The sequence below is a fragment of the Cibotium barometz genome, chromosome 33, assembly GCF_041138505.1.
Source record: "Cibotium barometz isolate CiBa-2024 chromosome 33, ASM4113850v1, whole genome shotgun sequence".
Lineage (NCBI taxonomy): Eukaryota > Viridiplantae > Streptophyta > Polypodiopsida > Cyatheales > Cibotiaceae > Cibotium > Cibotium barometz.
The window spans coordinates 44,128,418-44,272,596 of NC_141078.1; the positions used below are offsets into that span (position 1 = coordinate 44,128,418).

General features: G+C 43.1%; 2 protein-coding genes, 1 long non-coding RNA gene and 1 pseudogene across 4 annotated transcripts; 3 read left to right on the plus strand and 1 right to left on the minus strand.

The window, feature by feature from the left end:
* The first annotated feature begins 1,147 nt into the window (after nt 1–1,147).
* Nucleotides 1,148–79,554, plus strand: LOC147619616 (transmembrane E3 ubiquitin-protein ligase FLY1-like). 2 transcript variants are annotated; one of them, XM_086773294.1, is made up of 16 exons: nt 1,148–1,874; nt 18,893–18,965; nt 19,104–19,231; nt 19,326–19,444; nt 19,538–19,598; nt 26,852–26,921; nt 27,138–27,215; nt 47,547–47,710; nt 47,911–47,970; nt 48,286–48,379; nt 68,121–68,288; nt 68,426–68,754; nt 78,349–78,465; nt 78,606–78,792; nt 78,901–79,016; nt 79,106–79,554. In XM_086773294.1, exons 1-14 carry the CDS (start codon nt 1,629–1,631, stop codon nt 78,705–78,707), a joined length of 1,809 nt encoding a protein of 602 aa, XP_086629420.1. In that variant the 5' UTR covers nt 1,148–1,628; the 3' UTR covers nt 78,708–78,792; nt 78,901–79,016; nt 79,106–79,554. The 2 variants fall into 2 exon arrangements, with proteins under 2 accessions (XP_086629420.1, XP_086629419.1); XM_086773293.1 differs by having other exon boundaries at nt 78,901–79,554.
* LOC147619617 (uncharacterized) lies at nt 3,668–11,565 on the plus strand. Its single transcript, XM_086773400.1, has 5 exons — nt 3,668–3,753; nt 8,834–8,911; nt 9,068–10,432; nt 10,528–10,843; nt 10,974–11,565. Exons 1-5 carry the CDS (start codon nt 3,668–3,670, stop codon nt 11,397–11,399), a joined length of 2,271 nt encoding a protein of 756 aa, XP_086629526.1. The 3' UTR covers nt 11,400–11,565.
* Nucleotides 56,323–63,744, minus strand: LOC147619618 (uncharacterized; annotated as a pseudogene).
* A 56,734-nt stretch (nt 79,555–136,288) lies between the features above and the next one.
* Nucleotides 136,289–139,856, plus strand: LOC147619619 (uncharacterized). Its single transcript, XR_015261875.1, has 2 exons — nt 136,289–136,959; nt 139,279–139,856. It is a non-coding gene; the product is annotated as an uncharacterized LOC147619619 (long non-coding RNA).
* Nucleotides 139,857–144,179: the final 4,323 nt, after the last annotated feature.

A 144,179-nucleotide genomic window follows, 5' to 3' on the forward strand; every position in this document is an offset into this window, starting at 1 on the left:
CATTTGTGTGTGTGTGTGTGTGTGTGAGAGAGAGAGAGAGAGAGAGAGAGAGAGAGAGAGAGAGAGAGAGAGAGCCAATGGGTCTATGAGACCAAAGTGTGTTGCAAAAGTTCCATGCATACCTTGCAAACATGGAAACAAAAAGTATTACAAATGAAATAAACATGGAAACAAAAAGTATTATGAATGAAATGAACATGGAAACAAAAAGTATTACAAATGAAATATACATGGAAACAAAAAGTATTATGAATGAAATGAACATGGAAACAAAAAGTATTACAAATGAAATGAACATGTGTGTGTGTGTGTGTGTGCACGCACGAGAGAGAGAGAGAGAGAGAGAGAGAGAGAGAGAGAGAGAGAGAGAGAGAGAGAGAGAGAGAGAGAGAGAGAGAGAGAGAGAGAGAGAGAGAGAGAGAGAGAGAGCCTTTGAGCACGATGACAACCATCAAAGTAGAGTTGTGCGTCATAAAGTGATATATGATCAAAATGACTAGGTGGCAAAAAAATTACATATAATAATTTTGGAGAGTTTTTGACTAAACTTTTTCAACTTCATGACCTTGAGCACAGTTGATGTGAAACATAGAAGGCTTTCAGAAAGAAAAAGAAATATAAAGATCACTTACTAGCACAAATCGTCACAATAGCTTTGTTAGTTGCAAGGAATAACCGTCTATCATCCCAAGAGAGTTGAACTTCGTGTGGGTAGTTTAGAGAATATGATTTGTAATGTGATTCTTTTAAGAAAAGTGATCGATGTTTTTTCTTTCTCATGTATGGACAATTCTTCACAACAATTTGGTGAAGATGGATGATCTTACAAAAATGGGGAGAGCACCTTTCTCGCTAGAGCTTTGGTGTGTGGGAAACGACGCCCTAGAAACGTCCTTGTTTCGTCCTAGGAGACCGTAATAAACTGGTGGTGAGAATGGAGAATTTTATCCAAAGAAATAAAATATTATCAACTTGCTTGCTAGGTAGCTAGAAAAAGCCTTGGAATACCTACATGGTCCCTAGAGAGGTAGCCACAAAAAGCCTTGAAATACCTACATGGTCCCTAGAGGACAAAATGCAAGACTACTATATTATACACCACTACCACTGTGTGAATATAAAGATGGGCTGGAAATGGGTGGAGAACGTGGAACTTCTCTTTTATTGGGCTCTCTCTCTCTCTCTCTTTTTTTTTTTTTGGGCGGCGGGGGGTGTGGGGAAGGGGTCTCGGGCGGGGGCTGTTGAAGGGTCGTCTTCTCTCATCCACCCTTTTGCTTTTACCATGATTCTAAATGCTGTAGATTGATGCCTTCCCCGCTAACCTAACCCCCTTTGCTTGTGGCTTTGCTTTGCATTTGTTTTGCACTTCGTGAAGCGTGAAGGAGCAGAATTGGTTGCTCCGTGTGGCCCCAAGCTGTGGACTCTCCAGTTTCCAAGCGCAGAGAAGTCGAAGAAGCCAACTAATATCGTCTTCTGTACTCGGATTTCTTTGTTGCGATCGGTTCTTAGCAGCGTGCATCTTTGATCAAGCACACATGCGCACATTTTTATCTGTCAACAGTTCTCACCATTGCTCATGAGGAGACGCGCCTGCATACTGCAGGAGGAGAAAGACAAGGGCAAGCAACATGCGGCTTAGCAGCGATCCTTCCTACCGGAAACGTTTTCTCTGGCCGTTCAATCGGCATGATTTTTCCTGCGAAAGTGGACGCAGGAAGACCTTAGCTAGACGTGGAATCCCTCACACGTATCCATGGCAAGTGTACTGGTTTTTGCTAGTTGCCGCCTTTTGTAATTTATGCGGACAGTCGCTTGGTGTCAGGCCCCTCAAAGAGAAGACTTTGGCATTGGAGGATTACATGTGGCTGAACCAGGTGAGTAGTTATTGCGTATATCTGTACTGGAGCAATTCTCGCATGTGTGTGTGTGTGTGTGAGAGAGAGAGAGAGAGAGAGAGAGGGAGAGAGGGAGAGTTCTGAGGCGCAACACACTGTACCAAAAGTACAATAGTCAGTCCAAGTTCTTAAAGACCAAGTAAAAGTAAACATTATCAGAGAGCACCTGTTTGTAGATTGCACTGCAAGGTTCATGATTCACATGGTTCAAACTTCCAACTTCATAAACCAAGTGACAAGTCACAATAATAGTAAAGCCATCAATTGCCAACATATGCAGAAGTGCCGTGGAAAGAGCCAAAACAGAAAGTACATATGCCAGAAGTGTCAAACTTTCTTAAAAAGGAATATCAAAAGTAATGCATCATCTTCAATAGCATCTATTTCCTTATCACCCGTCTCTAATAGAGTCTTCGACTTAGTGTTAGAAGTGGATGATGCCTAGGTAGGATAAGGTTCCGTTTCTGCAGCACTCATTCCTATTTTCACAAACATACTAATCCTTGTCGCCAATGTGTGTGATTGTGTCATATGAGTGGGTACCATCATCTTCTCATAGAGTATGATGTAGATAACTCGCTTATCTTGAGGAATACTAGGTTATTTCCTAACTTTCTTGATGTTGATCGTGTCTGCATTCACATGACATTGGTCTATGGGATTGTCTCTGCCCAATGAGATGAAGGTTGTAGTGGCAATAAACCAACTGTTTTGATTGAGCAGTAGACATTCTTCATACAGAAGATCATGTATTTCAGTTTCTCTCATATAGACTAGAGCTGCAAGCCTATGAGAAGATCTTAAATGTGAGGCATTCTTGTCATTAAGAAGACATGAAACTTTGCATGTTACATGCAGTATAGTGGAAGTCTTCGTAACCATGATTAGGTGTGTGTTAATTGCTTATTGGGGAGAGAGAGAGAGAGAGAGAGAGAGAGAGAGAGAGAGAGAGAGAGCATACATATCCATCTCCATTATTGCATAGCATATAGGGTTGAGTCTACCCTGCATCTCTCTAATTCTTTCTATTTGCTACTTCCCTTAGTGCTAGGCTTCATTTTGGCTGAGTTTGCCCGCATCTCCGGAGGTTTGAGTCTCGACAGAAACTCAGTATGAAGAGCTTTGTGTGAATATATGCTCGTATGTGTGTGTGTGTGTGTGTATTGTGTTTGTGTGTGTGTGGAGTGCGTGTGTGAGAGCATATCTTGATACAGAGTTCTACACCCACTATTGGGCACTGATGACGTTAGTGGGGATGTCATAGTATCTAGTCCATACTATGCATAATGGAGTTGATAGTTATATTGTAACGTGCTGCGGAAGTATTCGTATTGGAGGATCCTGTCACACAAATGCTCACACCGTCTTCAGTATCCTGAGTTTCGCGAGTTTAGCAATCCACTTTAATGACTTCAAACTTTAAAGAGATATGAGAGAGATGAGAACTGTACATCGTATGGGATCGTGAATTACCCACTGAAGGGCCCCCTATCCCGTTACTGAGATAGTATTTGCTTTATTATCTTTAAAGAGACTGATGATAAGCCAAACGCAAGACCTCTGAAGACCAAGTGTTGGGCTGAACTGTACACTACTGTAGTAGAAGCACCAAAGATGTCCAATCTCGAGCCGATGCACTCTTCCCAATGGAATGAGGGAGGGATGCAAAGCTGAGGTTGAGAGAGGGGCTGTTTGGGACTGTTCTAGATTGAATATGAATGCTGTAAATGCGGTGTTTTACCTTCACCAAGTGGCTGGAGAAAAACGAGAAGATGGCTGAAACTGCAATCGCTTATGCTCCTAGTGCTGAGGATGACAAGCGCTTGAATGCTCCTTTGCTGAATATGATGAATGAATGGTTGAATATGCAAGAACTCTATTTATATGGACACCATGAGCCAGTCGGCTGGCTACTGAGCTGGCCGACTACTCATGTTCACCATAAATGCCTAAATGATGTGTAAAATATTGAAAATGATGGAAAAATACCAGAAAGATCCTAGTAATATCTTGATAAATACTAGATGATATCTGGGGTGTTTGCCATGGTCTAGATGCAATGGATGAATGATGTGCAATGTGCAGAATGCTTTCTGATGCAAACCCTAAGGTTTCTACTGTCTGTATATCCATGAATGCGTCTCTTTAAGTGTGGGTTAAGGGACTTAGACTGACTGACTGACTTGCTATGGCTAAGAATGACCTACGTAGCTTGTGCCTGACTTATCTTGGACTGAGGATTACAATGGGGTTACGGCGTACGACAAATATCATCTTGAATGGTACTAATACTGTTACAGTGTTGCACTGATGATGATAAGCTAGTTTATCACCATGCACTACAGTGCAGAGTGCATGTGACATTCCCTCCTGCTTAGCTTGGTGGTAGGTTCATGGCTTCCAAGAAGTCCGCCAACAACTGGGGGTACTCTTGAAAGAACTCCTCGTCTAGCCATACGGCTTCGTGGGTGCTTTGATCTTGGAATTTCGTACAGAACTGACATATCTGTCGATCGACTGGAACCATGCTTCCAACGATGAAGAAGGATCTGCTCGGGCTCGATGACTTTTACTTCGTCTACCACGTCTGGCTGCTGTTCATTTGAAACATCAAACACTTATGGTCCAACATATGGTTTTAGCCAAGAAACATGGAAAACATCATGCATTGTCCAACCGTTAGGCAATTTCAACTTCATGGAGACATCACTTAACTTTTTGACTATTGGGAAAGGTCAAAAACTACGGAATGAAAGCTTGGGACAACGTTTGTTCACTTCTTTTAATCTTTGTTTCATGATGTGCTGATAGACCTAATCCCCTTTCTTGAAGTGGACATCTCGTCTAAACTTACGTGTCTGTCTGTGAACTGAATAATGGCCAGGCTCAAAATTGAGGGCCAGATTGGTTTGAGTACCGAACTCTGCTTGAACTTGAAAAGAAAACTGTTGTGCCCTTTGAGATATGTGGGTGCGAAGACCAGGTGTAAACCCGTCTACCTCCAAATGATAGGGCACTAAGATACAGCTCATGTTGGTAGCCAACTGGGGAGAGATGGCGTCCTCAGAACTGCCCATGTCAAAAAGGATTATGAACTGTCGGCCCTTGGCAGAGTCATAAGCTCGGATCAGGCTTTTCTGTGTGGTTGTTGCCTCACCCTCCTGCTTAGCATCAAGTACCACGGTGTAACATGCGGAAGCTTCGGAGAAGATCGGTAACTTCAATGCTCAGAAATCAGCACTCTTTTCACGATGGAATTAACGCTCCAAACTGAATGAAGATGTGCAGAAAATAGAGAGAGAGAGGGAGAGATGGAGAGGACACAGTATTGGGTACCAAATACCCTCTGTAGGTCCCCCACCACGTATGGTGTATTTGCTTTATTAGAATAATGTAAATCTGAAAAGAAAATACAAAAATCTTGACCTTTCTTGGCCGAGAAAACTCTGCCCTTGACCTGCAGTCCTTCACCCCTTTGCTTTAGCAACCCCTTGGCTTGTCTAGCCCTTGTATGCTTGAGCTCTTGGTGAAATCTGAGATGAAACAATGGGATTGTGGGCTCCTCTATTTATACAACTCCCCAGGATGAGCAGTCGGCCAGCTTAAGTCTAGTCGGCCAGCACTGATTTGTCCCACGACTGATAAATCAGCATTTAATGCTAGAAAAATCCCATAAAAGCTGCGCTTCTTTCTCTTGCTAGCTGGGCATCAGGCACCTGCTTTAAGCCAGGTTTGGGCACTGTTTCTAGGCTATTTGGGGACTGGGTAGCCTGTATGGGCTGCCCCATACTTGCCCTACACCCCTCCTAGGACTGGATAACCAGTGGGCTATCCCTGGCCTGCCCCTAGGACTGTCCTACAGGCTTACAGCCCTCCATGGCCTACCCATGGCTGGTGGGTACAGCCAAGGCTTTCCTGGCCCTCACGGGGGTGGTTTCACACCATCCCCATGCCCACACTAAGACTTGGGGTAGCCCTATGGGCTGGCCGCTTGTTCTAAAAGCAAACCCCAACTATCTACACAATGATCTGGCATCCGGTACCATACGAGATACACAGTATCACTGCCATCATTCCAGAGGGAGACTTACAGTGCGGACTGGCACTGTTTCATGTGCAGGACAGTGTACACTTGACCTTGGACTCATGTGCAGGACAATGCCAACCTGACCTCGGACGACTGAGATGGATTCCTGGTTGATTCGTCCCGGACGGGGCTCACATGGGACCAGTTCACCATCCTAGGTCCTGCACCTTCTGTATAGATATGTCTACGTGGCATCCAAGTGCGGGATGCACGTGACATCCCCTGTTGCTTAACTTGACGGAAGCTGCATAGCCTCCAAATAATTCGTCAATAACGCTGGATAGTCTTCAAAAAACTCTTTGTTGAGCCATATCGCTTCATGGGTCCCTCGGTCCTGAAACTTCGTGAGGAACTGTCTTAGTCTTCGGCCTGAGCCATGCTTGAAACGGTGCAGAAGGATCTGTTCTGGAACCATAACTTCTGCTTCATCAACAATATTTAGTTCCGCTTCGTCTTTGACTTCTGAAGGAATAGGACCTGCATGTGGCTTTAACCAACTGACGTGAAACACATTGTGCATAGTCCAACTCGGAGGTAGCTTTAACTGCATAGACACCTCATTAATCTTTTTCCTGATGGGAAAAGGTCCGAAGCTCCTGAAAGATAACTTTGGGCATCGCTTGCCCATCTGCTTCAACCTTTGCTTCATAATCCGAAGATAAACCCAATTCCCTTCCGAAAACTTCATATCCCTTCGGTCTTTATTGGCCTGTCGAGTGTAGGCCTCTTGCGCTTTAGCCAACTTGTCTTTAACTGACTCTAAAATCTCTTGGTAAGACTTCGTCACTCTGTTCGCTTCAGGTATTGAAGAGGAGGTCCTGGGCAACAATGACTGGAAAGGTCTTCCAAATGCTGCCTCATATTATGGAGTCCTGCCAATAGCTGAAGAAGAAGAATCATTCAAAACAGCTTGAACTAAAGGCAAATAAGATTCCCACTTACCTTGCTGATCGTGGACATAACTCTTCAGCACATCAAAAGCCAACTGGTTGTATATATCTGTCTGGCCGTCTGTCTGTGGGTGGAATGCACTGGAAAAATTCAATTTAGTACCAAAGTTATCAAACAATGCTCTCCAAAAATGACTGGTAAACTTGGCATCTCGATCTGACACTAGGGTCGTAGGAATCCCGCCAATCCGGTACCAATGCCGAATGAACAAGTGGGCAACATCCTCGGCGGTCACATTGGCCCTACAAGGAATAAGCATAACAAATTTGCTAAATCTATCAACAATAGTTAAGCACTGCGTATTACGCTTACTCGGACTGGGAGGCAGATTCGTGACAAAGTCCATCGAAATATCTTGGAAAGGACCCTTAGGAATTGGCAAGGGTTGTAACAACCCTATCTTCTTTCCACGAGGAGCTTTCACCTTTTGACAAATATCACAGCGTTGTACATATGTAAATACATCTCGCCTCATCTTTGGCCAATAATATTGCCATTCCAATTTCTCCAGAGTCAAATTCATGTCCCTATGACCACCTGTAATGGCGTCATGGGCATCATGGAGAAGAGCTGCCCTGAACGACTTCATGACACACAGTCGGCCTTTGTAGAAAAGCCAACCATCGCGTATCAGAAAGTGGCATGGTCCTGTGGCATCCAATGCCTGTTTCCATTGTGTACTGAATTCGTCGGAATCCGCGTACGTGTGCTTCATGTCATCTAGTCCTGTACCAACAAGATCGAGTCTAGTGGTTTGAATCGTAGTCACTTGTCTCTTCCTGCTCAAAGCATTGGCCATTGGATTGGCCTTTCCTGGAAGGTACTCAATCATACCATCGAATTGCTAGAATATCCGACTCCAGCGGTGTTGTCGATCACTCCACTGTGCACTTGGCATGGTCTGAATCCAACGTAATGCCTGATGGTCAGTGCGAACCTCAAAGTCACGGCCATACAGAAAATGTTTCCAATGTTTTAAGGCCTGTATAACTGCTAGGAGTTCACGATCATAGACTGAGTAGTTTTTCTCTGCGGGCAGTAACTTACGAGACATGTAAGCTACTGGATGACCATTCTGTTGCAATACACCTCCAATTGCAATGTTACTCGCATCGGTGATCACCTGAAATGGCTCGTCCCACAAGGCAAGTGCTAAACAAGGCGCTTCTGATAAAGCCATTTTGAGGTTCTTGAATGCCTCCAACGCTCGTGGAGTCATTCGAATCTTTTGCCTTCTTGTCTTCACACCCTTTAGCAGATCGGTGAGATCCGCCGAGAGATTAGAAAACTTGTCTATGTGGGTGGAGTATGCCTGGCATATACTCACAAAGGATCTGATGTCATAGGCTGTCTGAGGTATTTTCCAATCGACAATCTCGGCCACTTTAGCCGGATCCAATCGAATGTCTTTTGGCACTAATTATATATCCCATGTAATGCACCTGGAACAGATAAAATTTCGACTTCTTTTCATTGACGTAGAGCTCGTTGCTTTCCCGCAACTTAAGGACTTTCTCCACATCAATGTCATGTTGCTCAACCATAGCTTAAAATACCAGCATAGTTGCAAAAAAACGCGTTTCAAACTTTAGGCTACTCGTTTGAAACGTGCAAACGTTTCAAACGTTTGAAACGCGTTTTTTTGCTGGGCCAGTTTTTTTTTATGATAGAAAACGTACGATGCAGTATCTCCTGGCATTTCAGTTTTGAAAGTGACGCTTGAAAGAGACGTTTCCAGCCTTTGAAGTCTTCCAGGTTTGCTTGCACCCCTACCTACGCACCAGTCCTTCTCCCCCGGCCCCTACGCACCGTAGGTAACAGGTTTGTACTAACCCTAAATCCTGATTTTTTCTGATTTTGGACCAAATTTCAGATTTGAAATTTGGGCATTTTTTGCCAGGTTGCCTACATTGGTGCATGCACACCTTGCCTACGCACCAAGCCTACTCCTCCGGCCCCTACGCACCCTGCTTCTCAGGTTTTTAATAACCCTAAATGCTGATTTTTTCTGATTTTGGACCAAATTTCAGATTTGAAATTTGGGCATTTCTTGCCAGGTTGCCCAAATTTCTTCATTCATTCATCATGCCTCGGGCTAAGGATGCCATGTGGAACACGTAACTCCTGTGAGCAGATATGGGGGTTCAGGCACAGAAAGGTGGAAATGCAATTTTTGTGCCAAAGTGTCAGGTGGGTCTATTATTAGGGTAAAGGCCCATTTTACAGGAGTAAGAGGGGAAGGCATTGGCCCTTGCAGTCAAGTACCAAGAGAGGTTGTAGCGTCTCTTCAGCAATGGAAGAGAGAACATGAAGCAGCAAAGGGAATTCAGCCTATTGATGATGATGTACAGGATACAGATTCTGTAGGTGATGTGTCCAAAAGAGCTAGGACAGAGGATGATTTGCAGAGTCAAGCAGGTGGGTCTAGCTCCATTCCTGTAGCCCACAGATCTTCATTGCCCACCGTGCCTTCTCTAAAGAGGGCAGGCATTAAAGCAGGCATACAAAAGCAAGCTGTCAAGGAGGCCACACGTGAATTGACAAAGTTGTTTATACAATGCGCTTTGTCATTTCACGTCGTGCGTACTCCTCGTTGGAAGAAGGCCATTAAAGCTATCAGCCGCATTGGGTATGAGTGGGAGGGTCCATCTTATGAGTCCCTTCGCAAAACCCACTTAAGGAAGGAGAAGAAGGCAGTGGAGCTTGAGATGGAGCCTTTGAAGGCAACCTGGCAGAAATATGGATGCACATTGCTTTGTGATGGCTGGACAGACATGAGAAAGAGAAATGTATATAACATTTTGGTGTCCTGTTGTAAGGGCACAATGTTTTTGCGTGCCATTGATGCCTCGGTTCCAGGTACAGTTGTTACTGGAGCATTCATATGGAGACATTTGCGTGAGGCAGTGCTAGAGATTGGCCCAGAGAACATAGTGCAGGTAGTTACAGATAATGGGTCAAATTGTGTATCTATGGGCAGGATGTTAGAGGATGAGTTTCCAAAGATAGTGTGGACTCCATGTGCATCACACAGCTTGGACCTCTTGATAGAGGATGTGGCCAAAATTGGGTGGATTGCCGACCTCTTTAGTACTTCTCGGAGCATGGTGAAGTTTATCACCAAGAGGCCAAAGGTTTTAGCTATGTTTCGTGCACACAGTGATTTGGAGTTGTTGAAGCCCTCAAACACCAGGTTTGCTTACATGCTCATTGTGGTTGAGAGGCTTGTGCGGGTCCGTACAGGTTTACTCCGCACTGTTGTCTCTCAGGAGTGGATGGCATGGGATGATAGAGAGCATCCCAAGGCAGTAGCATTTGTGCGCGCGGTAATGCGAGACACTTGGTGGGCTGAGGCCCTTGCACTTGTCACGGCCACTCAGCCTATATATAGTGTGCTTCGCATTACGGACATGGAGGGCAGCACCCTTGGACTCTTATATGAGTTCATGGACCGCATTGGAGAGGCCCTAGATCGATGCACTATACTATCAGCTGAGAGGTATGTATCATTGTATGTCATTGTTGTTCTTTTAGTTGCCAGTGGCCACATTATACATTGATATTAATTCCATGCTTCCAAGTGTCGTTGAACAGGATCCAGGACATCAGGGAGGTGTGGAACCGTAGATGGGATTGGTTTCATAGGCCAATCCATGCGGTTGCCCATATACTACACCCACTATGGCGGAATGAGGAGCAGTTCAACAATGAGGAGCTAGAAGAGGGATGGCAGTCTTACATCCAGACCTGGACTGGAGGTGATGTTCAGCTCCTCAGGAAGTTAGAGGATGAGCTCCTAGTATTTCGGAATGGGAGTCATGCCTTTGGGAGAGCCACTGCAGTTTTGAGAGAGACTCAGCTTCAGCCAGTCTCTTGGTGGGAGAAATATGGCATCGGTACTCCAGTTCTGGTAAGTGCCCACTGACAAGTTACAACTTACATGTAATAAGTTTGCACTTTGAAGTAACAACTTAGTACTTACAACTTATATAAGTTGTTTCTTCTTATTATTTATAAAGTTTTCTGTTATCTTTTGACAGAAACGCCTTGCATTACGAGTCCTCTCACAGGATTGCAGCTCTGGTCCATGTGAGAGAAACTGGAGCACATGGGCCCTCTTCCATACAAAGAAGAGGAACAAATTGTCCACTGCTCAATTAGAACGGTTGGTGTATTGTCATTGCAACCTCCGTTTAATTGAGCAGCAAGGCAATCCCATTGAGCCGCGCCAAGTGAATGTCGACAAGATCGACATAGAGAAAGTGAAGGACGTACCAGAGATCCCTGCTGAGGAGCGCGACATCTATGCCATGCTATACGAGGAGATGATGGCACCAGCTACTATGACACGATCACGGGCACCGACATCAGCAGATCATGCATCTACGAGTGCTGAGGCTGAGGCTGAGGCTTCATCTTCTTACGACACAGACTCACATTCCTCAGAGGAGGATGATGCTGAGTAGTTACTAGTTACTACTAGTGACTCTTGACTCTTGACACTTGAGTCTAGAGTTGAGAGTCCAGACTCCAGACATTGGAGACCATTTGTTTTTTCAGAGTTTTTGTATTTGGTCTTTCGGTACAGACATCTGTATTTCAGATTTCAGATTTATCATTTGACACTATTCACTAGTGCTTAGTATGTTGCTTAGTATGTTGTAAGTTGTAACTTGTAACTTCAAACTGGTTATGCTATTAATAATTATATGGGTTTTTGCCATCTATGATCTAATTCCTGATTCCTGAAGACTGCCATGTATCATGTATGATGTATCATGATTCATGTTACATGTATGATCATTGTATGATGTAAATTGTAATCATGTATGATGTATTAAGAATCAGGATTCAGTATGAAATTTGAATCATGGATTCATCATTCATGATGTATCATGATTCATGTATATGAAAGTTGAATGTAGATTTTAGCATTAAACTGTACCAAACATAAATTTATGGACACCCCCCTAAAAAAAACCTGGAAAAAACACCTGAAAAAAAATTTGAAAAAAACTTTTAAAAAACTTTTGGAAATTTGTTTGAAACGTTTTTGAAACGTTTCAAACACGTTTCAAAAACGCGTTTCAAAAAACGTGTGGCAACTATGAATACCAGTATGTCGTCCAGAAATATGAACACACACTTTCCAATCAAATCCCGAAAAACACGCATCATCATGCGGTTAAATGTAGTTAGGGCATTCGTCAAGCCAAATGGCATGACAACAAATTCATAGTGGGCCCGTTCTGTAGTACGGAAGGCTGTCTTGGGGATGTCCCCCTCCACAATCCGCACCTGGAGGTACCCACTCTTTAAATCAAGTTTTGAGAACACCTTTGCTCCATTCAGCCTCTCAAGAATATAATCAATTCGAGGCATCGGGAATCAGCTCTTGATAGTCAGCTTGTTGAGTGCACGATAATCGACACACAAACGGGAAGACCCATCTTTCTTGACAAATAAGATCGGTGCTGCAAATCGCGACACGTTGGGGCGGATGAAGCGAGATTGCAATAATTCTTGGAGTTGGCGGTCCAACTCCGATTCCATTGCCTTGGAAAGGCCAGACGGAAATTGGCTCGGGGGTTCCGAGCCTGGGAGGAGGTCAATCTTGTGGTTCTCCGGTCTGGACGAGGGGAGATGGGGAGGGAGGCTGTCTCGAAGAAAAATCTTCTGGAACTTTTCATGGAGAGCCGAGTACTTCTCGGAAGCACTGGCCACCGTTTGGGTTGTCTGGATGTATATCATCGCACACTGTGCGCCTTTTCTGATTGCTCGCTTAGCCTGTAAGTGGCTTATGAGCGGAAAGCTCGGAATTCCTGGCTCACACTTAATGGTCACTGGGGCGTTTGACACATTCCGATTGATCTGGAACGTGTGCTTGTCCCACTTGACATCTGGAAGAAACTTGTGAAACCACTGAATACCCAAAATTATGTCTGCTCCTACAAGAGGGGCAACCATAAAATCACGCACAAATTCTATGCCCTGAATAACTAACTTAGCACCTAGAGCTTCATACTTGATGCTCGTTGTTATGCCTGTGCTAAAACCCTCAACCTATTTGTCCACCGAAGTCAGGTCGAAACGGGCACGCCTGCGGCCTGTTCTGTGACCACATCCTCCGTGCTACCGCTGTCAAATAAGACAATGACTCTTTGGCCACCTATGTAGCCAAAGGACTTGAGCAATTCGTTGCGCTCATACTCCTGGTCAGGGGCGCCCTTCTGCTTCATAATCCGAAGATAAACCCAATCTCCTTCTGAAAACTTCATATCCCTTCGGTCTTTATTGGCCTGTCGAGTGTAGGCCTCCTGCACTTTAACCAACCTGTCTTTAACGGACTCTAAAATCTCCTGGTAAGACTCCGTCACTCTGTTCGCTTCAGGTATTGAAGAGGAGGTCGGAAGGAGAATGGAGGAGATGGAAAACGCGACGCTGGAGAACAGGTACGCTCTTCTTGAGCCAAGATTTGCGCCTTTTGCTTGTCCAACTTGGTTGTCTGGTCTGCGATTGCTCGCATCATCTGCTGGAACATATCTGTAACACTCAAGCCTGGTGCCCTAGCTAGGCTGCCTGGTGCACTCTGGTCCCATGGTTCTTGGTCTGTCTCGTCGTCGAAGCTCGCCATAGCAGGAAAATGCACTTCCTTTCCGGAACGCAATCTAACCATCCACTATCTGTGTGGGAGAGGTCCGGAGGCTGAAAACCAACCGTCCTTCGAGGGACATGAGTCACTCCGGAAAGGGTAGTCCACCGGCGTCTGAAAACCAACCACACGAGCAAGAAAAAGTTCTGGTTTCTTTGCTGAATCTTTGCACTTGAAGTAGGCTCTGATACCATTGTAACATGCGGAAGCTTCGGAGAAGATCGGTAACTTCAATGCTCAGAAATCAGCACTCTTTTCACGACGGAATTAATGCACCAAACTGAATGAAGATGTGCAAAAAATAGAGAGAGAGAGGGAGAGATGGAGAGGACACAGTATTGGGTCATAAATACCCTCTGTAGGCCCCCCACCACGTATGGTGTATTTGCTTTATTAGAATGATGTAAATCTGAAAAGAAAATACAGAAATCTTGACCTTTCTTGGCCGAGAAAACTCTGCCCTTGACCTGCAGTCCTTCAACCCTTTGCTTTAGCAACCCCTTGGCTTGTCTAGCCCTTGTATGCTTGAGCTCTTGGTGAAATCTGAGATGAAACAATGGGATTGTGGGCTCCTCTATTTATACAACTCCCCAGGATGAGCAGTCGGCTAGCTTAAGTCTAGTTGGCCAGCACTGATTTGTCCCACGACTGATAAATCAGCATTTAATGCTAGAAAAATCCCATAAAAGCTGCGCTTCTTTCTCTTGCTGGCTGGGCATCAGGCGCCTGCTTTAAGCCAAGTTTGGGCACTGTTTCTAGGCTGTTTGGGGACTGGGCAGCCTGTATGGGCTGCCCCATACTTGCCCTACACCCCTCCTAGGGCTGGATAACCAGTGGGCTATCCCTGGCCTGCCCCTAGGACTGTCCTACAGGCTTACAGCCCTCCATGGCCTACCCATGGCTGGTGGGTACAGCCAGGGCCTTCCTGGCCCTCATGGGAGTGGTTTCACACCATCCCCATGCCCACACTAAGACTTGGGGTAGCCCTACGGGCTGGCCCCTTGTTCTAATAGCAAACCGTACACACGGATGGCATGGGATGCATAGAAGGTAAGATTTGAACCGCATTGGTGGTAGCAGGCGGGTCCGGAGGAGCGGGGGATACTGCGGCAACTATGGCAGAAGGCTCTTTGGAGGGCTTGCTCCGCTTGTCTTTTTGGACAATCCTTCTTACCATGCCCAATGGTATGACAGAAAAAACATCGGTTTTCTGACTTATACCGTCTTTGCTCCTCTGGAGGAAGATAGCCTCCAATGATGCTTGCTTTACCCTTTTCCTCAGGGGTCTTCTTACGCTTGGGTTCCTTACCCCCTGAACTAGAGCTGGGATTGTTGTCTGTCTTAGTGTCTTTATGTCAAATCCCCATAGGATCACCTCGTAGAACGCTCCTGATACAAGACTCGAAACCTGCAAACAAACCAAACAAACGTGAGAAGGGTGCAGGCCTGACTCACCTCCCAACCTTGATAGCCGTGGGCAAGCCCACAAGTCTTGGCTGTCCCCACCGAGCCACGAGCTGAGTTAACTAGATGGATGTACCGACCAATCTCTATCTCGTGACGTCCCATACCACCACGAAGCTACCCTCGCAGGCCTCGAGACTGCTGCCGGCCTCGGCTGCAGAAAGCAGGTGCACGTCTGCACTAGATCCAGGCTCCTGACGATAGAGCTCTCACAAGGACACGCGAGACTCTTATGAACTATTGACTAACCTTGGCCACCCTTTTATAGGCTCTTGGCCGATCACCGGGCGTCCACACTTGGGTGCCCGCTCGTCTATACTTGGGTGCCCGCCTGTTAGTCTATCCCTAGCCCAACTCGCCAACGAGCCTGCCTAGCTCCAAGCTTCCCCAAACCTCGAAGCTAGTCTTGTGTGGGTGTAGCACATGATAGATACACACTGTATATCTCCCTCTTCTTTCAGATGGAACAACAAAGAAGAGAAGACGAGACCCGAAGGAGAGAAGAAAAAGCAGAAGCAGAAGCAAGAAAACAACAAGAAAAAGCAGAAAGACGGGACTATGAGGAAGCCCAACGCAGGATCGACGAAGACCGGCGTCAAGCTGAACTCGTCGCTCGGGAGCACCAACGAGAGCTCAATCGAGAACGTATGTTACTCGAGCACCAAAGGGAAAAGGAGGCCATTCATCTTAGATACCAGCACTCATCAGCATCCCCCGCCTCAGGTGCCACCAGCCAGCAGTCCGCAGCATCAACTACCATCATTTGTAGTCAACCAAATTTCAGTAAGTATGATGGTAAATGTGATCATTTAGCAGTTAATCAGTTTATTCATCAATTTACTGCTTATTTTCCATTAACTAGGATCACAGATCCTCAGGATAGAGTCCACGTAGCGGCTCCACATCTCACTGGTGAGGCAGTCACTTGGTGGTAACATTGGTCTAATCTTTATACAGACCAGACCACATGTGTCAAAGCTTTTAGCTGGGATACATTTGTCCATGACCTGAAGACCAAATTCCTCCCGCCCTAGTACATGACCGGTCTAGCAGATGAGTTCTATGGACTCAGACAGAACGAATCCCTAGTGCTTCAGTTTTCCGGCAAGGTTATTACTTTAGCACAGCAGTTAGGACTATCTGCGCAAGCCAAGATGGAGCAATTCATTCGTGGATTGGATTCTAACATTCGGTTCACAGTTCGTAACTTTGAACCCAGTACATACGACCGGGCTTTGACTCTCGCTCAAAATGAAGAAATGAAGATGAACGGAGGCAAGCCCAAGCAGTCATCACAGTCCAGTACTAAACCCCAACCAGGGAAGGGTAATTCGTCTTCTAAAGTGTCATGTGCAGTCGGGGACTGCTGGAGGCAGAGGAGGACATGCTGCTGTTGCCTCCAAGAGTTGGAGACGCTCCATGAGCAGCTCGTTCTGAGCTCTAAGAAGAGCTATGGTGTCTGCTGTAGTCGGAAAGCAAGGTCTCGTTCGGGGGAGACTTCTTTCCGCTGATGGGTACTCTCCTCTGTAGACATGATGCTGAAGTTGGTGGTTGTGCCGGAACGTAATCTGACCATCCAAGGATGCCCTCATGCTAGGATACGATGTGTGTGGACAAGCTGAATCTGATACCAATGTAACATGCAGCAGAAGTATTTGTATTGGAGGATCCTGTCACACAAATGCTCACACCGTCTTCTGTATCCTGAGTTTCGCGAGTTCAGCAATCCACTTTAATAACTTCAAACTTTAAAGAGAGATGAGAGAGAGATGAGAACTGTACACCGTATGGGGTCCTGAATTACCCATTGAAGGGCCCCCTATCCCGTTACCGAGATAGTATTTGCTTTATTATCGTTAAAGAGACTGACGATAAGCTAAACGCAAGACCTCTGAAGACCAAGTGTTGGGCTGAACTGTACACTGCTAGAGTAGAAGCAGCAAAGATGTCCAATCTCGAGCCGATGCACTCTTTCCAATGGAATGAGGGAGGGATGCAAAGTTGGGGCTGAGAGAGGGGCTGTTTGGGACTGTTCTAGACTGAATATGAATGCTGTAAATGCTTATGAACATTGTGTTTTACCTTCACCAAGTGGCTGGAGCAAAACGATGAATAGATGAATGCTGAAAACTGTATGGATGCAGAAAACGCAAGGCTGAATGCTGAAACTGCTGCATTTTGCTGATGCAGAGGCTGAATGCTCATTTGTTGATGCGCCTTATGCTGGAGGAGGAAAACGCTGTGAGAAGATGGCTGAAACTGCAATTGCTTATGCTCCTAGTGCTGAGGATGACAAGCGCTTGAATGCTCCTTTGCTGAATATGATGAATGAATGGCTGAATATGCAAGAATTCTATTTATATGGACACCATGAGCCAGTTGGCTGGCTACTGAGCTGGCCGACTGCTCATGTCCACCATAAATGCCTAAATGATGTGTAAAATGCTGAAAATGATAGGAAAAATACCAAAAAAATCCTAGTAAATATCCTGATAAATACTAGATGATATCTGGGGTGTTTGCCATGGTCTAGATACAATGGATGAATGATGTGCAATGTGCAAAATGCTTTCTGATGCAAACCCTAAGGTTTCTACTGACTGTATATGCATGAATGCGTCTCTTTAAGTGGGCTAAGGGACTTAGACTGATTGACTGACTTGCTATGGCTGAGAATGACCTACGTAGCTTGTGCCTGACTTATCTTGGATTGAGGATTACAATGGGGTCACGGCGTACAACCAGAGTATAGTAGGCCACTAACCGCCATTTCCGCCACCTATCGCATGTGGCGCACTTGGCACCGCTAAGCTTTGCTGCGCCACCTGCTCCCAGCTCGCATCTTGTTGATGCTGCTCGTCGCCAGCTGTGGACATCAACCAACCTGCGTGCTACTGCCATCGCTTCTGCTCTCCGCCATCATCTTGCTGCGGCCCATGGCGCACATCTCGGCTGCTTCCTCCTGTGCAGCACCAGTAAGGTCAACCGCCGCTGCCTCTCTTGGGTGGTGCTAATGCGGATGCTCCATCATCTCTGCCGGTGCTGGCTGGGAGGCCCTGCCCTTGCTCCGCCAAGGACCACTCCCTCAGCTGCTATGCTTCACCCCTGCTCTGCGCATCTCCTGCATAGATCTGCTATACAGCCGTCTCTGCTTTGCCTTGGCTTACAGCTTCTGGCAGCTCCCGTCTTTCTCCTTCATTGCTCCGGTTTTACAGCTCTGTGACGACTGTGGCAGCTTTGTTATGTTCTAACTCCTCGGTGTTGAGCTTGCAATCCTGCGCTCATTGCTTCTCCCACATGTGCAGCACCATGGAGGCCGATAAAATGAGTGTCTCCTTTGACAAGTTCTCTGGGGTCAACTTTCCAACATGGCAGACCAAAATCAGGCTGCTCCTGATGTGAGAAGGACTATGGAAGATTGTCAAGGGTGATGAGCCAAAGCCTGAAGGTGTACCTATGGAACCTGCAGTGGGAGCCTGGACATACAAAAATGACAAAGCCATGGCATACATAGGATTGAGCTTTGAAAATACTATGCTGTTTTTTGATACAAAGGGGAGTTACGAGCACATTAAGTCAATGGTTTGCCTGAGTCACATATTTTTTATTTGCATATTCTTGTTCAATGCCGTGTGACATGTCCCTTGCTAGCTTAGCCTGTTTCTCTGACCTGTCTGTCATGAGCTCGGCCAGCTTGATAGTATAAGCTGAAGTATGTGAATGTGTATTTGTCATTTGTAAGATGCAAGCATGCTTTTGTTGCTTAATGCTCTGTAGCAGCCATAATTTGAAACAATTTGATCTTCATTAGAATCTCACTCATTGCTCTATCTTGTGTGTCAGCGCTTGTTCCCTGATGGAAATGAGGGTGCTGTGGGACCTTATCCAATGTGGAATATTTCAGGCACATTCAAAGGTGAGAAAAGGGCTCATTCATGTTAGAAAGCATGGGTTGATGTGTGCTTTGTGCAGATATATCTTTTAGGCTCTCAAACATGCTCACGTTTAGCCCTGTCATGTTCTTTCTTTTAATTTAAGTTCTTTATTTTAACAGGTACTTGGAAGATTCATGACTATCATAATAGCTCTGTGAGACTGCCTAAATTTGAGAAGACGATGGGGACCGTTGTTATTGAACTTATAAGCTCGCCGTCAAAAATCTATGGTGTACATTATGTTCAAGTTAAGCTCGAGACTTAGATGCTCTGCATCTTGAAGGCAAGGTAGTGGATTGAATTGGTTTAGTACTTAATGTTGTTCTGACCTTTTTACACAGGGGGAGGTGTTACTACATGATGGGATGTATCTAGAGAGTAGTGACTTTGAAACAATTCAAGTAAAAATGGAAGGAGTTTATGTGTGGCCATTCCGACAACTTCGCATGGTTGTCAGCGGGTGAGTGCGGCTTGTTCTAGTGAGAAGTGATTTGGTTTTAGTTGCAGTAGAAATCCAGAAACACTTGTTTAATTTTATTTTCAATTTTTGCAGTCCAAATGATGGAGAACTCACACAAGGTGATGAATTTATGCAGTCCAACCCATATCACCTGGTAAGTAGGTTAATATAACATTTTGGAGGCTTTCCTGAACTATTTATTGACTATGTTGTTGTTTTCAAGACCTGAACCTCGTTAAATGACCGAATTTGTTTATAGTCTATGCACAGCAGCATGGTAGTCAAGTTTCCACTCTTTGACACCTTCCTGTTGTCAAGATTGGTAATGAATATAGGCTTCGAAGATTGTCCTTTTTAACATCCTGATATTTTGAAGCTGGGGGAATGGACATAGGCTAGGCATTGATTGACTTTACAATACTTTATTATGGATTGAAGGCATCGTAGAGTCTTTTTGTGTATTCGGTATGTGCACTATTTGAATGTGGTCGTTTCTCATCGATGAAAAAATGGAACCATCTATGAAACATACAAGCTGGTTCACACATGATTAGGCGACCCAAATTTGTCAAAAACTGCCCCCAAATCTGTACATTTCTACTCCAGGCTGATTTGCTATTGGTTATGGAATGGAACTTGGAAACAACTTCTCAATTTTACAACAAGATTTATGTTACCTGCACACTTATCCCTAGAGGCTACCCCATGGAACGGGGTACAATTAGATTTCAGTTTGACAAATTCCATGACTGTGAATATTCGTCGTCTTGCATTAGCTCCTCCATTGTCTTCAACTTAAGAAACCTGTCCTCACATGCCATTACTAGTGGTCCAACATCAAACACATTTACATGCTCGATCATTGGAATCCTTTCATCTTTACATGACCCAACATGATCAAAATCCAAGTTCTTGTGTAGCATACCAATCTCATAATCCATCACTAATTCCACATGTGATGACTAGTACTGAATTTAGAACTCGAGAAACTGATGGAATTTCTGAATCTGCTTGAATTCATGGAACTTCTTGAACTTTTGAATTGGGTAGAACTTTTGGATCTGTTGGAACTTTTGAATTGATATTCTCCTCATTCACCACTACGGTCTACTCGGAGTCTGTTGTTGGTGTTGCCACCAACTCTTCAAGCTGAGAAAGTAGCCCCTCCGTCGGTGCAAACTCCCGGACAACTTCCACTCCTTGACGATCTCCATCTATTGAGGATACTCACTCATGCTGAGTTTTGATCCATGGTGAACTTGCTTTCCAATCTTCTCTGTAGCACCTATGCGGAAGTGTTTTTGAGATAAGATTAATGATGCAATCACATGTTTGGACATGTGAATTTCTCTAGAATGGCTCAAAACAATAGATACTTTGCTTTGACAATTCTTTGATTGTCTAGTAGAATAAGGTATTCCATACACAAGTCGACCTATGATGGTTTCATTGTAGTGGATTATGCCTACATGGAAAAAGTGAGTCAATTTCATAAGTGAGACATTTAAACAAGGGGTAAGCCATGAAGAAAGAGCAAGTTGTGGTCTTCATTTCATATACATGAGCAAGACTTAGTCTAACACCTAGTGAAAGAGCATAAAGATCTTAAGTTCTGGATTTATTCACATCATTTTTGTCCTCAGCTGTCTAGGTCCCCATAGTTAACATTACTTTGAGGCAATCCAAGCTTGGATACGGACATACATTCACTGGGAGAGGTATGAGACATGCTCGCTGAGAACTGAATATGCACAGAGGTTAGGGTTTAGAATTAGAAGATTCACAAGGGGACAGTTTTGGGTCCGAACTACCCTCTCAAGGGCCTCCACTGCTGGCCGGTATATTTGCTTGATTTTTTGCAAGAGAATGAAGAAAAACGACGACTGAAAAGTGCTGGCCATGGAACTGCACTGGACTGAGACCTTTTGGGACTGAATTGGACCTCGATTTGGGGCTGATTTGGGCATCCTACTTCTGTGCATTTGGATGGCCTGTAGCCGCCCTTGTTTGTTGAATAGCAGCACCTGTATGGGCCATTTTGATGATGTGGAGCTGATGATGAAGTGCATTAATGGGCTGAGACCCCTTTTGTGCAAGCACGACCTGGTGGCCCTCTTGCTATGGTTTTTTTCCTTTTTAGCTTGCTCTTGATGTTGAGAGTACAAGTCCACTAGCTTCTTGGCTGAGAGAAGAGCCCACAAGATGATGGCTATCAAGATGATTGTTACGGTCTGGGCTCAGAGAGCTTTGAGATTGTGCAATCATCGTAGTGTGTGTCCAAGGCCTGGGAGCAGGTGCTGCCGTGTGCAGCACTGATTGATCATCGCTTCAGAGGTATTTGCTTCAATTTTGGGATTTGCATGTCCATTATCATCGATTGAGCAGGTACAGGTCCTAATGGCTCAGATTTGAGCACAATTGGCAACATTGGGTGACATTGGTCACATTCCGGGTCAATTGGCAGGAAATTGGGTGTCAACATTTGGGGCTTTTGATGTAATTGTGCCCTTGGGCATTCATACATGCTGTATGATGTGAGCAATCTCACATTCGGGGCTAAATTGCAGGAAATTGAAGTGCAAATCAAAGGGCTTTTGTGCCAATTGGGTTGTTTTGCATGCACGCACTGGCATTTGATGCTTTGGGCAATGTGTTGATGCCTGTCAAGCACTCAATGTGCCATTAAATCAAGGGGCTTTTATGTATTGGATGTATATGTGGCCAAGGGGAAGCATTGTGAAGACTCTGGATGCCTTCATGTGCATTAATGTACCATTCATGATCAGAAATTGATCTTGAATCAAGGGGCTTTTCAAGATTTTGTGCTTGTTGAGCTTGGCAAAGCAGCAGGGAAGACTTTTATGCCTTGAACCCTCAGAAATCCACTTGCAGTCAAGGGGCTTTTGCCCAATTTCTGTCCGGGACTGTTGTATGTAGTGGTGGGGACTGTCAAGGTTTGATTTTCACTCATTTGGACAGTCAGGAGAGCATTTATTGCTACTGTACTTGCTGGTACAGATTTGGTACAACTTTGTACAAGTTTTGGCATGGCTGTACATTGATTTGAGTGAGGAAAAGGCTCATTTTCAGCTGTTGTACTTGCCGGTACAGATTTGGTACATCATTGGTGAGCACTTAGTACTGCTGTATAGTATTTTGGAAGGGGAACAGAGCACATCTAAGGGGCTGTCATAAATCTGCAGCAACCAGATTTTGGTGATTTTATCACATTCAGTGGGAGGAGAGTTGCATTCGTGCTTCCGCAGTGGGAGATAACGTTGGGAGAACAACTGTGAGCACTTTGTGTGCTTTGGTGCAGTGTTTGCACATCTTGCAGGGAGTCAGGCATTGACTGTGTCAAAGGTTGCATATTGCTATGGCAACTACATGTGAGAGCTCTTCATTGCTTCACATCAAGAAGCTTGAAGGATCACATAATTATGACATTTGGCAAACCCAGTGCTATAATGTGTTGCTCCAGAAGAAGCAGCACAAGCCCATCAAAGAAAGGGGTGTAATGCCCGCTTCTCTTACTGCTGAAGAATGGGAAGATATGGATGAGCTGGCAAGATCCACCATCATGTTGTCTGTGTCAGACACTTTACTTTTCAGCATACGTGAAGAGAAGACAGCTTGGGGAATGTGGCAAAGATTGCAGGACTTGTATGCCCAGCAAAGTGCCTCAAGCAAAGTGTATTGGTTGAAGAAACTCATAGGTCTTCAAATGAAGGAAGGGGCGTCTATGACAGCCCATCTAAATGAGTTTAATGGTGTTGTCAGCCAGGTCATCAATCAAAAGTTGGCAATGGACGATGAGTTCAAAGCCACCTTTCTCTTATGCACTTTGCCAGAGAGTTGGGACACATTCAGGATAGCCACTAGCAATTCAAATGCTATGCTGTCATATGCAGATGTGGAGGGTGCTCTCCTTCAAGAGGAGATGAACAGGAAGAACAACTCTGTTGCAAAGTCCAATGCAATGAATGCACGTGGGAGATCCCAGCAAAGGGGTAAAAGCCAAGAACGGGGAAGGAGCAAGTCCCGCTCCAAAAAGGACTTGGAATGCTATTATTGTGGCAAGAAGGGACATTTCAAAAAGCAATGCTACAAATGGAAGAATGATCAAAAGGAAAAGGGCAAAAGCAAAGACAAAGACAAAGATGAAGCCAAAGATGCAAAGCCAAAGGGCAAAAGTGGAGTCAAGATTGAAGAAGTCAATGTGTCACATGCAGGTGACAGTGAGGATGAAGTCCTATTCATGTCTTCACTTGATGCCCATTCACTCCATGCAGGAGATGGTCATGGTATGCACTCATGGATCATTGATTCAGGTGCCTCTTTTCATGTCACAGGTTGCAGAGACTTGTTTGTCAGGTATACTGCTAGCAATGAAGGAGTAGTTTATTTGGGTGACAACCATGCATGCCAGATTCTCGACAGAGGTGATGTGAGGCTTGTGTTTTCAGATGGCTCACAGCTTATGCTCCATGATGTCAGGCATGTGCCTGAGATCAAGAAGAACCTGTTTTCTACTAGACAGCTTGATGATGCTGGTTATGTTACCACATTTGGTAATGGAAAGTGGAAGATTAGTAAGGGCTCACTGGTTGTTGCCAGAGGCTCTAAGGTGGACACTCTTTACTTCATGCATGCATGGTGTTTGTCACCATGCTAATGTAAATGCAACCGAGTTGCCGGAAATCTCTCTGTGGCATAGCCGGTTGGGACACATGAGTGTCAAAGGAATGGAGCAATTGTCTCGTTTTGGTTACTTGCCTTCTCTAAAGTTCTCAAGTTTTCAGTTTTGTGAGCTGGTAGGCAACTCCAGTGCCCCCACAAGAAAGCTCTTGGACAGAAAGATGCTCAGTTAGAGCTTGTGCATACAGATGTATGTGAGATGCCTCAGCTTTCTTTGGGAGGGCCAAAATATTTTGTGTCTTTTATTGATGATGCCACACGCAAGGTGTGGGTTTATCCTCTTCGTTTGAAGAGTGATGCATTCTCAGTGTTTGAGAAGTCTGTTCCTCATGTTGAGAATCAAACTGGCAAAACACTGAAGGCTTTGCGTTCCGACAATGGTGGAGAGTATATGTCCAAACAGTTTCAGGACTTTTGTGATGCTAAAGGCATCAAGAGGGAGCTCTCTGCTCCTTATGATCCTCCACAAAACGGGACAGGAGAGAGGATGAACATGACCATTCAGGAGAAGGTCCATTCTATGTTGTCACATGCTGCGTTACCTCATGGTTTTTGGGCTGAAGCTATTATGACAGCCGTTCATCTTATAAACAGGTCACCTAACACGAGGCTTGGTGGGAAAGTGCCAGAGGAAGTATGGACAGGGAAGCCTCCGTCCTACAAGCACTTGAGAGTGTTTGGTTGTGTTGCGTACATGCACATATGCAGGGAAATACACACCAAACTTGATCCTAAGTCTCACAAATGCATATTCCTAGGATATGGTGACAGAGGTGAAATGGGGTATAGACTTTGGGATCCAGTGAATAGAAAGATTATACGCAGCAATGATGTCATTTTTGATGAAACATGCATGTATAAGGAGTCTGCAAGGCAACAGGAGCTTGGCAGAGTCATCTTTGATGATGATGGACATCATGGACAACAACCAAGGGCTGTAAATCAGCCATTACATCAACAAAACCAGCCCTTAAATGGTGCTGAAAATGGTCCAAATGGACGGCCAGAGATGGCAGAAGATATCCCTATGGATATCCCACAGTTAGAGGAGATACCGGGCATGATCTTTCAACCTTATGGCATGGAACAGGAGCCACCAATAGGTGATATGCAGGCTGGACAGCAACCTGCAAATGATGGTCATTGGGTACGGAGGTCCACAAGACCCTCCAGACCTCCTGACAGGTTTGTTCCAGGGGTTGACTACTTGATGCTCATTGACTGTGGGGAGCCCTCTTGTTATAAGGAGGCTTTACAGAGGGCAGACAAGGCTCTTTGGGAGCGTGCTATGAAGTCAGAGATGGATTCTCTGCACAAAAATGGAACATGGAAGTTGGTGCATTTGCCTACAGGCAAGAAGGTTTTGCCATGCAAGTGGGTTTACAGGCTCAAAGTTGCACCTGATGCAAAGCCAAGATACAAAGCCAGGTTAGTGGCTAAGGGCTTCAAGCAGGAATATGGTGTGGACTTTGATGAGATCTTCTCTCCAGTGGTCAAAATGACCACACTTAGAGCTGTATTAGCTTTGGTTGCTCATGATGATGTGGATTTGTTTCAGATGGATGTGAAGACTGCTTTTCTTCACGGTGATCTCCATGAGGAGATATATATGCAACAGCCAGAGGGTTATGCAGTGAATGGAAAGGAGAAGCTTGTATGCAAGGTGAAAAAGAGTCTTTATGGGCTCAAACAGGCACCAAGGGAATGGTATCATCAATTTGATACATTCATGAAATCCTAGGATTTCAGGAGAAGTGAGATAGATCATTGCTTATACACCAAGAAAGATTTGGATGGCAGTCTATTGATCCTCATCTTGTATGTTGATGATATGTTGATTGCCGGGAAATCTCGTAAAGAGATGGATGCCTTGAAGAAGAGGCTGCATCAGACCTTTGATATGAAGGATTTAGGTGATGCAAATCACATTTTGGGTATGCGGATACTTCGGGACAAAAATCAGCATGTGTTGTATTTGTCTCAGAAGGAATACATTGGCAAAGTTTTGCAGAGGTTCAATATGGACGGGGGGAAGAAGACTAGTACTCCTTTGCCTCCATATGTGAAACTCAGTGCTATGTACAGCCCACAGTCGGATAGTGACAGGGCTGACATGGCCAAGATTCCGTATGCTTCAGCTTGTGGCTAAGACTAGACCACTACTGCACTTCATCACAAAAAATCAGGTCTCTTGCAAATGTGTGAAAAATGCTCAAAGTCCTTCGCTAGTTTCTGGGACATTTGCTTGAGCGTTTATCTCCTGTCTATCTTTTCTGTGTTGATTTTTTGGGTTATTCTCAGATGCTTTTGGTCATCATTGTTACCTTATTTATTGATGTTCAACAGATATTGCTGCAGGTGTATATGGTAAATGGCTGACTAAGCAGTTTGTTTGCCTTCTGTATGTAAGCCTCATGATCCACAGGGTGCTGCGTCACTGCATCTTTTCCCATGTTCCTTCTCGGGTCATAAAAGTGCATTAGTTTCAAGTTGAACAAAGTTTCACTATACCTACAAACTTTGTGTGTTAGCCAAGCTGATGACCATGCCTGGGCTGTTTTACTTTGAATTGATGCAAACTGCAAGTACACTTGCATTTAAGGTTTCCAATTTAGTTCCTTCACAATGAAGTTGATGCTCATATTATTGAAACTCACATTGAGTTTTTAGGACTGAATGATTCTAACTTGCTTTTGTCATGGGGTACAGCTTGGAATTTTCTCATCTCAGGTTCTGCAAGAGTCTCCCAGGGATAGGATACGGAGAAAGGCAAAGAATGGTGTGGATCTCTACCTGAATACAAATCTCGGTTTTTCTTGTGGGCTAGATATCTGAAGTTACGTCTAGTCTGCTGTTGGTGATGCTTTTGGAACTTTCAGTCTTGCATTGTTTGATTTAGGTCAAGTACTAAGTATTTTGTGTACCTTGGGATCTTGCATTTGCGCATTGTCTGTATCAGGCCAGTTATTGAGTATATTGTGTGCTTTGTGAGCAGTTCAGATGGTTGGTATGGACAAGGACTGTAAAGTCCAAATGGCAGCACATATCTCTCAGGTCTTCTCTGACTATAAGAGTAATCTCTCATCCTTGTCTCTAGTGGTGTACATAGGAATTGTGTACGGTTGCTTGAGCATGCTTATGATTCATCACACATTGGTTTGCTCTGTTACTATTTATTGGGTATTTCGGAGTTAGTTGGTGTGAACACTCTTGGTGTAAACACCCCCTTAGGGTGTGAACAGCCCTTATTAAGGTCTAGGTCAAAAGATGAGGCTTGATTCCTATAAAACTTCAGATCCTGTGGATACCAATGTGGTATCAGAGCTAAGGTGAACGCACGATGATGCGTTTTCTTCTACAACCCACCAGTACTGTTGCTGCCATCATCATCATCATCATGGCTGCATTTTGATGCTCCTGCCGCCATCATCACCAACATCATGGCTGCAGCTTGTTATCGGCATAGCCATCAGGGGGTGCTACCATCGCCATAGTCGGTAGCTTTGTCAAATGCTGAAGCTTTCACAGAATTTTGTTGCACTTATTGGATCGAAGAATCGAACTGTGTGCAACTGTTTCTTGTTCTTCTGCTTTCATTATCTCAGTATGTGATGAGATTGCCATTGCCATTCTTTGATGCATAGAGACGTCATCACCATAGCCGGGAAAGCTCGGCACATGCAGGTTCCTGCTTTTGTAAAAGCTGCTGCCTCAGCCTGGCCGTGAACATCCATCCATCAGCGCACCTTTCTTGGTGCCCATAGTTGCCAGGGTTTTTTGAAATGTGTTTCATAAACGTTTCTTTCAAGTCCGAGACAATTCAAAAACGTTTCATTAAGGAGGGGGTACATGCCCCAAAATTTATATATAATTTTATAGTATGTAAGAAATACGTTGCCTGCCTTGCAAAACAATATTAAACATGCGTCATTTACACATTAAAACATGTTTACAAGTTAAAACTAAAGAATCTGGGTGACCCAGTTACAGTGGGCACCCAACCCAATTGGCATATGCCATAAATAAACTGGCAACATCAAGAATCAAGATCCGGATTCCATCATCAATAATGACAACTGCTCAAAACTCAAGAAATAATATGTAAAACAGCCTGCAGGCAAGAGTGACATAGTCCACTGAGCACTCAAAGTGAGCACAAAAATTTTGAGTCTTGAGCTGATACAAAAAAAGAAAACTAACAACACAGACTCCCAAACTATCTCTCAAAAGAGAACTCGCATCACAGCACAACATACCATACAGTAGACACACCTGTACACTCCCTCTCTGCCTTCCAAGGGTACTATCCATCTCAGCCATGGATTCTCGAACCCTTGTCCAATCAGCAGCAAGACTATACCAAACATGTGTCCATTCTTGTGACCATTGCCTGCATGTGACCTATCTCCTGGAGAAACCTGTTTCCACATGAAACAAAGACCTGTTTCAACAAGCATCGGGTGACCTGTTTTCCCATGAAACATCTCTTCTGGCCCAGCATGAAACACATGTCCTCTTTCCACTTGAAAACATTCTCGGCACATACTCAACTGTCGTGCCAACACAACACACAAACAAAAGAGAGAGCTCTTACTGAATATGTCTGGCTGTATTTCTACCCCACAACTATGTTACATAGGTATGCCCAAAACTGCAGGTCCCTTCCAAGCAGGAAGAAAGCAATATGCTCCAAGGGTATGCACCCATGAAAGCTTGCGTCACTCCCATGCTAAGAAACATAACCAGGTGACCTTGTACTGGCAGCCAATAACCCATGTACACAGTGTACTTGCAGCCAAGCAAAACAGCCCATAAACAGTCTCAAAACATTCCCGGCTATGCGGCTCCTTCAGCCCGCTCCTTCCCTTCCAAGAGAGAGAGAAAGGCAGAGAGAGACCTGCTCAGCCATGCCCCTCTTGTCTTGCAGCCGAGAGAGATAGAACACCTATGAGTGAACCTGCTGTCCAGCCTTGTGTTCCTCTCTTACAGTCCACACTTCTCATCTGACAGTCAGCTTCTTGCCAAAAGCAAAGGAGAGAGAAGAAGAAGATCTTGTAGGCGCCTGAACATTCGGCCACACAACAGCCAACCAGTCCTCCAAGAGCCAAAGAGAGAGAGAAAAAAAAGCCAGTGTCTCTGCCCTGTAGCGCAGCACAGCAGCCAACTTTTATATCCCAAGGAACATTCGTAAAGAAGTATTAGACTGTGCCTCTGCACTCTGCAGCACAGCCCGCTTGTATCCCCTTCCAAAAAGCAACATATGACCAGTAGCGCAGACCCCTTCTCTAGCTGTTTTTTTCAAAAGCCAGAATCCAGCAAGCATGCATAAATTGCTTTTTAGCTGCGCCTGTAGCGTCAGTAGCATAGCCCTCCTGCAGTCCTTCCAAAAAGCCACAGTAGCCCTGAAGCACAGGCCGCCAGCCCCTTTGTTTTCTCCCAAAAAACCAGAGAGATAGAGAGAGGCGTGTCCTCCAAAAGTAGAGTAGTCCCCATAAATAGCCTAGGGGCCACTCAAGGTTGTAAAACCTTCCTAGGGGCCGCCCAAGGTTAACCAGAGAGATAGAGAGAGGCGTGTCCTCCAAAAGTAGAGTAGTCCCCATAAATAGCCTAGGGGCCACTCAAGGTTGTAAAACCTTCCTAGGGGCCACCCAAGGTTGTAAAACCTTTTGAACTTTAATTCTTGGCCACCAAAGGTTATAAAACCTTTTAAATTTTAATTCCTTTGTCCCCTTCACACTTCGGGTTGCCCACACATGGGTTTCCTTATTGTCCAGCCACCCAAGTATGAACCCTTAAATTTATAACTTGCTCACCGACCACCATGCTCACACTTATGCTGCACCAATTTCACAGGGTCATGACACTTGTCTTATAGAGTTATACTCACCAAGTGATGTATTGATTCCATACTTCTTTCACCATGAGAGTGGTTGAAGTTGTGTCTCTCGCATGACAACAGTCTTGTCTACCAAATTCGTGGCTGACATTTCGATACACTGTGAGTTCCCTAGTTGCATGATTAATTTCTTGCTTTTAAATGCTTGCTTGAATGCTTTGCTCTCTTTAGAGAGGCACTAGGTCCTGGAGGCAAAGGGCTTCGTGTTGCTATGGGAGTGAAACTACTAGCTTGGCTTTGTGCATCTTCCTCTGAACCCAACCATGTTCTCTTTGATGCATTGCGTGTATCCTCACTAGCCTCAGTATCCTTAGGCAGAGGCCCACAACCGGGTCCTACCAATTGTTGTCTTTTCCATTCTTGTAGCTCGGCTTTGATGTTTGCAGGCACCAATTTGGATGCACCAATGCCTTCCTCGGTTAAACCTATGAAATGGGCCTTAACAAGGATTATGGACCCTCTTGAGCAAACCCCACAAAAATTACATTTTCACTTTTGGGTTCCTGAACCAGCATATCTTGATACAGGAGTGACAGGGGCCCACATGGCATCCCTAGTGCGAGGCATCTTGACAAAGGCAGGGCAAGATTGGCATCGTGGCATGAAAACCTCCAAATTTCAAATTCTGTTTTTTTTTGGGGGTGCAAAATCGAAGAAAAAAGGCACAAATTAGCACAACCAACTTGAGAGATGGCAGGCATGGAAGTTGAGAAGCGTAGGAGTGGGAGGGGCTGTTTTTTTCAATGCAAGATCTCCTTCCAATGTTTTCAGAGACGCAGGTAGATGTTTTTTTGAAAACGGGCTCTCTGGATAAAAAAACACCTAAATTGTACCATCTGGACTTGAATGAAATGTGTTTCATTCGTATGAAACATTTCGTTTCAAACAAACTGAATGAAACACGTTTCATTGCAACTATGTTGGTGCCACCACCATCGTGGTCGCCACTACTTATCCATTGCACCAGTTGCCGAGCATTGCCCAACCTATGTGATTTTTTTTTTTGGTTCTCACTTCACAAATCAAAGGTAGCAAGCTTTCAATTTATCTTTTATCTGTTAAAAGCATGTTCACATGGGGCTATCTATAGGCCTACTATCTCCTGAATTTTCATGCGCATTATCGTTTTTACGGGTGTTAGGAGACACCTCATCCTCAATGGATCCTTTCTTTGCTCCGCCGACATGGGCTTTCATGGTGAGACCTTCGTCATCATTAGCATCAATGCACATGCTCCAAGTCGTGGTAGCATGGAAACGTCGTCGCAAGTAAGAAAATCTTCATCAACAAAGTAGTTCGAAAACGCTCTACCTTCAAAAACTTATCTATTCCCAAGTATATTAGTCATGGGTTCTGTGCCCAGGAAGTCCCCCAAAATCTGAATATTTTGTAGTCATGGGTTCTTTGCCTCGGACACCCCTCGAAATCTGAATGTTTTGTTTCTTTTTTGTAACGCTCCATTCCCTCTTTATCCTGTGTAGAGCAAGGGGGGTTTCTTTTGGTATGCTGATGTAGGACTAGACCTCTTAATCCTTCGCACTGATCCATGCTACTACATGAGCCTCTAAGCCATGCTCATGCACTTGTGAGTCAGTAGTGGGGACCATGTCTTGTTTCTTTGCTAGTGTTGGAGTATAGGAACTATTGAAGGTTTGCCAGGCATCACCTCCATCACTTCGAAGGGGTGTATGGGGTATTTCCGAGTTAGTTGGTGTGAACACTCTTGGTGTGAATAACAGGCTTGATGCCTATAAAAGGATGTACTTGGGTTGTTCCATAATCATAATACGAATATCATTTGAGTTGTGCAACATCTCTCTCTTGTGGTCTATCATATAGCTTTGCATTCTCCTAGTAATAGAGCTCCATCCCCTACACACCCAAATTCAGCTTTTTTATTCAGTACTTTTTCATTTTGTTGGGATGACAGAGGATACCCCATACATGTACTCCGATTTGTCTCATAGGCCGAGTTCGGTCTTTTGGAAGACGTTAATAAAATCTTTCTTTCTTTCTTTCTTTCTTTCTCTCTTTAGGATTGTCATGGATTGAACTTCATCCCTTTTTGAACCCTCATCTCTCTCCTACACTCACATCATGGAAATCTTCCAAATCTTCCACCCTCTAGAAATTCAGCTTTGGATCCTTTTTTTTTCTATTTCACAAAAAACCAGCCATGAAGGACTGAATACAACCACGAAGGGCTAAATACAAACTAGCTTCCATGTATGGGGCGGGGATCAAAAGGGGTGGAGAAAGATGCACTTCTCCTCCGGTTGGCCTTTCTATGAGGAGAAGGCTCTCTCATACAAGGGGGGGGGGGGGGGGGGGAAATAACCACACAGGTGGTTTGTAATGCCAAGCGGGATCACCACCTCTATTTGTGAGAAAAGGGCTAAGCCGACAGAGCCTCAAGAAAGCTTTCCGTCATTTCCGCATGTGGTCAGAGTCACCCTGCAACTTCCCTCCCACTGATCTTGGAGGGTATGAATGATGGACTCCGCAGGCGGAGTGTGGGTACCCTTGATGGTTTCGCTGCATCGAGCTGTCCATGTGTGCCAGGCTGTAATGCTACTACAAATCTCCCATCTCTCGCACGAGCACGGACTCCATTGATCAGTAGATGGGGTTAGGATTGGTATTGCCGAAATGCAAAGGTGAGAGACCTGAAGGGCTAGCCTCCCACCTTCCTGCTCGAAAGCCATGACAACCTTAGCCTCTATGGCCCAAGTTGTTAGAATTGTGCATCTTAGTGTTTTGGGGCTTTACTATTTATCTGGGATTTTAATGGATTTTCTCCTATTTATTTGTCCAGGGCCAATCGGCCAGCCCTAGAGGCAGTCGACCAGGTCTTACTCCACTAAATAAGGAGTTCCCCTTTATTCACTCATTCATCCACTTCCCTTGCACATAGTTCAACATTCAGTTGTTGGCCATTGCCATTGTAAAGCTTTACTGTTGTTATAAAAGGTGATCTTGTCCAACTCTCATAATCTCCTTTGCACTCTCTCATATGTTTACTGTTTATGCTTCCGCATGTGCTATCTCCTTCATGGTATCATACGCTTAGGTCCAAGCTGCTCCAAACTCTGCAAATGTGCCCACCTTGTTGTGCGCTTTGCTTCCATCACTTCTCCGGCTGTAGATCAGTCCATATAGTAGCTGCATTTTTAGAACCTTGCTGCATTTCTGGTCCAGCCCTCTTCTGGTTGCTGTCGGCCAGCCCTACAGGTTGTGTTTTGCTCTTCAGAGGCAGATTTTGAAGTGTTTTGGCTGCGTTTTCTACTACAGCATCTGTTGGTGTTGCGTTTCTTGCTCGTGGTGCTGCTAGACAAGTGGCTCTTAACTGCCTTCTTCCTCCACGAGTCGCTGCCCTTCCGGTAGGCAATTCCTGGTGGATCTTGGACTGTTTTGCTACTGTCCCACCTCTTTCTCTCTACGGTTTGAGAGGGGGCTGATTGTTCTTGGTGCCTTGCTTCGTTGGAAAGCACTTGAGAGAAGTGTTTGAGAGCTGAGATTTGTTCTTTGCTGCTGTGGATATGGCTCCCCCCTTATGAACAAAGATGACAAGTTGAAAGGACCCAACTACGCTCATTGGAAGCTTCAGATGCAGGTTTGGTTTATCCACAAGGGTTTGTGGGACATTGTTCAGGGCACTGAAAGGAAGCCTGAGCGTCCTAAAAACTGTAGGCAGTGGACTCTGGATCAAGAGGATGAATTTGCTGTGGAATTACAAGACTGGGAGAATCGGGAGTCGAAGGCGCATTCTGTGCTTGTGCGGATCATCACCGAGGAGGTCTCACCGGTAGTGCAAACTCTCACCAGTGCTCATTAGGTATGGTCAAAATTGGAGGATCTCTTTGCACGAGAGTCATGGATGAGGGTAGTTACCTTGCAGGGGCAGCTTTACGATTTGTTATTTCCTGAAAACAATTCCATGCCGTCTTTTCTCATGAAGGCCAAGGTTATCCATGACCAGTTACTGGCTATGGGTGCTGCTTTGTCCTCTTCTCAGTTGGCTGCTCTTATCCTCACCAAGCTTCCTCCAGACTATGATGTTATTTCTCGATCTTTGCGGTGCCAGGTCACATCCACTCAGTTGGATTTTGATGATCTTAGCTCCCTACTTTTGAAGGAGGAGTCCGTTCTCATCTCACAAGGTAAATTGAAGGTGTCAGTCAACAGTTTTGACCAAGCACTTTCCTTAGTTAAAAAGAAAGGTCGGAGTGGTTGCTTCTCTTGCGGGAAAATAGGACATTTGTCCAAGGATTTCTTGTCCAAGAAGAAGGACAAGACCAAGGGCAAGGCTTCATCCCAGAGAAAAGGCAAAGACATGACATATGATAGTGATGTAGATTCTAGTATCACTTCTAGGACTCCTAGGGCGCTTCTGGCTCAGGAGACCCCAGATGGTGTGCTTCTCTAGTAAACATGCAGTTTTCCCCCATGTGCTTCCAGCCAAAAGAGGCTTGTGGGCGGGAGAGGGGGCTGATTACAGCTCCACCTACTGGTGCATGGGGACCGTGATTCGGAGTTTCAAGCATTAGACATCTGGTAGGACATGGTTATCTCTGGTACAAAATAGATTATGAACTGGATCTATTCCAAGTTCATTGTTCGAGGCTTTTGGGACGTGATGTGTTCTGTCCACTATTGGGGATTATGGGCGCGGTGTGTCCAACAGCTCATCATCTATTCTTGGAGTTCACTGCACACTTGTGTAGAAAGTCGTGGCCAAGCAAAGCTCCTTGCTATTCGTGGTGGCATCTTGTTTCGAGGAAACAGGTTGGTGGGTGCTCTCTCCGAGGTGATTCCAATATTGGCGATGTGGGAGGGTCCATGGTTGCATCTTCGTCGACTTATCTTCTTTTGACTTTTGCACACTATGAGCTGCAGAGGGGGTGTTAGAATTGTGCATCTCAGTGTTTTGGGGCTTTACTATTTATCTGGGATTTTACTGGATTTTCTCCTATTTATTTGTCCAAGGCCAGTCGGTCAGCCCTAGAGGCAGTCGGCCAAGTCTCTACTCCACTATATAAGGAGTTCCCCTTTATTCCCTCATTCATCCACTTCCCTTGCACATAGTTCAACATTTAGTTGCTGGCCATTGCCATTGTAAAGCTTTACTGTTGTTATAAAAGGTGATCTTGTCCAACTCTCTCAATCTCCTTTGCACTCTCTCGTATGTTTACTGTTTATGCTTCCGCCTGTGCTATCTCCTTCACACGTGACAATGCCCCAGGCCCCATGAAATGATACGGGTCGAGGCCTTGGCCATCGTGAAAATGCAGAGAATCCGTTGCCAAACCTGCTGAGCCTTTAGGCAATCCCAAAGACAATGTCGTTGGGACTCCTGAGGGTGGCTGCACCTTAGACAAGTTGCTGGTTGAGCGCCAATGGCCAACCACGTGCCAACCGCCAAGCTCGTGTACGAGTAGCCAAAGAAAGAGGGTGATTTTTCGAGGCCGAAAATTGTCCTAGAGCCTCTTCCAAAAATTTGAGAGAAACCGCTGTGAGAGGCTCTATGATTGCAAGTGTATTGCTGCTGTCGGGGTGCCCTCAACCTCGAGCATTTGAATCCTGCGGCCTAGCCGCACGGTGTATACGAAGAACTGGGTATCTAGAGTCTCTAAGATCACGCCAAGTCCCCTCCCTTGGGTCCTGCTAGAGGCGCGTGAGGGGGCTCTCCCAAATCCATAACTGCCAGAGTCTCCCCCTGGCCACCTTGGCTGATGTGCTTGAAATCCGATCACCCTCACCCTTTGTAAGGTGCAGCCATTGAAATCATTCAGAGGGGGCTCTGATCTTTGTAGAAGTGCATCTTCGTTGGGAGCTCTGGAGGGGTGATCCATGTGCTATGGGGATCAATATGCCTGCCAGTTTGGGCCAACCCCGCCTAATCTGTCAATCAAGCTATTTCCTCGTACTTGATATATGTAAGAGATCCAAAGGAATCTGAGGGTGACGAGTCACTCTCAACTCTTGATCATGAAAGGAAAGATTTCCTAAAGAAGTATGAGGGTTGTTTTGCAGATACTCTTCTAAGAGAGCTACCTCCAAAGAGACCGGAAGGTCATAAGATTGACATCATGCCAGGAAGCTCACCTCCTAATAGACCTCCTTATCGAGTCACGCTCTACAAGAGAAGATTATGAAGCAAGTGACCAAGCGTTTGGAAAAGGGCTTTATCTGACCTAGCTCATTACCTTTTTTCTCCACAGTCTTATTGATTCAGAAAAAGGATGGTTCTTGGCGTATGTGCCGAAGCTGTAAAAGAATCCTTTGAAGCACTAAAGTTTTATGCTAGCAAAGGACTTCAGATTTGGCGAAGCCATTCCTGGTAGAGTGTGATGGTTCATGAGATTGCATTGGAGCAGTCTTGAACCAAGAGGGTCATGCTGGGCCTATGAGAGTCCACGACTTCAAGGAGCTGAAAAGACCGCACCCACATACGAAAAAGAAATGATGGCTATCATTCATGCCTTGAAGATTTGGAAGCACTATCTAATGGGTATTGAGTTTGTTATCAAGACAGGTCATCAAAGTCTTAGGTATTTTATGTCTCAATCTAAGATATCAGAAAAGCATATAAGATGGGCTAGCTATTTGGTCCAATTTCATTTTCAGATTATGCGGGAAAGACAACAAAGTAGGAGATGCTCTATCTCGAAGACCCATGACCCATGCAGTTTCCATGGGATATCATTTGGACTTCACTATGATGAAAGATCTTTATGCTACAGATGAAGATTTTAAGGACATTTGGGACAGGTTGCAGAATGGAGACTTGGTGGCTTCTTATGTCATCATGAAGGAAGGGTTTCTTATGATGCAAACCTATTTATGTGTGACCAAGGAATTAAGACCAAAAGTAATGGAAGAATGCCATGCTCCACCTTATATGGGACATAGAGGTATCATGATAACAACTCAGGTCTTGGAAAGTTATTTCTTTTGGCCTAGCACGAGAAGGGATATTGAGCAATATGTTAGAGAGTGTTTGGTTTGTCAGAAGGTCAACTTTGATTGACAAAAACCCGCAAGATTGTTACAACCTTTGCCAATTCCCAATATTCCATGGGAAAGTATTGCTATGGACTTCAGCTTTGGATTACCAAAATCAAAATTTTGGAATGAGATGGAATATGGACTATTATTGACAGGTTCAGTAAGCAAGTCCACTTCATTCTAGTGAAGAAGATCATCCGCGTTGATCATATGGCAAGATTGTTTATTGAGCAAATTTTCAAGCATTATGGATTACCCAAATCCATTGTAGGGGATAGAGATCCTCGGACTACTAGTTTCTTTTGGAGAGCACTTTTTGACAACATGGGGACAAAGCTGAATTTTTCTTCGGCTTATCATCCTCAAATAGATGGGTAAAGTGAGATTGCCAACCTCACTATTTTGGATATGCTGAAGTGTTTTGCTCTCGAAGCAAAGGATCAATGAGAGAAGTACTTGCCATTGGTTGAGTTTGCCTATAACAACATTGTTCACTCTTTGACAGGCAAAGCTCCTTTTGAGATTATTTATGGCAAACCATTGTTGTTGCCTATTTTGAAGACCAAGGAAGAGATCTTCCATGCAGACGACTTTGTTGGAGATTTGGATACGCCTTTGCATAGGTTTGGAAGACTATTGAGACATCTCAAGCCAAGTGAAAGAAAGCTATAGACAACCATAGAAGGAAGGTCACTTTTGAAGAAGGGGATTAGGTGTTATTGCGATTTGAAAAAGGAAGACTTAGAAAGTCAAAAGCTAAGGAGCTCAAGGAACCCAAGCTTTCCTCCAAATATTATGGACCTTTTCAGGTTACTAAGAAGATCAACGATGTATGTTATCGTTTGGACCTTCCAGACCATTGGAGGATACATAATGCTTTCCATGTCAGTTTATTGAAGCTATATACATAATACATGACTACCCCCCATAAGAGCCTGTATTGGAGGATCCACTAGAAGTGGAAGAACAAGAAGAAATCTTACAGCCGGAACAGATTGTATTCCATTCTGTGAGAAAAATAGGAAGGACAGTGGTCAAGAAATTCCTCTTGAAGTTTAAGAACTATTCGCCTATGGATGCGAAATGGATGCCATAAGAGTACTTCAAGGACTAGCCCAATATTCTTCGAGCATATGAGGTAGCAATTGGTCCAGATGTATTTGAAGTGCATGCTTGAAACGTCTTGTGATCAAGATAGATTTAAGAGGGAGGGATTGTATCCCTAGTCCTCTTCATTGTATATATTTATATTGACATGGAATTATTGATCATTATCTTGCTTAGGTAATGGTCTTGATTTGATATGCTCTAGTTTGGGTGGCAATGATGCCTGAAAGCCCATGGAGCAAGATTTGTATATGAGAGGCAACGATGCCAGAAGACCCATTGGACAGTGACGATGTCAGATATATTGGACATTCACAGTCGGGTGGTCATTGCGACCAGATGGCCTTGATGATTGGATTGGATTTTGTAGTTGGGCGGTCATTGCGACTAGATAGCCCAAATGATTGTATTGGATTTCATAGTCGGGCGGTTAATGTGACCGGATGGTCCATAAGACTATTGATGAACTCTTGGGCGGTCACAGTGACCAGATGACGTTGAGGGTAGACTGAGCGGTCCTAGTGACAAGATGGCTTAGCACGGTTTCGATGAAACCAAACAAGATAATCCATAAATAGGAGGATCATTACTTGTGCATCGCTTATTGATGTATGTCTGAATTTCTTTGACTTTGTGTGCTGTTTTTGATGTGTGGACAATGCTTGGATTTATGGCATGTGATAGTCCACTGGGCTTCAGACTACCTGGCCAGTACCTGGAATGCCCAGTAGACGCGAATGATGCATACTTATTTGTTGACTAGCTTGTGTCTAGTTTTTGCAGAAGGTGAGAGTGCATTTACTATATCTAACCCGTGTTACAGGCTATGAAGAACATGTACCATCAAGAACAAAGACATCGGTCAAAGAAAGGCATAAAGATGTTGCCGGAGGAGCAGAAGGCACCACATATATGAGGAAAGACCAGATGCACAAGAGCACCAGATGGGGCTAGTACCATGATCATATGTATGCCACAATTGAGGACAACTGTGATATAAGAGGGAGGGAATGTAACTATTTGCTCCTCCATGCTCTTTTCATATGATAGAACTCATGCCCGGACACATGGACAGGATGACGGACACATGGAAACAAGGTTCCTAAAGTTGGAATTGGAAAAGCACCCGTCTTGGTCAAAAAGTAGGAAAAAGCAAAAGTCAACTTTGTTGACCAAAAAGCTGTGAGCATCGTTGGAAAGAGGACATCAAACTGGATCAAAAAGCCAAAAGCTGCTTTGTCAAAAAGCTGCTCCAGGGCTAAAAAGTAAGGCCTTGAAGATTGTAAAAGCATAAATCAAGAACTTTGACTATTATTAAAACAAAAGCAAAAAGGCAAAGCAGAAGCAAGAAAATAAAGCAAAAGCCAAGAGGTAAAAGCAAAAGCAAGGCAAAATAAAAGCAGGGACCTCCCATCTTCTATATAAGAGGCTTGGACCACTATGGAAGGGCATAGAGAGAATCCTTGGAGCTATTACTTGAGGAGAACAAGAGGACCTTGTTGAGAGGCATCATCAACATCTTGCCTCTCTACTTCATCAAACCGCCCATCTCCTCTACCTCTATTGGCAGCAGCCACTTTTGCAGCACCAACCACCATTGCTCCGCTCCTCTGCACACCACCGCCACCTCTGTACAGCAGCAGCGCCGCTATATTGTGTTGCTTTTTCATTGTGCGCTTTCGCCGACCAGAGAAGAAGCGCTGCCACCTGTTCTGCCCTCTGACTTGTTGCTCCGCCGGCCCAGTCAGCTAAGCCACCACTTGTAGCCGTCAGCAGCGCTAGCAAACGTCAGCGCTGCTGCCTACCTGCCTCACCCTGTGCGCTGCTTCTGCCCAGCAACATCGTCGCTGTCCTGTGTGCCTCCTCCACCTGCAACTGCTACCTACAGTCGCCTCTGTTTGCAGTACCCGCCTGCACCGCCCTGCTTTACACTACCCTGTGCGCTTGCGTCGTCGTTGTGAGCCATCACTCAGCTGCCACTTGCAGTCGCTTCTGTTGCTATTGCCTCCAGACAACGTCACCGCTAGCCAATCAGGGCCAACATCTCTCTAAAGTGTCACACTGCCAGTTTCTTAACTCCTAAGAAGGGTGGGTTGCCGTGTGGAATCATATATTCACCACCTTGTGTGAACCTCTTGGGATTACTTTTGTTCGGATTGCGAACAAAGAACCTTGTGGATATTTGGGAACATCAAACATTGTATTTTGGTATTATTAGCTTGGTGTAAGTCTCTTGTGGGTCATCCTCGTGGTGAGCTCGGCATCAGTTATCTTGTGCCTTGACATCGACTTGTCCCGATCTTGACGTTGACACTTTTGTTTGATATTGTATTCATTTGTGTATTGGTTCTGGCTTGGAAAAGCCAGTGGATTGGTCCTGAAATAAATTCCTGAAGAGGGGGCGGGGCCTGTTTCTCGCTCAGCGTGGTGTACTGTGTGAAACCCCCTATTCCCATCTCTCTCTCTCCCCCTTCTCTCTCTCTCTATCTTTATCTCTCATACACGTGGTTGCATCTGTCACTGCACGCTCCGTTGGGCTTACAGTCGAGATCTCATCAATGTAGAGGCCAAAAAGAGTGGGTGATAGAGGGGAGAGCCTTGTTTCACCCCAATAGTGCTGGATATCTCGTGCCATGTACATTGTGGGGCTCTCACTCGTTCGGTGATGGACTCATAGAGGGCGATGATGCTCCAAAACATGTTAGATAGGACTACTCTCTCCTGTAGACAGTGTAGGAGGCGGGCTCGGGGTATAGTATCCAAAGTTTTGCGGAAATCCACAAAGCAGTAGTAAATCCTTTGATGTCGTGCTCTACCCTCCTCGATGATTGCACGGAGGGTGAAGATGTGGTCAAGGGTAGAGTAGCTTCTCCGAACGCCTACCTATCCTGAGGCTCTGCATGCATGTCTGTCTGCAAATGAACTGAGCTCTGCCTCTAGCACGGATCCATAGAGTTTGGCCAATCATGATCGTCTTGTAATTATTAGGATCAAGTGGATCTCCGGCTTTGAGAATGGGAGTGATGGTGTTGGTGGACCAAGAGGGTGGGAATCCTTCACAAAGGGCTCTATGAACATGTAGGCTAGTAGGGGCACCAGGGTATCATCGGCATGCGAGATGTACTTGGCAGTGAGTCCCTCATGATCCTGGGCTCGCCCATTACGTAGTCTACGAATGGCCTTGAGGACCATGTGCTTTGTGAAGAAGGTGGAGGTGGTGGGGCGGGGATCTGGTGGTGGGGGTAGGGGTGGCGGATGGGGGATATGAGAGAGGGAGCGTGCATAGGAGTGCCATGTGTTTGGGCAGGTAGGTGTGTGTGGGGGGTGGGGCGCCTGATGTTCTATGAGTTTTCTCGAGGCCTCTTTGCAGTTCGGCACTAAGAAACGTCGGTATAACTCATCCTCTTTTCGAGCGTAGAACTCCGGTGAGCCGTTGAGAAATCTGTTGCGCTTGGCTCTTCGTGATTTGCCCAATCCGTACCTCATGCGTAAAACAGCAACGTGTGGCTCGGCATTCGTCATCATACCAACACTTATGGGGCATGGAACCGTAAGGTGGCTTGGCGGTAGATCGCTGCGTGCAGATGAAAGAAGTGGTGGCGGATGTGTGGAGTATGGTGGTGAGCTGTGATGTGCGGGTGGGTAGAGAGAGAGAGAGAGAGAGAGAGAGAGAGAGAGAGAGAGAGAGAGAGAGAGAGAGAGAGAGATTTATTAACGTCTTCCAAAAGACCAAACTCGGCCTATGAGACAAATCAGTGTACCTGTGTGGGGTATCCTCTGTCATCCCAACAAAATGAAAAAGTACTGAACTAAAAAAAAGCTGAATCTGGGTGTGCAATAAGTACAATGAGTGGGGGGGAGGGGATGGAGCTCTACTACTAGGAGAATGCAAAACTATATGCATGGAGTATACAATCATGATATGCAACCTAGCTAGCTCCATGCTGTACCATACTGGGGGTATAAAATGGTATACATCAATGAAGGGGGTGTCCATAGCTCCCTAAAGAACATGCTTGGGTGTGCTCTGAAGTGAGACAATCGCTCCGCACCCTCTCTGTGAAATTGAGCTCTAATCTCTGTTATCTCTCTCTCTGGTATAGGTGTCCGAAAGCCAGGTGTCCTCTGTCTCTTGTGGGCTCTGAGTGTCTCTGCTCTTCGGAGAGTAATTCCCTGCAGTGTAGGGGCTGGGAGTGGGATGGATCTCTGAAAAAATGTAGTAATCTGTGTCTTTCGTCCCCCCTCTGGAGCTGTCTGAGCCTGTAATGATGTCTCTCTGTGACGTTGTATGGCCATTCACTTCTCCATAAACTCGGAGAAGATCATGCATGCCAAATACTTTAGAATTGAACAGACAATCAGAACAAGTACTAGGGCGAGAAAGTACAGTAATTGACGTACCTGTCAAAGACAACTGGTTAGCTGCCTTTGGCTTGGGTCCTGCGTTTGACTTGGTACCCTTTTTCTTCGGGCACTCATTACGCATGTGTCCTTTTTCTTCACAGATAAAACAACGTCCTTCCTTCTTGAGCTTCAAAGCCCTAAGGAGTCGTTTTTTCTTCGCTGGTGTCGAACTTGTATTCTTCGAAGGTTGGTCCGAAGACTTTCCTTCAGTCGTGTTAGCCATAGGTGCGGAGAACTTTCTTTTATGCTTGTTCCCCTGCTCGGTAACGGGTTTTGACTTGGAAGAGACCATCGTATCATCATAGATACGAGCTGAATGAATGGCCTCGTCCAATGTTTTACATTTGTTATTTTTAACCTGTAATCGGTACGAGTCGGGTAAACCAGCTACGAAAAACCCCAAAAGAGTAGTGGGATCCATATTTGTAGCTTTCATCTGCAAGTCACGAAACTTCTGGAGGTAGACCTCATAAGTGAGGTGCTGCGAGGTCATGGTCAAAGCTGAAAACCGGGCAACAACATCGTAGTCATCCTCTTTCTTGAGGAATTTCTTCTTGAAAATATCTTCAAATTGTGCCCAAGTCGTTGGCTTAGGATTCAGTTCCTTCCACCAAAGCAAAGCTTTGCCGGACAGGAAACTTGCTGCTAACTGTATCTTCTTTCCATCATCATATGGATGAAACTGAAAGTGAACTTGCCACTTATGTAGCCAAGTGTCCACGATCTCCTTGGTTCGCTGCTTTTGCTCGCCCCCGAACGGTTCCGGAGTAATATTGGGGCCTAAAGCAGAAGCCAAGGTATCCATACCCGAGAAAGTAGAGAGGGTAGTGGTCAATAGAGCAATGGAGTTCTGCAAAGCCTGCATCTGGGCTGCGATTTGTGCCTGACGTTCCGACGAAGAAGCTTCGAGAGCTACTTTGAACTCTTGGAAATCTGATTTTGACACAAACTCGTCAAAAAGATCGGCATCAGTGCCTTCCGTAGCCGGCAAGCCTTCGCGTTCCACGAGGGGCTCCAACTCTGATTCTTGGGTCGACATCGTGAAGAGGGTACGTGGAGAGAAAAATCGATCTTTGCACAATGAAAGTGCGAGCGAACTCGAGAGCTTGAGAGCTTGAAAACTTGAGTACTTGAGAATTAGAGATATGTGTGGCAAGAAGCCCACGTGAGGGGGTTTATAAAGGTTTCCCAAAAGCCAAAAAATCTCGAAAAGCTATGCTTAGCTTTTGCTTTAGCTTTTGTGTTTTTTTTTGTGAATATATATATATATATATATATATAAATATATATATTTTAATATATATATATATATGGATATATATATATTCTCTTGACTTAAAAAATAAATAAAAACCTTGGAAACCTTAGAAAAGGGAGGACTTTTAAACCTTTAAAAAAAAAAAAATTTAAACTCTCCTAAAAAAACAAAAACGAAAGCACTAAAAAAAAACGTAATGCTTTACTTGCGTTTTTTTTTTTCGCTTCCCTCCTGGATTAGCCTGACGGTGGTGAGCTGACGTCGCCATGCTGCCGGCTTTTTCCTTTCCGACGCCTCCACGCCTGCGTCGGCTGCTGACTAGTCGCCATCCTGCGCCTGCCGTCGGCTGCTGCTGACTAGTCGCCATCCTGCTGTGCGTGGCCTGGGCGCCGGCTGTGCGTGGCCTGGCCTGGCCGGTGCGCTAGGCTGCGTAGGCCTGGCCGGCCTGGGGTGGCTGCGCAAGCCGCCTGGCTTGGCAAGCTTGGTCGCCCAACTGCCCTACAGGTCCAGTCCGCCAAGTGATGCACCTGCCCGCCTGCAACTTGCCTGCGTGCTGCCACGTCTACAAAACCCCGCCAGCTCTTCTCTCGCTCTCTCTCTCATGCGCTCAACGAAAGCAACGTGCTTTTTCTCTCTCTTTTTTTTTTTCAATTTCTCTCCCTGCAGGTCATGCGACTGCACACAAGGCCTCTTCTTTGCAAAGCAATCAACCCTATTAAAACTACCATCTCCCATCATCAACATGGGTTTCTTTGATGAAGAAAAAACACATACAAATTCTGAAAACTGCAGTATGCACAGAAAAAACAGCAAGTTTTTTAACACATACCATACCTCGACCTCATCTTCTCTACCTACCGACTCGCTCGTTCACGAGGTATGCTCTGATACCACTGTCAAATCCCCACGGATCCCCTCGTGATCGATCTTGGTTCGAAACTCGAATCCTGCAAACAAACGAACAACAAACAAGCAAGGGTGTGCAGGCCTGACTCACCTCCCAACCATGACAGCCGTGGGCAAGCCCACAGACTTGGCTGTCCCCACCGAGCCACGAGCTGAGCTAACTAGGTTGACGTACCGACCAATCTCCTCCTTGTGACGTCCCATACCGCCACGAAGCTGCCCTCGCGGGCCTTGAGACTGCTGCCGGCCTCGGCTGCATAAAGCAGGTGCACGTCTGCACTAGATCCAGGCTCCAAGACCATAGAGCTCTCACAAACTCGCGAGACTCTCTATATCCAATAACTAACCTTGGCCACCCTTTTATAGGCTCTTGGCCGGTCATCGGGCGTCCACACTTGGCCGGCCGCCCGTCCATACTTGGGTGCCCGCCCGTTAGTATTTCCCTAACTCAGCTCGTCAATCAGCCTGCCTAGTTCCAAGCTTCCCCAAGCCTCGAAACTAGTCTTGCATGCGTATAGCACACGGTAGATACCCACTGTGCACATGACAGCAGGCTATCTCTATATCTCCGCAGCTCAAGCAAGAACAATCCCAAACACCTCTGGTCCTGGTACCCCATGACTCTGGAAAGTGGTCCAAAACCCTCTCTGAATATATATATATATATATATATATATATATATATATATATATATATATATATATATATATATATATATATATATATATATAGAGAGAGAGAGAGAGAGAGAGAGAGAGAGAGATATTAACGCCTTGCAAAAGATGCAACGGGTCTATGAGACAAAAGGTGTACAATATGTCTATAGAAAAAAAAAAAGACAACATAACAAAAAAGCTAACACTAATCGCTTGGTAAATGTGGATATGTTTGATCATCATCGTCATCCTCATCATGGAGGATCACCATCTTCATCATCGTGGATAAAAGTGGGTGTAGAGGATACGGGTGCGTGTGTGGAGAGGGAGCTATCCATTGATGTGTGGTAGGGTCCATAAAGGATGTCCAGCATTGGCGGAGGGGGTGAGGAGGGCCCCTTAGATCTGCAGCGCCGAGGAGAAGTTGGGATGAGGTAACAGCTATAGATGCTCGGTGGCGGGCGAGGGTCCGTCAATTTGGGGCTGGTGAGTGTGGGGTGCTCGAGGTCCAAGAGAGTGAGGCCGTTTGGCTCTTCGGAGTGTGGTGGCACGAGGCAGGGTAACTCTAGTTGATGGGCGAGATGGTGGGCCTCTTGTCACTACTGTGGTGGCCTTATCCGTCTGAGTGTCCTCCTTTTGTGGGCGGGAAAAATTGGTGATTGTAGATTGAGATGGGTGTGGACACCGAGGATCTTTGAACAGTAACTCTCTATGTCATCAGATCTTCAACAAGAAGAGTCCAAGACAACGCTGATCTGGATACTCCATAACCCGAGCCACCATAGGTGCGGTTTGTTGCATATCAATCTGGTTAGCATCAAAATCTGTGGATGCTTTATGCGCTGCCAATCTGCCGCTGATTAGTGGGATGCCCAGAACAGGGATGCATACATCGTCGCCGGAGTCACTGGTGTATGAAAGAGCCAGCCCCTTGTCCTGGGATTTTGGAAGTGTGTCTGGTGGCACTGTCCCTCTAAGAGGGCTAGTGCAGCGTATCCCCTAGGCAATCTGTCCTATGATGCTTGTCTCATGGAGGAACGTCTGCCGGAGCTCGTGAAATTGACCCCCAAGTAGACATATGAGTTTGTTACCTCCACCTGGCTGCCCATGTGGGTGATCTCTGTATGTTTCCTCACACTAGGGGAAGTATAGAAGACCATGACCTTGGTCTTGCCAAGGTTATATAGTCGCTCTTTTGAGTCTGCAATAAGCACTATAATATCAGCATGTAAGAGAATAGACACAAGTATGCCTGCTAGGGATGCCCCTCCACCTCCCGCTCTGTCAATAAAGTCTGAGATCTCATCAACGTAGAGCCTGAAGAGGGTGGGGGAGAGCGGGCAGCCCTGTTTCACCCTAGTAATACTAGATATCTCCCTCCCAACCACCTACTCATATAAAGCAATAATGCTGCAAATGCTTTGTTCAATGGTGGGGCGCGTTTAAGGGAGGGGATGTCATGCCTCATGTGCCATGGCCCATGACTATTGAGGCCGCTAAATTGAGAGACCATTGCGAACCTTGAGCTGATTGTTAAGAGATCAGTGACGATTAGGGTTTGAACAGGGTTTGTAGGTGCATGCCAATGACAGATTAACCAACCAGTGCCCAGATGCAGTGTGTTGCAGGCTGGGAACCAAAAGGCAGCAAGAAGCTGGTGCTGTTTATTTCTAGACACTGTTGGCCATTGTTGGAAGTGCGGGACATTGCGTTTGGGGAAAAGCAGGAACAAGGCTAGACTAGTCAGGATTGGGCAGGCTGTGGGCAGCCCTGAGGATGTGAAAGCTGACAGCGATCAAGTTTCAGCTGTTCCTAATGATAGATAGTGTGGTACACTTTTTGCAGCTGAAAGGCTAGACGAGCCCATGAGTTCAAAAAAAGGAAAACAAAATGTGATTAAAAAATGAAGAATGCAATCTTCCTACTGAGCAAGATCATTAGTTCCAAGTATGAGCAGGGATGCACTGACTTGTGTTGATAGCAAGCTCTATCTTTGCGTTGGTTTGCTTGTCTTTTGGTCGTTATCATGTATTTTTTTTTTTGCACTTGCTCTTTTTTTAACTGAAACTATCTCTTATTGGTTGTCTTGTTCTCTTTACATGTTCAATTTCCTATCTACATTCTACAGTCACATTGAGTTTTGACAAAAGGTGATAGTGATAATGCAGATGGTGATCGTGATCATCAGGCTTATCAAATGCAAGGATTGGTGGAAAGTGCTACAATCGAGAATGATGATGCCTGCTTTTCATCTGTAGTTTTAAATGCAACGTCCATAAATGTAGAACTTTACTATAACAAAGCTGTGAATTACACCTTGATGGTGACATTTGTATCCTTCTTTATGGGCTGCATTTTAGACAAAAAAGAGACAATTTCAATTTTGACTTGCTAATATATATATATATATATATATATATATATATATATATATATTGTTGCATGGCATATTAAAAAGAAAAAGTCTTTTCAGCATTGTATGTATCATGTATGGTTTGAATGGAAAGTTTTCCTTTACAAATTTTCTTGTAGATTTCCTTCTTGCAGGTTTTGTGCTTAATCAAACAAATGGATCACAGCAACACACAATCCGTACAACCTCTCTCTCTCTCTCTCTCTCTCTCTCTACCAAGGTGTGGTAGATTGGTTAGCTCATGGAGTTGTTATTCAACACGTCTTGTGTTCGAATCTCACTCCCGTCGGATAGATCATATTTGGTCTCTTGGGATTGTTCCTACGACGTTAAAAGAGCTTCTTCTTCTTCTTCTTCTCTCTCATGTTTGTAGGTTTTAATGTAATAGTTGGGTCTCTGTGTTATGCGTGATCTTCTATGTTTTTTTTCAATTGCTAGTATTTTAGACAAATTTCTACTTGTCATTTAGCTTGTTGTTGCCTGTTTTACCCTAGGGAGCTGCCAAAGTTTCTCTTCTGATGATTGGACAGCAAGCCATCATGGATGCATACTTATGCCTTCTGCATTTGACGGCGGGCATTCTTGTAGGTGAGCTATGAGGATCATTGGAGCATTTGTCTCTTTTGAAATGAGGATTTGATTAATGCTAATTGAGTGTTTGTGTGGATAAAGTTTGAAAATTAACGAATATTATTCTGATGTGGTGTGAATCAAATGTTGGCCATAGATAACTCAGCACGCCCAGTTATATTTAAAGGCCTAATTCAAAAAGTACTAGTAATGCTGCAAACATGACACTAAACTGATGGGGCTACTTGTGCTGGACCCTGTGCAAGACTTGCAGATCCTAGGCAATTGTGTTCTAGTAGAGATGCTATCCTGACCAGTGTTTCACACACTGAGCAGAACCAAGGTGTGAACGGGGATTTCTCCACAAAAGAAAGCTGAAGCATTTACCCCTCCTTTTTGCCTCTTTAATAGAGTTTACTAGTCTAATATGAGCCCCATGCTTTTCCTTTAAGCCAAAAATAGGTGGGCTGGCCCAAAATATCAACTTTATGCTTTTCCTAGCTTGATGCCCAAGTTTCATGAAGGCGCCTCCTTTTGTCCACATAAGCATGCCCAAAATAATAATAAGTCCAGCCCGGGTTTAATGATGTGTGAACACACTGACTTATAGACCTTATAAGTCACTTTAAATGATAAAAATCCCATGCTGCTTATGCTCAGAAGCGATCTTTTAGGCCAAACTTTGCCGCATGCGCTAGCACCAATCTGGCCGACTATAGCTGCTCTCTCTCTCTCCTACTCCAGCGCTGGCAGCTGTTGGTATTTCTTCTTCATGAGCCGCCTTCTGGTGGCGACACTTTTGGGGCTGTTTTGGAGGAATATGAGACAGTTTTGAGAGCTCTTATGGGGCTGATTTGGAGCTCCGTTTTGGGGTTGTTTTGGTGTGGAGTTCGGGGCTGTTTCTGGCTCCGTACCGGGCTGTTTTATGGACTGTTTATGAGTTGATTCATGGGACTGTTTTGAGATAGTTTTTGGATGGCTTTTTGGTGCTGTTTTTATCTTGGCACTGGAGAGAGATCTAGGCAAGAGATTTGCTGTATGCTTTGTGGAAAATCCACTGCTTTATGCACCCACACCTTGGTTTATTGTTGTAAAAGCTTCTCTCTCAATAAAGAAGTTCCTATGGGGGGCTGGCCGTTCCGGCTGAGTGCAGTGTTATTATATTGTTTATGATTCTTCCGCTGCGCTCTCATGCTCTGGTATTTGAAGTGTATGTCTATCGCTCTGGGTCCCCGATTTCGGTGACATCAAGTTCCTCCTTGGACTTGTTGAAGACGACAGTGTCATCTGAAGACACAAAATATCCCAAATATGGCTGAAATTTATGGGAATCCAAAAGATGTCCAAAATGCGGTCTTTTGAATTGTCCATTTCAATCCAAATTCACAGGTGATGATAGTCAATATTTAGCTCTAGCTTACTAAATCACTTTGCATCTATGAGCTGATCCAACAAGTCGTCAATGCGTGAAAGAGGAAATCGTTCTTGGTGGTAAGCTTGTTGAGCATATGATAATCAACTCACTGGTGTGCACTCCCGTCCTTCTTCTTGACCAAGAGGACCAGAGCTCCAAGGCAAGGAGCTAAGATAGATGAATTTTTTGACCAATATCTCCTCTAGCTACTGGATGGTAGCAACTCATCTGGTAACTGGGAGCTGAAAACGTGACTATACTGGTCGTAAATATGCTTCTAATCCTCCTCAATTCTGTCCAGCTCATCGGATACTATATTCTGGACATACATCATGCATGCCCATCCACCATTGCACATCACTTGCTTAACCTAGGGAGCGGAAGCACACGTGATAGGTTTTGTGAGTGATTGCAACCTTCCAAACGACCTCCAACTGGCGGTAAGAAGCATCTTGGAATGTCAACCCATGTTTATTTTAGTAGACTACCCCCTTCTGAACAAACAACCAAGGGTGGCCAAGAGTAAAATCCACCTAGTCTAAAGGTGCCACTTTGAATGTTCGACGACCAAGAAACTCCCCAAAAGACAAAGGGATCTCCTCCAATGACTCGGAGACTTGGTATTGGTTTGATTTCTTACGCTTGGCTCTCAAAGTCATCGCCAAAACCACGCCATTGGTGTCCACCACTTTAGGCAGCTTCAACTGCCCAACCAACGTACCTTGATGATGTCTCTCCGAGACTCATTCATTAAGGAAATGGACACTGGATGCCCATGAATTGATTCTCGGTACATTACCGTATCATGCCAACCTAAAACAAGAGAGATCCTATCAGATCCGGTCAAGTGAGGAGCAACTATGGTACTTGTGGGAGGGGAAAGGGGGAGGGGTGAGAAGAATGTAGGGAAGAGGTTGAGCTTGAGGTTCTTGCAAGCAAACTTCTTCACACAAACACTCTCTCTCTCTCTCTCTCTCTCACACACACACACACACACACACACACACACACACACACACACGAGTAGAGAAGCTTCTTACTTCTTTTTAACCACAACATAAAGATAAGAGTACATACTATAAGGCAAAGTTCTCTACGACTAAAACATACAAAGTCCATAGTGTGAACCCGACTATATGAGTTGGTGCTATAACTATGCCATAACTCTAGTAAACCAATGGGCTGTCACAATCTTTAAACCACCGGTGGCATATCAACCGTAAGCTCACCAACCATGCGAGTGGTGTAAGTGTGGAGCTGTCATTGAGGTGTATCATCCTTATCCACACTAGTTGAGCTAGATATCTCAACACTCCCCCTCGATCTCAACTCCATACCATGCAATCCAATTAAACTTCTAAATTTGTGAAGCTTCTCTGTACCTACTAGTGCTTTTGTGAAGATGTCAGTCACTTGATGATTCTCCGTGCTGACAAACAAAATCCACATTACATGCTAGAACCTTCACCCTCGCAAAATGATGATGCATCTCAATGTGCTTTATTGATATACTGGGTTACTAGCCAATTGTATGCTGTTCATGTTGTCACTATAAATGTTAATTGCCCTATCCCATGGGCTCGCAAGTAGCTTTGCAACCAAGCTATGTCACGTCGCCATAGTAGCGCCCCTTTACTTAGCTTGTTTACTCGACAAAGCAACCATCGTCTGCTTCTTGCTGCTCTAGCTAACAACACCACTCCCAAAAGTGAACATAAAGCCACTAGTAGATCTCCTATCTGACACACTACTAGCCCAATTTGTATCTGTGTACCTGTAACTCGCGGCGGGTGTCCGAGGGACTAGGGTCTTTAACACACTTGTTGATACCATCAATGTATATTAAAACATTTAAACATGGCCACAACCTTAACACATATCCATCATCACTTTGCATAAAACATAAAAGCTGGACAAAACATCCACAAATGCTGAAAATCGAGCTTGCACGTGTGACACCGTATAGAGGCTGGAATGGGCCGACCTCCCTCTTGGAATATTTTATCACCCAAGGAGAATAATATCATGAACAAGCTTTGAGGGCCTTACTCTCCCCACGGGAGATGCCGGATTATCCATATACAAATGCCGTAACACAGCCCAACACAAAGCAACTGAGTTGGAACATAGGCTGTAGAAATGCCGAGCCAACAACATAATCCATATACCTCCGTGTGGGTAGTGATTCTTCCCCAAGAACCATGGGTCTTCATGCAATAGAGCTGGTACAGCAAGTACAACTCTCCATTCAGCCGGTACAGTAGGTACAATGGCTGGTATAGTAGGTACAGTGGTTGGTACAGCAGGTACAGTGGCTGGTACAGCCGGTACGGTGGCTGGTACAGTAGGTACATCAAGTACAAATGCTGGTACAGCATGTAGAGTGACTAGCACAGCAGGTATATTGGCTGGTACAACAAGTGCAGAAGCTGGTACAGTCGGTACAATGGGTGGTACAACCGGTTCAATGGCTGGTAGAGCAGGTACAAGGGCTAGTACAACAAGTACAAATGCTGGAAATCATAATAAATGATTTGATACCCTTGCCTTCAGTATTTCTTCGCGATGGAAACCTCCAAAACAGTCCCCAACAGCCGGTATTCTTCATGGGCAGCCTTCAAGAGAGAGAAAGAGAGTAGCCATCATTAGGGTAGCATGTAACGGTGGTAGAGGCTAGTGTGCAGCAAGAGAGCCTCTCTTAATGAAGAGAGAGGGCTCCAATTTATAGATTTGGGCCTCCCATGAGCTAAAATGGCAAGAGAAGGCTACAATGACAAGTAGAGAGCCACACAATAGCTGAAGTGAGAAGTGTGAGGCCACTTGTCTCACTTTGATCCACTTTCTAACAAGTGTCAGGTCACTTCTCACTTTGGTCCACTTTCTTGCCACATGTCCCAATCTAAGAGATGGGTCCTTCCATAAACTTTATCTCTAAAAATATCCCAACCGGTAGACATTCTGTCATAGGCACTTTGCCAACTCTTGGTATCTGCTCAATTCGAGATGTAATGACGCGAACAGAATTTCCATCGGAGTCGGGCCAAAAATAGCAACTCTCCTAAATTTTAGGAGTGTGGTCCTTTGTATTCTAGGATAATCTCCCATTCCCAAAGCTTGTACTTTCCAAATATTTAGACATCCTTGAGTCCACCAGACTCCTTTCATACTGGGAAATGTCCAGGCTGGCGACATCCTTCCCAGTTTCTAAAAAGTTGTCCGTAACTTTAAGCTTCAAGCCACATATTCAAGATATAATCATGTCCCATCAAGTGGGCAAGACGAGACAGTCTCAAAATTCCAATATAACTGAAGAATCCATGTCCCAAAGAAATAGGTGAGACTAAATAAGTCTCCATAATACTAATATCAAAATCATGTCCCAAGATAAATGGGCGAGAGAAAAATAGTCCCATAACTCCAGATATCATAATCATGTCCCAAGTAAATGGGCGAGACAAAATAAGTCTCCTACCAACAAGGCATCGGTCCACATGACCCTTGGCATAGACATAAGTCCTGTGCCAACCAGGCGTCATGTCCACTTTACCACTTGCACTCTGTGTTGGTACTCTGACCACACACCTTGGATGAGAGGTGGGCTCAAGTAACAAGATAAAACAATCACTCGCAGGCATAGATAACCTGGGGTTCCATAAGCATTTCTGCTACACATAGTTTATAGGCATTTCGGCCACCAATAGTTTGTAGGCATTTCGGCCACCAACTCACACTACCCTCTCAAAAGTGCCGATGTTCCCTTCCATTTGCTCTTTATTGTTCCACCCGGTCATGATAGAAACAATCTTCAAGAGAGCATGCAGGACAAGAGAACACTACACACGGTATGTTGTGTCGACACTACCCTCTGAAGTGCCCATGTTCCCTTCCATCTGCTCTCTATTGTTCCACCCACACATGGTAGAAACAATCTTCAAGAGAGCACGTAGAACAAGAGAACACTACACAGGGTATGTGAACCATGAGTTTCATAAGTCCAATGCATCCCAAATAAAGGGAGCCAAAAAGAATAATCCATAAACCTGAGGATAGATCCAAATTCCTAAAAAAGAAGTCCAAGAATCCATAGACGTGTATACCATAATCCTTGTATACCATAACTCTTACTACATACTCCGTGCTAACCACACACCTTGGAGTAGAGGTGGACTTTATCCATAAAAGCATCATATCCATGAGATATCCAAAGATTTCTTCTCTATAAACTCGGACAGATTCGTCCATAGAAATTGCTTGTGAAGCCCAATATCTATATAAATCTCGTCCAAGAAAGAAATCTCCATAGATATAATCCATTCCAATAAAGGGAGCCATGAAAAGAATTCATCCCATTAGAGGGAGCCATAAACAATGTTTCCCTAAAACCATCTCAAGGCAAACAACACCACCTTTCTCCTTGCATGGCTATACAAGGGTTAGTGAACATCAAAAACACTTCATAGTAAATAGCAAAGCACCAACTTTGCAAACTCAAAGTATACATAGCTTTTCTTTGCCAAGTTGATCATGAAGCCAAAAGAAATATCTCGTCACTATATCCTTAAGATATCCTGAGATATATCTCCTGTAAGCTTGATAATATAATCCACAATATCCATATGGAAAGAGTGCTAAACGTGTGCTCATAAAGCCAACTCCATACTTCCAAGATAAATTCTGTGAATTCATAAATCCTTACACCAACAAGCTGTCTACTGCTCATGCTCTTGCTTCATAAGCTATGAAGCGGCTGGCCATGCTTAACAGCAATGATGGTAAGTGTGGTCCCCACTTGAGATCTTTTCTCTTCCTTATTGATAAAAGGAAGTCTATGCTCTGATACCAATGTAACTCGCGGCGGGTGCCCGGGGGACTAGGGCCTTTGACACACTTGTTGATACCATCAATGCATATTAAAACATTTAAACATGGCCATAACCTTAACACATATCCATCATCACTTTGCATAAAAGATAAAAGCTGGACAAAACATCCACAAATGCTGAAAATGGAGCTTGCACGTGTGACACCGCATAGAGGCCGGAATGGGCTGACACCCCCCCCCCCCCTTGGAGTATTTTATTACCCAAGGAGAATAATATCATGTACAAGCTTTGAGGGCCTTACTCTCCCCACGGGAGATGCCGGATTATCCATATACAAATGCCATAACACAGCCCAACACAAGGCAACTGAGCCAGAACATAGGCTGTAGAAATGCCGAGCCAACAACATAATCCATATACCTCCGTGTGGGTATTGATTCCTCCCCAAAAGCCACGGGTCTTCATGCAATAGAGCTGGTACAGCAAGTACAACTCTCCATTCAGCCGGTACAGTAGGTACAATGGCTGTACAGTCGATACAGTGGTTGGTATAGCAGGTACAGTGGTTGGTACAGTCGGTGGTTGGTACAATAGGTACAACAAGTACAAATGCTGGTACAGCATGTACAATGACTAGTACAGCAAGTACAGTGGCTAGTACAGCAAGTACATAAGCTGGTACAGTTGGTACAATGGGTGGTACAGCCAGTTCAATGGTTGGTACAGCAGGTGCAAGGGCTAGTGCAACAAGTACAAATGCTGGAAATCATAATAAATGATTAGATACCCTTGCCTTCAATATTTCTTCGCGATGGAAACCTCCAAAACAGTCCCCAACAGCCGGTATTCTTCATGGGCAGCCTTCAAGAGAGAGAGAGAGAGAGAGAGTAGCCATCATTAGGGCAGCCTGTAACGGTGGTAGAGGCTAGTGTGTAGCAAGAGAGCCTCTCTTAATGAAGAGAGAGGGCTCCAATTTATAGATTTGGGCCTCCCATGAGCTAAAATGGCAAGAGAAGGCTAAAATGAAGAGGAGAGCCACACAATAGCTGAAGTGAGAAGTGTGAGGCCACTTGTCTCACTTTGATCCACTTTCTAACAAGTGTCAGGTCACTTGTCTCACTTTGGTCCACTTTCTTGCCACATGTCCCAATCTAAGAGATGGGTCCTTCCATAAACTCTCTCTCTAAAAATATCCCAACTGGTAGACATTCTGTCATAGGCACTTTGCCAACTCTTGGTATCGGCTCAATTCGAGATGTAATGACGCAAACAGAATTTCCATGGGAGTCGGGCCAAAAATAGCAACTCTCCTAAATTTTAGGAGTGCGGTCCTTTGTATTTTAGGATAATCCCCCATTCCCAAAGCTTGTACTTTCCAAATATTTAGACATCCTTGAGTCCACCAGACCCCTTTCATACTGGGAAATGTCCAGACTGGTGACAGTACCCATGTACCTATACTTGTATCCCAACTTCATAGGGAAGTCTATAATGTACTGTGGACTTTATGTACATGAGTGTCCTCCTAGCCGCATCTTTGCTTTGTTTTCCATGGCTTTGACTATATGTTTTTGAGAACAATGCATGCACCCTTGAGTTTGAAAACTTTTCTTTGCCTTTCCCTCCTGCCTCTTCTTGAAAACATAGGTTAGAACTTAGAACCATATGATTGTTCATCAATGAGTGCACCAAACATAGAAGCAAATTGCTCAAACGATGGTAGCTTATTGCAGAATTGTGAGTTGATCAAATAATGATCCCATCAATGCTAGATGTGTTGCCATGTCTTCATCCTCTTTCATTTGTGTATCAAAGAGCTTCTTTTTACTGAGAATTTTGTTGGAATCATTCTTACTCTTATGCTTGTTACCAAGAGCTTGCCACACTTCTTGTGACGTTTTGAAACGCGCCACATGCTTTAGTTGAGTATCTTCAATGTCGAGAAAGATTAATGTTTGAGCTTTGTTGTCTTTTCTTACTAAATCTGGTTCATCTTTGTCGGGGTCTTCTTTTTGGATCTTGGACTTGACCACTTTGAGTAAATCCCGCTCATCAAGAATGGCTTCCATGCATGGAAATTCATCCTGTTTATCTTCTCCATGAGAATGGATGAGCCTGGAGTTGATGGAGATGAAGCCGTGGGGATTTTTACATGAAACTAATCAACTCTTGCATGTGAACAGCCTCTTGGAGATTAAAAGGTGAATTTTTAACCTTAGAAAATTAAGTTTTTTGTTTAAATTAAACCTTTTTTTTCTCTGCAAGTCGGTGATCTGCTTGGCAACTCTTCTACTTCATGGGCTACTCTGCTTGACGAGTAGCAGTGGATTGGTGCTTCAACGCTCGCTTGCTTGCTTTTGCCTTGTTTTCAGCTAACTGCACTTCGTTGCAAAGGATGGTGCACCGATGCTGCTGCTTTATGGCTCATAGGCGTGAGGTTTTGGCTTTCTCAGCTGATGGCTGGGCTGCCTTTTACGCGCGTCAACAGAGAGGTTGGACGTCTCTATGCCTTCTATTAAACATGGCCTACAAACACCATCTACAGAGGTTCAAAAACTAATGCATTTATCCTTGCTACCTACCCCTATGCTGCACATACACAGATTGCTTACCCAGGATCACAGGAGGAGAGCGCCTTGCTCTGATACCAAAATGTTGGCTTAAATGGGTGGCCTCTCTCTCTCCTTCTCTCTCTCACATGGTGATGCGCAAGTAGACAAAGAAGCAAAAGACGTTTATTGCATATTATTTGAGAATGCCCCAATTACATTGTTTTGTGCACGACTACAAGATAAAGGTGGAGGCAGTTATCACCTTTCATGTGAACATCCCATGACCTTTCACATCACCCTACATGTGCATCTCATCATATCACTTATCAACCATGTAAATGACCTTATTACATTTGATCATAAACCTCAAAGTTTGTCATTACACATTTATCACACACTACTTTTAACAATCACTATCACTGGGCAGGTGACACATGTTGCTCTATTTTGTATGTGAGGAGTAGCCATTGTTGTGTTTGAGTATTCAAGCACCCACGACCAGTCCCTAGTTTAGACACTGTATATTGGCCATGTGTGGCCGGATGGTTAGGAGAAAGCTTATGCAGACTTGGCACCATGACAGGTAGGATGCATGTTATTGCGAGCTGATTGTCTGCACTTTGGGTGGAAAGATATCTTCTTGGCAAACCTTGTGCTTGGGCTATGGTAGTGGCACCATGTAGACAACCTCATATTACTACATTTTTTCAGAGATCCACCCCACTCCCAGCCCCTACACAGCAGGGAATTACTCTCCAGAGAGCAGAGACACTCAGAGCCCGCAAGAGACAGAGGACACCTGGCTTTCGGACACCACGGCTATACCAGAGAGAGATGACAGAGATCAGAGCTCAGTTTCACAGAGAGGGTGCGGAGCAATTGTCTCGCTTCAGAGCAGACCCAGGCATGTTCTTTAGGGAGCTGGACACCCCCTTCATTGATGTATACCATTTTAAACTCCCAGTATGGTACAGGATGGAGCTAGCTAGGTTGCATATCATGATTGTGTACTCCATGCATATAGCTTTGCATTCTCCTAGTAGTAGAGCTCCACCCCTCCCCCACTCATTGTACTTATTGCACACCCAGATTCAGCTTTTTAGTTCAGTACTTTTTCATTTGTTGGGATGACAGAGGATAGCCCACACAGGTACATTGATCTGTCTCATAGGCCGAGTTCGGTCATTTGGAAGACGTTAATAAAATCTTTCTTTCTTTCTCTCGATCGGTCTTGGTGAAGATAGAGGTTGAGGCAAGGATGATGGCTGCTTTGGTCACACGCATGCGAGCCTAAGGAGTACATAGCTTACCTTTCTTCCAGTCAGAGGGCTGTTCGGGGGTTCTTCTCCCGGTTCCCTGTGAAAGGAGGAATTTGCAGCCCAAGAGGGCAGAAACAGGAGCAACAATTGAATGTTTCAGGAAGGGTTCACGGACTGTTTCAGGGCTGTGTTTTTGGCTACGTGCATGCGAAAATTGACCGTGTTTATAGGGCCTCATGGATATACTATCTTGGCTGATTAGAGGTGAATACCACTGTGGTGTTTTGGGGCACAGGGCTATGTGAAACCTCTATGCTAAGAGGTCCAGAGGACTGGCAGTTTGGGCAAGCATATGTATAAGCCATGAATGGCCATGATGTATGTAGTTAAACTCTTCCATTGAATTTGAATAAAGAAATACCGAAAGGGGCACCAAGCTTTGGGGCCAGCAGGTGTCATCGTTCTTTTTGTGTAGGAGCACTCTAACTCCCTTTTATCTGTCTTATTTGCTAGATTACAACTGTGTTTGGGTGATTGCAAGTCTACCGCACTTTGGTTTACACCAGAGGCGTGTTTTACCAAAACTGGTGCTTTTTCTTGAGCCAACTGCATAATTCTTGTTCCCATGCTTTCATCAACCTGTCCATGTGTTCGGGCATGTGTTTCATCATGTGAAATAGAGCTAGGTGGGCAAAATAGTTACTGATGCCCACTATCCCCGACCCTCTTTGGACTTTATATAGATGAGATCTCAGACTTTATTGACAAAATCGGAGGCGGAGGAGCCTTACTAGGAGGTATTTTTGTTTCCATCCTTTTATATGCTGATGATATTGTACTCATTGCAGATTCTGAGGAAGGGATAGGAAGCACATGGATACTTTACCGAATTTTTGTACATAGAGGGGGCTCTCAAGCAACCTTACGAAAATCAAGGTTATGGTATTACACACCTCCTACCCTGTTGTAGGTGGTACATAGACCACTTACATGGGTAGCAGGGTTGAGGTGGGCTTTCCTTATTGCGGATCATGGAGTACCCAAATCAGAGGTGCCTTAGACTCTTCCTATTGGAGCTCAGCCGACACTGAGAGTCACTACTCAGAGATCCTTGCCCCCAACAACCCTCCTCTCAGCTTACCATCACCAGTTTTTTCCAACCTAGAGGGGTGGATAGGGAGGCACCAGAGCCCATGTAACTTGGTTGACATAATGCTAATCACTATACTTAAATACACCAAGATTTAATGGACAACATGCTTAATATGAGAAGTAATTTACTGAATTGACAAGAGATGCACAATGAGCCGGAACAGCCGGCTCCTCCCTCAAATAAAGTATATTGATCTTGGAAGACAAGTACATAGTGTCATTGGCATTTCTGACTAGATTTCCATACCAATGCATATGAATACAATATTTCAAACAATATGGTTGTCGGTGTAGACTTGCAACTCATACTACCCTCTCAAGTGCCCATGTTCCCTACCATCTGCTCTCTATTGTTCCACCAACACATGGTAGCAACAATCTGCAAGAGAGCATGTAAGACAAGAGAACACTACACAAGGTATGTGATCATGGAGTCCGGTTCCTCCCTCTTGCTACTTGCTACTTGCTTCCATAATTAAGCATCAAAGCTTACCAATTGCAAGTAGAGTGGATGACAGCAAAAGTCTTTGCGATGGAAGCGTTTGGAATGTTGAAATCTTCAATTTGTTACAATCTTTCACGACAAAATTCTTCAAGAGGATGAAGGGAATCCTGGGAAAGCTTCCGCTATGGTTCAACTTGAGAAAGGAAGGTTGAAATTAGGGTTTTCAGCAAAAAGACCAGAAATTACAGCAAAAATAAGAGCTATTTTTTTGAATTTCAGTTCATCGGGAATGTGTGGGAGAGTGAATACCACCTGAAACACTCTTGGAAGCTTGGAAAACACACTAGCAAGCTTGGCTATGGAGTTGGGAAGGAGAAAAGTGCAGAAATTACAGCCACATAGGTCTCATGAAGGGGGCGCCTACTTCTAATGAGAGAGGGAAGAGAGATATGGTGAGTTGTCCACTCTAGGTGTCAAGTAGAGAGAACAAGTGCCTTGTGGTGCAAGCTAGAACAGACACATGGCTCGTTGCTCCCTTTGTACAAAGGGGATAAGGTTTGGGCGGTGGGCATTGGGTTTAGTCCACCTCGGGACATCAGTGTGTGAACACAGGGCTGGTCATAACTTATAAGTGAGTTTTCGTCGCCCAAAATTTAATGAAGTGTGTACACACTCACTTATAAATTAGTGCTAATTCCGAAGGCTAGGTTTATGACCAATACTTACCACCTGTCACATGCCACATAACCATGTCAACAAAGAGCTAGACGCACGGTTCACGGGCAGGCATCCCCTTACCCGGAACTGCACATTGGTCAGGCAAGCATGAAAACAACATGCAATTTCAATTGCAAGCAAGCACATAAAGATGCTATGCAATGCAGCATTGCTATGGACAATCCCCGTTCATGAGGCTATACCAAAAATAGACGTGCTCCAAGCAAGTATACGAGGTACTAGATCCAATGGAACACCGATCCTTTAGGCATTTCTGGACATGTACACATAGGCACAAGTCCTAGTGGAAAGCCAAGTCCACAGTATCACATGAGTGGCATCAATCCCTGGCATATGCAACTGCCATGGACGCCAGTCCAATGTACATACATGATGAGAAAACACGGGTGGACCAATTGGGTGGCCAAATGGTGACAACCCATCACAACCGATATGGGAGCCTATACCACTGTCCCCCCTCGTAGCCCATGGAGTCACTCCAGATCAAGCATGCACACTCTAGAGAGCTAGACGCCCTCGTCCCGTCGAATCCCGACCACCCCCAACTCGTCAGTCTCACTTATTGTACCCTATACCTGGCATAATGGATCTACATTTTTCATATTGTATAATCTTAGAGCTTGAGATCTTAGCTTTAGTTTTAGTTTATTGTTGCTTTTTCTTATTTCATCCACATGACCAGATTTCATGGACACTATGTACACATAATTTTGGTCTCATAGACCCTTTGGGTCTTTTGAAGACTTTGAATATATCTCTCTTTCTTTCTCTCTCTGCAAACACATCCACTATAGCTCTGGTTGTTTAGTAAACCCTAACCCCTAGGCCTACAAAATGGTCAAAGCCAGATAAGTGTGATCAGTCCCAATAGGTGGTGGTGGAATGGTGAAACACACCCATAAGATCAAGAGACTGGATCATGTATTCCATAGTACTCGATACCCCTGCATATTGAAAGCAAGTGAGGCTGTCCGATGCAAGCCAGCGTGACATCCCATCATAAGTAAATAGCTCATGCATGGCTCCCAGATCCAAAAAGTATCTGCCATGTGTAGCAGATCTTGCATGTTTGGATGAGTGCTGTAGCCCCATCTGTTGTTGGTGGTCTATCTTTGAAAGCATGACAGAATCTGCATAAAAATCATACATGTGCACCTGCAGCCCAGCTGTCGATGAATTGAAGTCACGCAGCAGGAGGATTTTTCCAGAGAGAAAGAAAGAAAGAAGAAAGAAAGCTGTATTAACGTCTACTAGAGGCCGAACTCGACCTATGAGACAAATCAATGTACAACCGTCAATGTCTTCTGGATGTCCAGAAAAAAAGGGACAAAATGAACATGAAATAAACTATGAAAGTACTGAGCTAGTGGGGGGGTGTGATGGATGGAGCACTACTAGTAGAGGCTCACTATGCAACCTATATGCGCAGGGTATACAAGAATGCAATGCAGATCTGTCTAGCTCCAACCAGTACCATAATGGGGGTGTAATATGTGATACATAGGCGATGCAAGGCAAAAATACCTCGGAGCATGATCTCCGGGTGTGAGTGTAAGTGAGCTAGCCACTCCTGGATATGGTGTTGATGTCGAGCCCGTGTCTCTGTGATCTCCCTCTGATGTAGTCTGGGAGTCTGGTAGCCTGGTGCTCTAGGTCTCCCTGTCTGGCTCGGAGGTCCGCAGCATGCTGGAGTGTAACCCCCTCCTCTGTCAGGATAGGCACTGGGATAGATCTCTGGAAGAAATCAGTGAGCTGGAGCTGTCGCCCACCTCTCCCTGTGGTATGAGTCCATAGTAGTGTCTCTCTGTGGCGCTGTGTCTAGCAAGAACTGGCCAAATCTGCGCTGGTCTGTGGACTCCATGATCTAGGGATGTCCACTGAAGATGGTGGTGTATCTCTGTATCTCCCTCTAATGACACTATATGTTGTGCATCTGCATACATAATGTTCCTCACTCTCAACCTCCTCCTGGCATAGTTTGCATATCCTCTCTGATTTGGGGATTTGTGCTTCCCTACCTGCCTCAATCTCAAGCTGGTGTGATGACACTCTGAGCTGGCCAATCACCACTCGCGCACTGTGAGGCATGTACACATCCATGTATCCAGGTCTCTGTATGAATCCATCCGCTGAGATACGCATAAACTGATCTTTGTAGTATAGCATCTTCGGCGGTAGAGGCTGACTGGTTGTAATCCAAGTCTCTTGAGTGTATCGCTGCCATAAATCCTAGCGAAGGACTCTGTTCCTCTCACAGTGAGAGAGCTGGATGTGTGGTGCATGTATATCATACTGGAAAGGTGGCACGTGATCTATGTCAAGACCATGCTGAGTGAGCCATTGTATCATCTGTGAATACCATGATCTCCTATCTCCACTCTCTGCGAGCTGCCTAGACGCCTCCAAAGCTCTATATGAGAGTTGATTTGATGGCATATCTTTGATACTCTGTATGAAGCAGATCATCTCGAAGAGGGCCTGTACTAGCATAGAAGGTGCAGCAAACTCCGTTCGGACAATGTCATCTGGGACGGAGGGTTTGCTGCGGATCATCCGTGAGAGCATGAGAATCTGAGGCCTCTCAATCTGAGACCATGTGGAGGTGGCGAGCCCAGGTGCCCATACTGTTGCACCATACATCAAAGCAGGGGTGACTAGTGTGTCAAACAACCACCCCTTCGTGCGGGGCTCCTGGAAGTGTGCCTGGTGACACTGTCTCTCTAGCATGGCCAGAGCTGCATACCCTCGTGTAAGTCTATCGCTGGCTGCTTGTGCCATAGTAAATCTTCCTGGCAGAGTCGTAAATGTAATCCCTAGGTACACATATGAGTCTACCACCTCTACCTGTCCTCCTGCTAGTGTGAAGATGGCCTGTCGTCGAACCGGCCCTGAGGTGTGGAAAATCATGGCCTTGGTTTTCCCAAGGTTCACTGTAAGCCCCCTCTGTGTGCAGAAGTCATCGAGTGCATGGAGATGGTGGTGTAGTCCCATCCGCGACTCTGTGACCAGAATAATATCATCTGCATATAGCATAATGTGGACCGTGGTACCTGAGATGTCTACCCCGTCCCCACCACCGTGACCAATGAAGTCAGCCACCTCATCGATGTATAGTCCAAATAGTGTAGGAGAGAGTGGGCATCTTTGCTTCACACCTATGGTGCTAGCAATAACATCAGATAGCCCCCCTGGGGCATCGTATGCGCCCGAAGACCTGCTCATATAAAGCATAGATGTCCCAAACCATCTCTGATGGGATCCCCAATGATTGTAGGCGCTGGAAGAGTCTCTCTCGTGGCACCGTGTCAAATGCTTTGCTGAAATCCACAAAGCAGCAGTATAATCTCTTCTCCCGCGTCCTAGCCTGGTCAATCAGACATCTCAGAGTGAATATATGGTCAATAGTGGAGAAAGCTCGTCGGAATCCAGCCTGCCCTGGTGCTCGCAGTCCCTCCTTCTCTGCATATGAGCTCAACTCTGCCTCGAGCACTGCGCCATAGAGTTTGGCCAATGTATGACCAATCATGATAGTCCTGTAGTTGCTGGGGTCTAGCATGTCTCCCGCTTTGTGGAGAGGCACGATGGTGTGCATAGTCCACTCAGCGGGTAGGCCCTCTACTAGTGCCCTATTAAAGAGGTGAGCAACAAAGGGTCCCAATGTGTCAGCTGCATAAATAAGATGCTCACTCTGTATACCTGTGTGGTCAGCCGATCTCCCATGCTGTAACCGGCGGATAGCTCTCTCTACCATTGAGGCGGTAAAGAAAGTAGAGGTGGTAAGGCGGGATTCGTGTGGCTGTGGTATGGGCGGCTGTTGAGGAATATGGTAGAGGCTCTTTGCATATGTGTGCCATGTGTATGGATCCTCAATCAGGGTACGAGAGTAAGGCTCTCTCATCCTACGCCATGCAGTGGCTACATCTCTACTCATGAGTAGGTGGTATATATCCCAGTACTGTGCCTCCTCATATGCACGCCTCTTACGGCGTGTGAGGATCCTCATCTGTCGGCTCGCCTGTCTGTGTAATGGTGCCCAGTGCTCTATGGGCACGGAGGTGTCTATATAGCTCTTAGCACTCATCATCATACCACTGATTCTGGGGCATGCTCCCAGATCTATCTGTGTGTACAATATGTGTATGATGGGGGAAGCTGCGGGTGGCGGCCGTATGTAGTAGAGATGACAGGTGGGTGGTGAGTGTGTCTAGAGGTGACAGGGGATCCATCTGGAATAGCCCGTCATATACATGATGCTCATATATGTCTGCCAAGTCATGGGTAAAGTAGAAAGTTGTATGCGATGCCTGTGTGGGTTGTGTGGGTGCTCGTGTGGAGCTCGCCAGTGACAGTAAGAGGTACGTGTGATCCGCACCAATAGGACAGGGGGGGATGGTGAAAGATGTCACTGCCTGTGTGGTCTCCATGGACCCCATGATGTAGTCCACTGTGCTACCCCCCCTGATCGTGGAAAGCATGTCAGTGCTCTTGAATCCTGCCATTGTCTTATCCCATTATAAATAACGAGATGGTGTCGCGCTCCCAGCTCAAGTAAGTGATGACCATATCTGGTGTTATCCAGCCCCATGTCCTCTAACACCTTGCAAGGTATTGTGTCCTCCACCTCTAGTGTGTGCATCACCTCGGGGTGCTCGAAATCATAAATGTCACACTGTCGGCTCTGTGTCCATGCATTGAAGTCCCCCATAAGGAGGACTTCCCCCAGGTTGGAGTAGTGTATGATCTCATCTGAAGGGCTGCATATGGTGACTCTCCCAATGGCCCTGTGTCCTCCTCCTCGCCTCTACTCTCATCGTGTGCTGTCATGGCATATTTCGATCCTCTAGGAGAGAAGTAGCATAGAGCAATGTATAACACCCTGTCTGCTGAGAGCTGCAGTCTAATCCACATGTATCTAGCCTCCTGGTCACGTGCTACCACTTGTAGGTGCTCCTGTAGCTCTCGCTTGAAGAGTACCGCTATACGTCCAGATCCTCTCGATGTGCTCTGCCGTGTGGTCCCCCTGTATGTAAATTCCCACTGATAGCCCTCTATTTTGGGTAGCCCCCTCTCTGGGCTCTGGTGTGTCAGTGTAAGTAGTATGATGTCCCGTCCCTCCATGACCTCCTCCATCCTCCCAAGATGTGTCCAAAGTGCTCCATTGCAGTTCCAAACTGCTGGGTGTCTCTGTGAATCTGGATCCTCCGTAGCTGATGTCCCATAGGCTGCCTGGCGCTAATGGGTGGCCTTGCCATCGATGATGACACGGCCATCGCGATATAATGCTCTCTTGCCCTCTTTCCGGGCCTGTAGGACTCTCGGCATGCATGTTTTCCTGTGTTCTGTTTGCATCCTTGTAAGGTCGTCATCCAAATAGATGGGATCTCCCTGTAATCCTCGTAGAATCACCCTCTTCCTCATGAAGGTGACCCTCTCCGTCTCTCTTGCAAACTGTAGGATGAGGGCTCGCTTGCGTGTTGAGTCTTTCCCGGCTCTCCATGCTTTGGTGAAGGGGAGAGGGTCCTCTTCCCTGTAGCCCAGCTTCATGCATAGAAGCTGTCCATCTTTCTCGGGAGTGGAGTGGAGTGTCTCGGCTATACCTGTGACTCGAATGTTGAGGCAGCGGGCATGCTTCATCTTCTCCTCCTCAATGGTGGTGTGATTGATTTGGTGCTCTTCCCTTTGAGTCTCCTCCCTCACTTCTTTACGGATGTTCTTCTTCACCACCTCAACCCATCTTGATTGCTTGGCTTCGAGTTTTCCCTCCATGTCCTTTGTGATCTCCTTGGAGATCTCTTCTTTCATGGCCGTGAGAGTGTTGCCATTGATCTCCCCTTCTTCCTTCTCGGTGTTCTTGACGGCTACCAGTTCCACTTTCAATGCACTCACCTCCTCCTTGAGTGCTGTGTTCTCTTGTTCAAGGTCCGTGACCCGTGCTTCCAGGGCCATGATGTGCGGGTGTAGTTTGTTCTCCACCTCATTGAGGTTGGAATCGGATGTCTTCTTTTTCTCCTTGATTAGTGCCTTCATTGCCGTCTCGAGGGGCTCGAGCTTCTCTTGGAGACTTGGGCCATTCCTCGAGATTACTCTGCGGCCCTTCCCACAAGCAGGGAGGAGAGAGAGAGAAAGAAAGAAAGAAAGATATATTAACGTCTACGAGAGGCCAAAGTCGGCCTATGAGACAAAAAAATAATACAACTGTGTTCTTCCGGTCATCGGAAGAAAAGAAACAAAAGAAAAAGTGTGCATGTGTCTGGATACAACTGTGAATCATCATGGATCGGTGGAGCCCATATACAAACAATATAAGGGGGGTGGGGATGTGTGGATGGAGTGCTAAGGCAAGATGCATCTCTATATGCTGAAGGGGTAGTACAAGCATGCTATGCAGATCTATGTCTAACTCCATCCAGTGCCATAAGAGGGATATATGAGAGAAAGAAATAAAGATTTTATTAACGTCTTCCAAAAGACCGAACTCGGCCTATGAGACAAATCGGAGTACCTGTATGGGGTATCCTCTGTCATCCCAACAAAATGAAAAAGTACTGAATAAAAAAGCTGAATCTGGGTGTGCAGGGGATGGAGCTCTATTACGAGGAGAATGCAAAGCTATATGCATGGAGTATACAATCATGATATGCAACCTAGCTAGCTCCATCCTGTACCATACTGGGGGTATAAAATGGTATACATCAGTGAAGGGGGTGTCCACAGCTCCCTGAAGAACATGCCTGGGTGTGCTCTGAAGCGAGCCAGTCGCTCCGCACCCTCTCTGTGAAACTGAGCTCTGATCTCTGTCATCTCTCTCTGGCATAGGCGTGGTGTCCGAAAGCCAGGTGTCCTCTGTCTCCTGCGGGCTCTAAGTGTCTCTGCTCTCTGGAGAGTAATTCCCTGCCGTGTAGGGGCTGGGAGGGGTATGGATCTCTGAAAAAATGTAGTAATCTGTGTCTGTCGCCCCCCCTCTGGAGCTGTCTGAGCCTGTAATAATGTCTCTCTGTGGCGCTGTATGTCTAGAATGTATCTCCCCAGTATGCGCTGGTCTGAGAGAGAGAGAGAGAGAGAGAGAGAGAGAGAGAGAGAGAGTGTTATGTTGCTGCCTTGGGGGCCTGAGGAAGGGTGGGTGGACACGTAGATGGGCTAGCATAGTGGGAGAGAAGGCGGCGGCGAGCAGGGGTGCGAACAGCAGCGAAGAGTTGCGGGCGGCGACAGTAGCGAACAGCGAACAGGGGCTGCGAAGAGTTGCGGGCGGCGACAGGTCTTGGTCGCATAAAAAAGAGTTAGAGAGAGAGAGAGAGAGAGAGAGAGAGAGAGAGAGAGAGAGAGAGAGAGAGAGAGAGAGAGAGAGACGCTGACGCCAAGTCATTAATGTTCTGCAGAGTCTCTTTTCAATGCATTTGCGACAGCTGCTTTTTTCAAGTTTGTAATATTCTCAATATTTGAGATGAGATACCTCCTTGCTATTTGGAAGGCCCGGCGGCCCTTGAACTCTGGTGAAGGCTGGGAAATAATGAGGCGTGAACTCTCAGTTCTCTACTCCCGATTTTGTATGGAATTCCATCCTGTCAAATTGTTATGCCTTAACAAGTTGGCCTTCGATCAAATGGTTTATTTTTAGATGATGTTGAATCAATTATATGACATTCTATGTTGCTGATGCAATTCTGGGTGGATATTTGTGCAGATGGGGTTCTTCTAGGAGGCATTCTCATCATGTATGAGTTTCACAGTATGCTACCATACATTTTGTTCTGTTTTTACTCCTTTTGGATCCCACAGATTGTCACCAATGTTGTACGGGATACGCGCAAACCATTGCATGTTCACTATATCTTGGGAATCACAGTAACTCGTTTAGCCATTCCCTTATACACATTTGGATGTCCAAAAAATTTCATGCGGGTTGTGGTGGACATCAAATGGTGTATCTGTCTCAGTACCTTTCTACTAGTGCAAGTAGTTATTCTCCTCCTCCAGCATTATTTTGGCGCGTGCTGGTTCATCCCTCACCAGGTTTGATTCTCAAACTTTCTGTTAAGCATGCTTACTTTCCATGCGTGAATTAATCCAAAAGATTTCTATGGGCTAGATTTTAAACTTATTTTGTGCCTGATCTCACAACCTACCCCCTGGGTTCATTGTTCCCTTCCATATGGCCATAGTTGTGCGAGGCGTGCCTCTAACAGTCTGAGGCGTACGACTGCCTGATCGAGGTGTCCACCCAATTTTTATTTTTATTTTTATTTTTATTGCTGGTTTGAGTCTTTAGACGAGGGCTTTAAGGGCCCAAGGCAGCCCCTCTCACACACACTCTCTCCCTCATTCTCTCCCTCCCTGCCTTAAGCCTTTCTCAAGACCCAAAGTTCAAAGTTCAAACACACTAGGATGATGATGTTTTTTATACCCACTTTTGGAGCTATCTCTATACTCTACCGGTTCATTTCAGTTCATTTCATTTTACGTTGTACCCTTGAATCTTGATGATGTATCCAGATGATGAGGATGGACTATTTTGGTCTCATAGGTCATTTTGGCCTTTTGCAAACGTTTAATACAGCTTTCTTTCTTTCACACACACACACACTCTCTCCCTCTCTCATACACACCCTCTCTCTCCCTCCCTCAAGGCTCATACATACACACTCTAGTCTCTCTCTCTCTCTCAACTTTCACTATATATCTATCTATCACTATATATATATATATAAAACAGACGCCTCTAAAAAATACGAGTCTTTCGAGGCGCGTACCATACCCGCCTCGTACCAAACGCCTCTGACGCCTCTAACAACCATGCGTATGGCTACCACCTATGTTTTATGGTTGATTATATATACCCAAAGAGTATGCCTGCTTTTATGGCGGTAAGTTTTTTCTACTTATAAATGGTCACTTTGTTTTCTCGTCATTTTCAAAGTGCCACCTAGCTCTAGAGATCTCACCCTTGACTTCTCCCCTAATCACTTAGATTCTCCTCTTCACTTTGTTTTCTGGTCATTTCAAAGTGCCACCTAGCTCTAGAGATCTCACCCTTGACTTTGTTTTCTAGTCATCTTCAAAGTGCCACCTAGCGCTAGAGATCTCACCCTTGACTTCTCCCCTACCTCTTGCATCCTACTAGAGAATCCTCCATGGATAGTACGTGCTTGGAGGCGGCTTGGTCTTCCCGCCCGAAGGCATTACAACTTGTGGTCTTGCAAAGCAGCCACAGTACCAACTGATGGTGTCAGGGCCTCCGAGTCACAAGTACTCACTGCTGGGCTACCTGTTTGTTATATTTCACTTTCTTTGCAACAGTGGTGCTAGGATTCATTCTTCATTGGCTTTTGATTGGATGTGGTTCTCTACCTGAGGACTCCATCACAACCTTTAGATTTTGCCAACCAAGGTTTACCTCAAGTGCATCCTCTCAGAGTAGAACTTAAGCATTTGAATGCAGGAACATTGCTGGAGTCCGTCACCCTGGTGGGTAGGATCGTATTAGCAGAGTAGCCTGATACGATCTGCAAGCCAGTCTTTTCAGAGTACAAGGCGGCATTACAGACTATGGAAGTTGATTCTCAGGCTTTGAGATCAAGAATGGACTTAATTATTTGTGTCACCAACCAATTTTCTCCTGTCTGGAAGATCGTTGCTAGGCTCTATAAGATCTGAGATTTGTTTGCATGAGAATGTTAGTGTGACTTGTTTTGGGCGTGGTCATTGCTTGGTTTTATGCATATGACTGTGCATGGGATTTAGGGATGCCCGAAAGGCTCAAGGATCGGCGTGTGATTGTGGGCCCCACCTTATGGTTCGCTTTGTGCACTGATAACTTGGGCGTTTGTATGTGTAGGGAGGTAGGCATGAAACCTAATATTTTTATTTTTGTTGTTATTGTTTACTGACTTGAGTCTAAGGTCAACACAAAAATCAATGCCAAATAAAAAGCTTGAAGTAAGTATGGAAAGCATGAGAAAGGAGGCCATCACCCATTAAGAAAATTGATCCCGTTTCATCCTCGTATCTTTAATGTATGCACTCCCAAGTTATATGGAAGAGCTGCCTGGCTGCTCGAGTTTTCAGGTTGCTTTGTACAGACGACTTACTCACATGCATACGATCTTATGGACATTGTAAGGGCGTCCGCATGAATGCATGGATTGTATGGACAGGCCTGTACTAGGGTGCAGAATTTGAGACTGGGTGGTTTGGTGCTGAAATGAACGTTTGGACGTTTCACTGCTCCCCGGGCTGATTTGGGGGCTGATATTTAAAGCTTTCCAGAGGATTTGCTTTATCTACCTTGTTGGGCACCTGGGAAGGTGTCTATTTGGATTATTTTGCTTTTTGGCTGCTTTCAGGGCAAAGCTTGTGCCATTGGTACATACTTGGGCTGTTTGGACACTTGAAGAAGGTGCAAGGCTGGTCAAAGGCTTGGTACAACTCAACTGTCCAATGCAATTTTGATTACATGAGACGTGTCTATAGAGATGCGGGTTTCTTAATGAACCCATCCTTTGTAACTCTGATAACTTCTTTCTATAGAATTGGAGTCTCGTGGGGAGCTGTGCTTGTAACTTGGTTGAACACAATGCCAATCAATACACTTAAATACACTAAGATTTGATGGACACTTGTTCAAATACAAGAAGTAAATTGCTGAATTGACATATTGATCTTGGGAGAATCAAGTACATAGTGTCATGGGCATTTCTAATCAGATTTCCATACCAATGCATATGAATACAGTATTGCAAACAAGTGGTTGTCGATGTAGACTTGCAACCCACACTACCCTCTCCAGTGCCCATGTTCCCTACCATCTGCTCTCTATTGTTCCACCAACACATGGTAGCAACAATCTGCAAGAGAGCACGTAGGACAAGAGAACACTACACAGGGTATGTGATCTTGTAATCCGGTTCCTCCCTCCTGCTACTTGCTCCCATATTAAGCATAAAAGCTTACCAATAGCAAGTAGAGTCGATGACAGCGGAAGTCTTCGCGATGGAAGTCCTTGGAGTGTTGAGATCTTTGATTTGTCGCCTTTCTTCGCGACAAAAGTCTTCAAGAGGATGAAGGGAACCTTGGGAAAGCTTCCCCTATGGTTCAACTTGAGAAAGGAGAGCTGAAATTAGGGTTTTCAGCAAAAAGACCAGAAATTATAGCAATAAAGAGAGCTTTTTTGTTGAATTTCAATCATTGGGAGTGTGTAGGAGAGTGATTAGTATCCAGAAACACTCTAGGAAGCTTGAAAATCACCTTAGCAAGCTTGGAAATGGAGTTGGGAAGAAGAATGTGCAGAAAATGCAGCCCAACAGCCCTCATGAAGAAGGCGCCATTGGGACAGCCCCTGTGACTGGCATCATTTTTGAACCAGAAGGTGATGCATAAAGCATAGATACATGTGCCCTGTAAGCATGAGGCATGGCTGGCCTCTCAACATGCATTGATACATTTTGCAGCCATAACTTCTCCCTCACGAGCACACTCCAAGGCATGAGTGGCATGAGAGATACGCGGAATACCTGCACCAACAGAAAATTGCAGCCCATGTTGCATGTGTTGTGTATGCACATTTTCAGCCGGCAATGGCATTTGACATATATTTTGACCACTGCCATAAACATTGTATCCTTCACGGGCTACTTAAGGTTTTCTTGCATGGCGTGAAGTCACTGATTGTTCCTCTCCCATAGCATGGAGATTCATCCTCTTAGACATAAGTTCTTGTTCGGGCACTTGTGGGGATTCCAAGACATGTGGGATGGTTGCCTTTTCTGCATAGGCATCCTCGGTACGAGCCAAGTATGCACGTGCTGCATCCCTCGGTTGCATGTGCAACTCTTGAGCAATCATTGCCATTGCATGATCCATATAAGATTCAGCTTTCTTGGTCTTCAAACGGTCATGTATCAATGGATCCTCGCGGCGGTAGAGATTCAATTCTTCTTGTTGTGCATGGAGGAGAGCCTGCATACGAGTAAGTTTAGCCCTCAAGACTATGGACTCTTCTTCTTGCATCTTCTCTTTGCCACGAGACGGCTGTCCCACATATTCATGTTCCCTATTGTGCACCACATGAGTTTGCTCATCCTGTAAAGCATTGGAAGCATGCATTTCATTGTCCCCGCCTCTTGTGTTAGCATCTCCAACATTCATTGTATGGCTGTCCATAATGTTCTAAGTGTAGAGATAGCTAGTGTTCACGGTGATCATCTCTCACGATAGAAGTGAAAGAGAACCGTATGCTCTGATACCAATGTAACTTGGTTGAACACAATGCTAATCAATACACTTAAATACACTAAGATTAGATGGACACTTGTTCAAATACAAGAAGTAAATTGTTGAATTGACAAGAGACACACAATGAGCCGGAACGGCCGACCCCTCCCTCAAATAAAGTATATTGATCTTGGGAGAATCAAGTACATAGTGGCATGGGCATTTCTGACCAGATTTCCATACCAATGCATATGAATACAGTATTGCAAACAAGTGGTTGTCGATGTAGACTTGCAACCCACACTACCCTCTCAAGTGTCCATGTTCCCTACCATCCGCTCTCTATTGTTCCACCAACACATGGTAGCAACAATCTGCAAGAGAGCACGTAGGACAAGAGAACACTACACAGGGTATGTGATCTTGTAATCCGGTTCCTCCCTCCTGCTACTTGCTCCCATATTTAAGCATAAAAGCTTACCAATAGCAAGTAGAGTCAATGACAGCGGAAGTCTTCGCGATGGAAGTTCTTGGAGTGTTGAGATCTTTGATTTGTCGCCTTTCTTCGCGACAAAAGTCTTCAAGAGGATGAAGGGAACCTTGGGAAAGCTTCCCCTATGGTTCAACTTGAGAAAGGAGAGCTGAAATTAGGGTTTTCAGCAAAAAGACCAGAAATTACAGCAATAAAGAGAGCTGTTTTGCTGAATTTCAGTCATTGGGAGTGTGTAGGAGAGTGATTAGTATCCAAAAACACTCTAGCAAGCTTGGAAATGGAGTTGGGAAGGAGAATGTTAAGAAAATGCAGCCCAACAACCCTCATGAAGGAGGCGCCAAACTCTAGAGAGAGAAAGAGGAGTGAGGTGGTGAGTTGTCCAGTGTAGGTGGCAGGCAGGTGCTGCAAAATGGGAAAGTGCAGCAGAACAACTATGCATCCTCAAGCAAAAACAATGAGGATAATGAAAGGTTGTTTGTTATGTAGCATGTCGTGAATGCCATGTCTGAAAATGTTAAAGCAGCACAAAAAGATGATGTATGGTATGTGGATTCAGGTGCTTCGAACGACATGACAAGTCATGGGGAGTGGTTCAAGGAGATGAAAAACCTTGAAAGACCAGGTTTTGTGGAAACAGGGGATGACACTGCTCATCCGATTGCCCATGGTGGAGATGTGCCATTGTCTATGCAGGATGGCAAAGTGAAGTACCTTGCAGATGTACTTTACGTTTCGAACATAACAAAGAATCTGGTTTCAGTCAACCTAGAGTGGACACATGGCTGGTTACTCCCTTTGTAGAAAGGGGATAAGGTCTCGGCGGTCGACATTGGGTTATGTCCACCTCGGGACATCAGTGTGTGTGAACACCTGGCTGGTCATAATTTATAAGTGAGTTCTGGTCGCCCAAAACTTAATGAAGTGTGTACACATTCACTTATAAATTAGTGCTAACTCCTAGGGCCAAGTTTAGGATCAATACTTACCACCTGTCACATGCCACATAACCATGTCAGCAGACAGTTTCACACGCACGGTTCGCGGACGGGCGTCCCCTTACCCGGAACTACACATTGGTCAAGCAAGCATGAAAACGCAATTTCAATTGCAAGCAAGCACATAAAGATGCTATGCAATGCAGCATTGGTATGGACAATCCCCGTTCATGAGACTATACCAAAATAGACGTGCTCCAGGCAAGTACACGAGGTACCAGACCCAATGGAACACCAATCCACCAAGCATTTTCGGGCATATATACGGAGGCACAAGTCCCAACGGAAAGCCAAGTCTACAGTATCACATGAGTGGCATCAATCCCCGACATAAACAACTGCCATGGACACTAGTCCAATGTACATACAGAAAGAAAGATTTTATTAACGTCTTCCAAAAGACCGAACTCGGCCTATGAGACAAATCGGAGTACCTATATGGGGTATCCTCTGTCATCCCAACAAAATGAATAAGTACTGAACAAAAAACCTGAATCTGGGTGTGCGGGGGATGGAGCTCTACTACTAGGAGAATGCAAAGCTATATGCATGGAGTATACTATCATGATATGCAACCTAGCTAGCTCCATCCTGTACCATACTGGGGGTATAAAATGGTATACATCAGTGAAGGGGGTATCCACAGCTCCCTGAAGAACATGCCTGGGTGTGCTCTGAAGCGAGCCAGTCGCTCCGCACCCTCTCTGTGAAACTGAGCTCTGATCTCTGTCATCTCTCTCTGGTATAGGCGTGGTGTCCGAAAGCCAGGTGTCCTCTGTCTCCTGCGGGCTCTAAGTGTCTCTGCTCTCTGGAGAGTAATTCCTTGCCGTGTAGGGGCTGGGAGGGGGATGGATCTCTGAAAAAATGTAGTAATCTGTGTCTGTCGCCCCCCCTCTGGAGCCGTCTGAGCCTGTAATAATGTCTCTCTATGGCGCTGTATGTCTAGAATGAATCTCCCCAGTATGCGCTAGTCTGCTGCCTCAAAGATCTGGCGTAGGGAATGTGGCTCTCTGAATAAAATGGGATATCTCTCTCTGATGGCTGTATATGCTCTGCATCTGCATACATAATGCTCCTCACTCTCCACCTCCTCTCTGCACAATCTGCATACCCTCTCCTCTCGGGGGCTTCGTGCTGCTCTGTCAGTCTCAATCTCCAATCGGTGTGATGAAACTCTAAGCTGACCAATAGCCACTCGGGAGCCGTGTGGTAAAAAGCTCTCCATGTATCTAGGCCTCTCTATAAATCCATCATCAGTGATACTCATGAAGCGATCTCTGTAGTATAGCATCTTCGGTGGAAGAGGCTGTGTAGGCGATATCCATGTCTCTCGTGTATAGAGCTGCCATAGATCCTGTCTCAATACTTTGTTCCTCTCACTATGAGAGAGACGGATATGTGGTGCATCCCTGTCATACTGGAATGGTGGTAGATGATCCATGTCTAGGCCATGCTGTGAGAACCAATGTGTGACCTGTGCATACCATGATCCTCTGTCTCCTGCCTCAGCCAGCTGTCTAGATGCCTCAAAAGCTCTGTATGACAATCTGTCCTGTGGCATCTCTCTGAATCTGTCTAGCAGGCATATAGTCTGAAATATGGCCTCTACCATCATAGGAGGCGCAGCAAACTCTGCTCGGATAATGTCATGAGGTACTGACAATTTGCTGCGTATCATGCGTGCCATCATGAGGGCCTGTGGTCTCTCTATTCGTGTCCACCAATGGGTAGCAAGGCCTGGCGCCCATACCGCTGCTCCATACATCAATGCCGGTGTGACTAATGTGTCAAATAGCCACCCCTTCGTCTGGGGCTCCTGAAAATGCGCCTGGTGGCACTGTCTCTCTAGCATAGCCAATGCTAGAGAGAGAGAGGTTATATTAATGTCTTCAAAAGACCCCAAGGGTCTATGAGACCTAAAAGTAGTACAATGAATCCATAAAAAATATTGAGCCATGGAAAAAGGAACTAGCTAACAATGCTGTGAGAGACAGATGGCTGATATACACACAGAGGAGAGGATCTGCTGATTATGCCACACAGAGGTTGAGACAGAGGAGCATTACATATGCCGCTGCCCAGTATACCATGAGATCCGCAAGAGGTTTCACTATTTGTATCGTGAGGGATTTGGTCCACTCTCCAAAATAATGCATTGACTTCCCGGACCACTGTTACCTAGGCTTTTTCTTGTTTGAGCTCCCCAGACACAGGGACACTTTCTTGAGAGAGCTTCGGCCCCAGCCACCCCGCCCCCTCCCTCGCTAGCCAACCATTACCAGTTTCTTCTGGACCCAGGAGGTAGGACACCGATACAGTGGATCTTATGGACCCACCCCAAGTTGCTCTGGACCCAGAGGAGTTACCCCAGACCAGACCTCGGCACTTCAGTGTGTCTAATGCCCCTGGCCGTTGGCCACGATCCCCTTATCAGCTCCAGATCCTGGACGTGCTCCACCGCCATCGAGCTACCTGTCCACGTGACATAGCTAAGGGAGACCTCCCGGCCATACTCATTAGCCCCATGCTTGATATTTTGGAGAGTGTACTGGGGGACTGATGTTGCTCTCATGTTTCTATGTTCCTAGTATTCCATGATGAGTTTCCATGGACAGTTTTGAATCACCCAAGTGAGATAGCTATGTTACTGTTTGGTTTCTATTTTATTTTCCATTCCATGATGAGATATGCCATGGACATTATTGTATCACATAGGCTACATCGGGTCTTTAGTAGACACTTAATCTCTCTCTCTCTCTCTCTCTCTCTCTCTCTCTCTCTCTCCATACAGGTACTCCGATTTGTCTCATAGGCCGAGTTCGGTCTTTTGGAAGACGTTAATAAAATCTTTCTTTCTTTCTTTCTTTTCTCTCTCTCTCGCAGCAGCAGCGATGGCATGACCGTGTGCACCTTGCCCTGCTCGCGCTTCGCGCTGCTGGCGTTATCACTTGATGCCCATCCCTGCCTGCGCTCCCTGCTGCACTGCGTGCCCTGTTCCGCCCTGTTTTGCTGCACCCGCACTGCTGCGCCTTTGATGCGCCTGCTCACACCCACCCGCCCGCGCTGCTGTGCTCTTGCTGTGACTGTGCACACCCCGTTTGCGTTCCCACCCACCCTTGCCTGATAGGCCCCCAGGACAGAAACTAGGAGGAAATAGCCACAATGAATCTACAGGAGCTGGAGGCATACACCAATGACAGTGGAGGACAACGCCAAGAAGGTGCTGGGCGAACTGAAGAAGGTGCTCGACAGGGTCCTGAACCAACATGAAAAACAGTTGGAGGGCCTCCGCAAGGAGATACAAGGCAGCAAAGGTGAACCACCAGGAGTAGTAGTTCGGCTGTCGAAGAAGACCCAGATGCAACAACAGGAAATGCCAGAGGCTATCCTAGTGATAGGGAACTCTGGGCAGAGATGGAAGCCGGAAAGGCTACGGTCAAGGACCATACAGTGGAGGAAGTGGAACTAAATATTCAGGAGGGTCTAAGGACGTACTTGGAGCAGTTAAGGGCTGCGAGTGATAAGTTGCGGGAAGAACCGGAGACCACCAAGAAAGATTGGGTGGAGGTGGTCCCTTCCAATGGATTGTTGGGACTGATGAAACTAATCCATCCCACATGCGGAGCCTGCATTGCTTCCATCCGTGTGATAACCTTACCACTAGAAGCTTGAGAGAGAGAGAGAGAGAGAGAGAGAGGTATTAATGTCGGTAGAATGCAACACGAGGGCATATACGACCAACGGTTGGAGAGAGAGAGAGAGAGAGAGAGAGAGAGAGAGAGAGAGAGGATTTTGTACTGTTCGATTCTGTGTTTCTCTTCAAATTCTGAGGACAAAAATAGCTCACAATTTAAAGTCAAAGCTTACACTAAAAAGTCCTGATTTAAACATCCCTCTTTATCATTGCAGTTGTTACCAGAGAAGTATAGCTATTTCAGGAGGGTTCATAGAGATGACAATGTTTCTATGGATTGTGTGATTTGTATGGCTGCTGTTGACACCAGGCAACGAGCTTCAGAATGTATGGTGAGTATTGAAGGGGTCCAATGTCATCTTCATGGTGTTGCATCATTCATATTGGAGGGTTAGGTCACCTTGACGTATTGGAAAGGTAGGCATCTTACCCTCAATATTACCGCGAATTGTAATGTGCTTGGATCTTTCAGGTAACTCCATGCGACCATTTTTTCCATGCTGGTTGTCTACAACGCTGGATGGACATCAAAATGGAATGTCCTACTTGTCGGCGACCCTTGCCTCCCATGTAGGCATTGCAAAACGTTTTTTAATGTTGTAATAAAGGTCCCACCAGTTGGCTCAGTCAGCCTGAAACAGCATACCTCAATTTGGCAGGTGATTTCCAATTGCCACTAGTATAGTCTTTTAAAGGAGCTAGCCATTGGAATGATTGCATCACTCACTTTGGCACTTCTGATTAATACTTGGTTCTAAAAAATGCAGGACACCTTCTTCTCTGAACGCTTAATTTGATTGAAGGGATCTGAGCAGTTGGGAGTGCTTGGCAGTATTTAGAGGCTGCACTGTAAGATATTGGAAGTTCCCCATATGCTGATTTGGTATGCTTTTCATGTTATTTCAAATAAAGTACGCTTCATGTTCCACATGTAAATTCTCCTACTCTGAGCCCAAGAAGTTGGCTTTACAGCTGATCTAGTTCCTTCTAGAATTCCTGGAGTTCCTATGCGGTTCCTCGCATGTTTGTTTCCCTTGTGCAGTTCAGGTTGATCCAGTCCCAAGTAAATTTAGTAGGTCCACGCAATCATGCAGCACATTTCCCTTGTGCAGTTCAGGTTGATCCAGTCTCAAGTAAATTAAGTAGTAGGTCCTTGCAATCATACAGCAGAAGTGTAAAAAATGAATTAGATGGTGGTCACAGTAGTATCCACAAGGATTGGCCGAAATTTGCAAGCATCATTATAGCAGATTACAATGTATCTCCAAGAAAATCGAGTAGCTGCTGGATCATGCTGCAGGATGTTATATGAAAGCTAGAAGAAAGTAATGGTGGTTGAATGAATGAAATGTAGACTTCAAAGGCTCTCAAATGCCTCCTCTTTTTCAAAAGGCCGGGTTAATGCATCAATGGTTTTTGAATAACGGAGTTGAGGCAGGTCATGAAGGTAGTATTAAGATCTACCCTTATGTGTATTTGCATGTGGAGTACATAACTATTCACATCCAGCATGACTGTTTGCTTCGCTAAGTAAATCAAACCACCACATTGACGAAAGTTCCTCTAAACTTTGACCATTTTTGTATGTTTATGTTTTTAACTTCGATTTACTACTTGAAATGTGTACATGCATTGACAGAATTTACTCTAAACTAATTACAACATTTGCATGTTCAGATTTTGCACTTTAAAATGGTTAAACAGACCAGTTTTTTTTTCAGAAAGTAGACTTCTATTAAGTATGAAAAATTTTACAAAATGGAGATTTCACACCAACAAGCAAGGTGGAGATCTCAACCAATCAGGAGCCCTGTGCTGCCAATAGGGTCCCGAATGAGAGGATGTGAAAAAGATACCAATGTTACACTCTCATAAATTGGGCGTGCTTCCTCTCCGTAGCTCTCGAAGATCCTTGGATTCTGGCCCAGGTAGCCATAATGGTGTGAATAATATCACTCCAAATCCTGCAAAGACTGTAACCGGCCTCTGATAGAAACCAGAGTGCGGTAGATTAGCAATCACCCGTCCACTTGTAGTCTAGATGTGAAAACAAAGCAGATTGGAGCTAGAGTGCCCAAATCTGAAAACACAGCGACACCTGTTGGCCCCAAAGCTTGGCGCCCCTTGCGGTATTTCTTTATTCAATTAATATAATATGAATGGCCGAGTACAACACAAAAATCAGCCAAGAGTTTACACCTGTATGTCCAATCTGACGGCCCACAATCCCTCTTAGCACAGAGGATCTATGCACACAGATCTGTGTTCCACAATAACACACTGTGCCTCCCTGTGATCAGCCAAGACCACTAAGCAGGCCAGCCATGGGCATACATCTGGCATAACTCAAGTGCATGATGCATCATCTCAGCTCATACATACATATGCCGTCCAAACTCTGTCTCAACCCTTGTCAATCTGCCATACCCCTCCTCTCACAAGGGGCCAGATAACTCATATCTGCAACAGACATCAAGCAGTAGAAAGAGAGATAGATGAACAGAAACGGAGCTTACCAAATTCAGCTCGTGAAACAGCACTGGAGGAAGCAACGGTACCAATCTGTACTTGCAGGCACTTGTATCCACAACCCTGCTTCACATATGTGCATGTACTTGTCTGTACCCTCCTCCTGGTGTTCACTCCTATGCTGTCTTTGAAAGTACAGATCTGAAAAACAACACTGTACCCGTCTGTACCACCTCGGGATACGTGCCAAGAGTTGTACTTGCACAAGCAGCCTGCTGTCCTGATTCTGGTCGCCTGAATCTGTGTAACCAGGCCTGTCCAGCAACTGTCTGCACCGCCTGCAGCAACTGTACTTGCTGTACCTGGCTGTCCGTACACTATACGACAGCCGTACAGTACTGTACTTGCTGAAAACTTGTCTGCACAGCCTGTTCAGGACCTGTGCGCAGCCAGTCCAGCAGAGAAGAAGACCCACAGCCTGTACCAGAGAGAGAGAGAGAGAGAGAGAGTGTACTTGCACAGATCTGTACGGCTGATTTACACTCAGAAAAACAGCAGCAGCACTCCAAAATCTGCAGTCCACTTGCTCTTCCACTTCTCCACGCTTGTGTACATGCGCATGAAGGCTCCTCCACGACTCCTTTTCCAAAAGCTAGAGAGAGGGGGAGGAGAGAGAAGCACTACTCCAAAAGTGGAGTGGCCCTCCTCCCCAAAATAATCCCTAGGGCCCCAAACTTTAATAAGTCCCTAGGGCCACTAAGGCCTAGGGGCAAACTTTAATAAACATTAAAGTTTAATGTTTCTAGTTCCCCCCTTCACATCTAGGGATGTCCACACATCTTAAACTCTGTCCGGGCACCCCCCATGTGAATCATAAAATATTCTGACTCTGCAACCACCATGCCCACACTTGTACTGTTCCATTTTCACAGGGCCATGACATACCCCCCTCTTGAAAAATGGCAAGCGTCCTCGATTGCATTCTGGTGATGCATCAAAATATCCAAAGTGAAATATACAGTATGGCAAGATCAACGTCCCAATCTCTCTAAGCCATGTAACATCATTCACTGCAAACCAATGGCATAGTAATAGTCCAAGTTGTATACCACTATGAACCATACATATCCACAAAAATCTCATGTGACTAGTACACATATGTCATAGAAGTCCCATAAACAGATGTACTGTCAGCCTCAGTACCTTCGGGTGAGATAAAAACTGCACCAAGCGACCTCTAGATGTCATCTGAGCCTGTCTGTATCAAGGGAGTGGAGGTGCTACCCCCCGCTTGAGCATCAGGTAATGCTCCAGACCCATGCTCTGTTGAACCTGAATGAGCCACAATAAGAGTCGGCTCTAACTCAAAGGCAACGAGATAAAGCTGCAAAACGTGAGGTGAATCTGTTAAGTCACCTTCCTCCATCCACTTCACATCCATCGGTGAATAGTTCTTGAACTTCACAATATAGCGACGGGAAACTTTACCTCGTACCTTCCTTTCTTTATTTGCCAGTATCTGCTCTGGAATCAGAACCTCATCAAGTTCCTCAACTTCCGGCTGAGCCTCATCTGATACATCGTCAGGTACATCCCCACGGAAAGATCTAAGAAGACTCACGTGAAAAGCATTGTGAATTCTCCAGTGATCTGGTAACTTCAATCGATAGGTTACCTCACCAATCTTTTCCAAAACCTGAAAAGGCCCATAATATCGCATGCTCAACTTAAGGGAATAAGCGCTCTTTACCCTTCATCTTCTTGAGTCTAGCCTTTTCAAAGCGCAAAAGAACCCAATCACCCAATGCAAACTGTAAATCACGTCTGTGACGGTCTGCGGCTTTCTTTTGCTTCTGCTGAGTTTTCTGGAGGGCCAACTTAACTCTCCGATAAGCTTCATCCAAGCTCTCCACATACTGATCAGCCTCAAAGATCTTATCCTTTGTATGCAAAATGGGTGGAACCTTCTTCCCTCCTCCTACAATCTCAAAAGGCGCCTTGCCTGTCGAGCTATGTACAGTGTTATTATATGCAAACTCCACCAAAGGAAGATACTTTTCCCATTGTTGCTTGTGCTCTAACACATAACACTTGAGAAGATCTAACACTGTAGAGTTAGCCTCTTCTGACTGACCATCTGTCTGTGGATGAAATGACAATGAAAACTTGAGAGTTGTACCCATGTTGTCGAACAACCCTCTCCAAAACAAACTCGTCATCCGTGGATCACGGTCACTAATGATAGACGTAGGCAAGCCATGATACTTGAAGATGTTCGCCATGAACAACTTCACCATATGATCCACTTTAATTGTCTTCCGCACGGGAATGAAATGTGCCTGCTTACTGAACCTGCATATGATAGTCCAAATGCCATCATTTCCCGTTTGTGTCCGTGGAAGATCAAATACAAAATCCATGGCAATGCTCTCCCAAGGTCTATCCGGAATAGGTAAAGGCTGTAATAACCCTGGTGTCTTCTGATGGTCAAACTTTACCTTCTGACATACGATGCATTGCCTCACAAAGGCATCAGCATCTCTTCTCAAGGTTGGCCAATAAAAGAAAGTCTCCACTGCTTTGACCGTGGCGTCAATACCTCTATGACCTGCATACGGTGGAGCATGACTTTCAATCATAACCTTGAGTCGCAATGGCCTGGTAACACACAGTCTGCCATGCATCAATAAAAACCCATCTCTGAGAGTATAATGCTCATGCCGCTGACCCTCAGACATCTGATCATATAACCTTTCAAAGTCCTCATCATGGGCATACTGCTCTTTCATTTCATCAAGCTCATGATGATAAGCAAGTGAAACTGCAGAGACCTGTGGCTTGCGTGACAAAGCATCTACCACTACATTCTTTTTGCCTTCCACATGCACAATCTGAAAGTGAAACATTGACAAAAAGTTTGCCCAACGCATATGCTTCTCTGAAAGCTTAGTCTGCGTGAGGAAATAACGCAAGGTCTGATGATCTGTCTGTACAGTGAAATCAGCCCCAAGCAAGTAGTGTTTCCATGTAGAAAGAGCGTGAATTACAGCCAACATCTCTTTCTCATACACCTGTAAATGCTTCTCGGCATCTTGCAAAACTCTACTCTCATAGGCTATCACATGTCCCTCTTGCATGAGAACTGCACCAATGCTACTTCCACATGCATCACACTGGACAACAAAAGCCTTTCGGAGGTCCGGTAACACCAATACTGGGTCCGAAGTAAGCTTTTCTTTGAGCTTTTCGAATGCTGTAATTTCCCGATCAGCCCATCTAAACGGAGTTGCTTTCTTCGTCAAAGCATGAAGAGGCGAAGCAATTTCAGCAAAGTGCCCTATGTACCGCCTGTAATAGGAACACAATCCTAGAAAGCTGCGTACATCATGCACGGTCCTCAAAGCTGGCCAATTAAGTATTGCTTCCACCTTTGCGGGATCCATACGGACTCCATGACCAGACACAATATGCCCCAAGAAATGTATCTCCTGCAAAAAGAACTCACTCTTGTTGCCATTAACCACCAACCTATGGTTTCTGAGTTCTGCAAACACAATGGCCAAATGCCTTCTATGCTCTTCCTCAGTTTGTGAATGCACAATCATATCATCAAAGAATGTGCCCACAAACTCTCTATGAGGTCTGAAAATCTTGTCCATCATTCTGTTAAATGTGGCAGGCGCATTTGTCAAACCAAAGGGCATAACCAAGAACTCATACAATCCAAACGTGGTTCGGAATGCTGTCTTATGCACATCCTCGGGTCTAATGCGTATCTGATGATACCCGCTTTTCAAGTCAATACGACTAAAAACTGTGGAGCCCTGTACGCGGTCCAAGATGTCATCGATCCTCAGTATGGGGAATCGATTCTTGATGGTATTCTTGTTCAGCGCCCTGTAATCAATACACATGCGCCAAGAACGATCCTTCTTCTGCACCAAGAGCACAGGTGAGCAAAAGGGTGATGAGCTAGGCTGTATCAACCCTTTATTCAAAAGCTCCTACACCCGACTCATAATCTCTTCCTGTTGGGCTGCACTAACACGGTACGGCGGTCTATTCGGTTGAGTACTACCAGGAATCAGATCTATGGCATGATCTTCTGGCCTCTCAGGAGGTAATTCTCCTGGCACTGACTCGGAAAAACAGTCTTGAAACCCACATAAGAAATCAGTCCTGTCTTTATCTAACATTGACAAATTAGAGTTAGACTCATCATCCTGTGCATCCTTTACATAAATCAAGTACGCGGAAAGATGCTTTTTCATTACTGATGAAATCGCCGAAGCGGATACAATAGGGACAGATTCCCCTTTGAGTTTTACATCCAATACATGCTCTTTCTCTCTATGAGTCAGAGTAATTTTCCTATTGTAAGTATCCACCACCGCATGTACCCTGTGGCACCATGGCATCCCCAACAAAACATCACAGCCATCCAAAGGCATGATGAAGAACTCCTCGCTGTCCACATAACCGTGCAAATGAAGCCGAAGCTTCCCAATGATAGGAGTAACGGGTTCTGCATACCCTGGACAAGCCATATTTGCCTCATGTAACGGCTCCATCTCCTCTGCGCGAATCCCCAATCGGCCAGCCAAATCTGGTGAAATGAAGTTGGCTCTAGCACCTATGTCAAAGAAGATCAAAGCATTCTGATCTCTCACTTTGCCCCATGCCCTGCACAACTCTGTAGCTTCACCACCTAGCTGCTCCCCCACAAGATCAGGAACTAAGCCTGCAGAAGGCTTTGGTTTCTTTGGCTTGGGCTCTCCTTTATTGTCAGGATCCTTTTGGGACTTTCTTTTGGGACAATTGAATGACATATGCCCCTCTTCAGTACAGTAAAAACACTTTTGAGCATCTCTCAAAGCCTGTCTTTCCTTAGAAGTCCTCTTGGGCATTGGCAACTTCTTATAGTTTGTCTCTGAAGACCCTTTAGCATCACGAGAAGCATGCCCAAACTTTTCAGCTTTCTTGCTGCAAAAGAAGAGTAGACCACCACTGCAAAGCATTGCCCTTGAGAAAAGTGGCAGCTTTCCTCACCTTAGAGGACTCTGTGTAATTCCCACCAGAAAAAGAAGCATCAAACTGCTATAAAAAGGTAAGTGCTTTAAGTTTATCCTTGGCCCCACTGAAAGTGTCAAACTTCACTGCAGCTCCCCCTTCCTTGTAATCCTTCGCCTTTCCCATAGGCGTTAGATTGTCATATGGAAGTGGCTTCGCAAGATTGCTGCCCCCAACATTCATACCCATCATTGGGTCAACATTTCCCATTCCCATGCCAGGCATACCATACATTCTAGCCATGTTTCCATACATTCCATTATGCATACCTGGCTGCATGCCACCAAACATATTGCCTTGCATCCCAGGTTGCATGCCTCCAAACATATTTCCTTGCATACCGGACTGCATACCACCATACATATTCCCTTGCACGCCAGGCTGAAAATTGGCTCCAAAAGGCCCATACATACCCATGCCTCCCTGAGGGTAACCCCCAGTCATGGATTGGAACATCGAACCTCCACCAAAATAACCTGGATGCATATTCTGCTGAGGAATAGGTTGGCTGTCCATAGAAGAACTCTGAGAGTTTGCACCATAAGCATGCTGCATATTCGGAAACTGGCCAAAAGATGGTTCCTGTGGGATGGCACCACTATGACCCTGAGGAAGATTCTTCGAACGGACCTTCTTCTTCTTTTTCTGGGGCTCTGTGCGAGATCTCATAAATTCAGCAAATCTCTCGCTCTGTGTGAGCTGCATAAAAGTATCCATAACACTAGCCAAGCGATCTTTGAACCGAGCATCATCATCCTCTTTACCATGCACATCTTCTGGGTGTGTTACATCCTCATAAGGCTCAACATCTGCAGCCTCTTCTCCTGCAAAAATATCCTCAGATACATCTCTCTCAAGAGAAGTCTCTTGCTCTTCTTCTTCATGATAGAAGTACTCATCCTCTGTATCAGACATGTTTGCTGAATTTTCAGCGATGGCTTTCTTCAAAGCAACCACGAGCTCACCCCCTTCAGAAAGTTGATGATTGGTCCCGGCAATGGAACCTTGAAACCGGCCTCTGATAAAAACCAGAGTGCGGTAGATTAGCAATCACCCGTCCACTTGTAGTCTAGATGTGAAAACAAAGCAGATTGGAGCTAGAGTGCCCAAATCTGAAAACACAGCGACACCTGTTGGCCCCAAAGCTTGGCGCCCCTTGCGGTATTTCTTTATTCAATTAATATAATATGAATGGCCGAGTACAACAAAAATCAGCCAAGAGTTTACACCTGTATGTCCAATCTGACGGCCCACAATCCCTCATAGCACAGAGGATCTATGCACACAGATCTGTGTTCCACAATAACACACTGTGCCTCCCTGTGATCAGCCAAGACCACTAAGCAGGCCAGCCATGGGCATACATCTGGCATAACTCAAGTGCATGATACATCATCTCAGCTCATACATACATATGCCGTCCAAACTTTGTCTCAACCCTTGTCAATCTGCCATACCCCTCCTCTCACAAGGGGCCAGATAACTCATATCTGCAACAGACATCAAGCAGTAGAAAGAGAGATAGATGAACAGAAACGGAGCTTACCAAATTCAGCTCGTGAAACAGCACTGGAGGAAGCAACGGTACCAATCTGTACTTGCAGGCACTTGTATCCACAACCCTGCTTCACATATGTGCATGTACTTGTCTGTACCCTCCTCTTGGTGTTCACTCCTATGCTGTCTTTGAAAGTACAGATCTGAAAAACAACACTGTACCCGTCTGTACCACCTCGGGATACGTGCCAAGAGTTGTACTTGCACAAGCAGCCTGCTGTCCTGATTCTGGTCGCCTGAATCTGTGTAACCAGGCCTGTCCAGCAACTGTCTGCACCGCCTGCAGCAACTATACTTGCTGTACCTGGCTGTCCGTACACTATACGACAGCCGTACAGTACTGTACTTGCTGAAAACTTGTCTGCACAGCCTGTTCAGGACCTGTGCGCAGCCAGTCCAGCAGAGAAGAAGACCCACAGCCTGTACCAGAGAGAGAGAGAGAGAGAGAGAGTGTACTTGCACAGATCTGTACGGCTGATTTACACTCAGAAAAACAGCAGCAGCACTCCAAAATCTGCAGTCCACTTGCTCTTCCACTTCTCCACGCTTGTGTACATGCGCATGAAGGCTCCTCCACGACTCCTTTTCCAAAAGCTAGAGAGAGGGGGAGGAGAGAGAAGCACTACTCCAAAAGTGGAGTGGCCCTCCTCCCCAAAATAATCCCTAGGGCCCCAAACTTTAATAAGTCCCTAGGGCCACTAAGGCCTAGGGGCAAACTTTAATAAACATTAAAGTTTAATGTTTCTAGTTCCCCCCTTCACATCTAGGGATGTCCACACATCTTAAACTCTGTCCGGGCACCCCCCATGTGAATCATAAAATATTCTGACTCTGCAACCACCATGCCCACACTTGTATTGTTCCATTTTCACAGGGCCATGACAAAGACACTGAGAAACAAGAACGGGAGTACCCTCAATGGCCTCGGTGCATCTAGCCTTCTAGATATTCCAGGCTGAGATGCTAGCAATAATCTCCCAAGAATTGTCTAACCTCTGTGCCGGAGGAATAAAGTGTGTGAGTGGCAAATCCTAATGACAGCACTGCCGAGCAACTCCTTGCCTAACCATAATGGCCAAGCTCCTGTCAGTCCCCTCGAACCTCAGCTGAGGCCCAGATTGTGTCAACCAAATGATAGAACCAAAAGAAATGATCGCATCCCTCTTAATCCCACCAAAGAGGTGTGCAATCGTAGACCAACCCCTCTGTGCTTCTGTGCATTCCCATTAACAATGGTAAATTGACTCCGAAACTCTTGCACATCTAGGGCATGTTGGGCAAGCAACAGACCTCCACTGATTGGTGGCCAGACCACCATGAAGGGAAACCTAGATAAAGGAGGAAATATGTGGCTTCCTATAAGAATGCGACAATCTCCGCCAAAATACCCTCTGAATGTCAATCGAAATGCCATAAGACTCTCAATGGGGTCTAAGAGTAGGGACACTCTGAATGTGTCCCAAGATAAGATGTTTGACATTCCGCACTGTATAACTGAAAAAAGGCATGCTTTTCAAAGGGTTACAAGCATCCTTCCACTCCCACTCACGGGGGTCCCAATGTAAATGTCTGATAGGGCAGCCACCAAACAACCAAAGGCTAACACTCTCTGTGGTCATCCCTGGGAGGGGGGGGGGGGGTCAACAAAGACGTGCTTCCCTAACCTGCCAACAACTCTGATTGGACGAATCTGGGGGCCCTCAATAAGGTCTTGCACATAACATCTCTCTAGCTACCATCCATCCCGTACAGAAAAAAAGATCGGTACATCATTTCCAAAAAAGATCCAGTAATCCAATGGTTGGGAATGGCTGCATCAATCTGTGCAATCCTCCGGTTAGAGCCTTTCAAATGCCGCGTGAAATCCAATCTCTGCACCTTGGTAAGGCTTTGAAACCTCCTCCCGGCCAGCAGTGTGGGGCATAGGGTCTCCCTACCAACCTAGAGAATATGCAAAGTTGCCCCAAGAGGTCTACCACAACCATGGTTTGTAAATTGATTTTTGTGACTTCATGTAAGCTTGGTAATAAAGTATCTTGCTAACCTTGTTCATAGCTAAGTTAAATCAAGTATTTTGCTAACCTTGATCATAGCTAAGTTATAATGGTTTTCAAGTGGAGGATTGGTTTTTTTAAAAGCTTATTTTGACTTGTTCTTTTTGTCACCCAAGCCTATCTTCCCAAGTTCACATACTGGTTGATGAGAATAGTGCATGTGCCGAAACCCTACTTCACATACTGGTTGGTGATAATAGTACTTATCAAAAGAAGAAAATGTGTCTCCATTGGGAAGAGTAATTGTATCAACCAAACATAATAAAGGTACGTGTCTCAAGGTTAGAGTAACTGTATTAAGCAATTAAAAGGAGAGTACTTGTGTCCTAAGAGAAGGATACATATATTTGTTGCAAGAGGATAGTATGCATACCCGTCCATAGGAATACGTTTAGTGACTATCAAGGTAAGGTTACATGTTCCCTTACAAAGAGAGTAGTGTTTTTTATCCATGAAGAAATTACACATGATGACCTATCAAAGAAATAGGGGAGTATTCTATCTCAAAAACGGTACATCTATTGGAGATAAAGTACCTGAATCAATCCACTAAAAGAGTATGAATACCCATCTATCAAGGTATGGATACGTGTATCCTAAGGCACAAATACGTTGATAATTCGTGTGAAAAGTATGTGCGTTGGCCTAATAAATAAAGTGATCTTGCAAAAGAAGGGTCCATATGTCACATGAGAAGAGTGTGTGAACTAATGTATCAAAGAAAGAGTACACATGTTTTCATGAAAAGAGTATTCATATCAATCCATGAGAAGACTACACAACCACCTATCCAAGGAACAATGCTTCTTATGGGAAGAGTACATGTATGGACTTAGAAGCATATTCATACTACCCACTTAAAGGAATGGTACATTTGTTTGTTGACCACAAAGACATCTTCGGCTTGTTTACAAACCCCAAGTTGCGACAAAAGACATCATATGCATTCAACAAGCACATCGGGCTTAAGAATTGCCTCTAGTGGAGGGGTTTGTATAAATGCAAGTTTTAAAACCTTGTGAACAGTTGTAAGATATGTGCATCGACAATTATTACTCAAAGAACTTTTGAAAGTCTCCCTATGGATCGGAAACTTGTATCTACTCAGCACCTCAAAGGGAGTCTTAGATAAACCGATCAAATTGATGCATATAACTCATGAGTGGATTACTGGCACATTTCACAATCAACATCATCCGAGGTGGTTGGGAGTTTTCTCTAGGAGAGGAGTGCCGTTAACAAGTGTTAGCCTTACTAGATTTGGATGAGGAGGGAGATCGTGTTTTTTATTCTATCTAACCAAGATGTAGATTGTTGAAATGTGACATGCTAGAGATTATTCCTAGCGCTACACTTTATTGAGTGAGAGCAATTAGCCGCTCCCTTTGCCTGATATTGTGACTTGCGAATCTTGGTGCTGGTTGTATCATTCTATATGAGTGCCAAAGTCTCTTTTAAATCAAGGGCTGATGTTATAGCTTGCGGCATGGGAGTAGGAGCCCTTTGAATCTGCCCAAGTAAAAGGAGCCTAGCATTACAGATAGTGTAGTTGAAAAGAGGCTTACTCTTCATTGCATCAATCCACTTCCACTCACTAGGATCCCAATGAAGATATCTGATATGACACCCAGGTTTTGTTTTGCTTCTACTTTCAACCGTCGTGATTTGAAAGTTTTATTCATACTTAATAGAAGTCTCCTTCTTACCCAAAAAAAAAAAACTTGAGCTAAGGTTTAAACCTTATAACTTTATTAAAATTTCAAAACATCACAACAAAAAAAACATTGTAGATTCGTAAAAACGTTATCGCTTTTTCTTTGAAGCTCTTGAAAGCGTCAAGTCTTCTCATAAGCTTTAAGGTCTCAAAATAAAGCTAGGCTCAAGGCCTCTATGCTTTCCATGATCTGTTATTTAATTTATAAATTTTATTTATTTATTAAAATTAATAAAACATAGCAATATATATATATTTATGATAAATCAACAAATATAGCTAATTTTTTAAAAATCATATAGGTGAAATAATATATTTTTTTATTGATGTATATTTTTATTTTTAAAAAATAAATATCGTAAGAGTTTTACACACATATGCATGGATTATCTAAAAATTAAATATATATTATTTTACATGTATGTGAAACCATGAATAGATGCACCCATGCATGGGAGGTGATGATGAGGAGCCAAATCTCACTTCTTTTGTTATTCTTACATGGTGGCCTTCCCACTAATCAATAGAGGGCTATTTTTGGAGTAGACCTTGCTTGCCTTGAGATGCTAAGTAGTTTTTGAGAGAGTGTAACATTGTACTTGGGGGTATGGAGCTGCCCAGAGGATTTGGGGCTCTATAGTGCAGCTTATGTGGAGATTGAGAAGAGAGACCATTCATGTTACTTGGGGTTGTATTGCTTGGCTCACTCCGTCTGAATCACAAATATTTTTTGAGGGCTGGGATTAGGACATTGCCATAATGACATGCGAGGGTGGCCCAATGTTGCATGCTACAGATATTCCTCATATCCAATATAGACCTCCTGTGCAGAGGATTGATACTACTTGTTATGAGCTCATTGCTAGCATTACAATTGCAGATGTGGAGAGCCAAATGCACAGAGGCTATTGACAGCACTCATATATATGACACTCAGTGCATTTGTACTACTATATGGGGAGATATTATTCACTCGTATGGTCGCATGGGCTCAAATCCAAGGGCCTTCTTGATCTATGCATGCAATGTGCACTGTTTTCATGAGGGGTTGGGATCAAGGGATCTTTTTCGCAATGACCTCCACATGACTCTCTTGGCACCTTTGTCCCATATTGGTTGAGATCAACTTGCATTTTTAAGATGACATGGGAACTCAAATTGTTGATGATATGGCATGGTTGATTGCTAATGTGGCATACGCGTGTGATAAGTGGCAGCAACTCAAGATGAGGTGGCAGTTCTCTCTTCTTGATGATGTGTTAATCCATGTGACATGGCATTTGATGAGGTGGCATTTCATGTCATTAATAATGAGATAGTGAGGTGGCATGCCAAGTCATCAATGATGAGGTGGCACATTGAGGTGGCACGCTGCGATGGAATGAAGGCCATGTGTAGGTGACATGTTAGACATGTGGATACATGCATGGCCACCTTAGGGGTCTCCACCTAGGTTTGGTACATTACCCAACTTACTTTACAAAGCCCAGTTAGACTTGGGTATAGACTTGGAAAGGAAGAAAGTACTTGAGTAGAGCTATTTTCACATAAAATAGATAAAAAGATATTTTCTTACTCAAATTAAATCAAATTTTTTTCTATAGATTCACCTTGATTAGCACTACTTGCTCATATAAAATTATTGCATAATTACATAAAATGATTTTTTATAATTAATTTACTAATTATGTTTAGCTGCTTTAAGACTTTGATGTAAATTTCTATTGGAGATCTCAAAAAATCTGACCGTTAACAATGAAATTTGACCATATGGGCACATTGTCCTCATAATTGTCTATCCTTGGATCATTCAAGCAATTAAAAATACATAATATCCTTTTTGTATACTTTTAGAATATATAATGATTAATTTAAAACAGAAATTGCATGTAACAATTACTCAATAAATCAAGTTAAGATCTCCATTGCATGCCTTCCTTGTGCGAAGTGGGGATGGAATTGGAGTTAAAACAAAGAAGTTATTAACATTTCATAGTCGTACTGTCTACTTGTCTAAGTTTTAGACATGCCATATATACTATATTTGTAACGTAGGAAATTTGGCGTTTAAAATTTTTGATTTTCTATCGGACAATATGTTTAAGTGCATGACTAAGAGTGATGTTTCATTAGAAGAGCTCAATGTCAAAATCCTTTGCCAAGTGGGTGAGATTAGTGAGTTTTAGTTTTTAAAAAATGAATTTTTTTTGCTTTTAAAAAACTTGGAAGATGATCCAAAGTGAGGATCCTCAGTGTACAACCACCCATGGTGAAGTGCATTACAATAGAACAAACTGGTGAAACCATGTTAATCGGAGTGGTTAACATACTTTATAGATCTTTGGAGGTTCCTGCACCATTATTTAAAGGGAATCTAGGTGATGATGGGTCGTACCATGGACCAAGCTTTTGTCCATGTAGTCCTCGTGCATCCCAAGAGATGTACCTGGATGGCTATCGATGATGAGGCTTGGTACATGTGTTAGCTATTGTGAGTGCCTATTTTTACAAGATGTACGTGTGAGGTTGGGTTATCTCATAGAATGGCAGCATTAAGGATATGCTTGCACCTTTCGAGGGAAATAAACAAAGACTCTATGAAAGGAATTACTTATGGATAGACCCACTTTCAAAGTAAGAGATCGCTTTTACGACTCGGGCCTTCCTCTTTCTCCTTCAAGCCCACTGCTTCTTTCCTTCGCCTCTCCTTCCTCCTTACGCTTTTCTTTGCTCCTATGCTTGTGTGCTCTCGATTGCATCGTCTGGTGCTACGCCATGGCCAACTTGGGGGGGGGATCTAGCTTTGGCGTCACCTGTGTTGCGCCTTGCTTGCTAGGGTTGCATAGAGCAAAGGTGGGCGGGCACATGGCACGATCTCTGAATTGGGCGGATGGGCCTGGTGTGAACGAGGGCGGGGGCGGTGGGACACATAGGTACATTTTGGCTCGGGTGTTTTTTTGTCATTCATAATAATAATGATAATTAGAAATAAAATAAATAATAAGTAATAAAGGTCAAGGAAGTCCATGTTGTGTTTCCCAAGTTATGCTAACATGCATCTAATAGCAAATGCTAAAGCTTCGATATGCACATCAAAAATTAGATCCCAATTGGGGGGAACCTCAAGATGGGTGCACTTTTGCTAATATTTCTTTAGTTGTCCATTCGAAGATAATTAGTAGCTTATACAAATGTTTTACATATATGGCATACAAGAAGATGGATGCACTTTCTAATGCCTTCAGTTGTGTATTAGAAGCCATTATCGATGAATATCTTTACGGCCTTTTGAAGGAGATCCTTGAAGGCTATATACATATGAAGTGTTGGAAGGTGGTGAGAGAATTGGTCTCAAGCCGAATGGCACACAATGATCTTAGGTCCCCTACTTTGTAGCAAATATTATTTTGTATTGATTAGCTAAATCGATTATCACCTTGTTGTAGCATGAGAAGCCATACAAGAAGTTGTAAGGCTTCTACTTCAACGACATGCTCCAACATATGGTTCATGTAAGGCAAGGGAATAGTGATTACACACTATGGCGGCATTAACCTTTTTTAACGCAGACTCTAAGCTTTTCATTCTTCTTGGGTACTGTGTAAGGCAAGAAATAGTGATTGCACATTATGGAGGCATTAACCTTTTTTAACACACACACTGAGCTTTCCATTCTACATGGGTATGGTGAAAACCACTCTGCACGCTCACTCTCATACACAAATCTTGTGTCAATGAGCTTGTCTAGCTTCTCTCTGACCATTTGTTTATACTTGGGATTCATGTGGTAAGCTTTCTATTTTGGATGGTTTTGTATCTTCATAGACAGGGATGGTGTGTTTCACCACTTTCTGGAGAAATTCCCTTCATGTGGATGCACTTCCAAGTAAAAACATCTTGGAATCTTTCTAGCAATAAATATAAGCTTAGGTTCTTCATTAGGGCCAACAAGGTTTACTTCTTTCACCTTGGCGCGAGGTCGTCACAACGAATGAGGCATCAGGCTCTCCATGCCTAAGCTTCTACAAGCCTTCTTGTTATGTACCACTCTCCTTCCCCAATGTTGTATAACTTAAATTATTTGGGCACACTTGCTTAGATCTTCTTCTTGAGGATCGCAAGCTCTTTGATTTTAGCTTCCTTCTCTATCTTAGCCTTGACTTTATTGAGCTTGCATTTGGCTAGTGGGCTTGCTCTTCTCAAGAATCAACTGCGTAATTTCCATATGATGCCACCTGGACCCTTCTTATAAACATTCCCACTATCAAACTAACAAGGGGCGGCATTTTTGATGAGGCGTTTGGTCATGTGCTTCTTGATGGGATAGTTTACTAGGAATCCACTAGCCAATAAGTGGGTGATGTCTTCATTCCATTTTAGTGAATGGTTATAACACGGAACAAAGGAGCATCGGGAGATTATCCTCCACTCGTAGAGGGCTTCTCCATTCGAGTTCTAGAAAGGTGATGATCCGTATGAACGTACAGGGACCCTTTTCTCAGTATGATAGAGTGAAATTAAATTCCAAAAGAATTAGTTACAACCCACAAGGCTTATTCACCAAATACAGTAAGGCTTGGTGGTCGACAAAGAAAACAAATATAGTCGAGCCAGGAGATAATCCATGTACTTCTTTATAGCATACACCATTCTATGTGGTAGTGTAATTATGTGTCATCGAGTTGATGGCTAGCAAAGTTCACAGGGAAGTTTATGTTGTTCTCCCTCAGCTATGCTAACGTGCATCTAATAGCGAATGCTGATGTATCAATATGCACATGATTCTAGTTGGGGGATCTGAAGATGTTTCGCTTGCTAATGCATTATTTGGCTTTTTGTATGACCATTGACATTTATTTGTCCATGTGAAGACAATTAGCATCCTATATATGGCATACAAGAAGATGAATCTTCTGTAGTAGTACTCGATATATCTAGTAAATTTCTACATCCCCTAGTGGTGAGTGGCAATAATTCCAAGATCACATGAATCTTTTTCTCATATGTGGAGAGTACATTCTTGGAAACAAGGTGTCCAAGGATGACTCCATTCTTGGAAACAAGGTGTCCAAGCATGACTCCATGCTTAGCCAAAAATTGGCATTTGAGTGGGTTTAACAAGATGTGGTAGAGTCTATACCTCTCAAAAACTTGCCTCGGACAAGCAAGATGCTCTTTTCACTTCAAGTAGTGCTACATGCAAAGATCATCTATGAATATCTCTAGGATCTTTTAAAGAAGAAGGTTATACACATTGTTAACCGTCATTGGAAACCTCTCGAGTGTCGATGCCATCCATTGGCAACCATCACGTTGACATTAAAAATGCTAACATTGTATATTTTACATGTGCAATCGTCGCTTGCGTGCCACGGGATTAATTATGGAGATTGAATTCTTAGAGTAAGTGTTTGCACAAGCCTAGGCATACCTAGACAGCCATGGACCTAATTTTTAAGTATGACTGCCCAAGGTGTGAAGGCTGGGAGCCAAGATAAGAGTCATTTTGTATTCTCACTATTCATTCTCTTATGCAACTAATAGAGTGCTCTTCTTCTCTACTCTCTTACTCTCTTGTGTGTCTTGCTTGCTTTTCTAATTCAATTAGAGCTACTATATGCTCATTGTGTATGTGTGAGTGCATGTGAGAGAGGGAGATTGAGTGAGAGGAGGGTCAAGCTTCCATTGGAGTAGTGCGGCAACAACGTTGGAGTGGAGCTTGGGGTGTGGCTATGCGGCAACACCGTCTCCTACGAGAATCCGAGCACAAGCATTCACGAGGTGAGTGATATATCTTGCTTATGCAATTGTGAGCTAGGTTATGGAAGATTATCTTCTTGGTTTGAGATGTTTTATGCTCCTGAGTGTGGTTTGGCAAAGCCCCACAACCTTGGCTAGTTCCTGCACTCTTTTTATGGTGCAAGGGCTTCCCATAAAATGGTGTTGCCTGCTGTCGAGGAATAGCCCTACTACATAGCCACAATGCATTTTGAATGTGTGTGTGTGTGTGTGTGTATGAAAGAATTCTGTTATGATTCTGTTTTCTGTTTTTTCAAGAAGGGTAGAAATGAATTGCTAAAAATGTGTCCATTTTGTGGCATTGTTGTTGATTTATGCAATTTCTGCATATTGTTCAATTTTTGTAATTCCTACATGTTTCTCAATTTTTATTTATTTTTCATTTCTTGTAATTTATGCAATTTGTGCATTTGGGTTAATTCTTTACCCACATTTCATTTACAAGTCTAATTTGTGATTTTTGTGTTTTTTGGTTTTTTGCATTTTTGAATTTTGAAATGAAAAAATAGTCAATTGAGTATTAAATTGAAAGAATTGGGTGAAATAGATCATAAAATCGGTTTCCTAGCATAGTTTTTATCCCAATTTTGACTCCTTACGTGAAGAAATTGAGATAATAACAAAAATTAGGGGAGGATTTGGTAAACACAAATTTATGTGTTTTTTTGCATTAGTGTACTTAATGCAAGTTAATTACACTTAATCATCTCTCTAATTTAGGGGCATCTTGATTGGCTGGCCGCATTTAATGCATGTAGGCTTTTAGGCCATCACCTAAAAATTTTCAAAAGTCTGTTTTGTGCATTTAATGCGTGCATATCCCAAGTCAAAGATTCTAGGAAAACTCCTTCTCGATAAAACCAAAATTGAAACCATAAACAGTAAACATAAAACATAAAAAAGTAAAAAGTAAAAGTAAAAAAATATATAAAAAATGAAAAGTGAAAAGGTAAAAGGGGAAAGGTAAAAGGTCGGGGAAAAAATAGAAATTTTTTGGAAAGTGCTCGCATAAACTTGCCTAATATATATTTTAGGCTGTTGTTTTGCGATCGTATTGACGTAACTTGTGTGACACCCACAATTTTACATAGTTAAGAAGCCTTAACTAATGGGAGCCAATGCTGCAGCACTTGACTAACTTGAAAAAAAATACACTATTTTTAGTGCTAGACGGGTTAAGAAACACAAAAAGACGTATTTCGAAAAAACTTGGCTAATCCAAAAAATGAAAAAAAATAATTAAAAATAAAACGAAAAAATTTTAAAAATTTTTCAACTTGTCTGGGCATCTGTAGGACCTTCTTACACTCTATAATCACATGCACCTACAATCTCGGTGTGTATTAGAGGCCAATATGGACGATAGTGCATCTATCAAGCTAGGTACGTATACCAGTGTACTCTGGGCTCAGGACCTTCGGTTGAAACCCAATTTAGTATTGTACAAGGACCTGTACTAGGGACCAGTGATACATCATCAGATTTCGAGTCAATGGAAGGACCCCAATCCTAAGAAGTGAGAACCCTAACCATGTATTGCTAGTCAAGCTAGTGACCAATCTTTTTGACCGTGTAGCTAGCTACCTCAGAGGTTCGGCCTCAATCGCTACCTCTTTGAACCAAACTTTACGACTTACAAACTATATGATAAAGGAGTTAAGGTTAACTCCTTTACCAGGTGTCTCTCCGGAGTTAAGATTAACTTCGGAGAGACACCTGGTGTACTCTCATCATTGCAAGCAAGGAGCATTCATTGTTGATATCCCTGTCCATACAGCTCCTATTACACCTGCTCTCTGCTGTGACCATTGAACCATCCCTTGCACAAGTGCTTATGCCCGATGGTAGGATATTAGAAGAAGTGCAGGCAGTAGAGGCACTTATCCAAGCTGCTAGAGCAAAGAAAGAAGAGACTTTGCAATTGGTACAACAATGATTAACAGTCCAAATAGTCCAATACACCCAAACAACGAGTCTCAAACCAAGACTGCATAGGTAGTGCTTGATAGTCTTGACACAAGAAATAACATTCCGTCTACCTCTTAGGGAAAGAGAGCTAGGCTTGCAAATCATGGATCAATGTCCTCTCACAAATGATTGGGAGTATGATACCTCAATAGAGATTTTTATGGATTTCGCCACACGGGCCAAGCTGATGGTGTTAGTTGTTTGGGACGGGATTGTTCAATCCATATCTGGGACCATAATAGAGGAGAAAGGGTATCTGCGATTGCATATATAGGGTCATTGAACATGAAAGGATCCAAAGACCTATGGCACAAGTTGGGACATCCAAAGCAAGAATGCTCACAATGAGCGACATAGTAACACCTCTTGTGAGCCCAGCAGATCCTACTTTTATAGTATCACTCGGCTATACCATGGACCAAACCATGTCTTCTAACCCACAAGGCCATGTTGTAGTATAGGGACTCAAGGGCAGACTAGCATGAGCTTCACCTTATTAGATCCTAGAGCTGCCCCCACCCAAGACAATACTAGTGCACTGCCTCATCCAATGGACAAGCATAACACCAACTATGGCACCTATGCGACTGACGCAGAATTGCCCTTGAGCCACATGCCCACGATTACCACGGTAGCTAACACCACTTTACACATGGAGCCCCGTGCGCCTAGCATCGTGCGCCTAGCATATCCAATATTAGCATTCCTAGAGGGGTCACATCTCATTCTAGTGCACCCATGAAATATATTTTTCCTAGAGTGAGTGTGCTGCTATGAGATTGGCTGCACCTAATGCCCATATGACTAAAGCACCTATTGGGGCACCAGTAGGGCACATACCTTATGTAGCACATCTACCCCCACCAGGGTTTAGATCAATGCCACATGTTGCACCTCCACCTACTCCTATCATTGCTCCTCTTATGCCAGCACCAGCTCTATCCACAAACCCAGTTGCTTTTGCACAGGCCCTAGAAAGAGCAGTAGCGGAAAGCATAGCACCTATTGTGCGAGATGGTGGTCAACAGAGCCATGGAAAGGCTGCCCAGATAGCAAGCTAACTTATAAATTCATTGGAGATGGTGATCCTAGGAGACATTTGGAATTATTTGATCAAGTGTGTGAGGCCCTAGGAGAACGAAATGAGGTTTCCAAGACCAATGCCTTTAGTCTAACATTAGACAATAAGGTTGGGGATTGGTATAGAACTCTCAGGGGTCGAGGGACGCTTGAACTTCACCGCTCTTAGGAGATTGTCCTTGAAGTAATTTGTGCGTGGAGTCTTATGGAGTGTATCTTCATAGCTACACAAAGCCGAGAGGGAAGAAGAGGAATCTCTTAGGGATTTCATTAGCCATCTCAAGCATTTAAACTCTCGTTGCCTTCTGAATGAACGCTATTCAAATAATCAATTGTTGGATAGATTCATCCACGAGCGTAACCATGAAGCAATCTATAATGGCTTAGTCATTAGAGGGATAACTACATGGGATGAAATGCCATCAACTAGAGGATAATCTCATGGTCGAAGGATCTAAAGCATCAGATTCTAAATCTATTGCTTTCAAAGTCACGGGCTAAAGGCAACACTTCAGCGGAGATGAATTTCACACATTGCATAAAATTTCTCCAAGGGGAAATGAAGGCCAATAGAGCCCCCAAAAACATACATATGTAAGGAGAGAGCTTCAATGGTGCTCAATCAGCCGACAAAGACATTCGACTAGTGAGTGTCTAGTCCTAAGGGCACACTATAAGGGAATTGTACTTTTTGTGGACGTTATAGAGTCATGAGGCTTCACAGTGCCACACATGTTTCCAAACCCTTGCTAATGCTTCTAGGCCTCAACAGTTGGCTTTACCGGCCCCATCACAGCCACGAGCCATAATGCCTCTACGGCAACATCTCAACCTAATACTGATCAAACAACACAACAACCTATTGCAAGGGGGATTTACAATGCATAAAATGTGCCATTACCCCACCAATTTTGGGACCTCAACCTCCACCCCTACAGATTACACCATTAAATCAAATAGGTTCCAAGGAACCTTTTGAGTGTTCATACTACAAGGTTGACTTGGACAGTGCCTCACATGTCACTGAGGACTCCACAGAGCTTCATCCAGACTATTATGTAGTGGATGGCAGAGGGAGTCAAGCCAGTTTACCAACTTGCCGGCGATGGGTAGGGATCGAGACATTAATGCTGGCTAATGCCTCTTCAATGTTACCATTGTCAACGTCTCCATCAAGTTTCGGAATTCCCTATGAAGTTTTCTTATCTTAACCAAGCAGTACCCTCAAACATGCCATCGGCTACTTGTAACTGTTGTGGCATAAATCATTAGATTAAGGACTATCCCAACAAGATTGTGGTGACAAGGCCACAAACATGACCTATCATTACACCCCTAAACATGATTGGGGTAAGTAATCAAACTCAAAGGCAGATCCTAACTCACACACCGCTGAATGCTATCACCCAGCTACTACAAGCCCAAAACTAACATGTTCTCAAGTAACGATCTATGGCCTCAGTGAAACAGAATCTAAGAAGAAGAAAGACATGAGAAAAAAGTTGGTTATTTAAGAATGGGAGAATAAAGAAATCCAAAAAGAAAATTCTTGAAACACATTAAGAGCCAGTCTTCATTAGGGACGTAGATGAGGGCTCGGACTCGTTGGACACAAGGGACGATTTTGAACAGGGTAGGGAAATACCCTCCAAAACCAAGAGCATAGTAAAGGAGACCCCATGGGAACATGCGATTCCTAAAACTAGATTACACATGACAAAACTTGGCTCTTATCCTCCTGACCCTTAGAAGGAGATTGAGCAACTCCAAGAAATTAGTGATTTAGTTACAAAAACACAAGAGGAGCATGAACCAAGACCCAAGCAAGTGAGTCATAGATATTGTACACCCTAGTACCTTAATGCCTACTATTGAGACTTGTAAACCTTTAGATGTGTCAAGCATCATCATGGAAGAGACTGAGGCCTCCACCTCTCATAGTTTGATCCCTGATTGGGTCAAGGGACAACAACTACCATACGAAAACCCTGAGTCCATCTCCAAAATGGATTTTTCAGTCTCATCGGCACTTGCTTATGAAAAGGAGGTCATGAATGCACCACTAAATATCCCCAAATTGTTAGACTTTATGGCCCGATTGAGTGGAGATCTTGAATTGTTTGGAGCGATGAGAGCTCTCCTTAATGGGAGACTCAATATATCGGATTACCAGCATTTGCTGACATGCATATGGCACGTCCCCAATATAAAATGGAGACACCTCGAGTTGTACCCGAATCAGTAGTCCTAGTGGAAGAAGAAAATACCAAATCTATGGGGTGGTTAAAATTTCACTTAACAAATTGGGATAATATTTTGAAGGTGATGAGTCTAATGCACTACTACCAATTACAGTCAAGGGAATCATAGTAATGGGAGTCCTTGATGGTGGTGTGGGAGTCAGTTTAATCACCAAGAAATGTTGGGAGAAGGTGGCCAAGCCACGTCTAGAAGTCTTAGACATCATTGTCAAGATGGCTGATGAGGCTGTCGCCAAACGTATTGGGATGATGCTACTAGATTTAAAGATCAAGGTTCTCAAACATCAGATTAAACATACCTTCATTGTTATGGACTTTTCCAAACAACAAGAATCATATGAAATAATCTTAGGTTGCCCGACAAAAGCAAAGATGGTACATAACTGGTCTAAGAACCATGTCTACCTCCAATTCGATGATTCCATCATCAGGGGGGTTGATCTTTTGACTGGCTGCGTACATCCTATGGGTAGTGGAGGTGTTTTTAAAAACTCTTCAGACACCATGACTTATTCAGTCCCATTGTAATACTACTATAATTGCAGAGAAGAGACTAATGTAGGGAAAGACTTACCCTACAAAGATGTTAAAATACAAGCTGTTGAGCCTAAAGATGATCTAAATTGGATACAATCGATAGTTGGGGAGCTAGAGAATCTACATGGCTTTAATTGATAGTTAGGGAGCTAGAGGATCTACATGGGTTACACTTGATGGTGAGGAGCTCCCTAAGGTTGTGGCCCTACGAATGATTCGTGCTCTACTTCTGATACCAAAAGGATAGGTTATAATGAACTTGAGTACACATAGGATGACTCAAGCTCAAGCACCAATAGTGATGAAAGGTCTAAAACAGAGATTGAAAGTGACACCAACTCCTCAGTCACCCACAAAAGGTCTGAAACAGATATTGAAAGTGACACCAACTCCTCAGTCACCACAAGAAAAATAGAGCCCACAACGTCTAAAGAACTGCAAGGAGTATATGAGCTTGATATGGATTCCCAATCTGAATAAAGGGGTTAAGTTTGTTTCAAGACGCCAAGGAGCATCTCCGAAGTGGGCGGATACAAACACTATGTAGTGAACCATCATAAAAGACTGCAAGAAAGAACAACTACTTCCCAATGGCTTCAGTACATGGGTTACATCGAAAGTTTAAAGATGATTGGGGAGAGGAGTTACAAAAGGTTAAGTATTGTAGACCACCCCCAATTGATATAGCTAAGGTGGAAGCCTTTGATGAACCAAAACTGAGTCACTTAGCTAGAAGGAAACAAAATCATTAACTCGCACACAGAAGGAACGAGAGGCTAAGGCTCAACTAAAGCAACTGATGAAGGAAAGAAAAATGAGCCTGATTTGCATCCAGCACTTGAGCATTACAAGTCATACACCATAGGGGAACACAAGTTAGTGTTTGATAATGCCAAACATAACCCCACAAGTTAGAGTGGAAGAGTCTATGATGGGCCTATAGAGGTCAAGTAAGTAGACTTGGCTAATAAACCATGAGAAGATCCTAAGCCTGTCTACCTAGTCAAGGACTTAAATCAAGCCGAGGAGGCTAAACTTGTAGCTCTCCTTAAGGAATATAGGGAATGCTTTGTGTGGACATACCATGATATGAAGGGAGTTCTTGTAGAAGTGGTATAACACACCATTCCCATGGTACCCGAAGTTAAACCAATCCTACAGTGACCCTATCCAATGAATCCCAAATATGCAAGCATTGTTAAGGAAGAGATCAATAAACTCATTGGTGAGTGTGGATTCATCTATGAGATTGAACACTTAGAATGGGTCTCACCCATTGTGGTTGTGCCCACCAAGAAGAATGGAAAACTTGAGGTGTGAGTTGATCTCAAGAAAGTGAATGCTGCCACACACGCAAGGATCACTACCCTTTGCCATATTCAGAACATGTGCTTGAATAAGTTGCAGGAGGTTTATAGCTTTTTGGATGGATACTCAGGCTATAATCAAATTTCGATCACACCTGAGGATGAAGCCAGACTAGCCTTTTGTACTGAGCATGGTGTATATGCTTACAAAGTTATATCATTCGTCTAACCAACGCACCACAGCCACATTCCAAAGGCTTATGAATACTGCTTTTAAGGACTTCTTAAGAAAGTTTCTCCAAGCTTTCTTGAATAATTTATGCATTCATTCGTCTTGGAAAGAGAACCTAGCATGCCTAAAAAGGGTGTTTGAAAGGTGTCAATTTTATCGCATATCCTTAAAACCTAAAATGCCAATTTTGGGTGAAACACAGAGTTATTCTTGGGCGTATAGTGTCCAAAAATGGAATTTCCATTGATGAGAGCAAAATCAAGGTCGTATTGGAATTACCCCCACCAACAAACTACAAGGGAGTCCAAAGATTCATGGGCCATGTTGGCTACTACCGTCGGTTTATTCTGTTCTATGCAGAAATAGCTTGTCCTATGTACAAGCTATTGATTGTATTTATATGGACCAAGGAGTGTCAACAAGCTTACGATGTGCTAAAGCAAGCCTTTTCCAATACTCTAATCTTGCAAACACCTAACTGGGATCTCATCTTTCATGTGCACATTGATGCCTCTAATTTTGTAATTGGATGTGTCCTAGCACAGTCAAGGGAATACAAATTGGACTATCCTATTAGTTTTGCAAGTCATCACTTAGATGAGGCTGAAATCAATTACACCACCATTGAGCGTGAAGGGTTAGCAATGGTTTATGCTGTAAATAAATTTTGGCATTACCTTATTGCTGACAAATTTGTTTTCTATGTTGACCACCATCAAGCCTTGTTGTATCTAGTAAACGAACCATGCTCCATGGGAAGGATCACAAGGTGATTGATTCTTCTGGAGTTTGATTTCATAGTACTTATGAGGCCCGATAAGAAACATGTCATGGCGGATCATCTATCCCACATACCTGATAGCAAAGCACCGATCGGGGTTGATGTGACGAGTTACTGGATGCTACACTATTCAAGGTTGAGACTATTCCAGAATGGAGTGAGAAAATCATTAACTTTTTAGCTAATGGTTTTCTAGAAGGAAAGGAACTAAGGAAAGATTTAGCAAGAAAGTTGTTAAATAAAAGAGAGTGTACCTTACCAACCTATTGATGGAACTCTTTATAGACGAGGTAAGGATGACATACTAAGATGCTGCCCCAGGGAGGATGAATACTTATACATCATCGAACAAGCACACCAAGAAGTAGCTGGTGGACACTTCACACGTGACGTTACAGTAAGAAAAGTACTCCAATCGGGGTACTGGTGTCCCACACTCTTTAAAGATTGTGCATTATTTGTCCAAGGGATGTGACGAGTGCCAATGTTGTGCAAGTCACAGAAGAAGGACATGATGCCACTACATCTTGTCAGAGTCAACCAACTTTTTAAAAAATGGGGCTTAGATTTCATTGGCCCTATTAAACCTGTTGCATGTGGCACACAAGCATGCTTCATCATTGTTGCCACACATATTATGTAACCAAATGAGCTGAAGCAAGAGTTTCACAAAAAGTGGATGCCATGGCGACTGTTAAGTTTCTCTATGAGAATATCACTACACGCTTTGGATGTCCATTTGAGCTAGCGAGTGATCAAGGTAAGCATTTCATCAATGATGTAAACAAAAATATCACCAACACATTCATGATCGCTCACCATAAGTCAATGCCATATTACCCCATAGGCAAATGGCCAAGCAGAGAGTACCAACAAGGTTCTTATTTCAATACTGACAAATACTGTTGAAGCTCGGCACACTGACCGCGGGAGTCTAAGCTCACAGTAGCAGCTTTATGGGCCTATCGCTCATCATACAAAGTTACAATTGGTTTCATGCCTTTTAAGATGGTGTATGGACTTGAGGTAGTAATGCCTTGGGAATTCATGATCCCTAGCTTAAGGGTAGCCATAGGTGAAAAAGCCTGATGGTAATGAATTGGCTGACCAGTTATTTGTTTTAGAACAACTCACTGAGAAGAGACAAGTTGCACTGCAAAACATGCTAACAGAAAAGGACTGAAGAAAAAAGTGGTTTGATCGAAATCTCAAGGATAAGGAGATCGAGGTAGGAGATCTTGTACTTATGTATGGGCTCCATAGTGAAAAGAAAAGGCTTAAATATACTAGAAAGGGACTATTTAGGGTTTGTGAAGTTACTCCACAAGATACTATACATGTCGAAACTCTTGACGGAGTTGAAACTGTTGGTTTCCTTAATGGTAAGTTTAAAAAATACCTTGGACCTCTTACCGAAGAATCCTTACGTGCTTCTCATGACAAGAAATCCACCAAAGAAAAGGCCACTCAAAAAAAGACCCAAGCCAAAGATGAGGCAAGACAAAGACGAGCCAAACATCAACAACGTCGAGAAGAAAACTTTAGACCTGCTGCACAAGCCTTTGTGGGAGAGGTTGAAGGGGAGACAAAGGAGCACATAGCACCTCTACCAATATCCATTCAATTGCCTAGCCCTTATGCTTTATAATGCATTACTTGATTTGGGGCTATTCACAATTTAATTTCCTTAAATGCATGGAACTAGTTGGAAAAACCCCAACTCGTAGATACCTCCTTAAAGGTGAAAGGTATCCATGGTAGAAATACCAAGGTTCTTGAGCTATAACAAATAAAGATATAATACTATGATGGGTAACTAGTCTATCAATTTTCTAGTTATTACTTGGATAACCCTTTAGGCTTTGGTCCTAGTCTAAGACTCCCTAAGATCGACTTTAGAGTATGCCAAGTACTCCACCTTCCTTAGTGTGCCCTATTTAGTTAGAATAGAGCCTTCTAGGAGAATTGTGAAAGTGAAACTACTTAATTAAAAAATAAAAATAAATACAAATAACAAATAACAAACAAATATTAAAAAAAACCACAAGAAGATAACCATCGCCATGTGCGATCAAGGTAGGACTTTTGGCTCTTAGTGATGGAGCCTTGGGACTATAATCTTGATCTCCATGGGATGGGACCTTGTGGCTAAAAACCTATCAATAAAAGGCTTTGAAAAAAACCATCGATGCGGAGGTACTTAGCGGTACTCTTGTATGAGGTCTTTGGACCATTGCTTGGGTCTCTACAGGGTGGTGCCCTACTTTATAAGCATCATATGAGGCACCCAATATCAAAAGGGTATCTAATCATCAAACAAAGTGTCTAAACATCAAATAGAATGTCTAAACATCTAATCATCAGACATAATGTCTAAACATCTAATCATCAAACAAAGTACCTAAACATCAAACATAATGTTGAAACATCTAATCATCAAACAGAATGTTTAAACATCTAATCATCAAACAAACAGCCTAAACATCAAACATAATGTCTAAACATCAAACAAAGCTCGAGGGTGGTTGGGAGATTCGAGCTCCGCCATGGAGTGTGGGTTTTTCCACCAAATTGTACTCATCTTCTAATCAAAGATTCATGGCAATTCTCTACTGCTATAAACGGTGTGATTCTGCAATTTCAAGTTATTGTCTACAAAATTCTATTTTTTATGTAAATACCCATGAATTTAAGTTATTTGATGTGATGATAATTTAATGTTGATGTGAAACCGTTTTATTTTGTTTGGATTCATGGCTTGACTAACGTAAGCCTAATACTTTTTCCCATTAATAGATAGATGTTTCTAAGTGATTGAGCCTCTTTCATAAGAAAAGGAGATTGAGCCTATGACTTTTTGGATAGATGTTTCTAAGTCTTTTATAAGAAGAGGAGATATTTTATGGATCATTAAAATGTCATCTAAATGTTTGCATGCATCCACTAATGGTTACGAAGATATGTAAGCCTCTTTCATAAGAAAAGGAGATTGAGCCTATGACTTTTTGGATAGATGTTTCTAAGTCTTTTATAAGAAGAGGAGATATTTTATGGATCATTAAAATGTCATCTAAATGTTTACATGCATCCACTAATGGTTACGAAGATATGTAAGCTTGTTTAATGATCATTGAAATATCGTCTAAATGTTTGCATGCATCCACTATTGATTACGAAGATATGTTTGCATGCATCCACTATTGGTTACAAAGATATGTAAGCTTGTTTATTGATCATTAAAATCTTGTGTTAGATCCATTGTTATTTAAGAAGATATGTAAGCTTGTTCCAAGTATGAGTGGATCTCGGGAGTGTTTAACACTCATAGGTAACCATATCACTTGTCTAATTAAAACCAAACCCTCAGTTTGATAAGGGTAGACTTACTAACTCTTGGTCTTACTCCATATGCATACATGAATGCTTAAGGTTAGCCTAGAAGTTGGTTCATTGATTCAAGAGACTTCAAAGGCTCTCCCTTTTGTAAATAAAGACGAGCACCAAGTAAGATTCTCTCCCATAAGCCTAACTTGGCTCAAAATGTTTGGCTAAGCTTAACTTTGGATGACATTAGATGTTTGGGTACTTATGTTAGATGTTTGGACATCTTGTTTGAAGTTTAGACACTCTGTTTGATGTTTAGACACTCTGTTTGATGATTATTAGACATTCTATTTGATGTTTAGATATTATGTTTGATGTTTAGGGACTTTTTTTTATGTTTAGACATTATTTTTTATGTTCAGATATTATATTTGTTTGATGTTTAGGCACTTTCTCACTCACATGCATGATTCTCCCCTCTGTGCACAAATTAGTAACACAAAAATCATAGAAATTTATTGTTAACCCATTCTTAGGGTTAACAAGAGCTACTACCATTATCTTGTATCCCTATGAGTCAAGGTAGATACACCAAAAGGTCATACATTCAAGATATGAAGCAATGGTGTCTAAATCTACAACTTGGATAGGCGCCCGTAACGGTCCTCTGGAATACTTAGGGCGATTTTCGCTTCAAGAGCGTGTGGTAGTAAGTTAGGATGAAGTCTCAAAGTGATGTACTTCATGGATATATCATGAGAGTAGTGATTGTGATAGCATTAGCCTCTTATGAGCCTAAAGTGCCCGGCCAGCCACAATTTAAGTGAGTGTGAACACTTATGGCCATGTATATAAGTGAATGTCTCTCATAATACAAGGACTCTCCCATTGTGCATGTCTCTCATAATACAAGGACTCTCCCATTGTGCAATAGAGTCTTGCTTTTGCGAATCCTCTTTCTAATCTCTCTCTTATGCATGCTATTGAGTGTGTGTGAGTGAGGTGAGGTGAGAGGAGGAACGAGGACACGCGACGTGTGGCAACGCTCGGTCGCGTAGGAGACACGATGGAATTGCTTCTCAAGGAGTTGTAGAGCTTAGAGATCTCAAGGGTTACGAGCTTGGCCATTGGAAAGATCCTCACACGATGGTTGTGATTTACCAAGTAATCTCTTGTTGGATGTGTTTCAAGGAGGGATAGGGTGAGCCATAACATTTTTGGCGCCACTATTGGGCGGGGAATCATCCCTTGGCTTTTTCCATCGTTTTTCTCTAATCTACGCATTACCCATTGTCTTGATTAATGGTTTTTCATAAAGAAGATGTGGATTTGATGGAGATTTGTGTGTGATTTGGTGAGAAATAGCTCTCTTTTTTGTTTTGTAAAGAATACTTTTTTGCTTAATATTTAGCTTAAATTGTTGTTGTTTTTTTATTAATGTGGTTTTTAATGTTCCTAGGGCTTGCACATAGTGTGTATTAGGTTTAGTATGCAACCATTGCATCAAACAATGCAACAGAATGCAATTTTTAGTGATTTTTTGCTCTCTTTAGAGTTAAACATAGAGCTAGAATCATTATTTTTTGTTTGATTTGTGTGTTTTTTGTTTGAATTGTATGCATTAGAGTGTTAGAAAGCATTAAGAGTAACTTAATCATTAAAAAAATTTCTCAAAAATATAAAAAAACCTTTGAAATCGACTAATCTTTCTTAATTCATTGGTTTTTGTCTCATAAGGGTGATTAATCCAATTCAATAGACAAAAAGATTAGAAAATGTATTTTTTTGGGTCAAATTTGATCAATGATAAGAGATTGAAATTAGTGTTTTTGGGTGTTTTTGAGCATTTAGATGCATCAAAACATCTAATTGCATCAATTTGAGGAATTGGCTCTCTTTTTTGCTTAATTTTTCATAAAGAGAAGAGACTAAAAATAAGAGTTTAATTAATCTCTAATTATACATTAATCTACACATTAGTTGATGCACATAGCTTAGCAATTCCATGCTCTATCCAATGATGTGCTCAATGGTGTGAATTAATTAGTGTGATTAGTGGTTAATTAGACTCCTTGATAAGTCTAAAAGAGGAAAAGATTAGTGTAAGAATTAATCTTTGATTAATTTTTAATCACTTTTTTACATAACTCATTAAGACTAATGAGAATTGAATGAAAAGATGCCAAAATGAGTTGTTAAATTGTCCATTTTGGGGGTCATTTATGAAGGGTCTAAGGGTGTGTCATAAAAGGATTGACTTTTTTTTATTCCTGCTTGCCTTTTTGGAAAATACTCATATCTCCCTAATTTAAAATTAAAAAAATATTCCCCCTAAACAAGGAAATTCGAATTCCTCACTAGACTTATTAAAAAAAAACTTTCACACCTTAAGGGTTTCACGTCCAACAAAAAAAAACCTTTCACACCTTAAGGTTTCACTTTTAATTTAAAAAAATCAGACATTTTCATATGTTAAGGTTTCACGTTGTGAACTGTACCTGCACTTTCAGTCGCGTGAGCAGTCCCCGCTCAAAAAAAAAACTTCACATCTTAAGACCTCACGCTCAAAAAAAAAAACTTTCAGGCCTTAAGGTCTTACACCCAAAAAAAAAATTTTGAATGTTTTCACACGTTAAGGTTTCGCGTCGTGAACCGTACCTGCACTTTCATGTCATGAAACAGTCCCTGAAAAAAAAAGTTGATAAAATTCGTGGTCTATTTCACGTCGTGAACTGCACCTTGCTAGTTCACATTGTGAAAGGGGATCCATTGGCACACAAAAAAAATCAGTTCTGTCTGGAGGCTCGTATCTCCTAAACCGTGAACCCAATGAATGCGCTCTAATGCTCATCGAAAAGCGAGCATAAAGCTCTTCGAAATTGGTCTCAAGTGTCCGAGGGCAAAATCCATCATTTTGGCCTCCGACCAGCAACCTCAAAATTCGACCCAGAAATTGAGGTAAAAAAACAGTCCTTAAAGCACTAAAAATCACCCAAAACAACACGAAAACAATTGCGAACCATATTCAGGCTGCTTTTTGAGGGTCTAAACGACAAAATCACGAAAAACTCAAGACAGAGAAAGTTGTAGTATCCAAAAAATGCAACAACTCTCTCATACAAAGTTTTTCCAAATTTCTTTTGGAACACCTTCAAAAATGGGCTGCGAAATAGGAAAAATCTTCTCGAATTTTTTTTTGATCTTCAGATAGTGATGGAAAATAGGTTTTGAGACCTTTTCTTTTATCTAGGATGCTACTAGCACGCACTTTCTTTGGAAAAATATCTCTAAGAGGTCGTTCATGTACGTGTAGCATCTAAGCTAATTAGGACAAACGAACACTCGTTTGACTGGATGAAAAGTACGCAAGGCCTCCTAAGGCTATAACGGATTATAAAGAAACCTAAAAAGTTTAAAAAAAACTGTGCTTGCTCATTAAAGGAGCAATTGGCAGCATCAAGACATGGCGACAATAACGGGACTATGTGGGCTGACACCCTCACTGGCTGACATCTTTGAGCCATTGAGATCCATAGCATCTATCCCCTCAACTCCATCCTCACCAACAAGGTCCGTGCCACAACCTCGCAATCCACATCTATTCCTGAAGATTTTCCCAAGCACAATCGTCTAACAAGGAACTCAAAGGAAAAGCCCCGGAGTCCACACCTCTTCATCGACAAACCTCACCAAAGGAGATGACAATATGCTCAAAAGCCTCATCATCGAAATCCACTCTGTAAGGGACTCAAGCCTCGTCAACAACAACACCCATAAGTCTCAAACCCGTAACCTCAGCACCAACCAATGTGACGGAGGGTCCCAAAACTTTCACTGTAATTAAAAAGAAAAATCCACCAAGACAACAAAAATCAAGGTATCTTAAGGGTATCAAAATGTGGGTGGAGAAGCTACTTGTAGCCCAAGGCTACTACGAAGGCACCAATCCAATTTGGGTGCCTCAATCATCAAAGCCTCTTCCTCAACACAACACTCAAAGGCCAAGGAAAAATAAAAATAATCCACAACACCGTCCACAAAAGCCTATGCGAGTTCCTTAAAGAACTCCAACAAATCAACAAGTGTGGGTACTAAAAAGATTACTCTGCAAAGAACAAGGGTACTACCAAGATAATACCAAATCTTGGATTCCCAAGCGCATCAAAAAAGTCCCCTAAGTCTGCACAAAGAAAGAAACCTTAGCACCAAAAGCATCAACCCCCACCAATTTATAATGTTCATCAAAGATGGGTACCTATGCACGTGCTTCAACAACAAGAATACTATGATGGTAAACCTGTCATATGGTTGCCAAAATCGAACAAAGTGAAGAAAGTCTCACCATCGACTTCAACCCCACAGCTTCACCTAAAGCTCGATAAGAATGGAAACCCATGCAACACCAAGCAAGCCACTCAAAAAATACACAAGAGCTTGTGTGTTCAATCAACCCCAATGGTGGTAACCAAACCAGAAGCTGTACCTACCGCCTCGATAACACTTGAACCACAAATTCAAGAATTGATTCCTATGTATGCAACAACAGAGTCTTATGAGCGCATTATAAAGACAAACTCACAATGCTCTTTTCACCCCTTTGGATGTGAAGCATAAGTGTGGAAGCTATACAGCAGACTTAAGAATCTATTCTCTCATAAAGGAGAGTAGCCAAAAGAACCTGTTGCTTGCAAGGTGGTAGCAAAAACAAACAAACAAACACAAGGGAGTCATATATATGACCTACCTAAAAATGGTAGAATATCACAAGCAACTCCCAATGATCTTTAATAGCCATTACATTTTTGTTAAGCTTATAGCTTACTATTCTTTTGGCTAAGTTAATATAGCAGTTGCTCCATGAGTACATATCCATACTCATGCACTGGAGGACATTTGCACCAAGGTCTCATTATCAACAACTTTCCAAGTACATCTCTGGATGGGGGGTCATTGCGAGCGAAAGCCTCATCAATGGTACAACCCATTGCCTGGAATTTTCTTTCAAATTACAAACCTCTCCAAATGAAGCTAGAGTATTCACAACACAATGATATATAATCCTTTATAAAGATATCATTACTTGGTCCTATGGAATACTTAGGGCGATTTCTGCTTCAAGAGCGTGTGGTAGCAAGTTAGGATGAAGTCTCAAAGTGATGTACTTCATGGATATATTATGAGAGTAGTCATTATGATAGCATTAGGCCTCTTATGAGCCTAAAGTGCCCGGCCGGCCACACTTTAAGTGAGTGTGAACACTTATGGCCATGTATATAAGTAAATATCTCTCATAATACAAGGACTCTCCCATTGTGCAATAGAGTCTTGCTCTTGCTAATCTCTCTCTAATGCATGCTAGTGAGTGTGAGTAAGTAATGTGAGGTGAGAGGAGGGACAAGTACACGTAGTGCAACGCGGCGGTGTGACAACACTCGCGGGGAGACGCAGTGGAATTGCTTCTCAAGGAGTTGTAGAGCTTGGAGACCTCAAGGGTTACGAGCTTGGCCATTGGAAAGATCCTCACAACATGGCAGTTGTGCGATTCACTAGGTAATCTCTTGTTGGATGTGTTTTAAGGAGGGTTAGGATGAGCCATAAAATTTATGATGATTCTACTAATCACACTATAATAGGCTTGGTAGAGAGTGAGCATGGTCAAGGGAGCTTTTGGAAGGAGCTTCTTGTGTCAAACTCTCTCTCTTACAAAACTGATATTCTCTCACTAACCTTCTACAAGTAGCTCCTCCCAACTTCACCACCACGTCGTCGCTTAGCCTCGCCTAGCCCAGCTCCTCCACCACCACCACCACCACCACTACTCAGCCTAGCTCAGCTCCTCCTCCACCTCTGCTCTTTCTCCCTATCTATCTCCCTCTCGCCATCTCTCTTATCCTTGCTCTCTCTCCCTCTTCTCTCTATATTTCTCCCTGTCTCTCCCTCTTTTTCTCCATCACCCTTAACTCTCTCCCTATGTATCTCCATCTCACCCTCTCCCCCCTTGCATCAAAGTTCTCACCCTCTCCTCCCAACAAGTCTCCCTCATCTTGTCTAAGATTTTGCAAAGTTATCTTAGAAAAATATCAAAATCCTTTTTCTCGCTCCCTCTCCCTCTTTGTCTTTGTCTTTCTCCCTGTCTCTCCCTCTTTTTCTCTGTCACCCTTAACCATCTCCCTATCCATCACTCTCACCCTTGCATCAAAGTTCTCAGATTCTTCTCCCAAGTCTTTCTCATCATCTCCCCAATCTCCCTCTCTCTCCCCCATGTCTCCCTCTTTTTCCCTCTCTCAATCTTTCTCCCTCTCTCTCTTTCTCCCAATAATCTACACGAGTGAATTTGAATTTTACCAAAAACGGCCTTCTATGATCCTCTTTCTTAAAAAGCATGCGTAGGGCCAAGCGCTCTTGCATGAGTGTCCACCACCCCACTTTTGGAGAGGCTCATGTAAAATTTATGTGTGTTTTTCTCGAACACTGAGAAAACAACCATGTTCATGAGCTTGGGAAAGGAGAGGCTCACGTAAAATTTGCATGTGTTTTGTAAAATTTGGAGAGGCTAAAGGAGAGTCTCGTGTAAAATTTGCATGCGTTCTTTTGAACATTGGGAAAATAGCCTTGTTCATGAGCATGTATCTTCCAAAAAGTGGAGGAATTGGAAAAAATCCCTCAAGGCAATTTCTAAAGCACTTTGAATTTTACACATATTTACTCTCGAGGTCTTCAAGCCAAGAACATCTTCAGCCCCCACAAACACATATAAAAAGTGGTCTAAAAAAATAGGCAAACAATGAGTTTTAAATGAGTTGTCTACCAATTTGGGTAGTGATGTATTTAGGATGCTTTTTGCTCAAGATAAGCTTGACGGGACTAACTATATGATACATATGTATTGGTCACCAAAGCACATTGGAATATTGTTATTGAGGCGAGTGTTGAAGGATGGTGGTGGACACATCAGTGTTGAAGGATGCATGGGATTTTGCTAAGCAATGTGATGTATGTCAATGACAAGAACAACCAAATGCAGTAGATCGAATGATTGTTAATGGCTCACCCTAACCCCCCTTGAAACACATCCAATAAGAATTACCTAGTGAACCGCAACTATCGTGAGGATATTTCCAATGGCCAAGCTTGTAATCCTTGAGGTCTCCAAGTTCTACAACTCCTTAAGAAGCAATTCCACCGCGCCTCCCACGAGCGTTGTCACACCGCCACGTTGCACGACAGGTGCGTCCCTCCTCTCAGCTCAGCTCACCTCACTTCACTCAAACACACTTACTAGCATGCATTAGGGAAAGACTAGCAAGAGGATTAGCAAGAGCAAGACTCTATTGCACAATGGGAAAGTGGCCTTGTATTATGAGAGATATTCACTTATATACATGGCCATAAGTGTTCACATCACTTAAACTATGGTCGGTCAGGCACTTTAGGCTCATAAGAGGCCTAATGCTATTACAATGGCTACTCTCATAATATATCCATGAAGTACATCACTTGGGACTTCATCCTAACTTGCTACCACACGCTCTTGAAGCGGAAATTGCCATAAGTATTACATAGGACCATTACGGGCGCCTGTGCAAGTTGTAGATTTGGACACCATTGCTTCATATCTTGAATGTATGACCTTTTGGTGTATTTACCTTAACTCCTTGATATAAGATAATGGTAGTAGTTATTATTAACCCTAGGAATGGGTTAACAATGACACACAATCCAATTCGGCTCTACTAGAAGCATTCATGAAGTTGGGACTAGACTTCATCATTCTAAACTCTAAAAATACGAAGTTCCTAAATTTTTATTTCAAATCCAAAATTGGAGCATTATATCTACCTCTCCCTCAAAGGGCTCGTTAAAGCTTAAATGAGGGAAATTCTAAAACCAAACTATCTAAATCTTCACATGTGGCATCTTTCATGTTGAGATATCGAGCTCTAGTGAGGCGGTGGACATTGATGACCCGCCTGGGGGATAGGCCCCGCACTTACACCACTGGCATGGTTGGTGAGATCTTGGGTGATATGCGGCCAGTGGGATGACAGGCTGTGTGACAGCCACTCTAGAGACTGGCATAGTTATAGCACCAGCTCATTTAGTCGGGTTCACACTATAGAGAACCCGTGTATGTATTTGGTTGAGTACCTTTCATATTGTGTGTACTCTTATTATTGTATATGGTGTGTTGAGTGTTGAGTAGAGAAGAAGAAGATTTTCAGCCTCTCACCTTGTGTGTTCTCTATTAGGGTTTTGTGAGTGTGTGTGTGTGCTTGCAAGAGCTCAAGCTCTCTTCCCCCCTGCATCTTTTCATGGTATCAGAGCCTGGTTCGTGCTAAGGGCTGAGCTGCAAGCAAGAGAACCACAGGAAGCGGTACGAGGGTAAGAGCTTCAACTACTCTTCCCTATTGTGTTGGTGACTACACCCTTGTCGGGAGCTCTACGGGAGGCACCGGCAAACGATCTCCGATTGAGGAGCTTTCTTCACGGGAGTGAAGCTATAGGACAACTATGTAGTCCTTTGGACTACAATTTCCGGGCCGAAAACGCGTTTCGGGCGCGTCTGGACCTCCATTTTTCAGAAAGCAGGCGATTTCGAGCACTGCGGGTAAGTCATCGATTCTCTGCAGAACTCTGTTTTAAGTACTGCAGGAAGACAGATTGACTGTGCAGACACTGTGGGTGCTGCAAAGAGGTCTACAGTTACCATTGGGTGTATGTATGTGCATTGAGGTCACTGGTTGTGACATTTGAGTGGGCTACAGTACCGCTGTGCAGAAAATACAGCATTTGTGCAGAAAAACCAGAGTGCAGTTTCTGGTAAAATTGTGTGTTTGGCAAGATGTCTAATGATGGCATAACACAGATTGTGGCTGAGAAGCTGGATAAGAATAACTTCCATGCTTGGAGGTTCAGGTTGACTAATTTCCTGATGGGAAAAGGCTATTGGGACTACATAGAAGGTGAGCATGAAGAGGCACCGGAGATACCGGATATAAATCCGACTGCTGCAGATGTGAAAGAGTTTAAAGACTGGAACCAAGGAGCCAGGAAGGTTATGTATTGGCTTTCCATTAGTATACAGGACACCATGATTGGGCACATTCAGGATGCCAAGTCCCCCAAGGAGGCGTGGGACACCTTGGTAAAGCTTTATGAAACAAATACCAAGGCACGTAAGATACAGTTGAAGAATGAACTTCATACTGTGGAGAAAAAGAGTATGTCTGTGAATGACTATGCGCTGAAGATAAAGGGTATTGTGGAATCCCTTGCATCTATTGGTGTGTCAGTAGATGATGATGACAAGGTGGAAGTCTGTCTACGTGGTCTCGGGCCACAATACAAGGCGTTTAAGACGTCTATTCAGACTCGGGAAAACATTCCCAACTTTACAGATTTGGTGTCTATGCTGATTATCGAAGAGAAGAACTTGGGTGAAGACCAACAGTCTTCACAAAGCAAAAACAGTTCAGAGCAACAGGCCTTCTACACGAGTTCAGGAAGAGGACGAGGTAGAGGAGGCCGTGGACGCGGTCAAGGAGGTGGCCGAACAGGTAATCAGAATTATGGCCAGCAGCAGCAACAACAACAACAGTCCCAGAATCAACAACAACAACAACACGCAGGTGGAAGAGGCAAATTCAGAGGCAGGGGGAGTCAAAGAGGCCGTGGAAATTGGCAAAGGCAATATAATGATGCACGTGAATGCTACTATTGTGGTAAGCCAGGACATGTGCAGTCAGAATGTTATAAGAAGCAGGCTGACATGCAAAATGGAAAAGTGCAGCAAAACAACTATGCATCCTCAAGCAGAAATAATGAGGACAATGAAAGGTTGTTTGTTATGCAGCATGTTGTGAATGCCATGTCTGAAAATGCTGATGCAGCACAAAAAGATAATGTATGGTATGTGGATTCAGGCGCTTCGAACCACATGACGAGTCATGGGGAGTGGTTCAAGGAGATGAAGAACCCGGAAAGACCAGGTTTTGTGGAAACAGGGGATGACACTGCTCATCCAATTGCCCACGTTGGAGATGTGCCATTATCTATGCAGGATGGCAAAGTGAAGTACCTTGCAGATGTACTTCATGTACCGAACATAACAAAGAATCTGGTTTCAGTTGGCCAGATGATTGAGCAGGGTTTGCAGGTTCGGTTTAACCCTGATGGGTGTTATGTTGAAGATTTCAAAGACAAGTGCAGGTTGGTTGCAAAAGGCAACAGAGTGGGCAGAATGTTTACGTTGAATGTAGACATGCCTGAAATGAGTGTTGCGATGTTTGCAAATGGTTCAGGAGTTGTTGCAGACACAGACATATGGCATAAAAGAATTGGACATGTAAATGTTCAGAGGTTGAAGTCTATGCAGACAAAAGGAATTGTGACAGGGCTGCCAAAATTTAAAGTGAAAGGTATGCATAAAATCTGTGAAGCATGCCAATTTGGGAAGCAAATAAAGCATGTGTTTCCACGTAACAGATATGTGAGCAGAAATGCACTAGATCTTGTGCATTCAGATGTATGGGGTCCTACGAAGACCGTGTCTATGGGAGGCTGCAGGTACTATGTCACTTTCATTGATGACCACACAAGGAAAGTGTGGGTATATTTCATGAAGGAGAAGAGTGAGGTTTTCACTCACTTTCAGAATTTCAGAGTTTTGGTTGAAAAGCAAACAGGAAAATATGTCAAGTGCCTAAGGTCAGATGGAGGGGGAGAATACTTCTCCAATGAGTTCTCTGAATTTTTGAAGAAGAATGGAATTCGGAGACAGTATACATGCAGATACACTCCGCAGCAAAATGGAGTTGCTGAGCGAAAAAACAGGCATATTGCAGAGATTGCGCGGGCATTGATGGAAGAGAAAAATATGCCGCATTGCTATTGGGCTGAGGCTGTTTCTACAGCAGTATACATCATGAATAGGACTCCAACTGCAGCCATACATGATGTAACTCCAGAGGAGAGGTTTACTGGCAGAAAACCAGATTTATCTCATCTGAAAGTTTTTGGATGCATTGCATATGTGCATGTGCCAGATGAGCTGAGAACAAAGCTGGATCCGAAAGCTGAAAAATGTGTGTTTATTGGATATTCCCTTGAGCAAAAGGGATATAGGTGTTATAACCCTGCTACACGTGAGTTGAGGGTAAGCAGGGATGTTGTCTTTGATGAGATGAGCAGCTGGTATGCTGTTGAAAAAGAAGCTGTTGGGGCTGATGTGAGTGGAAGTGTGGTTGCACAGAATGCAGGTCAGCAATCACAGTCTTTGAGTGGACCAGGAGAGTCCTCATCTAGTGGGTCTGTTGATAGACCATGGAGTGGCAGGCTGCGTCATAATACCAGCCCTGCAAATGTGATTAGTACATCACGTAAAGGAAAAGAGAAAGTGGTTGAGCCCCTTGGTATGCCTGACATTTCTGCAGGGCATTCTCATGTTGATGGAGAGTCTAGCGGCTCAGATATGAGCCTTGATGAGGAGCTTGGGATCCCAGCTATGAGAACACCTGGTGTAAAGAAGGCTATGGAAGCCATGAATGAAAAGCTGCGAAGATCAGGGAGAGTGAAGAACCCTGTGCAGAGATTTACATATGATGGTTATGTGGCACATCACTATGCATATATGGCAAAGGTTGTGCAGGTTGTTGAGCCCACATGCATTGATGAGGCTATTGGAAATGTGTGTTGGGAGAAAGCTATGGATGAGGAGATGGATGCACTATATAGAAATGAAACTTGGGATTTAGTGCAATTGCCAGAAGGCAAGAAAGCCATTGGATGCAAGTGGGTGTACAAAGTTAAACATAACAGTGATGGAAGCATAAACAGGTACAAGGCTAGATTGGTAGCCAAAGGATATGCGCAGACATATGGGATTGATTATGAGGAAACTTTCAGCCCAGTTGCCAAGATGGCAACGGTGAGAGTTGTGATAGCAGTGGCTGCGTCAAAGCAATGGTCTTTACATCAGATGGATGTAAAAAATGCATTCTTGCATGGGGATTTGCAAGAAGAGGTGTATATGTTGCAGCCACCTGGTTATGAGGATGTGGGTCACCCCGAGCATGTTTGCAGGTTGAAGAAAGCCTTGTATGGCTTAAAGCAAGCACCAAGAGCATGGTCTGACAAGATTTCTGAATATCTTGTCACTATTGGCTTTCATGTAGCCAATGCAGATTTCTCATTGTATGTGAGACATGGTGATAGAGGAGTTGTGCTTGTTGTCATCTATGTAGATGACTTGATCATTACGGGGGACCATGATGCAGAGATCTTTGATGTAAAGATCTTGCTAAGACAGAAGTTTGAGATGAAGGATCTGGGGGAGCTCAGATATTTCTTGGGCATTGAGGTGATTAGGTCACCACATGGTATTGGATTACTGCAGAGACAGTATGGCTTGGACATGTTGTCCAAGTATGGTATGACAGGCTGTAAGCCTATTTCTGTGCCATTGGATCAGAATGGCAAGTTGAGTGCAGATTCAGGAGAGATCTTGGAGGATCCTACTATGTACAGGAGCATAGTAGGAAGTTTGATCTACATGACGATCACCAGACCAGATTTGAGCTATGCTGTTGGGTTGGTGAGTCAGTTTATGCAGGTTCCACGGAAACCGCATTTGGATGCGGTGAGACGCATACTGAGGTATGTGAAGTCTACTTTGCATTGTGGACTATTCTATGAGACTGGGACAGAGATATGTGTACATGGGTACACAGATGCTGATTGGGCTGGTAGTATCTCAGACAGAAGATCTACCAGTGGATTCATGTTTTCTTTGGGGAGTGCTGCTGTGACTTGGAGCAGCAAGAAGCAGCCTACGATTGCTCTATCAAGTACGGAGGCCGAATACAGAGGAGCTGCTATGGCAGCATGTGAGGTAGCTTGGTTGAGAAAGCTACTTGCAGATTTGGGTCTATCAGTGGATAGACAAGTTGTCATTTTCTGTGACAACATTAGTAGTATACAGTTGGCCAGGAACCCAGTCTTTCATGCTCGTACGAAGCACATAGAGGTCCACTACCACTTCGTCAGAGAGAAGGTCTTGGCAGGAGACCTTGACCTTGTTTATGTCAGCACAGAGGATCAGGTAGCTGACATCTTCACCAAAGCATTGGGTACAGAGAAGCTCCGCAGATTCAGGGCTTCGCTTGGTGTACATGAGATGGAGTTGAGCTCGAGGGGGAGTGTTGAGATATCGAGCTCTAGTGAGGCGGTGGACACTGATGACCCGCCTGGGGGATAGGCCCCGCACTTACACCACTGGCATGGTTGGTGAGATCTTGGGTGATATGCGGCCAGTGGGATGACAGGCTGTGTGACAGCCACTCTAGAGACTGGCATAGTTATAGCGCCAGCTCATTTAGTCGGGTTCACACTATAGAGAACCCGTGTATGTATTTGGTTGAGTACCTTTCATATTGTGTGTACTCTTATTATTGTATATGGTGTGTTGAGTGTTGAGTAGAGAAGAAGAAGATTTTCAGCCTCTCACCTTGTGTGTTCTCTATTAGGGTTTTGTGAGTGTGTGTGTGTGCTTGCAAGAGCTCAAGCTCTCTTCCCCCCTGCATCTTTTCATTTCATAGGTTATAAATCCCACTTTATTAATACTTCTACTATATCTCTATTTCTAAGGTCAAACTCTTCTACCTAAGATCATCTCTGGGTTTACATATAGCTTACCATCTTGTTTCACTCCTCCAAAGCTGTCTTGTAAAATATGATGAGGGTTAGTGACATACTTTTTAAGCAAGCGTACATGAAAAATAGGGTGAACTTTAACATTTTCTGGTAGATCTAACAAATAAACTACTTTTCCATATCTTTTGAGAATCTTAAATGGTAAATCTATTAGATAGTCTCTTATCTCTCCCTAGTTTGAGATTGCTTTTCTTTGGAGTTACTCCTAAGAACACCATTTCACCTCACCTTCTTTAAATTCTCTTAGTGTCTTTTTCTTAGTGTCCTCTTCTCTCAATGTCCTCTTCTTATCATAATAACTCTTTTGTCTATCTTGATGTCCTCTTCTTATCATAATAACTCTTTTGTCTATCTTGATGTCCTCTTCTTATTATAGTAACTCTTTTGTCTATCTTAAGCACTCCTTACACACTCTCTAACGAGTTTAATATCTTTTTCCATCCTTTATAACATATCTACTACTACTTTATGATGAGTAGGATTGAAATTTTTTACAGATGTCCCACAATCTTGACCATATACATAACTTTAAAAGGGGACATTTTACTATGTTAAGAACTATTATAGGCAAACTTAAGTAAGGGTAAGAATTTAGTCCAGTCAGTTTATATTTCATTTAAATATTTATTTACATGCATTCTTAGCGTGTCTTTTAGCATGCGAAATACCCTCTCAATCTCTAGGTAGAATGTAATGAGCATTCCAATTGCCTTAAATGTAGCATGCTATGTTGAAATTTGGGCATTGTGATGAACTATGGTGGATCAAACACTAGAATCAACATCATTAACAAAGTGATTAGCAAATAATTAAGATGTAATTAGTGGGTAATTAATAAATAGATTAATGTAGGCATGGATACTCAAAAACCAGCAAATTCTCATTAGGGCTATGCCTCAATTTATAGAGTTTACATCAAGCATCAAATCCCATTGATTTCTCCATGATTCACTCCCAGAATATCTCCACCTCTTGCCTGATTCTCTCCACCTCTTCTCTTTTCCCTGAATATCTCCCAGAATAACTCCACACTCCTAAATTCTCTCATGCTACCCTTTATTCTCTCCCAGTAGATTCTTCTCACCTTTTCACACGTTCTTTCACAATTACATCTTCTCTTTTACAGCCTCTAACCAAGGGCTTGTTCCCGCACACACCCTATTCACTTGTATATTTCAACACCTCAAGTGAATACTCCTAGAACACCTAGACCCTATACCAAGTTTGCCTCCCCTTACTTGATAGTCTGCGACCAGTGTCTACTCCTCCCCTCAAGTTATCTCAGCACACCTGGACCCTGTATCAAGTTTGTTTCTTACTTGACAGTCCGCGATCAGTGCCTCAAGTCCCTAAACTCTATAGTCCTTGACACTCTCTCTCTCTCTCTGTGTCCAAGGCTACTATAAATGCCCGCAACCTTGACTAAAGTGCTCACACATACATCTACCACGTGGCCTACATCATCGGTGGCTCAGAGGTGGTTTTACTTTGTTGAGGCAGGTTACATTGGGTTGTGGGGTCTCTCTCTCTCTCTCTCTCTCTCTCTCTCTCTCTCTCTCTCTCTCTCTCTCAGAGATTTTCACATGGCTCCTCACTCTTTGGAGCCTCACATCTTCTCTTCTCTTCAGTCTTCTTGTCGTGGCAGCTTCTCTCCACGCGTCCGTCTCTTCTTTCAGTCTTCTTGGAGCAGCTTCTCTTCTAGTGGCAGCTTCTCTTCTCGTGTCCATGTCTTCCTTCAGCTTTTCTTCTTGGTGTGGATCCTCTTCTTGGGAAGAGATATTCTTCTTCTTTCATGGCTGGGGCCATGAGCTCGTCTGTCAGGTCATTTTGTTCCATGTGAGCAACATGTTTCAATGTTTTGCTGACAGTTCCTTTGGGATTTTGATGTTCATCTTGTGTCATTATGCAATGCAAACCCAAATTTATGCGGGAGGTCTTACCTCTTGCCTTATTCTGGACAAGACCAGTGTCTGTTCCCATTTTTACACTGATGTAATGTGCCCAATACATAATGCGTATAGCATTCATTCTCATGCACATTCCAAATGCAACTTTGGCTATGAATAATCTTGTATTTGAGTGAGATTTACAGGCATTAACCAAAGGTTAAATGCAAAATGATGATTTTCACAAATTTATCAGCACAATTTTACCAGAAATTACATTAAATCAAGGGTAACCAATTTGTACGGGATGGTTGGAGTATCAAACCAACTCCGATTTGTAATCTGAAGTTATAGGGATCTGTATCAGATACCTAATGGTTAATTTAAACCCTCAATTGCACCAAAATATAGTGATTAGTATTGATTAATCACTGATTAGCAAATTAATGCTCTGTTTTGTGTGCAAAAAAACAGAGTATGTGGGGAGTCCAAATCTGACGCCTTCCACTTCAAAAATGAGCTCAAATGCTTTCAAAGGCATCAATAGTAATGAGTCTAGTAGAGGATTAAGCCAAGAAACACAAGATTTGACCAAATATTGAAAGCTTAATCTCTGCTTTACCAAAGTCACCTGCAGATTTGATGAAGAGCTTGGATCTCAATGTAGACTTGATGAAACTGAATTCTGTCTTCACCAGCTTGTAGAGCATGCTTGAAAACACCTTGGGCCAGGAGGAATTGAAGCAATTTGATTTGAGCAAGGAGAAATCTGCAGTTTACTCAGAAAAAAACGTGCCGGCCAAAACGTCGATTTCTCCCGAGTTTCTTTGCGGTTTGCTGCGCCGTCGAGATGAGCATGAAGCCAAGGATGTTAGCTACCATATGCTAGAAGCTTGTGCCCTAATTCTATGTGTGCAAGGTGCTAGAGATCCTCCACTAGCTGGGGGTGAAGGGGAGAAGTGAAAACTCACTAAAATTTTGATTATTTGCTAATTTCCTACTAATCTTAATTAATTAACTAATGGGCTCATAAATCTGATGGATTCTAGGCATGGCTCTAATACCATGTTGAAATTTGGCATTGTGATGAGCTATGGTGGATCAAACACTAGAATCAACATCATTAACAAAGTGATTAGTAAATAATTAAGACGTAATTAGTGGGTAATTAACAAATAGATTAAGATGTAATTAGTGGATAATTAACAAATAGATTAATGTGGGGATGGATACTCAAAAACCAGCAAATTCTCATTAGGGCTATGCCTCAATTTATAGAGTTTACATCAAGCATCAAATCCCATTGATTTCTCCATGATTCACTCCCAGAATATCTCCACCTCTTGCCTACTTCTCTCCACCTCTTCTCTTTTCCCTGAATATCTCCCAGAATAACTCCACACTCCTAAATTCTCTCATGCTACCCTTTATTCTCTCCCAGTAGATTCTTCTCACCTTTTCACAGGTTCTTTCACAATTACATCTTCTCTTTTACAGCCTCTAACCAAGGGCTTGTTCCCGCACACACCCTATTCACTTGTATATTTCAACATGCTAGAAATTTGAAATAAACATCCCATCTTTGCTAGACATAATGTTCTTAGGCATTCCATGAAGCGTAAATATCTCCTTTACAAAGAGTTTTTCAACCTCTAGTGCTCCGTCTGTATTCTTAAACCAATTGTTTCAAAAGATCACCAAAGAATGGACCACTTTCAAACCCTTGATCTCATCATTCAATTCGGATTTACCACAGAGAGTACATTATAAAGTGGTCTTTTACTAAGAGCATCAGCCACTTTACTCTCTTTTCCTTCAACATATGTGATATCAATATTATACTCATATAGAAGCTCCATCCACTTCCTCTGCACAAATAAATACTTGAGGCTTTGATGATCAGTTCCTAACTCAAATTTCACACCGAAGATGATCACATTAAAGAGTTTGGATTGAAGCAATGCTAAATTCACTAAAAGGAGAAGACGGTTAAGCTAGGCACTAAAGAACTACTAACTCCTTATTATTGTGAAGGCAAAATATTTCCTTTAATCTCAAGCCCCAGTACCCTCAATTCAGAGGTATCCACCATTTTTCTACAAGCAACCTCTCCAAACATTTCAGAACCCAAATCTTCATCGACTACTAAACCCAAATCTTCATTTTTTGTAATTGCCAACAAACTTAAAGCCTCGACCATCAAGACCCCTTCCATAACATCCATGAAATTATTCAACCCAACCTATTGGGCAGAGTGACTACCTACTGCGGTGGCAATACTACCAAATCTAGATTCCTAGAAGGCCACCATCAAAAAAGGCTAAGTAGTAATCTAGGAGAAACAAAATAACACCTCAAGCAGACACCATAACAATAGATAGTACCACTCAAATTACTCAAAGCACAAGGTTACTATGAAGGTAACAAATGGATTTGGTTACCAAAATCTCAATGAATATTTCTCAACCAATTGAAATGCCACTTTTTGGATTAAACACGAAGTGACCTTGGGACATATTAGTAGAGCAAAATAGCTTGACTTGAGCCCCTCAAGAAAAGCTATATTTTGACTACCTTGAGCTTTGGGACTTTAGCTTTGGATAGTGCAACGATATCTCTTCTACATTGCACAGCTTTATGTTTACAAGTACAAGATGCATAAAAGAAGAGACTATGTTCAATCATCAATGGCCCGCACAATTCGAATTTACCCCAAAAGGTAGGGTCCTCATCTTTAACAAAGAAGTATTGGATTGGAAGTTTTAGAAGGGTGGCTCCACTTTACTTCCCCATTGAGAGAAGATGAGCTTAGTATGATTTCTAAAGGTTAAGAATGAGAATGCTATAGAGTCCCCTACTTCGAGCCACCAAAGGCACATGTATTCACAAAATAAAGCCTTGATGATAGACTATACATAAGTTTAATGCCAATTATGATTAGGTCCTTAATCCATCCAAAGTGGCCACCAACAGGTTCCCATTTGACTTACTCACTCAAGGCGTTTCCAATGTAGACTACCTACTTGCACCTTATTCATGTGTTGTCTTTTGACATCAATAAAAGACTCAATATCCAATAGATATTTGGATATAATCACCAATTCAATACTTCCCAAGCTACAGGCTCATAAGATATGTTTGATGCCCTACTTCCCAAGCTATAGGCTCATAAGATATGTTTGATGCCCTACTTCTTATGTGCTACTTTTGAGAAGATACGTTCGAGGCCTGCTTTTTGGAAACCCTACTTCTTTTGCACCACCAAGTATCCCCAAAGAAATTAACAAGTGGGCCAAATATTACCCCTATTGATCTCCTATTATGCCTCCTTGATTCTGAGGAATCTAACTTAGGGATGGGGTTATATTAACCATAATGGTTAACATTGTCTTCAGATGACACAACTTTTGTAACCTAGATTTTACTGAATGCTTATTAATGATGTAATTCAGTTGGAATATTGAACTTTGAAAACTTATGTAGATTCCATTTATATATTTTAAGCCTGAGCTAGCTTCAATTTATATCAGGCTTGCCCTTTATCTTTATATAACGAGCAACTAAAAATGTATGCAATTATCAACTAAGTAATGACTAAGAGCTTAACGTGTTAGATTTTAGCATGTGAGTGCCTTGAAAGTATAATGGAAAATTGAAGGGATGGATTTTGGATTATGTAAATGAGATATATCTCTATCAATATATAACCTAGTCAAAATTCCATACAACTTAAAGGTCATCACATAATCTTAAAGTTTTTATTACCATTAAGGCTTATGAAAAATGATGATGGACATGGGTTTTTGACCATTGTCATATTGGTGTTGATAATTACTATGCCCCAAAAGGTTGCAAAGTATATTGTTTACAGCTAGCTGCTCATGTGCTTTGAGAGAAATCAGAAAGTTGACAAACTCCTTGACCATGGCAAAAAATGGTCCTCGAGCTGCCTCAACAAACTAGGTAGCAAGGCATGTCATAAAAGAAGTAGTCTTGGTTGTTTGTTGTTAAAATTGACCACTTTACAAGCCTTTACACATTCAGCCTACTTTTGGCTAATAGAGGCATCTTATGAGAGCATTGAGCAACACTGCCCTATATTTCCCATTTTGGAACAGAGTAGCCTACATGTGCAAGCTGTGAGGGGAGTTAGGACAATAGCCTAGTTTTTTTATATTTTAGTGCAACTATATTAAAAGATTAAATTAAGAGGTAGCTACAAAAATGCTTTTTCAAGAAGCATAACTTAGAGCAAAATATCAACTTCACACAATCATATTTCTCACTTCCATGAGATTCAGAATGTATTTCTGTAGTTCTGAGTCTTTGAAATGCATATCTATGTCCTCAGAGATGACTTAACTATCTTCTTCCAGGTGTTCTTTGTGGATTTGGCTCATCTTATCTTGAAAATCCTCTTGAGCCCTATTCATTTGAATCAGCTCGTCCATCGCAGTCTTTGTGTATTGTGCTTTGACTGCTTGCATGCTGGCTTTGTGAAGAGTTCTCTAGTACTTCTTGTAATGGTAGGTGACTCAAGTTTTTTTTTTTTGGGTTTCACACAGAAATGAGGGAGAGCTGGAAATTGAGAGGAATACCTTGGAGCTACAGTCAGCTACTAGTGAAACGAGGGAAAAAGCCCATAGCCACTCTATGCCTATGGGCTTTCATAAAGACTTCCGCGTTACCAGAATCTGTGGTTTTACCAATTAACTCGTTGAACTGGAGAGGCAGAATTGGCCTTTCTCTAATTTATTATAAACAAATGATAGGTATTTGTTTCTACCACTCAAAGGCTTGTCAATAGTGGCCTCTCTGATTTCGAACTCACCCTCTATAGAAATCTTTGCCAATAGATTTTCAGGACTGGTATCGAGACGAGCGATAACATCCGATTTGCTGGGATCAACTATAGCATGATTTTAGCCCGTTTCGAGCTTAGTCACTGGGGTTGTGATTCTCGTAGGTTCGGAAAGGAAATTCTAGTAAAAGTTTGAGTCATATTCTGTGAGGACTTATTCGCATATCGTTGAGAATATGCAAATTCAGACCATTTCTCAGACCAAGCATCAGATTGAGAAATTTATGATTAAAAATACATTCATTTCGGTTTATCCAGACAACCCACAAATACTCAGCACAAATAGTGTTCCATAACTTTGCATAACACTTAATTGGTTGACCTAGGAGGATCTTTATCCAAGTCAAGTCCCAAGATTGGACCGGTGAGATACACTGATTCAAAAAGTTAGAGCATCCGCATCATTACATGCACACCCAAAACAAACAAATGAGAAATTGTTTCTGGCTCCTTTTTACATCTTGGGCATAGATCGTCTCCATATCCAAAGCTACGCGCACATGCATTTGTCCACAGTGCTTTATGCATTATCATCCACAGCAGATAAGATTTCTTTGGTGGGATGATGGATGACCATATTTTTTAGAATTTATACCCCCATTGTTTCCTATCCCATAACAGGTTCCATCTATTGTTCAGTTTGCAATGCAATGGAGGATCTTGAGAAGGGAGAGAAGGAATAGGTAGTAGGTTCTGTTTAGATTTCCAAGATAAGGCCTTGTAGGACAGAGGGCCTTTGAGTTGGAGAAAGACCAATCTCTCATCAGGCCAAAGATGCATGCTATCCTTAATCAGAAGCAAATATGCTCCGCAGAGAGTCTATACATTGTACATAGGTCTCTATCCGATTTCCATCTGCCCTGTGTACTCCACCACAAGTCATCCCAAGTTTGTACTCCCTTTTTGTGGAGTTTAAATGCATGTTTATACTGATCTGCAAGGATATTATTTGCTATAGCAGCCGACCGAGAACCACACCGAATCCTGATGTAAAACATGTGCATGTTTTCTAGATTTACTGTGCAATTGTAAGTCCTGTTTACATCTATTCCATGCTCTCCACATTGCTTGGATCAGGGGGCTACCATACGATTTTATTTTGATCGTGTTGAAGAAGATCGTCTCAGCTTTGGGAGTTTCTTCCATTTGGGGAAGTCTGTAATACTGTATTGATCTACATTTCTTTTGAGCAAGATGGCCCAGTCTTCATGAGGTGATAAAAAGCTTCTGATAATCCATTTAGCTACCATTCGATCCGCGAAATCCACAATATTAGGAATTCCTAGTCCTCCCTGCTTTTTGGGATTGGTCAATACCTTCCAAGATACTTTGGGGAATTTCACCTCCTCCACATTACCTGACCACATAAAATTTCTGCACATTTTCTATAATTGTTTCAAGTCAGAGGTTGATGGGCGCCAACAAGACAGAACATATATCGCAGTTGGGAAAAGAATATGTTTGAGGACTAAAATTCTACCTGCAAGATTGTGTTGCATGCCTACCCTGTGTCTAAATTTGATCTCTAGTTTAGAATCCATTGCCATCGTTGATGCATAGAGACCATGAAACCCATCGGAATACCAAGAAGTTTGAAAATTTGTCTTTCATTCAAAAGTTTAAATCCTTGATCAAAAAGTCACTGTGTGGTGGATCTACTAGCATAGTTCTGATTCCTGTTTTATAGTGGTTTATAAACAGACCCTGAAGCCAAACAGAATACATGAAGGCATTCCCAAAAAGTGCTAATTGAGCCAGGGTCATTGTGGATAAGACCATTGGTATCGTCAACAAACTATTGGAGGCATGTTTGTCCTTTGTTGTTTGGGAGCTGGATTCCCCTCATTGGACTTTTTTCCATGGCATTTTGAACTAGCCATCCTAAAGCATTAGCAGCAATTGCAAAGAGAAGTAGAGCTAAAGGTCATCGTTGTCATATGGAACGAGTTAATTTAAAGGATTTAGTAAGATTCCCATTAACAGCTACCCTTGCCATTGCATTTCCAAAGAGCACTTGGACCATCTTCTTGAAGTTGGGACCCAGTCCCATATCTTTAAGAGATTGCAGTATAAAGTCCCATTCAAGCCTATCACATAGGCTTTGTCAAAGTCTATTCTAAAGAAGATAAAGTCCTATTGGGTGTGTTAAGCATGTTTTACTCTCTCCCAAAGTGCAATAATTGTGTCAAGAATATATCTACCTTTGATAAAACCTTTTTGCTTTGGTCTTATATCCAATCTTTCAAATGACCGGTGAGTTGGCTAGCTAGCGCTTTGGCATAAATTTTGTAAGCTGTAGATAGCATGGTGATCGGTCGCCAGCATCTGTCGAATCTTGCCTTTCTCAGTTGGGTACCTTGTCTCGAATTAACCCAAGTGTAATCAATGATCACATGATAGATCCTAAAGGGCGTGTATACCTTTTAGTTCCATCCAGCTTTTCCTTTCTGCACCTCTGATAGTGTGACCCATCTTTAGCAGTCTATCTTGAGGAGATTCAACCATGTTGAAGTCTCCAATAAGGATGATGGGATCTATGAAGTGTATTAGAGATTCCCATAATTGGGCTTTGGAGGTGGACGAACCTGTTGCATAAACTGAGACTAGAACAAACTTGAAATTAAGATGATCCAAATGGATAGCCACCCATCGATTGTTAGGATCAATCTCATGGGATTTATAGTAGGGCATCCAAGAATTATGGACCCCAGATCCCTAAGCATGGTTGGTATGAAACCACTTGTGTTGTTTAGATATATTTGCAAGGTTCTGTTGGGGGAGGTTGCTCAGCCGCTTTCACTTCTTGAAGACAAAAGATATCCACTTGGATATTGGTTTGAAATAACCAATTCTTTATTACTCTAGCTCTAATAGCATTTGTGAGACCTTTGGTGTTATAAGACAGTATGGAGAAATCTATCATAATTTTTGTTTTTTTAGGGGGGGGTTTCGACTCCTGAGGCCTTTTCTATGTGGGAAGAGGGGAGGTCATCCCACCGACTTGAGATTGTCTCCTTTTTTGCGCAATTGGCTCAGTCTTGGATTGACCAAGCAATTCTAATAGTTTGTTTTACTACCGCCGCCAAGGATGTCGGCTTCCTGTTTTTTTATGGGAGGGAGTTTGGGACCTCTTCTTAATATTAAGAGTAGGCTAAAAAATGTCCACTAAAAGAGGAGAAAATCTATTATAGTTTGGTTTTCTTAGCTGATTTCTTGAGGGTTGAGGACAGCTGATTTCTTGAGGGTTGAGGACAACTGATTTCTTGAGGGTTGAGGACGGCTTTGAGATTTTCCTCTCTTGCCCACCTGTTGAAAGCCCTAGATGTCCTATGTGGGAGACGTCTAGTTGACAAGGGATTGAGCCAGTGGGGCAGGAACTTAATAGGGCAGTTTCTAATAAAATGGTCTTTCGACCCACAGTGGAAACAAGTGTTGGGAACATTTTTGAAGATAAGAGGCTGGTCTAGGGTGATAGAAGAGCCAGTGTCTATGACAATGGATTCCAAGAGATCTTTACTCAAATCTATTTCTATTAGGGCTTGAGGATGCCATCTAGGGTTAAAATCAACATTGGCCCTTACCCCAAGGAGTCTACTACCTGTTAAAATTACAGCAATGTGATGAGCTATGGTGGATCAAATACTAGAATCAACATCATTAACAAAGTGATTAGATAATAATTAAGATATGATTAGTGAGTATTTAAAAAATAGCTTAATGTAGGCATGGATAATCAAAAACTAGCAAATTCTCATTAGGCCAATGCCTCAATTTATAGAGTTTACATCAAGCATCTAATCCCATTGATTTCTCCTTGATTCACTCCACCTCTTTTGCTTGATTCTCTCCACCTCTCCCAAAATATCTCCACAGTTCCTAAATCTTCTCATGCTACCCTTTATTCTCTCCTAGTAGATTCTTCTCACCTTTTCACAGGTTCTCTCACATTTACAGATTCTCTTTTACAGCCTCTAACCAAGGGCTTGTTCCCACACACACCCTATTCACTTGTATATTTCAACACCTCCCCCTAATACACCTGGACCCTATACCAAGTTTCCCTCTTACTTGATAGTCCGCGAGACCAGTGCCTAGCACACCTCCCCTCAAGTTAACTTAGCACACCTGGACCCTGTACCAAGTTTCTCTCTTACTTGATAGTCCGCGACCAATGCCTCAAGTCCCTAAACTCATAGTCCTTGACACTCTCTCTCTCTATGTGTCCAAGGCTTACTACAAAGTGCCCGCGACCTTGACTAAAGTGCTCATACATATATCTACCACGTGGCCTACATCATCGGTGGCTCAGAGGTGGTTTTACTTTGTTGGGGCAGGTTACATTGAGTTGTGGGGTCTCTCTCTCTCTCTCTCTGAGATTTTCACATGGCTCCTCACTCTTTGGAGCCTCACATCTTCTCTTGTCTTCAGTTTTCTTCTCGTGGCAGCTTCTCTTCACGCATCCATGTCTTCCTCTTCTTTCAGTCTTCTTGTGGTAGCTTCTCTTCTCGTGTCCATGTCTTCCTTCAATGCTTCCTCTAGATCTTCTTCTCGGTGTGGATCCTCTTCTTGGAAAGAGATGTTCTTCTTCTTTCATGGCTGGGGCCATGAGCTTGTCCGTCAGGTCTTCTTGCTCCATCTTGTCTATCAGTTCTTGCTCCATGTGAGCAACATGTTTAAATGTTTTGTTGACAGTTCTTTTGGGCTTTTGATGTTTATCTTGTATCATTATGCAATGCAAACCCAAATCTATGCGGGAGGTCTTACCTCTTGCCTTATTCTGGATAAGGGCAGTGTTTGATCCCATTTTTACACTAATGTAATGTGTCCAATACATAATGCATATAGCATTCATTCTTATGCACATTCCCAAATGCAACTCTAGCTGTGAATAATCTTGAATTTGAGTGTGATTTACAGGCATTAACCAAGGATTAAATGCAAAATGATGATTACCACAAATTTATCAGCATAATTTTACCAGAAATTATATTAAATCAAGGGTAACCAATTTATACGGAATGGTTGGAGTATCAAACCAACTCCGAATTGCAATCTAAAGTTATAGGAATCTGTATCAGATACCTAATGGTTAATTTGAACCCTCAATTAAACCAAAATACAGTGATTAGCATTGATTAATCATTGATTAGTAAATTAATCCTCTGTTTTGTGTGAAAAAAACAGAGTATGCGGGGAGCCCAGATCTGAGGCCTTAGAGTTCAAATGAGCTCAAATGCTTTCAAGGCCATCAATAGCAATTAGTCTAGTAGAGGATTAAGCCAAGAAACACAAGATTTGACCAAACATTGAATGCTTAATCTCTGTTTTACCAAAGTCACCTACAGATTTGATGAAGAGCTTGGATCTCACTGTAGACTTGATCAAATCAATTTCTGACTTCACCAGCTTGTAGAGCATGCTTGAAAACACCTTGGGCTAAGAGGAATTAGGCTGATTTGATTTGATGAAGTAGAACTCTTTGATTTGCTACAGAAAAACGGTGCCCACTAATCAGCGAAATTCGGGAGCTTCCGCCAGCGGTTTGACGTTTCGTCTTGATGGGCTGAATCGTGGGGATGATGGCTGTTTGTGGCTAGAAGCAATGGGCCTAATTTGATGTGTGCAGCTCCTCCACCAGCTGGGGGTACAGAGGTTAGTTGAAAAATAACTAAAATTTTGATTATTTTTTAATTATCTACTAATCCTAATTAACTAGATAATGCGCTCATAAACTTGATGAATTCTAGGCTTGGCTCTGATACCATGTTAAAATTACAGCAATGTGATGAGCTATGGTGGATCAAATACTAGAATCAATATCATTAACAAAGTGATTAGATAATAATTAAGATGTGATTAGTGAGTAATTCAAATAGCTTAATGTAGGCATGGATAATCAAAAACCAGCAAATTCTCATTAGGCCAATGCCTCAATTTATAGAGTTTACATCAAGCATCTAATCCCCCTGATTTCTCCTTGATTCACTCCACCTCTTTTGCTTGATTCTCTCTACCTCTCCCAGAATATCTCCACACTTCCTAAATCTTCTCATGCTACCCTTTATTCTCTCCCAGTAGATTCTTCTCACCTTTTCACAGGTTCTCTCACATTTATAGATTCTCTTTTACGGCCTCTAACCAAGGGCTTGTTCCCGCACACACCCTATTCACTTGTATATTTCAACACTACCTATTGGCTCGAGAAGAAGTTTGATTAGAGGATGAAGGTGCAGGGGTAGGTTTGGGCCCTACAGGGGAGAAATCAGTCGACCATGGGTAGGAAAAGGGATAGTGGGAAGTTTCTGATAACCCATTGGCCGGCCTGTAGCGCATTGAGGGCCATGCCTTCTTCCTTGAACAAGAAGCAAAAGTAGTTGTTGGGGAGAAACTGGGTGTGTTCTATAATCAAGCCTCGGGTGGACCAATTGTTTCTTATCCAGGACTTGAGGACCTCTGGAGGAGGTCTCGGACTGTAACACAACCCAAGAGCCCTGGTCTGGTAGACTCTTTGCCATTCCTGAACTAGCATTGCAGGAAGTGAGATAGAGAGCTTATCATTTCTGCATGTTGAAGTTTCTCCTCCACCATTGCCAAAGCCTTGTTCCGCGTGATGTTGGGCTCCAGTTCTGCTCTCATCCCCCTAGGCTTCTTTAGGAGGGCTGCCTTCAACTGCATCTTCTCTCTCTTCGTAAGGTATGGACTCCGAGCCTGCTCTTCCTCCAATCTCCTGTGCTTGGGGCTGTGGTGGCTGGGGCCAACTTGATGCTCCATTGGTACGGATAGAATCTATCGGAGAGGGTGTTTGGTTGTTCTTTAAAATAGCGTGGGGGCGAGGGGAAAACATGCTATTTTCATGCATAGAGATGGGCGACAAATGTGTGGTAGGAGAAGGAGGGTAACCAAAAAGAGTTGCCGTTGGCATGTCCATGATTGACATGTGGAAATAAGAAACCCGGCGTCTCTTGTCTTCTTCATGATGAGGGAGAATAGAGGCGTGGAGATCTAGGTGTTCTGCCTGACTCGGGGGAGCTTGGGAAATGGAAGCAAGGCCGGTTCTCGAGGTCGAAAGGGATGCGTCTAGTTTGGTTCTAGCAGACCCAGATTGTTGTCCCTCCGGCCTAGCGGCCATCGGGACAGGTGATGTACCTCTGCTTCGAAGCGATGTGGTCAGAGTTCGTAAGGCTGGTTTGGGGAAAGGGCGAGCGAGTGAAAACCTAGTTGAGGTCGTGCGTACACATACAGACGACAGAGTTGTACCCCCCTTTTTCTAAACTTGCTTCCCCGACGATTTCAAAAAACGCTGAGGCAGCCTCTCACTCCAATAGCCTAGCTTTAGAGTTGGGAGCTCACACGAGTTTGAATCGAGTAGTGTCAGAAAAAAACTGTCCTATAGCGTAATTTCATGGGTTATAAAGATTCAAGATTTTTTGAATTTTGATTGAAAAAAACGGTGAACCTACACATTTTTTTTCATTAAAAAAACCTGTTGAATTTGAAGGTCATCCTTTTTTTTTCTTTTTTTCCCCCTCGTGAGGAAATGTTTTTAATTGTGACACACAGGGATTCGAGCGCCACACCGAGGTGCACCCAAGCGCTAACCGCTTCACATTTGGACGGACACCCGGGAACCCTAAAGCGACAAACCCTAACCCTAGGGATTCGCCTTTAAAGTATAGAAGCAGACGCAGGTGAGCTCTCGAGCTAGGGTTTACATGATGCACCAGAGTAACTGATTGCCGTTCGGAGAGATGTTGTTCCTTGCGCGTATGAGTTGGTGCTAACAGAGAAGACCCAGCCTTGCCCTCTCAGACTGCTTCTCTCTCGCCCATGCGAGACGCAGAAGGGCTGGCTGCACACGCAGAAGATCGCTTGAAACCCTTCTTCCTCCTTTTGTTTTTTGGAGCGCATTCATATCTGAGGTGGAGGCTTGGTGTGTGCCCGTCCTGCCTATTCACGGAATGCCACACACAGCCCTCCTACCGTCGCTGTGATTGACGCTTCCCTGCGTTCTCTCGCTTGAACTAGAGGAGGGTACATTTCTCTTTGATCCAGAAACCCTAAGCTTGGTGTGCTGTTGGCCTTGTCTTTCCACATCGAGCTTCATGGCTTATCCCTTTATGCCATGGTTTGCTGCTAGATTATGTTAATTGATTTCCCAAGAGATGCAACGAAGCTGCAAGGATGCCGGGTTGAAGATTAAACCTACAGTCAACCAGGTAACATCTCTGTCTTGTCATTTTTTAAATTCGTAGATCTCCAAGTTGAGTCTCAAAGCCCATGAAGTTGAGACCCATATTCTGCTTGTGTTGAGCTAAGGGCAGCACGAAGTTGCGCCCTTTGAACTTCCAATTAAGTCCTCCAAGGAAGAGCAGACAAGACCCACAAATTGGTAGCTTTGCTGCTGAAAAGTTTAAGTTGTGTGAGTTACTGATCAATTAACTTTTCCTTCATAAATATGGTGATTATAATCCCTTACTACTTAATTAGGAAAGAGCTGGGAAAATTGTTATCACTAATGTAATGCTGTCTTTCTTCTGCATGTCACTTACAATTAAATGACCATAATAGTAAGCACATCAATCACCCTTTGGTAGAAGACTGTTTTTGTGTCCAATATTGAGAATGGCTACGATACTTTTGATTTTGAGCCTAGGATTGTATTACCACTTGGTAGAAGAGCTGCTTTATTGCTGGATATATTTGCCAAAACAAGAGCAAATTGGACCTGCTTTCATTGCTTAGTTTTCAAACATGAAGTCCTTTAGGAGTTAACAAATTATTAAATTATTAATGTTGATGTGCACACCCCAAGCTCATTGCTTGTAAAGGGAGAAAACGTAAGATAGGGGGGGTAAAAAGCATGTCTGCCCTTGGTAAGGGCTAACCAAAACTAGCCACATTCCATTAGTGGATATATTCTCCATGGGAGAAAGGCAAACATCAAAACAAGAGCAAATTGGACCGACCTGCAATGGCAAGTTTGCTACCCAAGAATGCTACCTACTTGCATTGGTAAGTTTGCTACCAAAAAACCTTGCTAGGGAAGTTATTGACTTGGGAAAAAAATTTGCCATGTAAGCAATGCTTCTCCAGGAGAATACTAAGTGGACCTTCTTGCATTGGTAAGTCTGCCACCAAAAAATGTGGAGGTTTATGAAAACTTGCTGGGGAGAGGGTATTAACTTGGGAAAATAATGTGCCATGTATGCAATGCTTCTTGAGGAGAATACTAAGTTTTAAAGCATCATAGCCACATTTGTTGTTGGTTTAGAAATCAATGTCATTTTCAAAGTACCTTACATCAATAAAGATAGGTTGGCCTTGATTGAACAAAATTTGTCATTAAGCTTGGTCACCAAGTGAGAAGCCCATACTAGCAATGAGCAATGTTATAGTAGTAATGAGCAATGTGCTTTGTGAGTAGCATAATTGTGCCATTATTATGGGTGTTTCTTGCTCCAATTTCTCTTGTGTTGAGTTTTGTTGTAAACATTGAATTTTAATCCAGTGACGTGATTTTGGCATAAACAACTTGAGTAGTGATTAGGGCAATGCTTGTTGATGATCAAACAAAATAGATTCATAAGTTTGAGCTCAAGAATCTACTACCATAGGGTTGAAAATTTTATTTGCCCAATGCTCACTATGCTAGATTTGCACTTTTAAATATAAAAATTTGATTGATGATTACGAGCTTCTAGTGTTAACAAATTTTCAATGTGATGTTTGTCAAGGTATTGATAAAAGAACAAATCTTTGAAAGGCGGTAAAATGAATTGTGTCCCTAGTGAGTTAGAGACACCCACGACTAGCCATGTGCCTCTAGTAAATAATTATTTTGCATTGAAAAGTATATAATTACTTTGCATTCAAAGAATTATCAAAATACAAGTGAACCATGCTTTGTCTGTGAGCGCACTTGAAGAAAAGGTTCATCAAAAATATTTTAGTAAGAAAGGGCTTGGCTAAATAATAATTTTTATGGTATGCTTTCCATGAAATATAAGCAACTTACTTTCATTTCATCCATCTTTGACAACAATGTATGGAACCTTGTCGTGCCATAGATGGATGCAATGAATGGAACTTGCTTATACTTCATTGAAAGCATTATATAAAATCATCATTTAGCTACCAAGTCTTTTCTTACTAACACAATGTTATGAAACTACATGTTCCTTGAATTTTTCAAGAGCTTTAATGGATCTTTTTTTCAAGAGATTGCCAACAAAGCATGATTTACTTGTATTTTGATACAAACATCCTTTATTTGGAAAAATAAATAAATTGCTTTTGTTGCATTCATTTTAGGTGATAGAATATTTAATCATTTTGAAATTGAAAATCTACAAGTTTTCGGAGTACAAAAAGATGAAAATTCCATATGAACAAAAGATCATAGCAAAACAGCACAACATGAAATAGGTGAGTGTCTATCTATAATGGGGAGTCAACATATTAACAAAAGCTCTTTTAAGCAAAGCCAATTTTGAAGATCAAGCTTATTGGTACTTAGAGCATGTGTCTATGTGTAGGAAAAACCATCTTTGAGTTGGTAGGTGTGGAAAGTTGCGGCAATGGATGTAGCGGCACTTTGAGGTGGAAGTAGGCAATGAAAGGGAAGTAGACATCAATGACAAGGGTATAGTACTTAAGTGATGGAAAGTTTATTTCAAGTGGTGCAAACTTTGGTTACAAAGGTGTTGTAATACTTGAGGGGAGGTTAGGAGTTGAGAGGGTTGCCATCTTGAATGGTGGTGGTTGTGACAAGGGTGTTGCAATATTTGAGTGATGATGAGAAACAAAGAGAGTTTGTTGAATCGAGTGGTGGAAGTCGTGAAGATGAACAGAGTCAGTTGTTGTCTTGAATGGTGAGTAAACATATGTTGAAGAGCTCTTGTATGTGAGGTGAGATGGTGAGCCAAAAAGGTTGCTATCTCATGGTAAACACTATAAGAAAATGATGATGTGTTGTAGTAGAGCGTAGGTTGTTGACCTAAGGGAATCTTCATTGTTGTATGATATATGTGTCCTTGTTGGTCGGCCAAGTCAGAAGTTGTCGAATGGTAGAAAGACCCAAATAAATGAAATTAAGCTTTATAAATTCAAAAAATTCTTTATGGACAAGATAAAATGGTATCTTCACACAACTTGAGTCTCAAAGCTTGTTGTGCAAATAGACGAGACTCACGTACATTGTCAAGCTATGCCTTTAAGTTTTGAAAGTTATTAGGAAATGCATGAATAATTAACTTCTACATCTAGAAATATGGTGATTATAATTGCTTTCTACTTAATCAAGAAAGACATGGGAAAATTTTATCATTAATGTAATGCTATCATTTTTTGCAAACATGTTGTAAGAGTGTCTATCTAAGGATCTTTGCTGATGATAGGAGATCTTAAGAACGTGGTAAGATGGTGTTGTAATCCTTTGTTGGTTCAAACAACTACACTTTATGGATTTATATGTTGAATAGAAGGAAAGTAGTAGAGAAAATGGTGCATTTCTTCTCTTTTAGGATAAGCAATCTCTATGCATTGTAGATCTTTGATGATAATCTAGGTTGATGGTATTATCAAAGAATAAACACCGAACTAGTTAGGCCGTTCTTGTAAGAATTAACATTGTTAATTCTAAATTTTGTGTTTTTTAATATTTCCTTGTCAAATTTAGGACTTTCAACCATTTTACAAATTATGTCTTGGGTTATGATTAGAGAAATTTTTGGAATCATAATTTTTAGATTTGTTAATTTCTTGATTTAAGAAGATGAGTAGTAAAATTTGTGTTAATTATCTTTAAATTTAAATTAATTAGTACTTTGAAAAATCCTAATTTATTATGCTTCTTGATTTTTTGAGTTTCTTGATATTTTTTGTCTTGCTTTTTTAATATTTTATTGATTCTTGAAATTAGGTTTTACAAAAACTTCATTAACTAGTCTTGGGTGATTTCTTGCATTATCTAAAGGAAAATATATTTTTTTCAAAGATTAATCTTTAAGTCCTTATCTTTTTAAGATAAAATCTTAGATTATCAAGTTTTTGAGTTCTTGAAGGAATAGTGTAAGAAAAGGATTGTGCAAAATCTTGATACAGCTCTAAGAAAGTGTGCAGAATATAGTTTGTTATGCAATTCAAGTATAGAGTTAAAGATTTAAGAGTAGAGTTGATGTACATTCAAGAGAAGAGCTGAAGAACAATGAAGATTATCTCAGGATTAGTGTAGAATTAAAGGTTATAGTGTAGAGTATTGATTTGTTGAAGATTTATATTGTACAATAGAGCATGAATCAAATTTGGATGTAGAATAACAATAGTAAGTGATTTTTTCTCAAAAATCTTTTTAATCTTGTCACTTTCTTGCAAAGAAGTTGGATAACGATTATAAATCTATTGGATTAGTATTGATTTACATAATCTTAATGCACTACAAGCAAAAAGCAAGAAAAAATGTTAAGAAAATACTGTTTACAAGCACACATTATGGATTGCAATATTTTGGTACATTTTTTATCAAGAAAATATATAGCGTGTTGTTTTATTATTACGGATCTAGATAGACATTAATGTTTTGGTGCATAATCTTTATCAAGAAACATGTAGAATATGCAACTTTAGAGCAGGTTTGTGCAAACATTGATGTGTAGAGTGTATTTAATGGAATCTTTGTGCAAGTGCACAATGGTGTAAATATGGTTGACAACCTTGTTGGGAATTGAACCCAACCTACAGGTGTAGGCGTGTGCACCATATACCACAAGGTATCAAATAATTTTAAAAGAAAGCAAAATCACTTGAGGAAGAAAGAAATTGTTAAATAGCAAGTCATGCATCATTGTCTTTAGTTAAAGACTCTGCTAACAATAACCATTTCAACTACTTAATGTAGTAATAAGAGTTGTGTAAGCAAGCAATGTATGAGATCATTGGACTTACCTTAACAATATTTTATGAGATCTTGACAAAACTAGAGTTTGGTTGTTGGCTAAGTGAGGTCTAAGTTGTTGCGGCCTGTGTGAGAGAAGAGGTTGGTATTTAGTCATTTCATTACTTTGTTATTCAAAGACAGATCTATAGAGAAATTAATAGCTTCAAGAAGAGATGACAATTGTTGTTGCAAATAAAAACTTGAGGAAAGACATCATGATGGTGATCAAACCATTGCTCACATGCCAAGGTTGGCATCTCTTTTCTTCTCTATATTATCTTAAGGAAGAGTTTCACAAAGCTTCCACGTGGCAAGAATTTGCAGGTTCGGGAAGGGGAGGAGGAGGTTTGGGTAGAATTTGAATATGAAGTCTCAAAAGACGTGCTAAGCATGGGTTGCCCACTAATAGCATGAAAGCAAACCTTTGTGTAATGTTTACTTGAGACAACACATATCAGCACTTAGCACACTTTTTCGTGTTCAGTCTTTTTTCTCTCATCTTAGCTAATGTAGGGTGGTGGGTTGGAAAACCACCTATCCGCAAAAAGTCTATAGTATATGGCTTAGCGTCTACAAGCTCACTTGGGAAGACACAGGAGATGGCTCAACAACAGTCGTAGGCAGTGCTCACATTCTTGGGTGACTTAATAGTTTAGGCATGTCTACCTATGGTAGTGTCTATAACAACCATCTTTTCGAGCAAAGCATCAGTAACTTTCACCTTTCGGAGCACATCTTGACTGTAGGTCTTCTCAAACAACACAGAAGGCGGCTCAGTAGCATCATTTGTTGGAGCTCTAGCACAGGGCTTCCATCAACAGAGCGTGAGCTAGAGGTGGAGGAAGATGAAGATTGAAGCGCACACATATCATTTAGCTTAAGTCTAGGGTTATTCCATTACTCATTCATACTAGGGTGGTCTTTTACCAATTCACACTAGGCATTATCTTCCTTTCCTTTCACATTTTCCAACCCATTATCTCTTCGCCCACATACTTCACTATTAACCCATTTTATTTTCTTCTTGTTTTCACACCTTCCCTACACTAATCTTGACAAAGATTATTTTTACACGTGGTATCTAATGGGGTGTGTTCACATGTGAGTGTGCTTGGTGATTTTTCACACGTGTGAGGTGACACACGTGTTGATGCATTATTTGGGCTTGTCCACGTGCGAAGTGCATTTTATGCATTGTTAGCCTTGATTCATGCACACTTTAGCATTGCTAGCATTTACTCACACTATTTGTGCTTCCATAGCCTTGATCACACGTGTTATTACATTGTGGGCTTGTGTTACACATTTGGGGAGTTGGTGAGTTTGTTCACACATGTCTCACACTTTGGGCTTTTAGACGTTCGTATTTATTCGAGGTGCAACATTGTATATGTATGCCATGTAGGCGAGTTATGTGCATATCATGATTATCAAATATTTAGTTCAGATAAGCAAGCATCATTATCATGCTATTTTGATGAGAGCACAAGGTTACCTACATGTATACATGCTTACATCTCTTTGTATGGGATCAAACGAGAAGCTATGGTGTCTAATTGGATTTCATTGGCTGATTTGGGATCCTTTGCATATACCAATACTTCTAGGAGGAGTGGTGCACGTGGAAGTATGGTTTGATCTTTATCATTCCGACAAGGATAATGGTGGTGTTCGTGGTGTAGCTATGGATGATGATATGGGTGGTGATCATGATGATCACTCATGGGGAGCATTTATAGAGCCTTATCATAACATGTTTCCTTTTACTACTATCACAGTGATGTTCGCATGGGCCTCGATAGCTTTGGTGACTCACCTATGATATTATCTCATTGGTTCTCATTTACCTAGACAATTCATTCATTGTATTATGATATGGATAATGATGTTGTATTACACACATACACATGCACATTATCATAGTAATACATGGACATGATGCCACTGACATATATGCACATGATGTATGCGGTAGTGATGTGAGTCAGATCATGTGGGCATGATCTCAAGGGCGGAGATGGTAAAGATTATATCGAGCATCAACTCTTCTATGCCTACAAATCATGTAGATACTCTAGTTGATCATGGTGACATTTTAGAGGATAGTGTGCATTTGATTAGTGATGCATCCATTAGCACATTTGGGATTAGTGTATCCATTAGCACACTTGAGGTTAGTGATACTTTGCATATGAGTGGTGATACATCCATTACCACATTTGGGATAAGTGTATCCATTAGCATAGAATTGAGTTCCTAGTGTTAGATGCATCAGGCTATTCTTCTAGGATTTCTATTTATAGAGATATTGTTGATACGACCACTACTTTATAGTATTCTTGGCAGTGTTTGTGTGGATAGAGTTCATGTATTTGAGCAGTCAGGGATAGTGCATGAGAGTAGTGATGATTTTATTAAGGTGAGACATTGTAGAAGAGGTAGGATTGTGCATGTGGATCTAGAGAACTTTGTATTTGATTTATATATTTTCTTAGATCCAGT

Bases quoted from the DNA above. Each gene is read 5' to 3' on its own strand.
- LOC147619616 (XM_086773293.1), top strand. From the start codon at position 1,629: ATGCGGCTTAGCAGCGATCCTTCCTACCGGAAACGTTTTCTCTGGCCG. The intron at 1,875-18,892 runs GTGAGTAGTTAT...CTTGTGTGTCAG, and splicing joins ATTACATGTGGCTGAACCAG to CGCTTGTTCCCTGATGGAAA. The intron at 26,922-27,137 runs GTGTGGATCTCT...CTTTGTGAGCAG, and splicing joins ACGGAGAAAGGCAAAGAATG to TTCAGATGGTTGGTATGGAC.
- LOC147619617 (XM_086773400.1), top strand. From the start codon at position 3,668: ATGGCTGAAACTGCAATCGCTTATGCTCCTAGTGCTGAGGATGACAAG. The intron at 8,912-9,067 runs GTTTTTAATAAC...TCCTGTGAGCAG, and splicing joins CTACGCACCCTGCTTCTCAG to ATATGGGGGTTCAGGCACAG. The intron at 10,844-10,973 runs GTAAGTGCCCAC...ATCTTTTGACAG, and splicing joins GCATCGGTACTCCAGTTCTG to AAACGCCTTGCATTACGAGT.